A 144,179-nucleotide genomic window follows, 5' to 3' on the forward strand; every position below is an offset into this window, starting at 1 on the left:
AGTTGACCACAGGTAACTGAAACCATTGTAGTGTAATCATGGGTAAGGGGAGGAGGGCTATTGTAAACCCTACACCTTCTTAAGGAATAGACCTGCCCTAAAACTTCATTTTAGCCATTTGAAACATATTCTTAGATTGTGATCTGCTGAAAAGATAATAAATGTGTATTGTTTTAAACTACTGTGTCTGTAGTAATTTATTACAGCAAAAACAGGAAACTACATTGTCATTCATTGTATTTTCTTCAATTTCCTCCCCTTAAATTATCCCACTGGATTATTCATACTATGCATTGTCAATAAATTTTGAGATGAATAAATGGAAGCATTTCTCTTCCTAATCCAACTATTTCCCTTGATGTATGTATGTGTTACATACATATGTACATCTAGTTTTTTTTTTTTCTTTTTACTGCTGTACCTGTGGCATATGGAAGTTTCGAGGCCAGAGGTCAAATCATGGATGTAGCTGAGACCTATGCAGAGTCACAGCAACACTGGCTCTGAGCCACATCGCGAGCTATGCTGTAACTTGCAGTAATGCTGGATCCTTAACCCACTGAGAGGGGCTGGGGATTGAACCTGCATCCTCAAGGAGACAACGTCAGATCCTTAACCTGCTGAACCACAATGGGAACTCCTATACACCCATATTTTGATAGGCAACATTTTATCTAAGTACACACATACATATACACATACATATGTACGTATATACAAATAACGTAACTAGAAAAAGCAAAACTTCATTTAATCAACATTCAATCTTATTTGAAAATATCATGTAATAGCCTTCCAGTATATCATTTTTCAGTGACTGAAGAAATTTCAGATATTACTTGAAATTTAATCCTATATATTTTCAGAATTTCTTATGGCTTAGTGAAAAATTTTGAACATAAATGTGTGCTTAATCCAATATTCACTGCATTCTGATGCTTCATTTAGTATTGTATGTGCAAAGCACCTTTTAAGAGGCTAAACATGTGGAAATAGATGTTGATATACACTTCAATATAACAGAAAGTGCTTTTTTTCTCAAATGTCCTTAGATGATTTTATTATAGTTGAATTACAGTGTTCTGTCAATTTCTGCTGCACAGCAAAGTGACCCAAACATACATACATATACATTCTCTCTCACACATTCTTCCATTACATTCCGTCACAAGTGACTAGATATAGTTCCCTGTGCTATAGAGCAGGATCTCATTGCCTATCCATGCCAAATGCAATAGTATGCACCTACTAACCCCAAACTCCCAGTCCAGTCCATCCCACTCTCTCCCCTTCCACAAGTCTGTTCTCTGTGTCCATGAGCTTGTTGCTTTTCTGTAAATAAGTTCATTTGAGCCATATATTAGATTCCAGATGTAAGCGATATAATATGGTATTTATCTTTCTCTTTATGACTTCACTAGAGTTTGAGAATCTCTAGTTCCAACCATGTTGCTGCAAATGGCATTATTTTGTTCTTTTTATGGCTGAATAGTATTCCATTGTATATATGTACATCTTCTAATTCCATTCATCAGTTGATGGACATTTGGGTTGTTTCCATGTCTTAGCTTTATGAATTATGCTGAAATGAACTTATGGGTGCATGTACCTTTTTCAATTTAACTTTTGTTAGGATATATGCCCAGGAGTGGGATTCTGGATCATATGGTAGCTCTGCATTTAGTTTTCTAAGATACCTCCATAATGCTTTCCATAGTGGTTGTACCAATTTACATTCCACTGACAGTGCAGGAGGATCCTTTCTCCACACTCCTTCCAGCATTTGTTATTTGTAGAAATGTTAATGATGGCCATTCTGATTAGTGTGAGGTGGTATCTCATTACAGTTTTGATTTGCATTTCTAACAATTATTGATGTTGAGAATTTTTTCATGTGCCTGTTGACCATCTGTATATCTTCTTTGGAGAAGTATCTGTTTAGATCTTCTACCCATTTTTTGATTGTATTGTTTCCAAAAGCAAGTTTATTTTAAATTATAAGTTTGATATTAATTTTTCCAACAATTTTTCCATTTTTGTATAATTTAGAATGTAATTCATCTGAATTGTACTTTAGAAAAGTAATACTTTGCATCTATAACAACCTTATACCCAACTGTATACAACTCTACAACTATAGCAAAAATTAAAATTATTTTTCCTTTGTTTACCTAAGAATTCTCGTAAAATACAGATGATAGGTCCATTATTGACCCATTTCTGATCCAAAAGTGAAAATGTACAATATTTGCTCATTAATTGCACTGTTTGCTGAAGGACTTTTTTAGATATACTCTATCACAATAAGGATGTTCCCTTGCTAGAATAAATGGTTGGTGCATGGCCCAAATAACTTTTTGCTATGAGCACTGGGATTGATAATTAAATTCTACAATCTTCTCCAAAGCATGGCATTTGGAGGGAGGAAGGAATGAAGAGAGGGAGGTAAGGAAGGAGGCTGGGGAAAATGTGTGAGGTAGTACTCTCTTAGGTGCCAGATGAAGGAATTATAGATTGAAGCCCAGACATCTTGCTTCAAAAGATAAAAATTAGTTTTGCTATTTATATTCCAGAAGTTATCTGCGAAAAATCATACTAAAGCTAAGCTTTACCAGAGATCTGATTTTTGCTCTGCCTTTTTATTGCCTTTGTTCTCTCTTACCGAATTTTCTAAAAGGACAGATTTTCCATAAATCACATGCATACGAATCCCTGCCTTCTAGGGAACCTGACTTCAGACAACTTTTATTTCATTTTTGCCAATTTCGCATTGTGAATGGATGGTGAGTGTACATTATTTTCTGTTCTGATATGAAGAATAATTATATTGTTTTATTCCTTTTGAATGAATGAAAAAGATGAGGGATTGTGTTACTTTTTAGATGATTAAGAACTTCTCACTAGGAATTGGCCCAACTTGGTCTTTGTCTTCATTCATTTGGGATGCTATAAAAAATACCATAGATTGGGTAGCTTATAAAGAAGAGAAATTTATTTTTCCCAGTTCCAGAGGCTGGGAAGCCCAAGATGAAGGTGCTGGCAAATTTGGTGTCTGGTAAAAGGCCTGCTTCCTCCTCTACAGGCTGCCACCTTCTTGAGGTACCCTTACTTGGCAGAAAGGGCAAGAGAATTCTCTAGGCCTCCTGTATAAGGGAAGTAATCCCATCCCTGAGGGCGTTGACCTTAGGATCTAATCACCTCCTAATAAGCCCACCTCCACATATCCTCACACTGTGGGTTTGATGTCAACTCAAGTTTAAGGGAGGGCACATTCAGGCTAGCAGTTCCTAATGTATTATCTATTTTATGTGCAGCTGAATTTGACCTCATATTTTATTATTTTTTTCTAGTTGTAACATGAGTTTTTACTTTTTCTTCTCTCAGACATATCAAATACATGAGCTAGTACCACGTTGATGTTTATAATAAAACATCATACTCTATGATGATTGTTCTGTATTACCAAATTATTTCAACACTACTACTGTATTATTCAAATAGTGAAAAACATTATTTCCCAATAGCAACTATCCCCCCCCCTTTTTTTTTTTGAATTACAATGTTGAATCAGTTTCAGGTATATAGCAAGGTGAATAAGATTTGGAAACATTTCCAAAAATGTTTCCATTTTTAAATTTCTTCTATCAGAGTTTTGGCAAGTTGTATTCTAAGTATATGTTTCATCTAAATATTTGAATATATTAGAAGTAATACGTTGACAATATATATCCCCTTATTACCTACGGTAGGCAGAAGTTTAAGACGGCTGTCACAGATATACGGGCCATGTATAATCCCTGTTGCTTGAGTATAAGTGGAAGAAGTGATGTGGTAAGACATGGGAATCACGAGCGGATGTTACTCCTATGATTAAGCTACTAATCAGTTGACTTTGAATTACTTAAAAGGGAGATTATTCTAGCAAGGCCTGACCTTTTAGATAAACCATTTTTTAAAAGGTGAAGTAACAAACTTTTTTCCTGCTGGTATGGAAGAAAGTAAACAAATATATTGTAGAGAGACCCACAATGCTGGGAATGCTGAGGATACACATCTGCTAAGAAGTAAATGAATTCTTTCAACAACCAATAAGTAAACTTGGAAGAAGACCCCAAACCTCAGATGAGATCAAGCTTAATTTTCAGTCTGGTGAGACATGAGCAGGTAATCTAATACCTGCCTAGATTTCCTACCTACAAGACTACGAGATAAGAGATTTCTGTTTTTTAAACTGCTTAATGTTCAGTATTTTTAACAGCAACAGAAAACTAAAACATTATTTGTTCAATTTTAATAATTGTTAAATTCTTAATATATGCCATGCTTTAGTTCCAAATTACAAATTTTATCATACCACATTTTGTTATCATTTACACGTAGTTAAAAATATATTTAATCTCACTCTGATTTCTTCTTTGACTCACAATTGTTTAAAAATATATAAAGTTTGTGTTAGATGTATCCATCTTTTACATATTTCCAGAAAGTTTCCAATCCACTGTGAACATATATTCATGACTTTAATTTCTTAAAATACATTGAGACTCAGTACATATAGCCCACTACCTACTTTATATATCCTTGATATAATGTGTATTTTATAATTCTAGGAGATAGTTTGTGCACTTAGGTCAAATCTGTTCATTCTGTTACTTAGCTATTTTCAATATTTACTAATAATTTTTCTGTTCTATCAGTCACTAAAGGATATTATGATAATATCTTCTGTGATCTTAAAATTCTACACCTCTTTAATTCTGATAATTTTGTATAAGCATATACTAATTTATTATCTGTATTATATACAATCATACTTTTACTTTCAACTTTTCCTTATCCTTATATTTAAGGTAGATTTTATTCTATTATTGCCATAGATCCACAAAGTAAGATTAATGTTAGTATTTAAAAGGGAATAAATCCACTTAAGCTAATTTAACATACGCAGCTTAATTAAGCAGCATTGAAAAAATGACCCCCACACAGGTGTTTTTCATAAACCCCTTGACAATTACAACTTCATCTCTTAGAAGTCATATAATACCATTCTGCTGTGGCTCTTTAAGACATTACTTCCACAATCACACACATACTCTCACACAGAACAGAGTATAGATGTGGAACTCCAGGTTACACTTTCAGTTGAGCATGGTGCATATAGTTCTGCCACAGAAAAATGACTAGATAGGAGAATATGAAATCAAACAGTCTATCTTTAAGATCCAGTACATATGGAACAGTGATTATGTGGCAGGTTACACTTTTTTTTTTTTTTCCATACTTGCGGCATACAAGTTTCCTGGGGCAGGGATCAAATCCAAACCACAACACTGGATCCTTAACCCAGTAGGCCACCATAGAACTGCAAGACACACTCATTTTACACATCATTCCATCTATTCCCAAGGTTTTTCTCTTGCTCCTATGTTTAACTGCAGGGACTTACAGCATTGAAGAGAAAAACCTGCAAAATGCTGTGTATTTCTTATAACCGTTCTTATAATTCAAGAGAAAGAACATCCAATAACTTGCCATCTCATTAAAGGATTTCCAAACCTAGCTCTCTGAGTATCCAAAGGACAGCAGCTGAAGCAAACCCACACACACAGACACACAGGAAAACCATACTCATGAAATGAAATCAACTTTCAGAAGCAGCACTATCCAATTTCTTAATGAGGATGAAAAATTTCTCTCCTATTTACAACACAATGTGCAGAAGTTACCTTGACCCAAAAGAGATAATCTTTGACTATTTTTTTATCCAGGGGAGAGCAGTGGCTTGATGTGAGAACCCAATTCCAAGACCTAGTCTGAAACCCAGGCTGCAGCAGTCAAAATGCCAGGTCCTAACACTAGACCACGAGGGAGCTCCCAGCTGTTTGGGGTATACTCTTCCTCTCTCTCTCCTTTTTCAAATTTTTGGTAAGGAGATATTTCTTGAGATCTTATTTTTTTAGCCTTCTTGTTTTTTGTTTGTTTGTTTGTTTTTTTAGGGCTGCACCTGCAGCATATGGAAGTTTCCAAGCTAGGGGTCCAATAGGGGTTGCACCTGTCAGCCTACACCACATTCACAGCAATGTAGGATCCGAGCCACAACTCCAACCCATACCACAGCTCATGGCAATGATGGATCCTTAACCCACTGAGAGAGGCCAGGGATTGAACCCTTGTCCTCACGGACACTAGTCAGGTTCCTTACCACTGAGCCATGACAGGAACTCCCATTTCCTGAGTTCTTCTTTTACTTTCAGATTATGCCTCAGGGATTAAGCAGTGCGTAAGAACATACAAAATAAGAATCATCTCTCCACAGACGATCAGTCTCGTCCTAAGATTCTGCAGAAATTTTATAATAATTTAAAAAATTATTTACTTTTAACCCAGAAGTATGATAAAACTTTCAAATAAGATATTATCCTATACTCACTGAAAATGGGACATACGGAGTTTGAAGATTTAAGCTCCTTCAATCCAAGCAAAGTCCCTAGAGTTAGAAAGGAAAGAATCTTGCTCTTACCTTTATTTTTTCTATTGAAAAAAATAGGTGTTTTTCAAAATATTCAGTAAGCCCAAGCATAAAACACGGGACAGTGTAGGTTTTGGAAAGTAGCTATTCTGATTTTCATTTACAATAAAAAAAAAAAAGTGGAATGACTTGACATACATAGTAAGTTGAACTGTGTGGAACATGAAGCAAATCATGTGAAGATACAGGAATTAACAGACACCATTAGGGAGGTTATATAGGGCAGGGAGAAGAGAAAATTAAAAAAGGAAGAAACCGATGATGATTCACAAGATGTAAGTCCCTTGTGAGTGCAGCCCTGTTGCTAACACCACATCTCTGCTTTGAGGACTGAAGGAGGAGTGAGAGATGCTCTTATCACCACCTCCTGTGTGTGCAGGAGAGAGATGGCTAGAGAAGAAAGAGCCACAGAGGCTCCAATATATCTTTCCTAGAGGTTTCACTTACCATTTAGCAAAATGACAGGCATGATTTTTTTTTTTAAGATTAGCGTTTTTTTTTTTTTTGTATTATGTGCCCTGATAGCAAAACAAAACTGCATGCTTAATGAAGCACGTGAAATAGATGCCTTCTCACCATCTCCACTTCTTGCAATGGTGGCCTCCCTACAGGAGGAACCAGACACAGCCACAAAACTAACATGACCATATTATCAAAATGTACAGGTACTCACTTAAAATACACAAATTAACAGTGGGGAAACTTATGTTTTTTCTCATTATTTTTTATTCTTTAAATTTCAAGGCAAGCTATAGTTTTATGACATATATTCATATATATATATATATATCAGTTTAATTAAGATAAAATTGCACTATAGTAAGTGGAAGGTAGGCAGTTCAAAGAATTAAATGTCTGCAATCCAAGAAAACCACTAGGAGTTGGTATCAAATCTACTAAGATGTAGAATAAGTATTTAAACGAGATTTTATGGCTCTAAAAACTCCTCCTTTCATCACAAGGCCATACTGCCTTTCAGAGAAGGTACCGATTGATTGAACAACTTGTCCAAAGTCATATAAGCAGTAAATGGTGGGGCCAGACAGCCCGTGTCTCTAACCACTGCACTGCTCAGTGTGGGTTCGGGTCAGGTCTATTGGTCCACATGCCTAGTGTGCCCTAGAATGTCTGAATGGGCATTGTTACATGAATGTCAAACTACAAAAAACTTCCCCATTCACAAATCCTGTACAAACACCCAAATACACTGTGTCTCAACTACTTAATATTTAATGGTGACAGCTTTATCTGCCTCAGACTAGAATAAAATCTAGCATGTATTAAACTCTTGCTTCATGCTAAATGATGTTTAAGTGATGCAGTACCTCCTTTAATTCTGACAACCCGGTGAAATCATAGCAGAATTATCTTATTTAAAGGCAGGAGAAACCTAGGTTATAGAAATTTTAAATAAATTTCCTAAGTTTTTATATAATAGTTATTTATTTAAATCACATCTTTAATATTCAATTGTTTTGTATATATGGCAGTGATTAATACATAAAGCTGTGAAGTCCTTGAGACATAAGTTTTTTTATTTTTTTAATTTTTAAAAATTTTTTATTTTTTTATTTTTTTGGTCTTTTTGCCTCTTCTAGGGCTGCTCCCGCGGCATATGGATGTTCCCAGGCTAGGGGTCTAATTGAAGCTGTTGATGCCAGCCTATGCTAGAGCCACAGCAACGCAAGATCCAAGCTACATCTGCAACCTACACCACAACTCACGGCAATGCCGGATCCCCAACCCGCTGAGCAAGAACAGGGATCAAACCTGCAACCTCATGGTTCCTAGTCGGATTCATTAACCACTGAGCCAGGACAGGAACTCCAAGATGTTAGTTTTAATCACAACTCTACCATTTATTAGTGTGACCTAGTTAAATTTATTTGCTGTTTAATTAATTAAACAAAAAACATAATAAAAGGAGCTTGCATAATTATTTTGAAATATTTCAGGAAAATATACTTAAAAATTTTCCCAAATATTAATATTTTCCAAATTAATTGAGCAAAGAAAAATTCTGATGGCTTTGACAGAGTAAATTAAATCAAGTTTTAGTGCTTGAAAGGATATGTAAAATTATACTATGGTAAAAGTAAAACATGCAGTTCTATTTTTGAAGTTTCATTGGTATGTCTTTTTTTTCTTTGGTATATCTTTTTTCTTTCTGGTTTTTTTTTTTTTTTTTTTTTTTTTTGTCTTTTTGTCTTTTTGTCTTTTTAGGGCTGCACTTGCAGCATATGGAGGTTCCCAGGCCAGAGGTCAAATAGGAGCTCCTAGCCATAGCAAAGCCAGATTCCAGCCGCGTCTGTGACCTACACCACAGCTCATGGCAACAGCAGATCCTTAACCCACTGAGCGAGGCCAGGGATCAAACCTGCAACCTCATGGTTCATAGTCAGATTTGTTTCCACTGAACCATGAAGGGAACCCCTGGTATACCTTTCTTAGCTTACTGATTCTTTTCTTGGCAATGTCCATTCTACTTACGAATCTAAAGGCATTCTTCTTCTGTTACTGTTTCTGACCTAGCAATTCCTATTGATTCTTCCTTAATCCCGCTTACATCTCTTTGCTTACATCTGATTTTGAATGTACCGATTTTTGCCATTAGCAAACAACCTATTAATAGTAGTTATTTCACATATATTGTCAGTGTACAGCCTTATATAACAACTATAGGCAGAGAAAAATTCATATAATATCCACAACAATGAGCTCATGTGGTAATAATTACATCTCTCAACATTTTTACAATTTTTTTTAGAGAATAATGTCAGTGTAGACAATTTTGAAATAAAATCTAATAACAGAAGGGCCTACTAAATTATACAAGTGGGGCAAAAAATATGTTCTGAAGGTCTATAATATTCCTCACATTGTGTAAAGTGCTAGATCTTTTACAACCTCAATATATTATTTTATATGTCTAATATATTCGTAATTTTTCAGAAAAAAATTATACAACCTGAAATTATATTTATCCTTTATTCTTAGTGTGTTGAGCTATTAAATGGAAAAATAAACCAGAATAATGAAAATAAATAGGTTATCTGTTCCCTCACATGTAAATCCTCTCATGAATCACCTGAGAGAATTTTTTTAAGACAATTCCTGGAATTATCCATTCATCATAGTGCATAATTAACATATAAGAATATCCATATTTGATTCAGGTATTCAGAACATCAATGATTCTGCCCAAGAGGCAAGATCAGAATTCTCTTATCTCTCTAGCAGCTGCATACTCACTGTGTTATAAATGTTGGGGTGAATGTGATTTGAACTTGATGCTGTCAATATCATTCTCTTCTAGTAATTTTCCCCCAAATATGTAGGGAACTTAATTCATTCCTTTATTTCTCAGACATATCAAGTAGAAGAATTCAATCATAGTTTCAACTTTCTTATCACATTCTGGGTCTGCATCCCCTTGAGTACAAAATAAATCTGAATTATTTACACAAAATTATCAACAAAGGACAACAGGACATGACTTCTCTGTCATAGGGATAATGACTTGAATATTTGATGTAAAGGAGAATTTTTAAATTATGCCATCTCTACACTGCATCCCTTCATTTCATAATTAGTTCTACAGACATGCCAAGGCATGCCAACCCGGACACAGAACAAAGCTAATTAACTGTGAGGGATTGAGGCTTTCCAACTCGTTGTAAATTTTTTACTCAGCTGGGTGAAAGCCTCCTCAAGAGGTCAAATGATACTGCCATCAAAACAACATGTGGAGAGAGAACCACACAGAATGGTCAAAGAGGTCATTAATGATAATAAGTATAGAGAATTTAGGGTTTAGGACCAAAATATTGCCAAGTGATAAACTGCACAATTTCTGAAATGGCAATTAAATTTGAAGTACCTCTAATTAACTGCAAGGGTGAAAAGGAGGCATAGAAAGATAGTGGAGGAGGAAAAAATCATGGGCCTCTAAGAAAACATGATTTCCTTCATTAAAATTCTTTTACTTAAATTTGTTCTGTAGAGTCTTAGGGTTGGCAGACGCCACCTAATTAAAAATTCACATATTATCTATTAGTCATTTTTGATCATATTACATAATGCCCTTGGAAAAGAAACTTTTGATAATGAATACATTATACCAATTAAAGTAACCCAGAAATTTCTTTGATTTACAGTAAAGAAACGGTACTTGACAATGAAAGTAAAACTTCTTGATTTGCACTCTCTAAAACAATTTCAATCATTCTGCGCTTCCCTTAGTGCCACTTTCTATACTTAAATTGTGTGTTATCTTTATCAGGAGAGCTTGTTAGAAGGAATTTGAGATTATGACTAATTTAAGTGAAAAACATCTATTAAGAAATGTAGGATTTGTCTCATTTCCATTACATTGTTATTTGCAAAGGATTCTGTTCCCTCAGGAAAGGGTAAAAAGACAAATAATTGGGATTACATGTAACAATTAGAAGCTGTACTAATCTTTCAAACAGTCTTCAGTTTTGAAAAGCTTACAGAATTCAACTGAAATGAATGATTAAAAAGGCATTTTCTCCCAAATGATCAATTTGCCTAACTTGTATTCATTCATATTGTTGAGAACATTTAGATAATTATAATCAAAATATCAATTAGAAAAGCATTCATACAATTAGAAATACATTCATATAATTTCCCAAAAGCAGAAATTTAAGGTAGCTCTTGCCTTTGCATAATAAATCATCCATTAAATTTATTATAATAACCATCAGATCTACTAGAATCTATTTGATTTAAAAATTAGCTTTCAGGATAATTATCTTAAAATACGGGTAGGATTGTAACAGCCAGAAATGGCAAAGGACATCTTAGGTTAAGGAGAACAGTGGCTTCTTAATGAGTGGAGAGCCATAGCATAAAGTAAGAAACTGAGTGATAGAGACCCAGATTCTAAATCTGGCTTGACTAACAACTGGATTTACATCATTAAGAATATGTCTTTATCCCTTAAAGCTTAATTTTTTTTTTTGGCATTTGTAAAATAATAAAAATAAAACATTTTGGACCTATTATTTTCATTCTAGGTTTTTAATTATCTAGGAATATATAGGCACATTTAAGAGTCAATGTTACACAAAGAATGGGGTAGTTTTACTGGCATGATGGACATTAAGGCCACAGAATTATTGTAGAGACATGTTGTGGTGCTCAGGTAAGCCAGCCTAAGTGAATGTATTATGCTATAGATAAGGTAAAACAAAACTTTTTCAGCAGCATATTGTCACAACAGAATCAATAAAATCATTTACTACCTATAATGAGAAACAGAAAAGCATTAATAACAGTTTAAAGGTGTTCTTTCACATTCTTCTATTGATGTGTTCCTAACATCAAAGGAATATTAGCCCTTATTTCAAGGGAGTCTTCTGCAAGTGATGAGGTTTTTTTGCTTGTTTTGGTTTAGCTTAAAAACTCATCAGATCTTTTATTCCATGCACCATAATATATCCATAGTTTTTAAAATGATAGAATAGGTTCCCCAAAAGCTTTAAGGTAATTTGAACCTTCAGAAACATGTTTCATGTTTATCTTCTAGTTTCAACGAATGTGTCATATGCCACCTTAAATTTTTGACAATGTGTCTTTTTAGGCAATACAGGGCTAAACTGTGTGTATTTATGTGTACATACATAAATGCACATACCGGTATGCACTGTTAAATTCCAAGATGAAACAAGAAAGTGTAAAATAACAACCTCACGATCACTTTTGTACACCATTTTATCTTCCTCTAAGGTCTTTTGGTGTGTTACACAACTGTACTATATCTTTAAAATTTAGGTAGACAGTTATAAAAAGCAACCAGTTTTTCTTTGTATCATAACAAAGCCAATTTTTACAAGACAAACTAATTTAGGGTCACAGTTTAGTTATTGTGCTTTAACCACCAAATCTGTAAGTAGGACTATAAATCCAAATTTGAATAAAGAAATGGCTCAAGTTGAACATTACGAAGTAGATTAACAGAAAAGGAACTTACAGTGCTTGATCATAAAAATTAGATTAACTAATCATTTACCTATATAAGAATTTTAAGGCAGTAGAAAAATAGTGAACTAAGGATATTAATCAAATTATATATATATATGTATGTATATATGGATATGGATACATCTCTCTTTAATATATAAAGGAATATTTGAAGAAAATTTATATAAATAACCTATTGCTCCTAAATAACTAAAATGATATTCTTCCTAAAAGAAATGTTATTTCTAGCAAAACTGTATCATGAAACATGTCTTCTTATGTATAAAGAAAAGCATAGTATTTATATTTTCATCAGATATTAAACTTTTTAAGAAATTAGATCACTCTACAAACTTTGAGACCAACCAAAGAAAACGTGTGATGGAACAGTTTTTTTTATTTTTATTTTTTAATAGTCTTAATGAGGCTAGCATGAAACTTTAATATATAATAAATATCCAATTTGAAATGAAAACAGTGTTTCCAAATTGATTATAAAATCAGAAAAAATACTTATAGCATACCTAGTGTTATGATTTGGACTATTCTAGCACATCCGCATGTTATTAAAACTCATCAACTCTTAAAAAATAAAACAAAGAAGCTCACCAGCTCTCCGAAAGGTAATAAAGTCTAATGTATATAGATAATTTACCTACATTCACCTACCTTCTAAGTGACGGAATTTTAATTGTCTGGTCTTTGAATAAAAGCCCCCAATTTTCTACCTTTCTGTTTCTGAAACTGTAAGAAATATTAGTGTTTGGGGAATGTTTTTACGACCTAAACTACTCAGGAAGCAATTGCCCACTGGCTATGAATAACAAAAAATTCAAATTTTGCCCTCAATCTCTCAACTCAGGCTACTTCCAATACTCTTTGCATGGCCCACCTATACCCCTCCTCAGATAGTACAGCTATCCTGGAATCAGACCTTTTTTTCTCTTTGGTCATGCCTGTGGAATGTAGAAATTCGGGGGCCAGGGATCAAACCCTTGTCATAGAAATGATGTGAGTCACAGCAGTGATAATGCTGGATCCTTAACTCACCGAGCCACCAGGGGAACTCCGGGGAATCAGATCTTCTGACATACTGACTTAAAATTTTCAATCCAAACTTTAAGTTGAAGGAGAACATTATGCAATTTCAAGTGTAAAGACTTTTGCAGACCCTTTTCCAGTTTTCAAACCATAATTACTGAGAACTTACTAGATAAGGAGATGGTGGAGAAAAGAGAAAGGAATGGGAAGGGTAATCCAGTAAAATGAACCACTCTATACACATTAGTGATCTTGGTTTATTTCCCAATTTTTTATTTAAAATTTTTCTTCTCAATTGACTTGAACATTCCTTAAAACATGAATTTTCCTACATATAGAGATCTCTAATAGATATGTTCTATAGCAGATAGGGTTATTATTTCAGTAATATTAACTGGTAGAAAATCTTTATATAGAAGTGTGATTTTCTAGATCTAAAGCAATTTCTTCAATAAAGACAAATATTTGCATAAACAGTAAGACAACAGATGCTCTATAAAGCTAGCAATGCAATAAGCATTTTTTTTAATTATAGAAAGATTTTTGGCTCATTAAAATATAAATAATACATACTGAGCACATAGCATAGACTCTCTAAAATGTAAAGAAATTTGCTTAAAAATTTTTTGTACTTTGGAGAACTTCTTATAACTAAAAATATTTTCCCATCTCTCATTAGGTATTGTTATTAATAGACTACCAAAAAATGTACAGATAATTTTTAAAAAACATTGTCAATTTAAATTCTCTATACAATAGAAGAGACCTCAGGACCTCTTGTAACTCCTGGCAATTACTGAGGGCACCGAAATACTTGTATTTATGTGAATTATATCTTTTTATATTTACTACATTTGATGTTAGGAATTTTTAAAAATCTCAGTTCATCAAATATAAAAATTATATATTAAATTATTTTTATGAGAAATAATTTTTACAAAGCAAAAAGTGGTAAGAATAGCACTGTTTTACATTTTTTGCAAGTCAATTTAATTTCTGGCTTAGAAGCATCAGGTAGATGCTCATATCTACTTCAATATTCAATTTATTGCAAAATCACATGTCATGTAGCCTCTGGAAAAATCCACTGTACCTTTGTACGCCTTATAAATCATCCAAAATGATCCTTTTGAAATGCAACTGTTAATCCCATTTATTGTAGTCCCACTAGACCATTAACTTCAATAGATCAAAGATTTTCTCTCTCATTTAAGCCATGTAAACTCAAATTATAAAAAAAAGCTATTTCATTGTTTAAAACTTTACAATGATTTTCCACTCTCTTCAAACACTTAGTGTGGATTATAAACCCTTCATCCACATACATCTCTTCAGCCTTATTTCTATCCCTTCTTATACCCACACATATTAAATACTTATTATTTTCTAAATTTCCCAACAAAGTTAACCTCTCCATTGCTCTAGGCTTTTATGTATGTTGTCACCTGGCCAACTCATTGCAATTTTTTAAGTTTTAACTGAATTACCAGTTTCTCTATGTCTCTTCCAGCTCTCTTCGGTTCTCAAGTGAAAGAGAAAGTTAAAAATAAAATAAAAAATTAACTTGAAATTTTATTTATTTTATACCTGTACCCATCGGCAAATGGAAGCTGCAACCTATGCCACAGCTATAGCAACACTAGATCTGTTAAGCCACTGTGCTGAGCCAGGGATCAAACTTGTGCCTCCACAGCCACCCAAGCCACTACAGTGGAATTCTTAATCCACTGTGCCACAGCAGGAACTCCTTACTTGAAATTTTAATTCCAACTGATCAATGGTAACACAATTTTGTAATACAACTTTATATAATAATGTATGTGCATATTCAATTTTGAAACAATTTTGAAACTGTTCAGCTACACTGAACAATTAAAAAAAAGTGAATATCTAAATAGGTGACTGAGCATTTTAAATAATCTATTAATATTACAAAATACTTAATGGTGAATGAATGGTATAGAAAGTTGTAATGTTTTGATATTTGTCTGCAGTGGATATTTCATTCCATTTAGCACCATAACTTTAAACTTCATGCAAATCAATGGCCATCTTGTTTTTTGTTAAAATAGATAGGTTTGAATGCAACTCATAAGTCAAATGTCCACACAATGAGACTTCAGTTTAGCATGTCTATGAGTTCCAGTATTATTTTGCATTTCCCGCATGGTAGACAGCATCAGTATCACAATCTGTATTACCATTTTTCGCTTAAGTGGTTTTCCTCTTGGTAAAATCAATGAGGTTAGTGTCTATGGGTGTATGTATGTGCATATACACACAAACAGTTTATTATTTTTACTATAGGTTACTATAGGCCATCTACTAAGTTAGGCACATAGCATAATGCTGTATTAGACTGGTAAAAACTGTCTCCATCAAGCTATGGGCTACCAGCAAGAGAAATTTAAAAGTAGATATTTATGAATAAGGAAATAATTTCAAATAATAATGAAATTAAATAATGAAGTAATTTTAATTCCTACTGAGAAGATATACAGGACAATAACAGATTTGAGTAGGCTTATGTAACAGTAACAATAATGAAACAAATAGAAACAAAAACCAGGAGATCCTGCCCTGGTGCAATGGGTTAAGAATCTGACTACCTTGGCTTGGGTTGCTACAGAGCTGTGGGTTTAATCCCTGGCCCAGTGCAGAGGGTTAAAGGATCGAATGTTGCCTCAGTTGTGGTTGGTCACAGCTACAGCTCAGATTCAATTCCTGGCCTAGGAATGTTCATATGCTGTGGCTGTGGCCATTTAAAACAACCTAACAAACACATCTGAATAGTTTAATTCAATCAAATTTAGTTCTACATGGTCAACTTCTACCTTAAACATGGAAAGAGAGGTCTATAGAACATTTACCTGGATCTCTAAACTGACTGAGAACCCCACATCATGGACATCATCTAATGTCAATAAAGCAATGACTTGTAGACCATATAAAGGACCTTAGACTTTCAGGATAGTTGGAAGCAATTAAAAAGTTCTAAGTAGGGGAATTTCTCTAAAATCAGTAAACCTTGGTGGATTGGGGAATATGAAGTGTTCAGGAAAGAAGCATGTGAAGAATTTAGGTTTTTTTCTTTCGAGATAGGAAATGCTATTTACTGAGATTAGAAAAACTAAAAAAAAAAAAAAAAAAAAAAAAAAAAAAAAAAAAAAAAAAGTATTATTTGAGAATTACGGGAATTCAACATTGGACATCTTTAGTTTACAATCCCTGGAGACATCCAGATGGAAATATTGACTCAGCAGGTGGGGATGTAGTGTAGTGTGGCAGTTAAGCATATGGGCTTTTGAGACCAACTGGGTTATTTGAATCTCATCCCAGCCATCTAGCTACATAACCTTGGGTAGGTTATTTCTGTCTTCTGTGCTTCACTTCTATTATCTATGTAGTGGAATACTCAAGATATGGACCTCATTGTGTTGTGTGACGATTTATGAAAATTACAATGAACAGTTTGATATATATCGTGTTAAGTTTGAGTAAAGACAGCAAAGAAATAGAAGGATGAATGAGAGCAAATGATGTAAAGAAAGTCAAGGGAGTAGGCGTACCATGAGAACAGGAAGCTGAAGCATGGTTATTTAGCCTTGACCATCTCTGAAGGACATTGCCAGGATTCTCTTTTATAAAGAACTCGAAACTCACTGTGATTACATTTTATTATTTGGCCAGTTTCTATAGTTACTTCATACAACTATCTCCCAGCCTACTTTCAGAGGCTGCAAGAATACATTTATTCATATTTAACCTTAATCTATACAAAACTTAAGCCTCCTGTCTCCAACAGATTCCTGTTTTCCACTGAAAATAAGTTAAGATTATTCCACACCGGCAGGCAAGATATCTTTCTCTCTGGGAACTCACAACCTAATACTATGAGGTGCAGATGGTCCATCAGGCTGCTTTTGGAAACCACGTCTCAAGAATAACATGATCTAATGCATGATAAACTCCCTCATGTCTCCTGAAATTCACTGCATCACCTGTGTGGAAGAATGAGTGAATCTCACAGGTACTTTAAAGTAGGACGGTTTATATATATATATCTTATGCAGTCATAATATGAAGAAAACTGCTTAAGCAGTAATGACAAGACAACAAAGTTTTCTGGATACATTTCAAAAATTTGTTCTTTTAGAATAACAACATGGGTTTATTACAGTTTTCATTAAAAAGTACTTTCACTATTTCTATGAAATTCTGAAGATCTTAGACACTTTACCTCTATTTGCTTGCACCTTTCAGAGATTAAAACATAATATCAATTTGTGATAATCTCTAAAATGCTCTTAAACATGTATGTGAGTATTGGGACCACTGCTATCTTTTCCAGTTCCATGATGACTGTTGGAGCCCCTGCTTTGATGCTTAGCACCTCAAATTTAAAAGTCCAGGCCATGTACTTAACTACCAACGATTCTCTGTCTTCATCTAGGTGTCAGTTACATGGGTGGAGTCATTTGAAAAAAAAAAAAATGTGGCAAATCTTTAAACTTAGGATTTTTGCATTCTTCATGTGTGTTAGCCTTTGGCAAATGTTTGTTTAAAAAGAAGTCATTTGGTACACAGTAAGTTAATGAAAGCCTATTATAAATGGTGGGTGGGGTGTGTCAATGAGTAGTACATATTCCAATTTGATGGGAAACCAATTATTTTCTGAAAAAGGCTCATTTTGGTAATTGGAAAAGGAGGACAAAATAGGGGTTCCAGTCACAAAGAGGAGGTATTGCCAAGACTAAAACCTACTTCAGAACTGTGTTCTCACAGTCAGTATAGTTTCAAAAGAAACCAGTTTGATTCCATGCCATCCTGATTAACACCATACATTTTGTTACATTGCTCTCCATTTTGACTCTTTGTTGCAATGTGTGTACTTACATGAGTATAGTGTATTTATTTTTACCATATGGTCAATATTTGCCACAATTTTTTCCTGCTATTAAATGTCATTAAGTCAATATAAAATGTGGCATTGTTGGGTTTTTGTTTTTTTTTAAAACTTTATGGAAATATCCCCTTTCTTCATAATGGTAAGCTCATCGAACATTATTTTTTATATTTAAATTAATATGTAATCAGTTTTTTAAAATTAGCAAAATGATACCTTATACCTTATTTAATAAATTTAATTCTTTCATAAATCTTAAAACACTATTATAATTTTTATATACTTGTTACATGTCAGACATGTAGGAATAAAATATTCTAAAGAAATGGATCTGAGTTTTGCCCTCTGAGGAGAATATCACATTGTTTAACGAATCTGCTTATTTAAAATGTAAAATTTTTTTAATGTCACATCATGTTCAATCTTTAACTCAAATCTTTCCTTTACACTCAGAAAATTTAAGGCCTTTACCATGGCCTCCAAGATCTTAATCTGGTTGATTTTGACTTTATTTCTTCTTCTATACTGTGATCTGGCCACACAAGCATCCTTGGATGCGTCCTTCTCAAGTTTTTGTCCCCACCCCTTTTTTTTTTCTACACAAAATTCAATTCCCTTAGCCATCCATGTGTCTTATTCTCTCACATCCTTCAGGTCTCCACTCCAGCGATCCTTGAGCAGAAAGGTATGTTCTGAAACCCCTCTGTGGAACACCAATCCCCATGCACCCCACTCCAGCCTGTTCACTGTGCTAACTTTTCTCTAGAGCATATACTGTTACTGACATTAGATATTTGTATTCATTGCTTGTCAGTTCCATTCTACCAGGAGAGTGGGTACATTGTTTTGTATGCTATTGTAACACAGTTTCTGGAATGTGGCAGGCATTACTTTTTGAATAAATGGATCCATTTGCTGTCATCAAGATAATTACGGTTTATAAAGCTTCTCCTTTTGTATCATATCTATGTAGGCTATGCAGATTGCTATTTCGAGAATCACTTAGATTTAAGGCTTATACCGAGCTTAAGAAACAATAAATAGACTCCAACGAACATTAGATTTGCTAACCATCCTTTCTAGAACATTCTTAAACAACATTAAAGCCACTAACTTATTCTATTACCTACTGATATATAATTAACAAGCTGGCCAAATCTATGGTAAGCATTACCTTGACTGATCTCCAGCATCTGTTCAGTTGATTTCTCTCCCAAACACAATCAATAGTTGCCTCTCCCACCTTAATTTGAAATTAGTTTACACAAACTGAATTTATAAACTCTGCATCTCTTGTATCCTCCTGAATTATTGTCTTTCCAGGCTTTCATTCTACATTGAGTCTGCTGATTCATGCTAATGAAGCAAGACCCCAATGATGTAATAAAAATCTTGAGAGCTTCGCCTTCATCATCTCCTTGAGATTCAGTGGCAGGCAGATTGTTCTTTAATCAAAATTTTGAACATCTATTCCTCGTGTTTATGAGCTAAATACTTTCATTTTTTAAAAGTACCCTGTGACATTTTTTATATACTGAACTCACTAAAATCATTCATTACTTACCTCCCCCCACAACCCGACTTTTTTCTTTTTTCTTTTTTTTTTTTTTTTTTTTTGGCTGCCCCACAGCATACAGAGTTCCTGGGCCAGGGATCAGATCTGAGCCACTCCACAGCTGCAGCAACACTGGATCCTTCACCCACAGTGCCAGGCCAGGGATAGAACTTGTGACCAGCACTCCCAAGATGCTGCAGACCACATTGCACCACAGTGGGAACTCCCCCTTCAAACCTTTATATCCCTGTTTTCTACAGTCACCCAGGGAAACTAAACAAAGGTCTACTTATCATGAGCCTGCTTGGGCAATCTCTAATTTGTGTTATTTACCTTAGAGTTCTAATCCTAGAGATTTTTTGGAATGCCCGTCATAAAGTATTTTATACTGGATTCCTTTCCTGTAACTCTGGGTCCTAATCAGAACAATACAATGCCAAGTTCCAGAAAATAGAGTGGTTTGTCTCATTCCACACCCACCACAAACCCTTCTAGCATATCTGCTTTTACCACAAACATTAGAAAGCTACAAACTAAAAACTAAAATTTCCAAATTTTCCAAGAGCTAGCATGCATATGTATAACCTATTTCAATAAAGTGGAGTGATATGAAGAAGAATCTGCTCCCAGAAAGAACAGATCTTATGAGAGGATTTTTATTCTTCTGAGGCAGCTGTGGCAGAGTACACGGATTGGTCTCTAGAATGTGGTGTCTTCAGTATCTTTAGCGATGGCTTCTATGTGCAGTTTAGTGTTTCTCCTGATGCCATTGGTTCCCAACCATATAGCATAGAAACTGCATCTCTAGCTTCCTAGAAAAAATTTTAAGATAACTACCATCCTATAAAATGTAAATGTGCTTAAAACCAGCTAGAAGGAATTACGTTCTCTGCAACTAAGACCCTTGAAAGAAGTAGAAGTTTTCTTAACTACTTTTCCTGATCAATCCCTCTCAAGACTGTCTTCATCTTAGTTGTACATACATAGAAGTTAATAAGTTTTTTTTTTTTTGTTTTGTTTGGCCATGGCTTCAGCAGCTGTAAATTCCTGGGCCAAGGATAGGAACTGCACCACAGCAGTGACAACACAGGTCTTTAACCCCCTAGGCCAGCAAGGAAGTTTTGGTACTTCCTACAAGCAGTTTAATGAGAGTAATTTTCAATAATTTTCTAGATTTGATCTAACATTGTAACACTGTACAGTTATATCATTTAGATGTGTTAGAATTATAGGGATACAAATTAACTTTAAATTATTAATGTAAGTTGTCACTTTGTTAGCATCCATTGAATTTGGATCTGAGGATTTTCAGGAAGCTTCTCTTGATAGTGAAATCTTTAACATTTAAAACACTAAGGTTTAACTTCCTAAGTAATTTTTTCCTTTTTTTTTTTTGGTCTTTTTGTCTTTTTAGGGCTGTACCCGAGGCATATGGAGGTTCCCAGGCTAGGGGTCCAGTCGGAGCTCTAGCCACCAACCTATACCACAGCCACAGCCATGCTGGATCCAAGCTACGGCTGCAACCTACACCACAGTTCACGCAACACTGGATCCTTAACCCACTGAGCAAGGTCAGGGATCGAACCCACCTCCCCATGGATGCTAGTCAGGTTTGCTAATCACTTGAGTCACAATGGGAACTCCTTAATTAATTTTCAATCTTCTTCCATTCTCAATTGTCTTTATTAACCTTAAAGCCTTTTCCTAAACATTAAATATCTAGAGATATAAACTGAATTTTAATTGCTTGGTGCCCCAATTCTTTATTTTCTTTCTAGTCACCCTAAATCCCAAGGCAGTCATGGCACAGATTTTCTTTGCTCTGATCTTTGTATTTCTTATAATACTCTTTCCACAAACATAAATACACTTCTTAAACAACTGTTTACATGGTACTGTGCAGACTACTTATAATAGCAATTAACATTTACTTCCATCTAGAGTGTCTTGTCTTCATGATGACCTTTAATTTTACTCTAAGACCCCAAATCAAATTTAGCTTATGAGACTAAGCTAAATCCTGTATCTGACACAAACTGTCTTCAGTACCCTATTCTCAATGTGAAAAATACAGTAAGAGTTCAATAAATATTAAATAATAAAACTGCTTCTCTCTAAATTAGACTACTGTTTAGTTTTATAAATAGTGAATTCATCTCTCTTCTCTTCTATATACAGTCACCCCATCAGTAGGCTCTTTTTCAGAGTAGCCCCGCAAGATAATCTTATTAAATTGCACTGAGTGATAGTTCTGTTTTTAATTTATACCTGTTAATTTTTAAAAAAGGATATTATCTACAATTGGGCTTATTAATCTTTTCTAAGAACTATGGAGGTTTTAGGTAGACTATAAGAGAAGCGTATCAGGGAGTTCCCGTCATGGCTCAGCAGTTAACGAATCTGACTTAGTATCCATGAGGACTTAAGTTCGATCCCTGACCTTGCTCAGTGTGTTAAGGATCCGCTGTTGCCATGAGCTGTGGTGTAGGTTGCAGATGCACTGCTGTGGCATAGGCCAGCAGCTGTAGCTCTGATTAGATCCCTAGCCTGGGAATCTCCATATGCTATGGGTGCGGCCTTTGGGGAGAAAAAAAAAAAAAAGAAAGAGTGAAGAATATCAGGGCATAACATTTTCATGGGACACCCCCCTGCATTAGCAAATATCACCCTATACACTATACAATTTTTTTAAAAGGTGATTTGGATTTTTAATGTTAAACATAAATTGCCAATACCAGAATTCATTTCTTTAAGCACAAATAAGTATTATATACAGGAATATCTATGGGCACTGAGTTATACGTAAAAACAACACAAAGGCAGGATTCCATAGTCATAGAACTCAGTATAGTAGGAGACAGACTTTATCAAACATTAGAGAGATAAACTAAATGCTGCAAAGAAAAAAAAAATACTCTAAGAACATATAATAGAGAAATACATATTACTATGAAAGTTCAGGGAAGGCTTTTTCCAAGAAAACAAAAGGTGAGGTTACCAAAGTTGAGGAGGAAGAATGAAATGATTTAGGAAATTGTACAAAGTCCCAGTGGAGGTTGAGTCCCATAGTCCTGGAGGAAGTGACCTAGCAGAGCAGCCATTAGAACAAGGAAAAACGGTGAGAGATGAGTCTAGATAGCTAAGCAGGATTTAGCTAATGCAAGACCTTGTTGGCTATAGAAAGAATTTTGGTTGTCATCCTAAGAATAACAGAATGCTATTGAAGAATTTTAAGCATGTGTATGACACAGAAAGGTTTGAAAAGGACACTTTAGTGTGTACTTCTGCAAAGAAGACTAAAGAGTTTGAGTTAATATTTGAAAACTGGGGAGTGTTCACAGAAGTGTAAGATATAAGTTTCTGAGATATATTTATGAAATCCTGACTCCCAATCAATGCTCTTGCCTCTAAACCAGGAGCATTTTGATTGAATTAAGATTATTTATGAAATAATCTTATTACTTCCATTTTTGTTTTATTGTAACTATATACTACAAGTAAAAAGCTCTGATTTAAGAACTAATTCTCACATTTCTTAGGATTAATTAATGAAGCATTTATATAACTTGGTATTTTGGATGCTTATTTTTTATTACTCACATATCCTTATGTTAATATGTCATTTTAACATCTGAAATAAATTTTGAAACTTATAGTTTATGCAATTAAAGTTACAGATTTTATAGTAAAATACTATCATATAGATGTGTTCTCATTAATATTGTGAGTACCAATGTCTCAAATGAATAAAATTAGTAGGCATAGATGTACAGTTTTAAAATGTTTTTATTTCATTTAATAGCTTTCTGAGAGAATCTGTACTTGAAATATATTACAGCATGCAAATTTCACAGCTACTAGCTTGATTAGAAACAGAAAGTCACCTTAGATTTCCTCGCATTATGTCAAAGGGATCCATTTGAATTTTGTCTAACAATGTCTTTTTTTACATGGGAGAACTGACGAGGCTATGAAGTCAACATATGTTGTATTTAGGAACATGCATGATAAAACTATGAATCAGATTTAATGCCCTTTTCAGGGTGTTAAACTCAAGTACAATAAGGGTCAGGAAGGTAAAACAAATTTTTTTTTTTTCCTTTTAGTCATAGAACTTAAGTCCTTGAAAATCTGATACATAGGTCCTTGGATCTTCCCCAATGTTGTTAGAATCATCCAGGTCCTGTGTCTTACATTCCTCACATCCTTAATGGACCCAAATCTTGCTCTCAATGCTGGTACCAATAATCATGTGGGTCACTGTTTTCAGTTTCAGAGACTCCTCTTTACAAAATAGTTTTACATGACATATTATATAAATTGCAGTCTCCTGGATAACCATAAAACCTGGTCAAAAGAGCAAGAAAAAATTCCCAACACACCCTTGGACAACTCTAGCAAAAATGTCAATAGCATTGCACTCAGCAATGACTACCCAATAGCGCTTCCCAATATGGATGGGGAAGTAAATTATTTAACTTCAAGTTAATTATTATCTATCATTGCACTGTAAAAAAAATGTTCTTTTCAGAAATATCTTGCTTCATAGTGCTCCATTAGCTGATCATAATTGCAGACCTCAGATTGCTGTATAAACAGCTAATACTCAACCGTCTTATTAGTTCCAGTGGCTTTTGATGCTGCCAGTTTTTTTCTATATAGAGGATTACATAATTTGCAAATAATGACATTTTAGTCCAAACTCTTTCAATCCATACACTCTCATTTTTCTCTCTCTTCTTCCTTTACTTGGTCTCTCCATATTTCTGTCTTCTCTTCCTTCCCCCCTCCCTTCCATCTTTTTTTAAACATATTTTGGCTATGTCTGTAGCATGCAGAAGTTTCCCAGGACCAGGGATTGAACCTGCACCACAGCAGTGACAATGCCTGTCCTTAACCCACTGCACCACCAGGGAACTCTCTCCTTTCCATGTTCTTATACCATAAGACATTTAGTACTACAATAAAGAGTGGCTATGCTAATGAGAATCTCTGTCTTTCTCTTATTCTCAATTGGAAAGTGTCTATATAGGTATTTGGTATATAATTTTCACCATATTCGGAAAGCCTCCTTATTTATACTGTCATATCTATTTTTTTAAGCATTAATCTTTATCAAATGCTGTAATCTGTGATATAACAGGAACTGCAGCTGCTAACCTACGCCACATCAACACCACATCTGAGCCATGTCTGTGACCTACACCATAGCTCACAACAATGCTGGATCCTTTACCCACTGAGAAAGGCCAAGGATCGAACCTGCATCCTCATGGATGCTAATTGGGTTGGCTTCCACTGAGCCACAAGGGGAACTGCTATACACTTTCTTCTCTAGTTCATTAATGTGGTAAATTATAATGCTAACATTTTTCAATAAATATTTGGGGGGATAATTCTTATACGATATGACACATTAGTTTTAATACACTGTTGGATTCACTGAAGAATTATTTTATCTAGGGAGTTCTCATTTATATTCATAAGAGAAACAGATGTATTTTTTCATATTTTCTTTATGTGGTTTGAGATTATACTGACTTCATAAAGTGTTACCTTTAGCTATTTCTCTCTTCTTTTGGAAAAATATGCAAACGTCTTCTTACTTTGGAAGTTTCTAGAATTTGCTCTTTTACAAGTTTAAATTTTAAATATAACATTCTGATTTACACAGGTTTCTTTTAACTAGGGAGTATGGTTTCCATATGTAGTTTCAATGAGAAGATAAACTATAAATGTTATAAGTTTATTAACATTATTTCTTCAAACATTGCTTTCATTTTGGTATTTTATATCTAACTACTGACAATTTTACTTCTGTTCTCCCAATTTCTTAGTATTTATCTCACTGTCTTTTCCTATTCCTTTAAAATTGTCATCTATTCCTTCTTTAACTGTCTGTAATCAGCATTTTATTCATCTATCACAAGTAAAATTTATACTTAATATTTTCTGTATATTACTAATATTTTTCCATAATAAACTTCCATAAAATGTATTACAATTAAATTCTTATTCTATCTCTTCCAAAATTCAGCATCATGTGTTACATATGTTATTTTTTATAGCAGATTTACTTTTCAGATATTACTTTGTCTTATAACTTCATGTTCCCCTGGTAGTATCAGCTAACATTTTTGATAATTCATTACAGGAGGCAGGTCCTAGCTGTGGCCATCCAGGCGAACTAAGGGACATTAGAGAGATAATCCCCAGGTTCAAGAATATCATGAATCTTCAATATATTTTGATCATTGTTGTGACTTACCATTCTAACCACTAATTCTGTCCTCAGTTCCTCCTTATATGCTGAATTACAAGGTCTAGGCTAAATTACTGTATCAAAGAGACCCAGCGTTAAAATAGCTTCCACAGAAGAGAACTGTGTTCCTTTTTCACTTAATAGTCAAGAGGGAGTTGTCTAGAGCTAGTGAAGTGGCCACAAAGTCACTGAAAGACTAAGAATAAAAGGTGGCTCTGAGTCCAAGTTGGCTGGTTATCATTTTTATGACAGCAAGAAAGGAAGGCATGGGAAGGACAAGAAATTTTCAATTATAAACACAGAAACTAGACATGTAAACATTGTTTCCATTTATATTCCATTGACCTGAATTGTATCATAAGGCCACATGTAGTTACAAAGGAAGCTAGGAAACATAACATCTATTTGGGCAGACTTGTGCCCTGCTACAATTCAGGTGGTTCTATTACCAAGGCAACAAAGTCTGAATAGATGCTAGAAGATAATTACCAATTTCTTATACAAGAAAAATTACTCTTAGGAAAAATACTCAGAAAATCCTGTGTATCTAAGACTCATATCACTAATCCTTCGGTTTGGAGGAGGTAAATATAAAGCAATGAACTTCCAATCTTGTCCTACACTTGATCCCTTGGCATTTCAGGCCATCAAGGCCTATTTTTAGGACACTGCTAGAGAGTTCTGTGGTGATGGCAATAATATTCCCAAGACAATGTGATTCTAGGATCAGAATTTTAAAACTCTTTTCCACTGTAGTCTTGTGCTGCAATTATCCTTTCTCCCAGGATGCTGTTAATCCACATGCTACTATGCCCTCTACCTGCCCTGACTCCTCTTCTTTCTCTCCCTCTCACGCACAGGCACACACACACCCCAGTTCACAGCAGCCTTTTATTCCCCCAGGTGTCTTACTCTTTAATATCAATCCTTCAAATCTATACTTCTCTACTGCTTGGTAATTTTTCTGAAGAGGATTTATAAGGGAGAAACCCAAAAGAACTCATAGTTACTGTTTTATCAGATATTAGAAGCTTACTTGCTTAATATTTCAAGTTTTAAAAATTATGAATCTCTCTATATATACTTATTCCAGAGAACTTCAAAATAATTTGTATAAAGTTAAAACATTTTATTCATAACCTTTCAATAACTTCTGAAAGCTTAATTTATCTCTAACCAAATGGATTATTTTGACACTTTATTGATATAATCATAAATAGAAATATTCTATCAGATGAGTGGTGAGTCACAATCATTACTAAAATAGGTAAAATAAAAAGAATAATTGAGTATAATTTTAGTTTTCATTAAATGAATAAAAATTGACTTCAGTCAGATTTTAGAAACAAAATCTAGCATTTTATATTGAAATTCAAGGTCTAAAGATATGACTAAGTTCAGGATGACAGTAAGACCAAAGTAAAGATTATTCCTCAAAGGATAACACAATCTTAATGTTAATTAATAGAATAGTTCTTAGACTTTGAAATTTATATTCATTTTAAGCAAAAAAAAATATTGTTCTGCTTTATCTTACCACATTTTTTTAATCTCCACCTTTCTGATGGGTTTTTGTAAATTTCAAAGAACAAACTATATTTACTCAAGCATATCACAATTTTTAAATATGTTAAGTAATTCCCAAATAATCCAGTCTCAGTTTAAAATGTTAAATCTCTTGCAGCTGATGGAAGCCTGTGCCTTTCCTCAGAAACAGAATTCTGAAAGTAGAAATCTAATGAGCTTTCTCCATTGTGTGTGTGTGTGTGTGTGTGTGTGTGTGTGTGTGTGTGTGTGTTGAACTCACCACTTCCAAGTTAAATAATTTAGGTTACTCTGAATATCTCATGACCTCCTGAACACTCAAATAAGAGACCTAAACAGAGCAAGGGGTTCTTATTCTACTGTACATTTCACTTTTTCCATAACCCTTTCTTGTGGATCCTAGACTGAACTAAGTGCTGAAAACACATAGATTGGAAGTTTATCTGTTCCCACAATGATTTAAATCACTGCAAGTGTTTTTTGCCTGAGTTTTTGGCTCTAGGGGTAGACACACATAACTGGCTACTAATATTTATTCCTGTCTTATTTAATAGTGGAACTGGGAATAGCTAGAGACCACAATTCCCAGCATCTTTCTCAACTTATTATAAATGTATGTATTTGTTTTCTCACCAATAGGATATAGGAAATGATGTCCCTTTCTAGACCATGCCTTCAGAGGAATATATGTGTCCTTTCCCCCACCTTTCTTCTATACACAGTGGCCTGGAGTTGGTACAAAATAGTTGCTTAAGAAAACAGTTACCTTGAACACAGAGATGGGAGTCTCTCTCCCAGTCCTGGAACTACTAATTTTCTTTTATGTGAAAGATGAATAAATTTCTTTATTGTTTTTGCTTCTCTATTTTGGGGTCTCTCTGTTATAGCTATTTCTCTGAACACTACTAATACATCGTGAAATCTAACTCAGATATACTTAGTGATAGTACTATGCCTAAATGTGACATAACCTACATAAATTGCTTTGATTATTTTTGCAAATTCTCCCTTTAATCCCATTCCTGCCTACTGCTACATTTATTCAGAAAAGACACACACAAGCATATAGGAACAAGGCAGGGATTTTGTTTACTTAGTAATTGAGCTATCAAGGGTAGTTCTAACAGCAAAACCAACTAAAGTCTGAAACAGTTCTCATCCTTCAGCATGGTGCAGAAATTATAAATAGAAGAAAAACTGATCAGCAAGTAAAAGAAACACAAAGTGAATGAATAAGCAGTTTTTCCACAGAAGATGTTAGGAAATGATGTGATTATAGACAAAAACTCATTCTAAGCTAGTTGTTTATTTCCTTACTCTTATTTCATGGCACATAATATAAATAAGCATGAAGGGACCAAGGAACATTTACAGACACATGTTGTATCTTAAACATCACCTACTCTCTACTGATACATTAAATAGAATATGTCAAAAATTTTTTGACAAAAAAAAAAAATCAAATAACTACACTCTTGTATTTCACAGTTTAGAACTCTAATTGCATTTACATGTTCAAAGGAAAAAAATACATTGAACACATCCAGGTAAAGAGGAAGGGCACTTCTATGAGGGATTTAAAGTCCTGTGGATAGAGAAATGATTTTCCAAATATACGTAATAAATTAGATTATGGCTCAAAATGTCTAAACCACCACCTCACATGTGGAATAATAAGATATAAGATATAACCTTGGATTATATCAATAATGGATAAAACTCACTTATTGAATGTCTATTCTTTGCAAGGGACTGTAAAAAGGAAATAACTAATATAGTTTCCTTAGTTTTTAAGAATCAAGAAGTATAATTTGGCACAAAACCTGGTAAACAATTCTTATAAAGAGATAATGATTAAGTGACAAGTCCAAGTCCAAGTGTAATAACCTGCAATTAATTCTGACTGAGAGATCAGAGAAGCATCACAGATAATATGCCTTTTGATTTGTTTTAAATATGAGGATTTCAACTGTGGCAGAGTGGAAGAAAAGATGATTCCAGGAAAAGGAAATAAAATGGAAGATAGTGTCAAAAATAAATCCAGACTTATATAAGAAGAGACAGTTTAAAAAAAAAAAACCCTACTATAATAGGGAGAATATGCCAACAATAAGACTTGCAAAAGCCTTTTCGGTTAGAAAAAAAGGGCTCTTTAACCAGGAATAAACAAGCCTGTGGTGTGGGAGTTAGCTGAAAGGTGTCAAGACTGGACAGCTGATGAGAAAGTTGCTCTTTGCTGTCATGTGATGCTCTGGAGGGACCACTGAGGGGAAAATACTTGTTCAGAGAATAGTGGCCAGATATTGAAGGGCACTAGAGGAAGCAAAAGTTTGCTAAGTGTGGTCAGTTGTGTAAGGTAATGAGATCCAATCTAATTTACAGATAGGTAAGAAAATTGACTTTTCCAAGTGAAATAGTCATGTGAATTTCTACCAAAAAAGACAAAATTTTGCGTATTTATCAGATGCCAGCAATTTACAACATGTAGCAAAAGTAGCCCAAGACAATGAATAGGACCAGAATATGAAAACCCAGGAAGACACGCTATAGTTTTTCCGTTGAAATTTCTCTCAATAGACATATACTTTCTTTTCTTGGATCAAAGATAATCTCAAGGAATGATTACTCCTGATCACAAAATTAAAACAGTCTCATTAAATTTGGCCTGATGATACAAGGCAAGAATGGTAATTTCCTATATAGATGTACCTTGAAAATATTCCCAGTTCTGTTCCAGATCACAATAAAGTGAATATTCAAAAACACAAGTTACATAAATTTTTCAATGTGCCGGTTATATGAAATTGTGATCACACTACATTGTAGTCTATTAAATGTACAATAGACTTGTGTCTAAAAAAACAATATACATAACTTGACTTAAAAATACTTTATTGCTGGGAGTTCCTCCTGTGGCTCAGCAGGTTAAGAACTTGACTAGTGGAGTTCCCGTCATGGCGCAGTGGTTAACGAATCCGACTAGGAACCATGAGGTTGCGGGTTCGGTCCCTGCCCTTGCTCAGTGGGTTAACGATCCGGCGTTGCCCTGAGCTGTGGTGTAGGTTGCAGACGCGGCTCGGATCCCGCGCTGCTGTGGCTCTGGCGTGGGCCGGTGGCTACAGCTCCGATTCCACCCCTAGCCTGGGAACCTCCATATGCCGCGGGAGCGGCCCAAGAAATAGCAACAACAACAACAACAACAAAAAAGGATAAAAGACAAAAAAAAAAAAAAAAGAACTTGACTAGTATCTATAAAGATGCAGGTTTGATCCCTGGCCTCACTCACTGGGTTAAGGATCCAGCATTGCTGCAAACTGTGGTGTAGGTCGCAGATGGGGCTCAGATCTGGCTTTGCTGTGGCCTAGGCCAGCAGCTCTAACTCCGATAAGACCTTTAGCCTGGGAATTTCCATATGCTGAAGGTGTGGCCCTAAGAAAAATTTTTAATTTAAAAATTTTAAAAGCAGAAGCTACTGGAGTGTTCAGGTCTTTAAAAAAAATAAAAACAATTTAAAAATAAAATAAAAATACCTTATTGCTAAAAAAATGCTAACCATCATCAAAGCCTTTGATCAGTCAGAATCTTTTTGCAACAGTAACATCTAATATCACTGACTATATATCATAACAATTATAATAATAATGAAAAAGTTTGAAATATTCCAAGAATTACCAAAATGTGATAAAGACACAAACTGAGTGAAAGTTGGCAAAATGGCACTGACAGATTTGCTCAATCCAGGGTTGCCACAAACCTTCAATTTGTAAAAAACTGTATCTGCAAAGCACAATCAAATGAGGCATACCTGTATAAGCTTTTTTTTTTAAAGTTTGCTTTGCTGAAAGTTTTCATAAGAAACATCAAAAGTTCTGGAACTCTGGAAGGTTAAACAGGAACTAAAGAGGTATATATTAACTTTCTGCTTACAAAAGCATTGGCTAAAAGTTGTCCTAAGTATATATAACAATAGAAAAAAGTAAGGGATTTCTTGAATTCAGAAAATAGAACATTAAAGCATCATCAATACTAAAAAAAAAAAAAAAAAAAAAAAAAAAAAGCTATAATCATCTTTCATGGGTTTATTTCAGTTAATTCAAAACTATGTAATTAATTTTTATCCCATTCAATAGTAAATTAGCAATCTCATGAATCCATCTGCTCTCACTAGAGTTCTAGAAATCCTGAGTCTAATTATATATTCTTAAAATTATTTAAGCAGTGCCATCAGAACCTTATGTGCAAGAGTACCTGGCATGGTCCTTTTCTGTAGGACTATAAGATAGTCACCATTTATTACAGATGAAACATTTGACCTATATCTGATTTGAACCATCAGAGTAAAACAAAAATCTTTCTGTAAATGACAGAAATTTAAAATTTTCTGTTATTAAATCATTATTGATAATCTTAAGAAGTAGGGTATCATACATGAGTTCATTACAAAAATAATGTAACAGACATTCAAAACTAAGCCAATCCAAAACGGGTTTAGATAAAATATCTATAAACATAGTGAACCCCATTTTCAAAGAAAAGTGGATATACATCTAATTTATGAATATAGATGAATATATGTCTTCATTCTGAGATTTAATATACCATGAACATATCATGTGGCTAGACTATATAAACATATATTGATTTGTCAAGAATACAGATTAAGTCTGGAATAGAACCTAAACCCTGTATGTTAATAAAACTCCATATATAAGTATGCAAATCCCCAATAGAAAACCACTGATTTAAATATTCTAGATTCAAATTAAGGGAGTAAAACTGAGTTAGTAAAAATAATAACTGAAATATGAATTTTGTTATCTAATATTAACCAAAGCAACACTAAGATTCTGATAAATACAAACATATAGACATCACAGCATTTATCATCTCTATATAGAGATCATCTACTTTCTGAAATATTAACGTGTGGTACATCCAACAGTTTAACACAGGGAATAATTAAGTATCTCTTTTGATTTGGCAACAACTTCCAATTCAGCTCACAGCATGTTAAATACCTTAGTTATTTGTAGTACCTCTTCTACAGAATGAAAGAACAATTCTTTTGTGATTCTCCAGGAGCCTCTGGGAAATCTCAAATACAGTTTTAGGCACAATATATATTTAAGATTTATTTGGGGAAGGCAAAAATCTCAGAAGTTGCAAGGAGATTTGAACACTTGATTAGAGAGGATCATAGACTAGTAAGAAAATACATGGTCACCCAGCAACAAAAAGTTTATAAAGATTTTAAAAGTAAACATAGAAGGTATATCATGTAACAAACCTTAGTTCTTTCAGAAGGTAAAAAGGCTTGGCTCTCTTTAACAATCAAAGCCATAATAAAGTCAATATAACGACCAACACATATTTCCAATAAGACAGAATTGTTGCTTTCTAAGCAGGTTACTCAAAAGGTAAAGAAAAAACTTTTTGAAACTCTTCTTAATAGTACACCAATAATTCAAGAAACTATCATTGTAACAAAGGACCACAGCGAAGTTTTTTTTTTTTTTTAAATAAATAAGCCAATAAAACTTTAGCCAGCTAAGATAAACCTTCTGCAAAGCTCCCACAACTTTCTATATATCTTGGAACAAGCAGTCATTTAACTTTAGGACAAAACTACCTTTTTCCTTAACAAACACATTCTCTATACCTTGCATGCTAACGATGCCATTATTTCTCCCAGTAGATTCTCATTTACATATATTGATTATAATCTTTAACTGCAATAACTTCTATTTCACAGAGAAAATAATCAGGTGGATAATTATGAACTGTCATACACAATATTTTGCAGCAGACAAGCAAAGTTCGCAAATATACATCTCAACGTTTTATAGCCACTATTTACATATAGTGCAACCTCTGAATTTACCAAAAATGAACATGTTCATTAACATACTTAGAAAATATATCTCATATATGTACCTTAAAAATAAGAAGCAAAAATATATAGCTGATATATTTGGGTTGGCCTCTATGAAATTACTTTTGAAATTCTTAGAATTTCAATATTCTTACTATCTGGGGATTACAGGAAGATCTCATTTATATAAGTGTTTATAACTAAGTCCCCCTTTAAGAAAAATTTTATATACAGTAATTTGCTAATACCATCTGAGGATAAGAAAGTCATATAACATACATTTGTTCATATACACATGCACATTTATAAACATTCAGATATAAACAAATAGAGAGTATTTCACTTTTTTGAACATAGTTTCAAGTTTTTAATTTTAGTCATGAATATGCATAAACACATAAATACTAACCTCATTGACTTATATAAAGTCTCTGGCTCCCTTCTTTGATCCACGTACATTTGTGACATGATCATATTTTTAAGCAGATGGAATAAGATTAGATGAACTAGCCAATACGAAAGCTCAGTGCCCTACCAAACTGGAGGATATTTTAGATTTCTTTTGCCTTAATCTGAGTCTTATGAAGGCTGTGGACTCAATTTTGGGTGAAGGACTAAGGGGAAAGCAAGCAACAGTCTGGCTATCTACCAAGACCATCTAAGTGGATAAAAGATTCAGCATGTTTCTAATTAGCTTTTTATGCCTCAGGTGAATACTTTTAGGTCCCTGGGCATCTCAAAAACTCCTGACATATAGAGGGGGCATAAAGCTTGAATACCTCTAGGAGCTGATCGGCCTAGAGAAAAGGAAAAGTCTGGCAGAGTGAATGAGGGGGAGGTGAAGGAAGACATAGGGGTGTTGAAGGAAGTTAATCAAGAATTCAAGGGAGGTGAAAGGAAGGTCAAAGGTTGTGAAAATATGAAGGGGGAGAAGAGGGAAGTTTTATTAGAGGAGCCAGTCTGAGGATACATCAAGTTTCCAGGAGGTCCTTTTTTTCTAAATGATCTTTAATAACATGTTGCCATTTTTTGCATATATTAAATTGAATTAGTGCCATAACAGTGATGCATATAGTGAGAAAATGGAGAGCGGATGCCCATAGACTGAAAGTTGCCCATAGACTGAAAGTTACCCATAGGAGTAGATAATTAAATCTGAGATAATATCCTAAAAAGGTGGAGAAAAGTTCAATTCAAATACTCCCTTGTAGGATCCCCATCCTACGCACCCAAGTAGCTCACCCCTCATCTCTGAGTACAATCCATAATCCATACCCTGAGGGAAGACCCTTGCTCAAGTCTCATTAAAGGAGCAAAGTAAAAACAAAAAAGGCCTCACAGGACAACAACAAAAAGCCTCAAAGCACATAACTCCTTATTCTCTTCTCCAGATAAGACCACTGGGCAACGGATAAGAAAATGGGACTCACCACCATGGATCCCGAGCTTCCTAATCAAGAAAGGGCACAAAGTGTCCAAGAAGGTGGCATAAATACCTGTGAAAAGACAGTAGAGGTTCAGGGGCAGTCACCACTCCATCCAAGTCTTGACACCAGAAAACTATCAAACAAAATAAAACAAATCTGAGGGAAAGATTCTTCTCAAAGTGTACTGTAGTAGGAGGATCATCACATCTGTAGGAGTATCCGACTTTGCTTTTATAGGGAGGAGTAAACATGGCCAGAAAACATGGCGTGGAGAGTGGGATGAGCAGGTGGTGTGACTTCTGATCAGGGAAGCTTTTCTTTGCAGTCAGATGATTCTCAGGTGGGACAACTAAAGGAGTTTTTCTGTTTCAATTTTTGTTTAATTGCAGGGGCAAGGTCAGGTTCAGGGGTCTTTGAAGAGGACAGAAATCTAAATTCTGGTCAAGTTAGAGGGTATTTTGCCCAGATTGGTCAGGGGACATTGGTTAGGTAAACATTTATGAAATAAATGGAAATTTGGAGAGTCTGTGCCCGGCCCTGTCATAGGTAAACAAGAACATAATACTCAAGATTTATCTAATTCACCTGGGAAATGGTGGTCCTTTGTGGTAAACCATCTCCTTGAACTCAAAATAACAGAAGTTTCTTAATCATCATAGTTTTCAAGGAACACAGGCCCTAGGTAAATTTCAACATTGTCAAAAAGTATGAGAAATTATGAAAATGTGTATTATTGATTATTTTGTGTAATAGTGCTCTATTATTATTTTAAATATTCCAATTGTGTCTATCTTCCTAAATGTCATTGACTGTTTTAAAATCAATGTATTCTTATACAATTAAAATATTTCTGTCTATAACACTCAGGTTTAGAAAAATAAGGGATGAGTAGCAGTAACTGTGGCTTTCACATATATCCAAAAAATTTTTAAATCACAATTAAATACAACCAAATGAAGAAGTGAATATAAAATTTTAAATGGTGGGAGTTCCCATCATGGCGCAGCAGTTAACAAACTCAACCAGCATCCATGAGGATGCAGGTTCAATCCCTGGTCTCGCTCAGTGGGTTAAGGATCCGGCAATCCCATGAGCTGTGGTATAGGTCACAGACGCTGCTCAGATCCCGCATTGCTGTGGCTGTGGCACAGGCAGGCAGCTGTAGCTCCAATTTGACCCCTAGCCTGGGAAACTCCATATGCTGCAGGTGTGGCCCTAAAAAGACAAAAAGACAAAAAAAAATTTTAATGGTGAAAAAACAGGTTGAAATCACTGTTCCTATGTACATATGCATACTTACTAAAGAACTGACTCAACTTTTTCTTAAAATTTTCATGAACTTATTACAGAGATAATAAACCAGTCATGACTTTCAACCTCAAGATTGGTCTCACTTCCAATCCTTCCATTCCAGCTGGTTTAAGCATAATGAAAAATTTAACAATAATTAATGGATCTTTAAATTTTTTCTTCAATTGAAGACACATGCTAATTACATCTCTGCTGGGGTAGAAGCCAGAGATGTACATGAATTCAACCATGAAGTGAGCATCTAGAACAGCTCTTTCCACCCAGAGAAAATGCTTGATATTAATAGCAGTTTGCACATAACATTGTTTACTTTCACTTCTGGGCCTCTGACTAAATTTTAAAGCATATACTTCATGACTAAGAAGACAATTACTCTCTCTGGCTCACTAAATATCATGAGATATTTGATGAGCAGGTTGAAGAATTTTTTAACTATCTGAAACCGTTATTTCATTTACACTTTAAGGTTTTGTTATCTTGAATCTTAACAATGCCAAATACATCTTCCATTTCAATTCTCTTTTTTGCCTTAAGCTGTATCTGTTCTTTTGCTTTATTTCAAGCAGTAAGTCTATTAAATACTATGCAGAGTCCACAAATTACTACTAGAAGTGACTATTGCTAAGAAAAAATAATTTGAATATTTGGACATGGTTTATACTGGGCTCCAAAATGATATTTTGTATAACTCCTTTTACTAATTGTAGAAATAAAGAAAGTGATGAGAATTGAACACTGGAATTAGCATCAGTAATCTCAAATAAAAGCAAGACAATATTTCTCATATTTCTTTCTCAGTAATATCTTTTGGGGGGGGGGGGCATGTGCACCAGCTTGATGTGGGATCTCAGTTCCCAGACCAGGGACTGAAACCAGGTTTCAATAGTAAAAGTATCAATTTCTAACCTCTAGACCACCAGGGAACTCCCCTCAATTTCTTAAAACCTTAATTGAGAAGGACATTTCCAATTACACTCTAGGTGATAAAGCTCTATGGAAGAATGAATAAAATATTTTACTTGAAAATTAAAAGGATGCAATATTTCTGGTTTTGTCATTTCCTGGTAAGTAACTTTATTCAATTTTATTTTTTAATACATGTTAAATGAGGTACAAATCTAGTTGATAACATTGTGAATACTAAATCAAATCATCTGTCATAGAGCCATTGAGATAATTTGCAATAATAATGTTATTAGTTAAAATAGTATATATATTCAAAAAGTCCTATTTAATTTTTAATGGAAACAGTATAGTTAAATATTTGTTTAAACTAGTTGCTGTGTTAAATACAATATTTAAATTATGAACTGGTCATTCTTAATCAGAATTCCCATGTTCTTTGATGCTGACCAAGTCTGGGCAGATTTACCCTAAAAGTGCAGTTCCAGGTATTAAAAACTGGCATATTTTTAATATCCAAATCACTGTAATTCTCCTTTGCTATTATTATAAATGCTACTCATCAGAATCCTTTCATTCTTTCACAGTCATAATATAATATTTTGTCTTCCCACTGTACTCTCTCCAACTCTCAGAAGCCCTGGCATGTCCATCTGGCCAGACTTCTGAGGATACTGTAGTCCCTAAAAGACACTTGAAACAACCATAGCAACTAGACACCAAAATCCAAAGCTGAGGTCTTCATGGACACAATGAAGATGACTTCCAGGCAGCCCAATGCTGAGACCAGCTCAGCAGGATGGGGCTGAAGAACGGGTGCTGTGAAACTTAAGGAAAAAAGTTAACATAAAACAAGACACAGAGACATTTATCTTAAGTAAAGGTGGGAACCGGGGGACTCAAGGTCTCAGGGACCAAGAGCCCTGCCTCAAGAAACCACACTGCTTTTATTGTGCTCTTTAGGATCATGTCAAGTGAGGAGGGGGCTATAGGTGGAGGATATAGGTTTTTTTTTTATTATTTTATAAATTCTTTTATTATTTTAAAAGTCACATAGCTGGTAGATGGTTAAGCTTTTACTCTGACCTTTAGGCATTTAACAATCATTGGCATTTGAGTTAGCTATCCAGAGATAGCATTCCAGAGAATCCTCACTGTGTGGCATGCCTATCTGAGGCAACCCCGCGCGTTCCTAGGTTTGCACCTTGGTTCTCTTTGCTAATGAATATTCTGCTAATGACCACTCATAAACCACTTGGGGCCATGAGGTTCCTCTTTCTCTTATTCTTTAGAGGACATACCATGCTTGTGCAAATGGCATGCCAATCTGCACTGGTCCAGTGTGCCTAGACCAATGAATTATGTCCTCATTCAGCTGACCCTATGAATAACTTAGGCCTTTAGGTCTTTGTGCTTAAGCTTAAGTCATTTACCATGACTGTGACTGTTTTCCAAGCAGGAAGATGGGGTAAAGTAAAGCAGGAGAAGATGGAGTTTTCACCAAAGAGGCTAAGAAAATATTGCAGAAACATGTCTCACAACAGCCCAAGTCTTCCATAATGCCCAATAAATAGCCCAAATATTGCCAACCAATAGCAGTATTGAGGCTTTACTTGCCCAGTGGGGGGCAGAAACTGTTGAAAGTTTTAAATTCTTTAAAAACTTCTTAAAAACTGACTTGATTTTCTCCAGTGCTTTATAATAAAGATTATGTTGGATTAGGTTTTTTTTTCTATCTAGGCAATACAGTTTATACACAGTGATCAAACTTTGGTTCCAGAGTTTTTATTTTCTTTTTAACACCCTTCAGATAAGTTCTATCTGCTTAGATCGCCTTTTCCCAGTGTCATTCTATCTTGTAAACTCCTATTCAACCTACCACAGTCCCTGGCACAGAAAAGATCCCAATCAATGTTGACTAAATTTACCATGAATGTTGATTTAGAAAGTATTTATTTAGGATTTACTCTGTGACAGATGCTATTTTAGATGACATAAACAGAGTATTTATCCAAACAGCAGTTTGTTTGTATGTGTTGTTAATCTTAGTCCTTATGAGGATCCTAATTCATCTGCTTATCCCATGAGCCCTAGCATTTCAGTTTTTTTAGGGTCAGATTCTGGTGGTCCTTCTGAGAGTGAAATTGCAATGAGTCCCCTGGGATCTATAACTTCACCGATTGGAACATAGGATAAATTCTGGTCCTGAGACTATAGAATTAAATAGGAAAATAGCACCTTTCTACTCTGAGGTGCTCAAAAAGGACAGAAAAGTGCCCTGGGAGAGGAGGTAAAAGCAAACACAGTCATGGTCAGTCCAGAGACTCTGGAAGACTGGTAAATACTGCCAGGCAAAAAAAAAAAAATCTTTCAGCATAGAGCAAATTTCTCCTAAAGCAAATTTTATAAACTGAAAAAGGATTCAAATAACTTACATAGAAAGCAGAGGAAGAAAAAGCTTACATGGACCCTCAATACAAAAAATAAATCATAAGAGGTATCAGTCTGATGGAAGCAGAAAGTAGAGGTGGCACAGCTTTGCCACTTAGCCTTTCTTCTCACATCCTGAATGTCTACCAAATCTAGGGTAGAGAATTATTACAGGGAAGTCATGATGTATGACTCGCATTTGTGTATGAACAGAATTATGGATTTTTTTGAGGGGGGGCAGTGTTGGCCATGCCTGTGGCAAGCATAAGTTCCCATGCCAGGGGTGGATCCCCTGCCACAGTGAGCCACTGACTGCAGTGACAACGCTGGGTATTTAACCTGCTGAGCCACATAGGAACTCCAGAAATAGGGATGTTAAACGGATTTTGTTAAATGGTGAAAATGAGGACATTGGTTTTGAACATGTTAAACCACCTTATTGGTAGACTATCCTTGTATAAACAGGGAGATAACGTCTTTTAATTTCTCAGCTACTTCAAATAGAAAGGGTCTCTAATTCTGTTCTCACACATCTCTCAAGGTGTTTCCTCCCCTCTTCCTCTCCTTCTACAGCTATAATTCAAATACTGCCATTTCTCAACCAAACCTATTACAATAGCCTATTAACAGAGCTCCATATTTTCCATCTGTTACCTTTGCAAAATCTCCACACCAGCTGCTCTTGAGTAAGGTATAATGATATTCTTGAATCAGTGGAAGGTAAAGGGATAGAATCGCTGTTACTCCTGCAGAGGAATTCAGAGTGACTCCAAGATCATGCAGTGACTCAGGACGTATTTCTCTTTAATATCCTCTAATTGCCTGTAATTTGTTCCATGATAAAATGCAAACATTTTTTCACGGACCATTAATCAAAACTGGCTAGGCTGTCTTGTTTAAAAAATTAACCCCAAATCTCAGTGGATTAACCAAGAAAAACACTCATTTTTCAATCATACAAAATCCAATATGGGTTAGCTATATGTTCTCACTTGTAACTATAAAATATGGACTTTGGTATCCTCCAAAGTTTCTATAGAAATGGAGAAAAGAACATGAGAGAAGCACACTTGTTTTTAACTGCTTAAACCTAGAAATGACAGTTTTACATCATCTTTGTGTGACACATGTCACATGTAACATATGTGACTTTTATATCATTTACATAAAAATATTTGAATCGACTCTAACAGAAGAAGAGAGCAGGAAATCTATTCTTCTTACGTAGCTACAAAGAGTAAACTAAAACAAGATGGTTAAATGCATAGCATTTTCCCTTTCATGTCTAATATCCAAAATATTTCTTGATCTACCCTTTGTCTATTTTCCAGCTTCATATTCCTCCATTTCCTTTAACATTTTTTTGTTCCAGCCATAAGAGTACTCTCAAATACATCATTCTGTATTTCATGACTTTATGACTTAGAAAATGTCCAAAATGCCATCTTAACTACTCTCTCTAGACTCTCTGTTTTTCTACAAAAATCTTACACATTTTTAAGATTAATTTTCCTTTCTCTGCCTTGCAGCTGCAGAGTCAAAGAGCTGCTATCTGAAAGTTTATTTATGGTACAGTGTGCTGAGGACAAGAAAGATTAGTCAGTTTTAAAACATAATAGAAGAAAAAAAAGAGAGGAAGGAGGGAGGAAAATATGAAAAGAAGAGAGAGAGGAAGAAAGAAAGGAAGGAAGGGAAGGAAGAAGAAAAAATGGCACAGAAGGAAAAGTATTAGATTTTATGTCAAGCTGGATAGGGAACAAGGGCATAAATAGGAATCAGAAATTGCAGTCAAGAGCATAATGAGAATAGGGAAAGGATAATTTGGTAAAGAATTTAGTGTTCAACCAGAGGAAGTAGAAATAATAAGAAATGATAGTTTTAGATAGAGATACAATTGTAGATGAGAGAGAGATTTATTTCAGGACATTAGCTTATACAATTGTAGCTGGCTAAGCAAGGCCAAAGGTCACAGCAAGAAGTCAGGAAGGAAGAATTCAAAGAAAGGGAAAAACAAGTGCAGGCCCAGCTGCTGCTTTAAGCAGTTCAATAAAGTGAGCCAGCAGATCTGCAACAATGAAATGATTTCTGAGGTACAAGAATGTAGAAATATTTTACAATCTTTTTTTCCCTCTTAAGGATTCTGATCACCAGCTACAGTTCTGATCAGCAAATTCGACACAGGAGGAATTTTCTCCACACATCTAAGCAATTCTCTCACACAAGCTGGGTGTCGTACAATGGAACGCTACTCTGTCGTCATCCACGTGGAGCTAGCCTCGGATCCTGCATGGTAAGGGTTCAGTATTACCATTTCAGCTGCCAATCCAAAGTCCAGGTCCTCACCTATGCTTCTGATCAAATAAATGGCTATAGACTAGAAGTTCCAATGACACCCTCCTTGGTTTTAATTAATTTGCTAGAGCAGCCTACAGAACTCAAGAGAAACATTTTACTGAGAAGATCATTAGTTTATTACAAGAGGATATAACAGTATTAGCTGGATGGAACAGACACATGAGGTAAGGAATGGGGAAAGGTCACAGGGCTTCCATGCCTCTCCGGATATACTTTCCCCTATCTCCATATGTTCACCAATCTGGGAACTCTCTGAACCCCCTAATTACATAGGCATAACCGACTAAGTCATTGGTCATTGGTATTTGATTCAACCTCTAGCCCCTTTCGTCTTCCCAGACATAAGGGGATAGAACTGTAAGTTCTAGTTCTTCTGACAACCAGCCCCCATCCTTATGCGGGGTCTAAAAGTCACTTCATTAACACATTAAAAGAAACCTTCACAGCCCTCACCATAGGAAATTCCAAGGGTTTTAGAGCTCTCTGCCAGAAAGGAGGATGAAGATTAAATCACCTATCTATCTATCTGACCACCTCTACATAATTTTTTAAATCACAATATCACACCTCTATTGCTTGAAGTCTCTGATTTTAATCCTTCTTCAAAGAGCCTTCCCCTAGTTGATTTTAATTATTCAAAAGGGAGATTAAGTCCACCCAGCATAATCTCCCTTTTGAATAACCCAAATCCACTGATTTGAGCCTTTTCATTACATTTGTAAGGTCCCTTCTCAGAAGCACCTAAACTAATGTTTGAGCTTGTGTGCTACAAAATGACTCCCGCCTCTTTCTCAATGACAGAATCTTCCTTGTTGTGCAACCTAATCAAAAATACACTAGAAGGAATTTCCATGGTTTGAATGTAAGCCCCAGTTAAATTGATACATCACAAAACAAACTATCTAAATGCAGGAATGCTGGATATACTGGAATACAACTCCTCATAAGCATCCTTGACACTAACTCAGGCAAAGAGAGAAACTCACTAAGGCGCTATTTCATGTTGGCTTGTCTAGAAAGTCTTGTTGTTTGAATGTGAATTAGTTACACTGTATAAAGTTGCTGCAGACACTGAATTAGTGAATACTAAACTACTGCTCCTAGGAGAAACATAGGGTTAGGTTCCTATGAGCCTCTGGTCTGAACATTTTCATCAATCAAAATGCTATCTGCTTTGGAATTCCCTTTGTGGTTCAGCAGTAATGAACCCAACTAGTATCCATGAGGACACAGGTTCAATCCCTGGCCTTGTTCACTGGTTAAGGATCTGGCTTTGCCATAAGCTGTGGTGTAGGTTGCAGACACAGTTTGGATCTGGAGTTACTGTGGCTGTGGTGCAGGCCAGAAGCTATGGCTCAGATTTAACCCCTAGCCTGGGAACTTCCATATGCCATGGGTGTGACCCTTAAAAAAAATTGCTATCTGCTTTACACAAGCTCATTTGCAGCATTATAGGCCAGTCTCATTGCTGAAAACTGCTTTTCCAAATAATCTTTCTGTATGACATTTAGCAGATACTTTTAAAAAGATTTCTACAGCTTGTTGATCTGGAGAACCTGCCTTGCTTTGCCTGTAAATTTAGCTTTTTCAACACTGTATCACCTTTCGAAATGTGCAAGTCAGCAGTAGTCAAATAGAATTTGAAATTTTCCTGATCCTAAGTACTGCCTCTGCAAATTTCTTTGGCTTTTAATGTAACAACAATGTTATCCATTATGCTACTTTCCCTCAGTCATATCATCTTAATTTACAAATGTAGCCACTTTTCCACCTTTTCCACAGCTATAGCATGCCCTGCATGCCATTCATAGCCATGGAAGTAAGCTATCCACTTGGCCTATGCTGATGACCCACATTAGTAACAGAGGGACCTAAAGTGACAGTCGCCTGAACATGGTCCATGGGTAATACGGCAAATGGATACGAGGCGTGAGACTTTGTTAAACCTCAGAATTTTTTAAGCCTTTGTAGAAGCATATCTAGTGCTTCATCATCCAGAATTTTCAGTGCTTTCATAATCACCTCCTTCAAACTGGAGAGCAGCACATACATCCTGTATGGACTTTAGATGAGCCTGGAGAATACTGGAATATACAAATATTAACGTGAAGAGGACTAGAACATAAAAGTTTTATACTAATTCATAACTACATAATATTTATTAAATATTAGTCAACAACTTAACCCTGTCTTAACATATTATTTTAAAAAGGTAAACTGTTTAATAGCAAAATTATACGTTCCAGCACATCATATATGTAATTCTCTGCCTATCTCAGTCTAAATGTAACAGAAAGTGACAGAACAACTAAAATCCAGGGACCAGGGACATTTCAAACACCCAATTCATTCAATTCTAGTCACTGACACAACTGTCTATAGAGGCTCTACTTTCTAGACATACATACAAATTATTTGCAGAAAGAACTATTGAAGCTGAAGAAAATTATTTTCTATCCTTCCTGGGTAAAAAAGGGGAAAAATGTGGGACTGGTATTATACACAGCACAGGAAAATCCAAGGTAGTGTTTTAAGTTATTATATTAGAAAATATGGTTATATTTACTTATGTAAGTGCACATTACCAAGTTTTTATTTAGAGCAAATATAACAGTAAATAGAGCTGATATTAATAAAAACATAAACATAATTTATGTTACAGTAATTGCTTTTCTACCTTCTTTCAGAATAGTATACATCTATTTTTTTTAAGAAAGAGCAATTTGGATTTATTTTGAAAAATTTTTTTTTCAATTATGAGAAAATTGCCTTCAATTTGAATGCATATAGTAGGACTTATTCTTCAAGAAATATTTTAAGTGGCCAAAGTAGGTTGTGGTAGCTGAAAAGAACAGTAGTTGGTTGGATAACAAAAGGAAAGGACCAGAAGTGTCCAGAATGGCTTAATTTCAGGGATTCAGTACAATCCAACCATCTCCCAGTTACTCCCCAGCTAATATTTGCCATATTATCCAGAATTTCATTTATGAAAGTCATTGTTTTTGGCAAAACATTCTTTTCAAGAGGTCTTGATCCAAAAATACGTAGTAATAGTAGTGGCAGAATAGTAACAGTAATAACAACTGTTATTAGTAATAATAAAATCATGTCAATAATAATAAAATCATGTCAATCTACCATAGGCTTAGGCTGGGCATTCCTGGAAGCACTTTACAATGCTTCTTCCATCCAACCTACCACATCTCTTTCCCCATCATCTCTCTTAGCTAATGACTTTGCTTCTCATTTCAGTGAGGAAACAAGAACAATAAGAAGAGAACCTACACATGCTTCAACCATTGCATTTGTCTGCCAGGCTGCATCTATGCATATTCACTGTGTCTGCCATCCTGCTCCCATGCATAGATAGACCTCTGACCTCTGTCCTTACTGAAAGTCAACCTCTCCACCTGAGATATGAAGATATTTCCTATGCCTGCACTCTATTAAGGCCATCCCTCCTTTCGCTCTTACATAATCAATGTTTCCCTCTCTACTGAATCCACACAACCACAGTGTTTTTTCTTTTATTAAAAAATAATTAAAAATCTTAATTTCAAGCTACAGTCCCACTGCTGCCTTCCTCTTTACAGTAAATACTGATGATTTTCCACTTCCTTTTCTCACATTCCCTCCTGAATCATTCCAATCTGACTTCGTTACCCACAGCTCTACCGGAATAGCTAAAATGAGATCACCAATGACCTGTAGCTTATAAAATCCAGTGATCGAAGATTCTATCCAGTGGTTGACCCAGTGATGACATTGTCTCTATGCTGGTGTAACTATCAACAACATTTGCCATACAGTTTAGCACTCTCCTACCTACCTTCATTCACTTTTGGGACAGCATACACTGCCAGTTTCCCTGATCCCTCTCTTCCCACTTCTTTTTGTTTCCTTTGCTGGCTCCTTCTAATGGAAAATATTGCTAATCATTTCAGGGCCTGAAATTGAGTCCTCATTATTTACAGCCTCTCCCTCTTCTCCCTTAGTGATCTCATCCAGACTCAAAATTTTAAATACTATCTACATGCTCCTGACTCTCATCTTTCTCTCTACAATCCACACCTCCCCTTGAACTCAAGTATAACATATCTAACTGCTTAGCTGACACTATCTTCAGGATTTCTAATATAATATACTATCAGTTCTCTAAAACTGAGTACTTGATTTTCCAAGCCAGCTTGTGTCTCATAGTCTCTCACATTTCAGTAATTATCTGCTCCTTCCATTTAGTTTCTTAGGTGACAACCCTGCATCCATCTTTATGCCACACACCACATGCATCAGAAAGTTCTCTCAGGTATATTTTCATCATACCTGATGAAAGACTCTGACTACTCATTACAATCTTCATCAATACCGTGACCCAAGCACCTGTCAGCCCTCACCTGAATTACTGCAGTTGCTTCTTATTTCCGCCTGTGTCGCACATACCTTCACCCCCTATAACCTACTGTATGTGCAACAGGCAATCAGAAATGATCACTTTAAGACCTAGTGTATGCCACTTCTCTCATCAAAAATACTTTCCCATTCCACTCAAATCTATAATCAAATCAATTATCTCCAATATGTTTAGATACTATTCAAAGTCAGAGAATAAAGCTCAATATCACCTAGCTTTGTATAACCTCCATTCACTTAGCTGCTACCACTTTCTCCTCTCATATTTTCCAGCCACATTGGGTTCCTCTTTGTACTTTGAACACATTGGGCCAACTCAAGTCTCAGGGTCTTAGAATAATTCTGGTCCCTCTGAAGGGAACATCTGTTCCCTAAATATTCCATTGACTTGCTATGTCACTTTTTTTATTTCTTCCCAAATTTCTATTCAGTGGGACTACCCTATGTAGAAATGCACCCCCTATACAAACATACACTCCAACTTTACTTTTCTACTTACTTTTTGGATAAGAACTATCACTGTCTGACATAATATTTATTTTACTCAGAGGTTTGTTCATCTTTCTTCCCCCACTTCAATGTAAGTTTCACGAGGGAGATGGTTTTATCTACTGCTGTTTATTGCTATATATTTAGGATACTGGCTAGAACTAGGACATTTTATCAGCACTTAATAAATATTTCTTAGATGATGATGATGACTATGGTAATTACCTCTACATTTCCCATACTAATTTTTCAGGGTTATTCAGTTCTCTCAAAAAGTAGCATGGTAAGTACTGTTATTCTTATCTACAGACAATCTCGAAGAGTGTAAGCAATTTACTAATATAACAGCAAACAGAGTATAAAATTTTGAACCCAGATTAAGTGTGTATATGTACGTATGTGTGTTTATAGCAAAAGAAAGTGAAAGAGACAGAGACAGAGACAGAGGCTGCTTCTAGGATCCTCTCATTCTGCATTACCAACTTTTAAAACAAGTTTTAGGCTATATCCATAATAGTCTTACTTCCAGTAGATCTTCAGCAAATTATCTTACCATTGCTCCTTCTTATTCATTCATCTTCTCCTATATTTATGTCTCCTTTACACAGAAACAGAAAATGAGATTAAAGAACAACTAAAGTACATGAAAACAGTAGAGCAGGACTTGAGGTGGCTTTCACAGGTAAGTGCTGTTACTAACATCTCTGTACCTAGCAGGAAAAAGGCTGATGTTGCATTGAGTAAATACATAACAGTATCAATTAATCAATGTAATTTGAAGTGTGCATGTGTTTAGTGTCAAAATCAAAATAAAAAATTCTCTGACCAATTTAGAGGTATCTAAAACTACTTCCATAAAGTAATTGTAATTAAATGATGTATTAACAAAATTAATACATTTTGTCAAGCACTGCCTTGATCTCAGCCTATTTTAATTTGTTGTTCTGCTTCACCATAAATTTTAAAAAAATGATTTAAGAAATGTTTTTTTATTTTTGTTTTCTCAGCAGTATTTTAAATAATTTATTACTTCAGTTATATTCGTTTTGAGAGAGAAATCCACTACCCAATATAGCCTTTATGTCATTCTTTGTTTCAAGAAAGAATTTATTTTAATGTCACATATAAACCAAAGTCTATGAAATTCCACAGTGATTTTGCCAACTCAGCAATATTTTGTCAGCACTTCAGCACTTACCTTTCCTTCCTTTTATTTTCATGTGGGAACTTTACAACTTCTAAGGTGTAAAGAATATTTTAAAATCATTCTTGTTTAAAATCATTCCAAGTCAAGATCCCAGGAGGCACAACAATATGCAAATGCTCTCATAAATACCCACTGTAAGTGTGGTATAAGGTTCAAAGGGGAATGGAAGTGCACAAGGAAGGAAACACAGCTGTGTGGCATTTAAATTCTGAATTTCTCATCAGGATGTGAATGGCAGTGGGGGAGAGAGTGGGGCACAGTGGAAACACTGAATCAGTGATCTACATCCTTTGCTAAAGGGTTACAAAGATGAAGGCTTAAGTATGAGGCTGAAAAACATTAGGATTAATTAAGGATTCTTCTGTAGCACAGTTGTTCCACAAAGTATTTCATCTCTACCTCGAACTAGCACAAGGGGTTCTTACCTATGAGGGAGGGGGACAGTCTAGCAGCCAGCTCCCTGCCTAAGGACATTCAAATAAAACAGGTAGGATCACACCTGGCTTTTGTTTTCATGAAGTTTCCCATCAAAGGGGAAAGAAGTTTTATAAAAACATTACATGTATCCTATAGCATAAGAAGTTCCCTTTGACTGTACTATGAAATTCTGTCTAGTCATTCATTCCAGAAAGTGAATTAACAATCGGGATTTATCACATTCATTTGGAACATGAGCCACATAAAAGAAAAAGACCAAGACTGAGAAGCCTGACTTATCATAGACAACTTGGGAATAGTAGATAACTTCAAAAACTGTGAAATTAAAATTATCAGAGACATAGTAAAATATATACTATCATTAAAAAGAGGAAGAGGAACAATTACAGGAAGAATAAAGAATTCTTTAAAAATCATACATATAAGAATAATTAAAAAAAAAAAAAGGGTGTTCCCGTCATGGCACAGCGGAGGTGAACCCAACTGGGAACCATGAGGTTGCAGGTTTGATCCCTGGCCTTGCTCAGTGGGTTAAGGATCCGGTGTTGCTGTGAGCTGTGGTGTAGGTTGCAGACATGGCTCGGATCCCACTTTGTTGTGGCTGTGCTATGGCTGGCAGCTATAGCTCTGATTGGACCTCTAGCTAGGGAACCTCCATATGCCATGGGTGTGGCCCTGAAAAGACAAAAAAAAAAAAAAAAAAAAGGACAAATAAATAAATAAATAAAAAGATAAAAAAAGAAAAGAAAAGCAGTGATGGGAGTAGGCATCTTTGCCTTGTGCCTGATCTTACTGGGAAAGCTTTGAGTTCTTGTCATTAGGTATGTTGTTAGTTGTCTAATTTTTTGAGATAGTTTTCATTAAGTTGAGAAAGACAGAGGTTTTTGGGGATTTTTTTTGCCATTTTTGTTTTAGGGCCACACCTGTGGCATATGGAGGTTCCCAAGCTAGGAGTCTAATTGGAGCTACAGCTGTCAGCCTCCACCACAGGCACATCAAAACAGGATCCAAGCCGGGTCTGCTACCTACACCATAGCTCACGACAATGCCGGATCCTTAACCCACTGAGCAAGATCGAACCCACAACCTCATGGTTCCTAGTCAGATTCGTTTCTTCTGTGCCATGATGAGAACTCCAAGAAAAACAGAGTTTTTATAACGAAAAAAATAAAAAAATTAAAAACATATATATAAGAATATCTATGGAGAATATTGAGGGGATCTTGGATTTGCTGATGACTTCTAGGACACAACACCAAAAGGTGGTTTCAAACAATAAAAAAAGATAAAAATGAATGTTATTAAAATTAAAATCTTCTACTCTTGGAAAAGCTAGCTACTGACTTTGAGTAAATATTTCAGAAAACACATCTAATAAAAGACTGGTATTCAAAATATACAAATGACTCTTAAACTCAGCAATGAGTAAACAAATAACAATTAGAAGATGGGAAAAGATATGAACAGACACCTAACCAAAGAAGATATGCAATGTACAAATAAATATATGAAAAGATGTTCCATATCATGTATCATTAGATTCTTCCAAACTAAAGTCACAAATGAGACACTGCTACATACCTAATAGGATGACTAAAATCTGAAACACTGACAACACCAAATGCCAATGATGATGTAGAGCAATAGGAACCTTCATTTATTTATGGTCAGAATGCAAAATGGTACAGCCACTTTGGAAGATAGTGTAACTAAGCAGGACTCTGTGAGGCCTTCCTAGAGTGGACCCCAACTCATGTCCTCTGCCTGCCTTTTTGTCTGTAGAAAAATTTTAGTCGAAGAATCAATTTAATCAGAAAAGTGAGAAAATACAGAGGAAACAAAAATTGTCAAGCAAGATAAAATAATAGTTTAGTCATTCAACAAAGTCAAGGACCTTTAGTTCTTTCTCAGGGATTATAGATAATATTCTAAGCCATGTCCTTAGAGCTATTTTGTAAGTGCTGAAGCCCCCGCCAGGGGTAAGAAGTCAATTGTATGCTGCCCACAAGCAGACAGACCCCAGAATGGCTGGAATCAGAAAACTGATGATACTGACTTTCAATTACCTCACCACCAACCAATTAGGAAAACAAATGTCCACAAGCTGATCACACCCTACTCCTTGATCACTCTAAGACTTCTCACTGTTCCTCCCAGGAGGTGCACAGTCCTTGAGGCATTAGCCTGCTGTGTTCCCTCCTTGTGTGGAAATAAAAGATACTTTTTCTGTTTCCTCCACCTCTGTTTCCGTGTTTCTCTTCAGCACTGGTGTACAGAGGTAGCCAATATTTCAGCAACAATAGTTTGGCAGTTTCTTACCAAATTAAATACTCAAATATTTATAGTAACTTTATTCATAATTACTTAAAATTGGGGGGAACCAAAATGTTCTTGAGTAGGTGGATGGATAAGCTACAGTATATCCAGACAATGGAATATTATTCAGTACTGAAAGGAGCTATGATTCAATGAAAAGAACTGGAGGAGCCTCAAATGCATATGACTAAGTGAAAGAACTCATTCTATAAAAAACCTTCACATTATATGATTCCAACTATACAAGTGCTGGAAAGGCAAAAATATGGAGACTAAAACGGTAAGTGGTTGCCAGGAGTTTGGAGGAGGATGAATGGATGAATAGGCAGGGTGCAGGGGATTTATACAGCAGTGAAACTACTCTGTATGGTACTGTAATGGTAGATACATATCATTGAACATTTGTGAAAAATGATGGAATATATATCACTGAGAGTGAGCCTTAATGTAAACTATAGACTTTATTTAATAAATTGGCTCATCATTTGCAATAGATAAATTACACAGTGCAAGATGTTAATAGGGAAAACTGTATGTGTGGTATTGGGGGTGGCTGGTTATGAGAATTATCTGCAATATCCATTAAATTTTTCTCTAAACCTAAGGGGGCATCACCTGAATGAATTCTAATATAAAAAATAAAGTCTTAACTATAAAGCTATATAAATCTTTATCTATATCTATCTATCTGTAAGTTTATATAGATAAGTATATATCTATAGTTATCTATATAAACAAAAGCTCTTCAGTATCAGTAAAGAAAAAAGCTCTTCAGTATCGGTAAAGAATCATTTTCAGGAGCCCCTGCAATGTATCAAAATCCGTAGATGCTAAGATTCCAGTCAGCCTTCTGACTGTCCTACTTGCAGTCCTGAGCAACTCAGGCAAGGCTGTCACTTAGTGTGAAGCACAACACTGCCCACACACTGTGAAGTAAAGCCAGCCATGACTCAGAAGGTTTGTCCAGGGGAGCCATAAAACAGAGAACTATGAAGCTTTTCTCAAAATAACTGAAATACAGTGTAGGGAATTTCAAACCTAAGACAGCTCTCAAAGATGCTGGAAATTCTGAAACAAAGAAGTTAGGATGAGACTCATAGCTTCATTACAGATATAAGCTAAACAGCCTCTTTTCTCTGGTAGCACTTTACTTCTTTCAGATTCTCCTCCCTAACTCTTTGCCTATTGAATTTTTTCCCTTTTCTGGTACTGTCTATTTTCATCTAACCTGACCTATTCTTCGAGCTTAACTAGGAAATTTCACCCATTCCCATGTATGCCTGTCTCCACATGTATCACTCACAAGCATGCACCTTTTAGTTGAGACTTCCTGAGCGTGAGCCTTAAATATCCAATTTTTACATCACTACTCAATTCTACATTGCTATGATATTAATCCCATAATTTTCATGACTCGGGTTTATTCCATTTCTTGCTCAGTGACTAGTAATCTGGCCTTTGGTTTGTACCCTTTTAATCTATGAGTGCTTTTCTGAAACATAATTTGATCTTACCACTGCCTATGGTTCATATTTCATAGAACTTCAAAATGGAACTATAATATATTTGTACATCACAATGTGTTGATTTTTTTTTCTTTTGTGCTTTCTGTTATTATTACATGCTAAAAGAATTTGTAAAGACTATGTCATGTCCTCCTATTTGCTGTTCAAGCCTGATTGGGACCTAGTGAACTCAGAAAATTTCACATTCTTTTTCTAAAAATGTGCCTTAGTTCTGAAATGACTGACCTAATTTTTGAATCACTGAATCATAAGACCCATCTTGTTCTACCAAATCGAGCAGAAAAAGACTGTCTTGTTTCCTCAATATTATCACATTAATATTGTCTACAACTGCCAATGTCAAGGATAAAATTATTTTACATCATGATGTACCAAATAAGAAATTACAAGCTAAATGCCAGCATGACCTCAGGGAAATGTTAAAAAAAAAGTTATGCTTCAATCAAAATGCTTCTTTAAACATGATTCTACTTGAAATATGAGAACAACAACAATAAACATTTAGACTAAAAGTCTAGCACCAGAGTCCCAAGTCTACCACCAAAGAGTTGGCATGAAGAGCTCAGGAAAAAACACTTAAGTCTCAGTTTCATCATGTGTAAAATGAAGTTGTGAAATATATGAACCCAAAGGTGTCCTCCGGTGGTATGGTTTATTTGCTTATTTTTCACATGAATCTATTTTGCCATGACAGTAAAGACTCTTCTGTATTTTGTTCTTTAATAGAACATATTTTCTCCATGTACTCATTCTTTTCTCTATTCTTTTCAAATATTGTTCTGGTTTGTTTCTTGTTGAAGACTATGTATCTATCTATATCTATATATCTATATCTATATCTGTTAGACCCATGATTATACAGTCCTGAGTGAAGGAAAATAAAATAATTGAGGTGATTAAGATGTTGTACTTGAAAGAGATAAAAATGATAAAGAAGTAGATTCAAATATAAAAGTCTACAGGCAGAGAGATAGCTAGAGGTATGGAAAATTCTGAAAACCAAGAGACAGATCTGTCGAAAACAAAATCTAGATCAGAATTTGTGTGCGAAATTCAAGTAAACCTTCAAGATTCAATTTCTGACCAACTGACTTTCTTGTTGGCTTTCATGAAAGTTTTACAGGATTTTCTGGTATATCTTAGAAATCCTCATGACAAGAAAGAAAAATTTGTAACTATGTATGGTGATGGATATTAATTAGACTTATTGTGGTGATCATGTCACAATAGATGAAAAGAGTGAATCGTTATATTGTACACCTGAAACTAATATGTTATAAGTAAATGTAAAAATTAGGGCTTAAAGTTTATACTTAGAATGACTGGTAACACAAAAAGAAAAAAAAAAAGGCAAACTAAACTGCAGTGATTGAAAACTGGAAAGATATACTCCAAAATGTTCACTGTGGTCTTTTTTTGGGTGATGGAACTATTGATTGATTTTAGTTCTGCTTTTCTTCAAATTTCTCAAAATATGTTCAGTAAACTTACATAAAGATTTTAAAAATTAAATAGAAGATCCACCCACAAGAAGCTAAATAGAAATATAGAAATAAATACACGTGATCAGAAATCACTCTGTAGTTTTAACTAAGTAATTAACCACCAATGTTAACATTTTCAACAATACTTCAAAGCAACTGACATAGTTGGCAGTCTTGAATACCACTATTTGGATTTATACATTGATTATATACTAAGGAGTTGCTGGCATGACATTGCTTTTGCTATTTGTCCTGGAAATGAGAATGTATAACAGGTTAATTAATTTAAATTTTTGAAAAAATTGGGGGATAATGATCTAATAAATTAATATTTATTTTAATTGTATATACAGATGTCCCTGGATTTTTAACAATTTGAGGTGAGTCCTATTTAATATGATCATAGTTGGTGAATACATAAGGTATACATGCACTTCAAAAATGTTTCATCAGGGTTGGTTGACATTGGAACACAGTTGAAGGCTACAGATTTCCAAAAAGGATCTAAGTTCTGCTGAGCTGACTTCTAATAAGAAAATAGGAATAAGTATATCAGGTTTTCACAGTTTTTAGTATTAATACTAAATGATAGGTGTAGTTTCTAAATAATATATTCTTATGTTGCTTATGAGCTCTTAAATTTATTTGAAGCGTAATACTTCTTGCTGCAAATAACATCCTGTCTAGTTGTACAGTATGCATTCAAAAATACTCCAGGTTGAAATACATTCTGTTAAATTGTATCTGTAGGTGTTGAGCCTTTTTACTTCCTTGTAGGGCTATGTTCCCAGCTGTCAGCTAATGTCATTTCAGTTACACTAAAGCTCTTTAAATCATTTGTCATTTTAATTGATAGATACTAAAAATCTTTTAAAAAACTTATTAGATTCGTGTCTAATTCATAAAGATTTATCTTCAGTGTTCATCTTAAGGCCTAACATCTGCAAATAATATCTAACATAATGGCCTTCAAATTATATTGCCACTATAAATATGTACAGATTATTTTATGTAAGATTTACTGTGGTTATCGTTTCAACAAAATATAAAATTATAAAAAAATGAATGAGTGTAATAATTGCATAATTATAAAAAATTGCAAACATTCTCTGGTTAAAATGACTACCCTAACTATTGAATTATTATTTTTCCCAGAATCTAAACTTGTTCAGTATAGTTCCTACAGCTAAATTCTAACTAAAGAATACTCATCGAAAAGTACAGAATCATATTTGAAATTAAGGAAGCTAATAGTTTCAGATATTGAATACAGTTACCTTTTTCCATCCCTGTAAGTTTTCTACTTCCTTCTCAACTTTCCCTGTCTTGCTGGGGAGGATTATAAATCTCTGCTCCATTGTTGTTAGCTGTTTTTCTGTTGTTGTGTTTTCATTTATCCTCATTTTTTTTATAAGATGTTCTCAAACAGAATCTATTGTATTTTAATTAAAGTTTTACTTCAGACATTATGATTATACACCAACATATTTAGCATTTTTCATTGTTTGGTAATGGATTCTTATACTCCTCCGTCCCTTTGAAGATAAGTACAGCCAAGTAATTTTCTTTAAATAATTTTCAAAAATATATATTTAAGAGGAGGCATTCAGTTCCTCATGCCCTTTTCCCCTCAAAGTGGTTATTATCATAATATTTGTTGACTTTGAGGTTGCATATAATAAAACTAAGTCCTGAGGACAGCTACACTGGAGAGTCCCCTGAACCCGGAATGGGTTTTATGTGAGTGAGATAAAAGTTTTGTTTTGAAAAGCCACTGAGCAACATCCAATCATGACAAAAAACTCTTAGTAAACTAGGAACACGGGGGGAACTTCCTCAACTTTTATAAAGAATATCTACAAAACCCCTATAGCTAATATCATACTTAATGTGAGGAACTTGAAGCTCCCCCACTTAGATCAGATACAAGGCAAGAATATCCACTCTCACCACTCCTTTCAACATTGTACTGGAAGTTCTTATTAATTAAGACAAGGAAAAGAAATAAAAGGCATATGGATAGAGAATGAGGAAATAAAACTGTCCTTGTTCAAAGATGGCATAATTGTCTATGCAGAAAATCCAAAACAAATAACAAAGAAAACTGGAACTAAAGTGTGATTATAGCAAGGTTGAAAGATACAAAATTAATATAAAAAAACCAATTCCTTTTGTTAGGAAGGACAGAATAGGGACTCAGACTGGGGTGATTTAAAACAGGCCATTTACTGATTGCCAAAAATGGGAGGCCTGTGATCCATCAAACCATGAAGACACATGCAGATACCAGAGGAATGCTCCTCGACCTTTTTCCATGCAAATAAGGCATCCTTGCCCAGAACCAATTAGAGGTTCAAAACGTGCCCCTTTATGCATGCATGGGAGCAGGGGTGTTGGGACAGGAAATAAGTGGGCCTGGAGCAAGAGAACAGCAGTCCCCAAACAGGTCTGAGATATAGGAATATAAGGAGAGATCCAGTTGAAGCATGGGCCAGTCCCTACCTAGGGTGGCCTGCTCTCTCTGAGGGCATAAATCAAAATTTCTGTACACCATTACTCTTGATAGCGATCTTCAAGGCAATCAGCAGGAGCATTTTTTGCTTGGAGCGATGAGCCAGAATAGCTTATTAAAAGAGCCCAGGTCTGTGTTGTCACACTGAGGTGTCGGTTCGAGAGGAACCATCAAGAGCTTACTGCTCCTGCTTGGAGAGAGCACCTGCCTCCACCCCTGCACAGCAAGATCACTGGGTCTAGTCTGGTGTTGCTAGATTGCCTGACTCCATCCTTGTGAGATAAAGCCTACTGGCTCTACTAGTGGCACTTCTCAGCTTGCACCTATGAATCTCTGTTGTGTGTAGGCAAGGACTGAGAAAGAGAGTGCAGAGAAGAGGAACCTGACACTTTCCTATTTACAAACAAATGGAATTTGAACTTAAAAACAATACCATTTACATCATCACTCAAAAATGAAAACTTAGCAGAAGTTGAACAAGTTCTATATGAGGAAAACTACAAAACTCAAATGATTGCAAAGAACACTCTGTTCACAGATAAAAAGATATTATTGACAAACAGCAGTTCTTTCCTACTTGATCTATAGATTCAATGTAGTCCTTATCAAAATCTCACAAGTTATTTTAATGGATGCTGACCAACTGATTCTAAAGTTTATGTGGAAAGGCAAAAGAAACAGAATAGCCAAAATAATACTGAGGTAAAAATAGTTGGAAAAGTGACACCTCCCAAATTCAAAGCTACAGGCTACAATAATCAAGACAACATGGTATTAGTGAAATAACAGACAAACAGATGAATGAAACAGGATAGAGAGACCAGAGATAGACCAACATACATACAGTCATCTGTAATTTATGTCATTGGTTTCCAAAATGCTGACTAAAAATTGACTGCCAAAGTAATTTACTAGCTACAGAAAAGAACTATTAGAGGTTTAATTTATATGTATGTTTCTTATTAAAAAAATAATATATATGTTTTCCAGTACCTACACTGATTCTGCTTGTGAGATGCTCAATTGCTGTGTATGTCATGTGGTACAGGAAAAAATCCCAAGAAAGGAATGGGAATTCCTCCATCTAAAGAGGTTGAATACAGCTTCCTCCAACTCTTAATCTCTTTCAGTGTTTTGAAACATACCGCAGATAATATGAAGTTTCAATACACAATGTGAAGATCATACCAATAAGAAATACAAAAACAAGGCACTAGAATATATACTTGATGAATCTTTATCATACTAAAGATTAAAAAATGAGATATAAGAAGACTGACAAAAAATTATCAAGCCTACTTGAAATATGGCCCCTGAATTCAAAAGTCACAAGGATTATATGCAATTAAGACCTAATTCATGAAGTACATTAATAGCCTAAACATATATTTCCTATCATTAATTTATTGTATTTTATATTACCTTTTCAATTTCTAATTTCCCTGTATTTTATGAAGGGCATGTGTGTTAATATAATTGTACATATGTAGACCTTATAAATAAACATGCATGCTAAATATTTTTATAAGAATACACAACAGGAGTTACCATCGTGGTGCAGTGGTTAACGAATCCGACTAGGAACCATGAGGTTGTGGGTTCGATCCCTGGCCTTGATCAGTGGGTTAAGGATCCGGCGTTGCTGTGAGCTGTGGTGTAGGTTGTAGACATGGCTTGGATCCCTCATTGCTGTGGCTCTGGTGTAGGCCGGCAGCTACACCTCTGATTCAACCCCTAGCCTGGGAACCTCCATATGCCTCGAGAGCGGCCCAAGAAATGGCAAAAAGACAAAAAAAAAAAAAAAAAAAGAATACACAATTGGAAAACAGTAGACGATAAAACAAACTGTGTGCTTTTAAAATATTTTTCTCCATTACTTTGACATCTGTTGGTACAATACAGAAATAAGGTTATAAGCATCCTGAGAACAATAGCAACAAAAAAAAGTTATCTTATTTTTCTTCTTTATGCCCTACCAAATCTCAGATTGTGTCCTGCATAGGGTAGATGGTCAAAATATATCATTTATGATTATAGTCATTAGGAGGCAAAATGTGAATGTACCTCTGTGATAAATGACATTTAAGGGTTTGCACTTCTGGTAATGTCAATGTCATACCATATCAAAAATCAACTTAATGTTACTTCAAGCAGGCAGAACGAATAAAGAAGAAAACATACTTTGCACAATGAGTGTTACATGTTTATTTAGAACAAATAATCCACTCCTTTCATGATACTGATTTGTAATAGAATTCCTGATCTATATACCTTTTAAGAAAGGATTGAAATTTTCTAAGAAAAAAAAAATAGTCTATCTCTAAAATTTTCTTCCATTTCTTCAAATCCCAATAATCTGAAACTTAAAAATCTGAAACAAAAAATTCTAAGCACAAGTGAACTGGTTTATTTGTACTGAGCATTTACTTGCTCTCTACTTCTAAAAATAAAGTTAGAACATACAGTATTACAACAACTTCAGCTCCAGGAAAATACTGGATGTTATTGGTTTAGGGTGGAGAGGCTTTTTCTTTTGTCTGTTCCCTTTGGAATTTCCAGTTTGCTTGTTTCTTCAGCTCCTAGTCTGGGGTATATGAATCAATATGAAAACTCAGGTAACTGGCCACTGAGTAATTTCTTGGGTTTATATCCAAGGTCCTTAGCCAGACAACCTTCTCTCCAGCTTTCAGGGAGTTCTTATGTGTATTTTGTATACAATTTAAAGGATTTTTATTCGTATGTAGTGGAAAGAATGGAAATAAGTACATTCTGTCTTATGAGAATGGAAACATGATAAACATATATTTTTATTACCAAAACTGCATTTTGAACAAAGGGTCCAGAAAAGTTAAAACAAATGTTGAGTAAAGGTGTAATTCAGATTGCAATTTTTATAGGCTAGGTTTTTATTCAGTACAAAAATAAAATCATTCCTGGAAAAGTTTTCACCATCATAAAATATTCAGTTCACAACAAATATTTGTTTACAAATATTATAATGTTAGAAAATATATAACAGATAACAGAGAATCTATACTCCTGAAATAGAATCCTCAGAAAAGATAAGAGACTAGAAACACATCACTCTTAGGTGATTTAGTCCATGACAGATCAGGTGAATGAAAAAGATGACTTATCCTAAATAAGATATTTAATACAGAAACATATTTTGCTCTATTGTACTTCACAAATACTGTGTGTGAGGGTTTTTTTCTTTTTTTTTTTAAACAAATGGAAGGTTTGTGGCGATGCTGAATCAAGCAAGTATATTAGTGCCATCTTTCCAATAGCATCTGCTTAGGTTGTGTCTTTGTGTCACATTTTGATAATACTCACAATATTTCAAACATTTTCATTATTATATTTGTTATGGTGATCTGTGATCAATTTTATCTTTGATGTTACTGTTGTAATTGTTCTTTTGATTTGCTTTGTATTTTTTAAAGTAAGGTACATACATTTCTATTAGACAGTATGCCATTGCATACTTATGAGACTACATCTTAGTGTAAACACAACTTTTACATGCACTAGGTAACAAATTCATGTGATTGGCTCTATTGAGATGTGCTTTATTGCAGTGATATGGAACTGAATCTCCAGGTATGCCCGTATATATTTGTATTTATATATCTGTATCCATGTATCTATAGCTATATGGAAAGGAAAAGAGGAGAGAGACAGAGACAGAAAGGAAATCAATAAAAGAATATATCCTTAAGATATTTTCCAAAATATTAGTCTATGGAGAAAAACTCAATGAAATCTAAAGTTAACTGAAGAAGATCATAATTAAAATGGAAGGAGGAAAAGGTAAAGGGGGAAAGGTCATTAATGAGCTAAATTATTTATGTTTATTCATGGGAGTTCCTAGAAAATGATTTCTTTTTCATATGATAAATTAAGCAATAGACACATAAACAGAGCTGGTACTCAGGAGATAAATATTGGCCTAACTCCAGGACTAGTGAGCATTCATTCAAATGGCGATATGCTTTTGCTGCACTGGTTGTTGAGAATATTGAATATTACCCTAGAGTATGAATGTACTTTTTAGAGTTATAAAGAACAGAATAGAATATCTAAATAGAAACAAGGCCCAAACTGGTTATCTCTAAGGAATATTACTTATAATTTTGCATACTTTATATTTGGTACTTTTCCAGAGTGCTTCAATTTTTATAACCTTGAGGATCGATTTCTATAATAACTTAAAAAAAAAAAAAACATTGCTCCCATTACCAAACTTGAGCAGTCCCTTCCTTTTCTATATTCACCACAGAGCTTTCTTTAAACTTTTCCTTTACCATGTTTACTTTTTTGAGAACTATTAAAAATCAGTTCTCTTCTCAAATTACACTCCGTTTTTTAAAATTTACTATCAACTATTTATACTTAATATTATTTTACTATTGTGTTTCTTATTAAAATACTAACTTCGTTATTTGTATTTTTACCTAAACTCTAAAGATTGTTTTAAATAATTTACTTTTTTGTAAAGACAACATTAATACATAAAGTGACTCTTATTTATATTCAGAATTTCACTGGCAGAAGCATGAAAGTACTCAGACGATCTGGATTTGGCCCTGGATCTTTCACATTAAGTCATATTACTGTCATTTCAACTCTGTATCCCTGTTTCATCTAGGGAATAATAATAATAATAATAGCTACTGCATGGTGTCATTGTAAATATCAAATATCTATATCCTTTGAAATCACTTGTAAAAGAAAGTATTGGGTATCTTCTTATGACAAGATGTGTATTGCTTTTTTGGGACACACAGGTTAACAAGGAGCACATCCTTGTAAGTCATGTATTCATATACAAAATCAGACACTTTAGAAAAAACCCTCTTATAGCTTGCACCTATTTTTTTTTTTTTTTTTTTACTTTGCCAGTGTGCTTAATTTCAGCTTCTTGGGCTCCTGACAGCAGTCACATCACATTACCGTATCTTCCAGACTCGGTTGGCACTTTCATCTTATTTCCTGGTAAAAAATATGCCTGTTTCCTTCATCATGCAATCCATAATTATCTGAAAATCAGCAGCCCGCTGTTGATGTTAGCAAAGGAAATGAGGAAAGAATAATATTCTTTTCTTTACACATGCCTAGACACTCTTAAGAAACATTTGATGTTGCCTGTAATGATCTTACACTGATGCTCCTTTATACATTTTAAGCCTTATTTTTTTTAAAATCCTCCTTTCAAGAGTGAGTTTATTCATACAACTACTAAAACTGCATGGTCCTCTACTCCACTGAACAGAGCCGATATAGGTTATTGTAGGATTTGTACACCAAATGTTTTTGGTGGGGTGAGACAACAACGCTCTTTATTTAAGTGGGCTTATATACATACGGCATCAATATTAAGATGGATTTGTAGCCACTCAGACATTATAAAATTATCACCTAGGATATCATGATTGGGAAACTGGTCTCAGTAAGATCACACTTACTTGAATTTTACCATTCAACCTATTTTCTAACCAAATAAGTTACCAAATTGGGGAAAAACAAGAGGTTTTTTTCTGAATCAAGAATCATAAAAATGAATCATCTACCAAGTGTTTGTTGGAAACCTACTATATAATCTTCAGTATTTATAAATGCAGGCTTTCAGGAGACTATTATTTTTCTCTCACACAGCCAGATCATCACCCTTACTCTTGCCTTCTTTTAGTAGGTTCTAAAATGGCTCTATACCTTTCCTTTAACTCTTTTTATTGCTATTCCTCTATGTCAGCATTACAACTTTAACACCTTATTTCACATTAATATATTTAAATATTTGGACTTTCGAGCGTGAGTTATATAAAATATGGTAGACGCAATTAGATATTTAAATTTTCAATAGTGTATTTTCTCTAGCATTTATGAGAATTTTAACTTTTATAATAAAACTTTCTGGAGGGACCAAGTACTGAATGCATAAATATTATGCAAGATTTAAAAAGCTCTAACATTTCCTAAGTATTGTTACTCAAATAAAGTGGTTTATTTGCTATACAAACCCTGAGGCCATGAGCAAGGAGGAACTAGGTGTAGTCTTTAATAAACCACAACCTATACTACATCAGCAGATAATGAATCTCTACCAATTCTATGTTCCCTGGCCAAACTCCTAAATTAAGAAGAATATTGTACCAAGAGACATTTCATACAGCCAACAAGCTTGTTTTTCCTTTTTTCCTTTCAAATGATTTCTTTTGGAACCACTGTTCTCTTGCAAACTGACTAATAAATTAAATAAAAGTAGATCACTAACTGATACTCTTTAAATTAAAAAGAAATAGCCTTTTTCAACACTGAATTACTCTTCTAACTGTTGTTATTTCCTTTTAATACTATGGCCTGAGGCCGAAAGTTTCACATTGTTTTCTTTAAATAGTAAAAGATAATATGGTTTCTCTGATTCGTGAGTAACTCGTGGGCATGTCATGTCGATGTCATGTGGATGATCATCAGAATAAATCATAAAAATACTATGCTCAGAGGAAAATCTGATAGCAGCACAGCCAACTTCATCATTTATATTTTTTTCCATTTCCAGATATTTTATTCTTCCTATTCTGTTTCTTCCAATGTTTTACTAGATTCACTTATTTAATAACTTCAAATTTGGATGTGATTATTCCAGTGTTTAATTTTTTCTTTCTTTATATTTTAAAATAAGTCACGTTTGAAAGTAAGATGGGTTTGGCTATACATTTTGGACCTGGGCTTAAAATGCATATCAAAATAATTGATTTATAAAACTCCTGTAATTCCACAATGTGCTGAACATATTAACATGACAAGGTAGTATCTGCTTTCTCTTATGCAGGATTATCTTAATGATATAAGGAGATATGGGAATCAGAATTGTGTATATAAAAATATGCTATAAATATTGATTAAATTGCTTTCAGTCAGATCAAATTTTTTCATATTCATAGAGCCAGGACTTTGAGGCCATCTCTATTTATGATCTATTTCACACTAAAGTCAAAGTGAGTGCAATAATAAGGGAACACTTCATATCATTTCAACTCTTTGAAAAGACCTGTACGAAGAGACACAAAGGGAATCTCTTATAGAAGGAACTAGAGAATGATCTAATTCAAATCTTTTTAATGTGCACTAAAGGCTTTGAATGTTTGAAAACTATTATTCCATATAATTGTTAAAATAAAAGAGTGATTTCATTATTAAACATTAAAAAAAACATATTTCTATTCTACTGCAATCTTAAATAAACGTGACTGTTATAGTCTCTATACAGTCTATTGTTTCATTGCTAAAAAAAAGTAAAACTCCCTAAATCACTAAGTCTCCCAGCAACACACATAAAAAAATATATTTGTGCTGCAATTTAAATGGGCTAGTAAAAAGAACATTCAACCATTTGGAACTGAAATATTCATGAGCTACTCAGAGAACAATGAAAACTAAATATCTTCAGATGTCCTAGAGGAACAAAAGTCAAGGAAATACAAGAGTAACCAGATTATTCTATTTTAAACTTTCTTCTTTTTTCCTTTTTTCCCCATTAGATGATAATGTACAATTTAATCTCGCTACATTATGAATAGGATGTGACAAGCTCACCATGCTTTACTAAAAATTCTCTTAAAACTTGTGACATGGTTTAATTCCACATTTTTAGGGATATTAGGACTTTAGTTGGCCTTAAAGTGTGTAAGTGGATAATAGAATTATGGACAAAATTTTCTCTCTCTAGGTAAACACTAATGAATTTCTCCTGGCATCTCTTCAAAGTTAAAAAAAAAAAAAAAAAAAAGGAAATCAGCATCTACCTTAATTTCTACTAATGCAATATCTTAACAGAATGAAGACTCAGGGCTTTGGAAATTATAACTTCCATGATCTCTACAAATATTTTCTTTGCAAATAATAATCACTTCCTTTTTTGGCTGTGCCCATGGCATATGGATGTTCCTGGGCCAGGGATAGAACTCATGCCACAGCAGTGACCTGAGCCACTGCAGTGACAAGCCCAGATCCTTAACTCTCTGTGCCACAAGGGAACTTCCAATAATTACCCCTTGAGTTATTTCTATGTAGTTCTATTTCCCCTACTTTAATTATTTTTTTAAGGGCCTCACCCACAGCCTATGGAGGTTCCCAGGCCAGGGGTCAAATCAGAGCTATAGCCATCAGCCTACACCACAACCACAGCAACAGCCAGATTCAGGCTGCATCTGCATCCTATACCATAGCTCGCAGCAACGCTGGATCCTTAACCCACTGAGCAAGGCCAGGGATCTAACCCACATCCTCATGGACACTAGTTGGGTTCATTAACCATTGAGCCACGACGGGAACCCCCCCCCCATACTTTTAAAAAATTAATTAGTTAATTAATTAATTTTTCATGCTTATCTGTTTTCTATGCATTTTGATTTGTTTCTATACTTTTTTCTTATTTATTTTGATTTTTTAAAATTATTTCCCCAATACAATTTTTTTTTCTACTGTACAGCATGGTGACATGGTGACCCACTTACACATACATGTACGTATTCTATTTTCTCACATTATCATGCTCCATCCTAAGTGACTAGACATAGTTCCCACTGCTATACAGCAAGATCTCACTGCTAATCCATTCCAAAGGCAATAGTTTACATCCATTACAGTTTAAATTTTAAATCAGGTACACAGTTTTAAAGATTATCTATCATAAGACCTATAAAAGAAGTCTGAAAAGAACATTGGATTGTTTGGGAGTTTTAATCAGATTGTTATTTTCAGTCAAACAGGATGATTTTTAAGTAAAAATTCAGTCTACCTGAAAACGGGATAACTGTGTGTTTCTTCATATGCTCAGTGACATTTAGAAAAAGCATATGCATGTAAAATTATTTTATTATTTTATCATTAAAGCTGAATTCATGAGTCAATTCTCCACACCCACCCCCTTTCAAATACACCTTTGTTCCTGTAATGCCTTTCTTACTACCATCTGCAAGTCCTCAGATGAGTAACCTATACGGTTTTATTAATGCTAAATCTTCACTGCCATGTGCTTATCTTGGTAAACCACCATCGCCTTCTAGGTTACATGCAAAGTCACAATCGTTATTCATATGGCATTCAATAGCCTCCAAACCGATCTCTTCATCACTTTTATCCCCCGAATTCTAATCCTTTCACACAGGACATAAAATGTAACATATATAGTCTCATAACTCACCTACTTAAAATAGCTTACGATGTGTCAACAGACAATTCTGCATCGTGTTTCTGCGTGTTTTCTATTACATTTTGTTCTTGACTATGTTTTTAAGGATATGTGTAAAGGAAACAGCCTAGGAAGTTAGGGATAGGATCCCTCTCTAGAGGACAGGAAAGATTTATTTTCACCCCAGAATTAAAAAGAACATCTGCTGCAAAGGTGATTCAGGCTTTTTTGCAGCCTCCTTTAGAAAAGTAGGGTTTCCTAAACTTGGGGATCTTTAGCTGGGACACAAATGCACTGTGTGGCAACACCCACCCTGCATGCTCTGGTATAGCCCCATGGGACTTTGGGGGCAAGAGACATGAAGCAAATGTTGGAAGTCAGTCCTCTGTCTCAGATCCAGGATCTTCATTTTTTCTGCCAGCTTCCATGCATTGCAGGGGGCTCACTGGTTAGCTCGAGAGAAGGATGTAGCCTCAGCCCCTTCACAATTCTTGATCACTACTGGAATACAGTAAAGTTACAGTTCTTGAATTTGACCCTTACACTGTGTCTTCTCAAATCTTCATTTGTTCCATCCTCTGATTCAGCACCCCCATCAACTTTATTTCAGTTTCTTGAGTCTATCAAATGTTCTTTAATATCAGTGAAGTTCCTCATGTGCTTTCTGCCTAAAAATCTCTTCATTACAAAAGTCACCTGAGTATTCTTGTTTTAACCATCTACTATTTCTTGACTCTCCACATGATTAACCTGGAATATTGTCTTTCCAGGTATTTTGTTCTTTTCCTTATTAGAGCTTTGTCCTTTTAATTTTTTTTTAACTATGTAATTAAGTAAAAGCAACAGAGTATGTACCAAAGTTCTGCTAATCAGAAAATCTCTACAGGTTCACGCTTGGAACAGTTCAGTCTGAGAATATTATTGTTCAGCAACTTCACATTTTTAAGTTCTGATCCTCTGTCCTAGAGACAAGTGTCCAGATGTGTACCATGTAGGCTATTCTTAAGTGATAGGTTACATCACTGATGAGAATGTGGGGGGACAACTGGGGACACATTGGGAGGAGGACAATTTGTCCTATTGGTCTTTTTCACTATGATTCTAATTTCTCTGTGTGTGGTGGTTAAAAACCTTTAGCATCTGATGCTCTACCTTTAACATTTATTTTTACTTTCTTCTCTTTCTTTTTCCATCTCATCTTCCAGGACTTGATTGATCTAGTCTTTCCCAGGCAAAAACAAACAAACAAAAGCAGGTTTCTTGGTCTGAAACTCTGCAGATAGTTTTGACCTTGTGTTTCACCCTCTAATGTGGATGCATGGAAGAAAAACATGATTGCGTTATGAGTTTGAGAGATGTGGGCACATGAGGGATATTATTTAGCTACTATTTAGTGATATAACCCAGCTATATATATTCTCGTTTTCACTTCTGCTTGAAGTTTGTTGTGCTAACATAGCTTTTGTGGGAATGACCTACACCTGTTTTCAACTCTACCCCCAGCATTAAGCACAGTATCAAACACAAGGAAGACATCTACTGTGTATACATTGAATGAATTACTGCAGAGCATGAGTTTTGTCCTTCAATCCATTGTGAACACTTCGTACACAATGATCTTTCTGAATAAAAATATATTATTAGGAATCTGTTTAAAACATTTACAAGATTTCACACTGCTATGAGAAGTTCCAGGCCTTTTCCTGTAGTTTTAAGAATTATGCCTCAATTTCTCTCTCCAGATTCACTAGTATCTTCCTCCAATGCTAGATGCCACCTTGAATGTATCCTATCACTGTACTTACTCAATTATACTTGCCTTTTCAGTTTTGCATTTTCTCTGTAAGGACATATGTTTATATATCCTTGTAACTCCAGCACCTGCTTCAGTCTGAGCCTAAAGAAGGCACCAAATATATATTTTTGAATGAATTAATAATGCAATCCAGGAGTTCTACTGCACTACCTTTCATAAAATAGCACTTGATTTTCTATAATAAAATTAATTAATTCCTTCATTTATCTATCTATACATAATGATATACAGCCTAAATTATATTTCTCAAAGATTGTTCCAGTGACAATTGTCACTTATTTACTACTCTAATTTAAACATTTCCCTTATACATAAACATCAACTTCTACTAATTTAAAGATTGGCCATTAAAAAATATGTTATCTTCATCTATATTGCAATAATAAAAATAAACACAATATATAATACTATAAATACAAATTAAATATGGAAATAGATAATTTATACTTTAAAGACACTGATGTTGTTTTAACAGATTATAAAAATGAGTTATTTTAATTGAATGACTAACTATATCATTAAAGCAATGCTATACATAAACTCCAGGATTTCTTTCAAGTCTCCTGAATTAAATAACAAAATAAAAGGTCTGATATTTTAATATATGCTATGAAAATGCAAAAATGTCTTCCTATTATTGTACGTTATTTAAAAGAATTCCATATTGTGTATTATTTAACACAATTCCAAATTGTTCACATTACTCTAAATCATCAACTACATGTTTTCATTTCTTCCTACTTGGAATTTGTGAGAAGGTACCACATGTATATGCAATACAGAGCCATGTTTTGATAATCAGGTTGCACAATGAGGATTAAACATTAGGAATCCAGTTATGATATTGTAAGCTACCACAACAACATGTCTGATTTTATTGCCTAGATACTCAGAAGAGTAAAGAAGCAACAGTGTCTGCTATTGTAATTTAGGCTACAATAAATAATGTATATGTTCAGTTACCCTGTTCTCCCTATTAAATTGGATGTTTACTGAATGTCATTGGCTTATCTGGAAATATATCAGGAAAAAATTCAATTGAAATTGAATGTCTCAATGGAAAATTCTTGGAACTGCTTTCATGCTGAAATTGGGTAAACTATTTTTCTGGTTCTAATAAAAAAGTCTCTCTATTATAGACACAATTCTTTACCCACCCAGGAGACTATGGCACATGGACTGATGTCTGAGGAAATAACCTCCTAGAAACAACATCACACTAAAATATACAGATATTTTGCTTACTAATTAAAAGTCATTTAATTTTTTACATCTTCATTTTAGTTAATATTCCATTTAGGATATTTTTTACCACTTCACATAGGATATGAATAAAATGAAATAATCTGGGTCTTTTTATATTTTGTCTTTATCTTAGAATGCACAAATCTAGTGATAATCATCGCTCAACTATGTTGAACTGAACAAAATAACACAACCCTGCAATCTGTCAAAATTAGCAGCTGAAGATAAACTATTGGAAGGGACCACATCTTCTTTCCAGTGTGGTCTAAATTAGGGTCAAGACTAAATTTGAGACTGAGAATAGCTGACACCTCCCTGCATTTCCCACCATCAGTGGATAAGTAAGCACTGAGGAGAGGTCTGCACATATGTGGAGAACTCATGTTGTGAGCAGGTAACACATTTTTCTCACCTGCCTCATTTTAGGGTTCCTTCTGCAAGGTAATTGTGTCATGCAGGGCAGGTGAGGCCATGTGTGCCCATACACACTTATTTATTCCTATTCACCACAATCACAGTTCATGGCTCCATGATAGATTTGCAGAACCCTCAAAACTCCAGAGCATTCTAGCTCAATGCATTTACATTTTATTTCATGTACAGAGAAGACAATCTATTTTCCTTTATTTAAGGCATTTATTCAAATGCCAACGTTTTCCTCTGATTTAATCTTTTATTCTGTTACATAAATACCTCCAAATGCTTCCCAGTGCTTCTTCCCAAAGTGGAACTAAATCTTCTATTTTTCGATCCCCGATTGTTTCTTACTCATTGTCATGTGACTATTTTAACGATAATTTTATTGACATAAAGAGAGCTTCTCATTTCCATGGCAACCAGGAAAAGGATCTGGCCAATGTAATCTCATTTATATTATATAATCCATTTAGTCATACTTAAACTCTAAAACTGCTCATGGCTCACCTCATTCTTGTAATTACAGCAGTGCAAACACTGCACGTGTGCAATGTTCTTGTACTGACTTTATCTGGTAAGAGCAAGAATGGAAATGGGAATTAGGCAGAAACAGCTCCTCTTTATATATATATCAGAAAAATTTATATCTCACATATCTTTATCTTGCTTTATTGTGTTTTTAGCATATCTACTTAATGATAATATGCTACTATTAGGAATAATGAGTGTCCATGTTTTCCTCCTGATAGTAATAGGAAGGGCCTTAGCAGTTCTATTGTAAGCACTTGTCCTAATTTAGGGATTAAAATTGAAACATTTTTCATGTTCAATAACTATATATCTAGTCTTAATAAATTAGATGTTTTAAGCAAGATTGAGTATTTAATTTGGTCAAATCCCATTTCAGCATCCATGGAGATGAACATACTCTTGTGTTACAACGTGGGGACTTTGGAGCCAACCACTTGGGATCCAAAATCCAACTTCACCATCTACTGGCTACACTATCTTTGTAAAGCTACTTACCCTTGCTTTACTTTAATTTCGTTCAGTTTCCTCTTATAAAATAGGACTTATCTGGACCTACCTCATAAGATTGTTACAATGATTAACTGTAAAGTGCTCAAATAGAGCCAGGTACATGGTAAGTACTGTGTACAGTTTTTTGTTTTTCTTGCAAGTATGAAAATGATGATTATAGTTTATAATAAATACTACTTGGTTATTATGAATTATCTCTTTACTCATGTAATGAATTCTGTTGTTAATAACTGACTTGGGAGTTCCCAGCGTGGTGTAGCAGGTTAAGATCCAGCATTATCTCTGTGGGAAAGGGTTAGGATCCCAGCTGCAGTGTAGGTTGCAGTGCTGGCTAAGAGTCAATCCTTGGCCTTGGAATTTCCATATGTTGCAGGAGTGGCCCCTCCCCCCACAAAATGTGACTTAGAATATATGCATTAATCTCCATTTTAGTTACCTAATGCTATTATAACAAATGCTTAAATTCTGGGTGGCTTCAAATAACATAAATGTATTCTTCCACAGTTCTGGAGACTAGAACCCTGAAATCAAGGTGTTGGCATGGCCACACCTTGGTCCTTCCAGAAACGTGAGGAGAGATTCTGTTCCTCACCTCTTCCAGCTTCTACTGGCCCCAGGAATTCCTGGGTTTGTGGCTGCATAACTTCAATCTCTGCCTTTGTCCTCACATGGTCTTCACCTCTATGTCCCATACATTCCTCTTTCTTTGCCTTATAAGGATTTAGGGGCCACTCGGATAATGCAAGGTGATTTCACATCGAGATCCTTAATTGAATTATATCTGCCAAAGTCTCATTAAAAATAAGGTCACATTCAGTTTCTAGGTAGAAATATCTTTTGAACAGCCACTACAATAGCCATCATCAGGACTGTAATTTTATTTATTTGGGTAATATTTGGCAAGTTTTATTTTCAAAAATACACTTACATTTAGAAAATCAGGTTTTATTTCTTTCACTTCTTAGACCAGTTAAAAGTAGCATAAATGAATTTTTCTTAAGGAGATGCCTTCCACAAAATGGTTTATGCCTTATGAGTTTCATTATTATTTTTTAAGGGGAATCTAATAGACAGTGTTTTTTGTTTATTTATTTATTTAGCTGTGACAACAGCATATGAAAGTTTCAGGGCTAGGGATCGAACCACACCACGGCAATCCTAATGCCGGATCCTTAATCCTCTGAACCACCGGGGAACTTCAAGTTTTTTTGTTTTCTGTTTTTTGTTTTTAATAAATCTTACACAGGCTATTTCTTCTGTGATCTATTTTGTTAAATTTCCCAATTTGGCTAAGTTTTTCAAATGCATTTATACTAATTGAGCAAAATGATTTATTTAGTATTTAAATCTTTAACATCCTCTCTGCTTCTCTATTTCTCTTCCATCTTTTCATATTTTGTTTATCTCAACATTTTACTTTTTAAATTTAACTGGATATACTATTTTATATGTTTTGTTTCCTCTCCAGTGATTCACCCACACTACCCTTTACAGCATGAAGACTGTGTAGGTAGATCTTGATGCAAATCAGTATTCCAATAAAAGTCACACTCTGAGCTGGGGACACTAAAGGGTCTTCAGCTTGCCTTTGTTGATCCTAGTCTTTTTGTTTTCAAAACACAGTGGTAATTGGGGTCCAAATAATGAGTGTCACTTCAAAGACAGTATTCAGTGGTTCCGGAAAACTTTGTGTATTTTCCTTTCCAGAGCATTTATTTATTATAATAATGAACTGGAAGTCCCATTTGGAAAATAAATATTTACCGATGGCACATAGTTCTTAGCTACAGCTTAGAATTCAAGGGGGGTCTGAGTCTGGTCATTATCTTAGGTCTGGAAAACCTGAGAATCAGTAACATTCTATCATGGGAAAAGTCAAATTACTCACCAGATGTTGATGGATTCATTTATTTTTGTTCTATTTAAAACAAAAGTGTCCATTTTAAATTATAAAAATGTGGAGTTCCCATTGTGGCTTAGCAGGTTATGAATCTGAGTAGTATCCATGAGGATGCAGATTCAATCCCTGACCTCATTCAGTGGGTTAATAAGGATCCGCCATTACCAAGAGCTGTGGTGTAAGTCACAGATGTGGCTTGGATCCCATGTTGCTGTGGCTGTGGCTTAGGCCAGCAGCTGCAGCTCCTATTTGTCCCCTAGCCTGGGAACTTCCATATGCTACCAGGGTGGCCCTAAAAAGCAAAAAATAAAAAAAATTTAACACATTTAAAATATTAAAAATAAATAAATAAATACATTGCAAAAGCCTATTAAGACCTAAGCTACCAATGTATTTCAGTACAACGTCATAAAGAACCCTACCAGCAAAGCCATTCTTACTTGCATTTAGACTCTGTAGACCTCTTGAATACCATGTTTACCTGAGTCGGTGTTTAAGAATAGACTTTTGACTACAGTTACTCTGGGATCTCATCATTATCATGAAATTAGGGATATTCATGTTAATAGTGACTTCTCCCAAGCTGTAGAGGACACCAACTATGCTGGCATTCATCGTATCAATGGATTTTTCCATTCTCGAAGTGGTGGTTCACTTTGCCACTTCTTGGGGACAAGGATTCATAATGAGGTAAGAAAAAAAATCAGAGAAGAAAAATTTATTCAGTATTTTTATCTTCCTAACACTTTGGATTTCTATTTCTATATTACCAATAAAATCCTGGCATTTAGACTTTATTTAATTTGGTCTACTATTGAGTCAGAAATCAGCCAACCTATATAAACTGTTGCAGTCATTATCAGATATGTAAGTTAAAACATAAACCTATTACCTTTAGTAAATATACCGATACATTCAGCTTCACATTTCTTCCTATTGGGTCTTAGAAACCACCTTCATTCATTTTCTTCTGGTTTCCTTCCTATTCAGATGTTGTACTCTTATCCTGAAATACAACAGAATCTACTCAGGTTTTAGGTCTGGATAATAAATTTTAGATGGTTAGACTTGACTAGGATCAATATACAAATAAATGTCAGTGTATGAGTTAAGTTCATTAAAGAATCTTTACTTAAAAGAATTGTAGATTCCTCAGCAAGTGATGGTTATTTGTGCTGAGATGATAGGCTTCATAGAATTTGGTATACTAGGAGCTTGGTTTTGTCTGAATCCATGAAAATTACCCCTTTTCAACTTTCTAGGATACACTCTTTCTCTATCAATACAATAATACCTATATAAGGGAACTGGCAAGGCTATAAATCCAACTTGAGTTTTAATTTTACAGTGTAAAAAATAAAATTTGTCTTAGTAAGCTAAATCAGCCCTTAAGCTAAAAATGATTAAAATATTACTTTTAAGGAAAACCTAAAATCTTTGCCTTTTCTGGACATGCTTTAAGATTTAACTATAAAGTCCTAAACATGCCATATCCTACATAAGCTTTCTTAGGTGCAGTACAAAAAAAGAAAGCCCTCCTCTTAACCCTAGAAATCATGATACTTGATGTAATAGTTCATTTCAGCAGCCACCTGATCACCCAGACCCTTGTTTTAAATAAATGCTCCAGTCTAGGGAGCATTCTGGCTTTCACTGAATTATATCAACTAATAATTCTACTCTGGTGATGTGATTAATACTGCTGTCAAAATTAACCAAGATGATAACAAATACCAGATTTCTATTTTTGGAGATATGTTTCCTAGAGCCACTTCTAATATAACTTTATCAGTAAGAATTACATCATGTAATCAGAAGCCAGCCCAATCTTTCCATCTGGAAAATATTAAATATAGGGAATTAGGTGCTTACAAAACAGTTGAAAATATTAAATGAGAGAAGGTCAAGGATGTTGAACCTTGTTTTTAATTTTTGCTACCAGTTCCAACTTTCAGGAATCTTTTGTCCAATGATTACAGCTGTCTTTAAAACTGAGGTAGGGAATTCCTCACGGAGTTCTCAGAAGCCATTGCAAAGCTACAAAATACGCTGAAGTTTTCACACAGATTTGCCTTTCTGTCTGTGGAACAATTCTGATTGACCTTCCATATCTGATACGTATGCCTCTCATTGAGGGAGTGTACACTCAAACAGAGATTTAAAGGAATTCCAAGCAATGAAGTTTCAGATTTCTGATCCCTGTGAAACAGGGGCGTACATAAAATTTTTCAAACATGGTGTTGCATGTCAACAGGGAAATGAACACACATTCATTTTGGTGTCTTCGGTTAACACCTATTTTCCAACCTCACTAATATTTGATGTTGTAGGATAGATTTTTGTCCATTTATCTAACTTTTAGTTATGCTCATATTGGAACCAATTAATACCTTAATATAAAATGTTACACTTCTTAAAATAATTTCTTCTAAGTATATGTAATTTGTAAGGATGTAGCTAAATAACACTTTTTAAATAAGGTGAACCATTGATTTTAAAATTAAGGAAAATGCTCCATAGTCTTTATACTGGATATCAAAGTTCAATACAATGAAGACATAACATAAAGTTGTATGTCCAACATGCTTACTGCAATCATTTAATGGATAAAACAAATGGTCTGTGTTTACAACTAATTACTTACTAAAGAACCAAAGAATATTAGTTATTTGGCCACCAAAAGTAAATCAGTTCTTCCTTACAAAATATGTATCATTAACAAACTAAATCTTAAATATACCCATTAATGTATAGTTATACAGGAAGTCAGATATCACTGACAAACAATTCATATAAAGCTCAATACTGCACTTCACTAGATCAATAATCAGAAATATGGATTGAACATTTTAAGTACTATCACTGATATTCATGAATATTTTTACTGAATATGCCTTGAAATTTATATGTGTCACACGGTAATCAGAAAGGGCAAATGCTATCCATATAAGTACTCTAACAATTAATTCAGGTAGCCACTAAACATTTAATGATGGCACTTATTCATTGGAGGATAAAGCTGGCCATATTTTTTTAAAATAGATTGAACATTAGAGCCCAAGAGCCTGACTTCAAACCTGAACACTGGCACTTGCTGTGTAACTCTGGGGAAAGTGCTTATAAATCAGGCACTTTACTTTTTTCATGTGTAAAACAGTAGATAACATACAATGTTATCTATTTCATATTACTTATATGAGAATTAAATGAATAAATACAGGGAAAATGGTTACAGCATTGCTTAGTATATAGTAAAAAGCTCTCAAGAATGTGTTAACTATTTTATTATCAGGTGGCATTAGCAATAATAGTGATAGGGATGGAGTAGGCACAGGCAGTTGTAGAAGTCCCAATAAAAGACCACAGATGGAGAAGAAAATCTAGGAGATGGTGGGAGATCACTGTAAGTTAATAACTGCTCAAAAAAAGCCATCAGAACTAGGCAAACTTGACTGACTAGTAGAAGCACGAGACATTGGGTGGGGGACGAGATGAGGCCTGCATTCAGATTCAGACCAAAGGCTGGAATTGAGGACCACCCTTCTGCTAAGTTGAATATACACCATACCAGATACGAAGGAAGAGCTACTGCTCTAAAAAAAAAAAAAAAAAAAAAAAAAAAGAAAGAGGCCATCTTTTCCAGCCTCCACTCCCCTTGGATAATAAAATTATAGCCCACTGGATCCTGGGGGCAGAGCCTCCTTGCCTGCCCCCTTGCATCTCTCACAAGTGTCCTATCCTAATACATCCATTTCTTGCCTATCACTTTGTTTCTCACTGAATTGTTTCTGCGTGGAAGCATGAAGAACCTGAACTTCAGTGAGTTCAGACACCAGGTGACTGATTTTAATTTAAAACCGTTGGTTCAAGTCCCAATCTGGCTTTAGGCTGGGTTCAAGTCCCAGCACATTGTTTGAGTTCCAATCTGGGTTTCGGCTGGGTTTGAGTCCCAGCACATGGGTTCAAGTTCCAGTCTGTGTTCTGGCTAGGTTTGGGCCATTAGTGCTGTCATTTTCAATAGTAGTGATAAGTTGTGTCTATTATTTTCATAACTTAAAATTTCTCTATACAGAAATATTTATTTTACTTGCACTGAGAAAAATCCCACTAAAAAATAGATGCCCTGAAGGTGAGTTTCCACTAAACAGGTAGGCTAGTTCTGAGAATTTGAGGAAACTGATGAATCGTCTCTTCTAAATTTGAAATATAATAGACCTGTCAAGCTGGGCTGAAAAATTTTACATTTCCTTTTCAAAAAACCTACTAGAAATTCTTCACAAATCTGTTCAAGCTAAAAAGTGTGTTTGCGTATACAAGGGAAACAGAAAGAGGCAGCGACAGAGTATGACAATGACACGACAATAAAACAAAACCAACAAAGAAAAAAAGACGGAACAGACTATATGAGGTTTATAATGTGTATGTTTCTCTTCTTTCAGTTAGAATGTGTTCTTTCTTCCTCCCTGTATTTATGTAATAGAAGATATTTTATATTTCCATAAGGCACACTTATAATATTGTTATTCAAACATCCTATTCTCAAAATATCATTCATTCTTAGAAATGTTTGTGTAATTATAAGGGTGGCATTCACACTAATTCATAGCAAATATTAATAGAGATTAACGTGAATTAAATAGTCTAGAAATAAGGGGAACATGATGATCAAAATTCATCAACCAGCCAGACACACTGCAGTTCAGGGATCTTTTGTATGATCCACTTCATCACTGTTTTGAAAAACCTTTTAAATTCAAGCATATACACTTTAATTCCTGGGAAATCTACTAGGAAACAAAATTCACTGTTTCTCTCCAAAAAGAATATAAATCACACAACAACAAAAAAAGCTAGACACCTGCACAAGCAAAAATCTTAAGTTTAATTATGTTTGGTTTTAACTTACTTTCCATGCTTTCACAACTCTCTAATCCCACTGAAATTCCCTTAGGTCAGGAACTGTTCATTCTCCCCTAAATTACTCTTAAGAGCAGCCTGACTCTCCTCCTCCTAGTTATGACTGTCAGAAAACTCATTTTTCTTTGAATTCCTCCTCATCATCCATCTACCAAACATTAAGTGTTAAAACAAGTCTCAGAGGAGGGGGGACATAAAATATATGAATAAATAATCAGAAAACTGTTATCAAATTTGATAAACTTTGACTTACCAAGTAAGATAAAAAGTAAAGAGTCATAGAAAATGAAATAGAAAGCAGATTGACATTAGAGAAAATTGGTGGACTCAAAAGTCCTTTAAAACGATCTAAAATTGCTAAACATATAGGTATATTAAGGAAAGAAAAAGAGAGACAATAGAAATTTCCAAAATTAGAAATGAAAAAGGGAATATAATTGCTGATTCCACATATGCTATAAAGCTAATATGGGAACATACAGACAAAGCTATGCCAATAAATACTGCAAACTTGATGAAATACAAATTGCTTAGTAGTTGCAAATTATAAAAATTAACAATAATAAAAGCTTAATGACATTAGTTATTAAATAAATGATACTTATAATTTAAAAATCTTCACACAAAGAAAATCCCAGCCCCATATGTGTTCACTGGTTAGCTCCATCAAACATTTAAGGACGAAAACTGCATCAATCCTATGTAAACTCTTTCAGAATTTAGAATGAAAGCAAACACTGCTCAACATATTCTATGAAGCCAATACATGATTCCAAAATCTGTCAGGACATTGCAAGTAAAAAAAAAAGGGAAAAAAGTTACAGCCTCTAGAAAACAGACACAAGTAGATAATACAAATATAATTTATTTAGTTATCTATCTTCACCACTCCCTTGGAATGAAACTTTGCTTGTTACATCAAATAACTTATAATGGAGTTTTTATTTTTTTCAGTTTTATCCTATTTTACCGTTTGACCTCTTTCATCTCCCACCCTCCACCCACTATCTCTGCTGAGCACCAATTTGTTCTCTGTGTCTATAATTTTTTTTTTTTTTTAGATTCTAGTATTTGTCCTTCTCTGTCTGACTAATTTCACTTAACAAAATGCAATCAACGGAGTTCCTGATGTGGTGCAGCAGACACGAACCTAACTAGGAACCATGAGGTTGCAGGTTTGATCCCTGGCCTTGCTTGGTGGGTTAAGGATCTGGCATTGCTGTGAGCTGTGGTGTAGGTTGCAGATGCGGCTCTGATCTGGCATTGCTGTGGCTGTGGCATAGGCTGGCAGCTACAGCTCTGATTAGAGCCCTAGCCTGGAACCCTCCATATGCCACAAGTGCAGCCCTAAAAAGACAAAAAGACAAAAAAAAATGCAATCAACATCCATCTATATTTTTACACATGGCATGATTTAATTTTTTATGGCTGAATATTATCCCATTGTGTTTGTGTGTGTTTAACTTCTTTACCCATACACCCATCCATGGACACTGAGATTGTCTCCATTACTTGGCTATTGTAACTAGTTCTTCAGTGAACATGGGGATGCATATATCTTTTCAAATTAGTGTTTTGATTTCTTTGGAAACATGTATTTTTATATGTATATTCCTGTTATTAGAAATTACATTTGATAGGTTCATTTTGCCCCACCATTATTTATTTAGAAACTAGCTTCAAGTGCACTATTTATCATAACTAACCCATGTATTTTATGCTACCTACTTTATATCACCTAATGCCATCTCTCATTTGTAAGTATACTGAGCAAATTAGTAATTGCTGATTTTCAGTTACAGGTTGCTCTTTGAGCTTGATGTTATTAGACTGAATGGTAGTAACAAATTATTTCCTAAGGGGAAAACTATTTTCCCCTATATTATTTTGGAAGTCATATAATATATTTTGATATTTAAATGAAAAATGAACAGCAAAACATCTAAAATCAATTTCTGAATGAAAATAATCACGTGATGATAAAAATGACACATGATAATCATAAAAATATGACACGTTCAAGGAATCTAATGACAAATACTGAATAAATATCAGATTTTTCTAGAAGGAAAACCCAACATTGATAGCATGCATTTGATATAATTATTCCCTTTGAGAACTGGAAAAAAATCCCAATAGAATAAGTATCTGTCATAGCTATGCTCTGACAAATAATGTGTAAGACAGAGGCTTCAGTGACAAAATATCAACACTATTTTCACTTTCCAAACTTTGAATGTTTGGACTGCCCTATCAAAGACTTAAGAGTCCAACTTTTTCTTTAGTAATAAATATGAGCATAATGAGGAAAACTTTCTACCTTAAACAAGTCCTAACAATACCTTGGCAATTGTAAACTTCCAGCATATGGTTCATTTACATGAAGAGCATCTTGGCAGAACATTTTTAAATATCTAAGCCTCCAAGATGATGAGAAGACAAACAACCTGGCCCACGGGGTGATTAATACTATTGTAGACAACCATGATTGATTGCCCAAAACACGCTCTTTTGTCAGACTTCTCTTGGTAAAACTCAGTGCAAATGAAACTTGTTTTTTTGTCATTTTGAATATTTTAACAGCTTCATTTCCTTGGGTAAAATGATTAGTGCATTATAATTAGCGTATATCCTTGGGTTGAGTATCATGAAAACAGTTAGTACACACTTTCAGAATGTAAAATACTATAATCCTATTTTTGCTTCTTTTGTTTAGCACTTTATGGAGATGTATTATTTTGTTGTGAAAGTAATACAATGTGAAGGACAATGTAAAAGCAAGCAAATACTCAGGTTTACATATTCTAATCAAATTTATCTGATTCATGATTAGAAATTACTAATCATGACTGACAAATTCTTGATTTCTCTATGATATGGCAGTTTAATTTTTACCACATTGTAAAGTTCTGAACAAGGTTAATTATACATTTGCCCATAGTTCTGAATACGTCAGATCCCTCAGTTATATATTCAGTGCTATTCTTGCCGCAATTTTATAGTAAAAATACTTTACAGAAATAAAATATTTTGTATTACTGCTGCTAACAATATTTCCTGCTTTCACTCTTTTTCAAAAATAACTAAACCAGCTCTGAAATTACACACCTTGTCCTAAGTACTAGATCTCTGTATCTATCGATCGATCGATTGATCCCAATACCTAAAAACTAACATCTAAGTAGGTAAGAATAGATTTATTTAATCTCTGGAAAATTATATGCACATATTGTTCTGCCAAAGTAAATCCCCTCATAATATAACTTCTTTACGTAAGATGATGTGCTAGAAGATGAAATAAGAATGGGCATTTTTTTTTATGTGCTTGAGTTTTTATGCCCTTGATCCCCTAATACACTGGTGACAGAGATAGGCATGTGAGCAGGCAAACTAATATAGCAAGATTTGCATGACTTTGGGTAAAAAGATAAGATGCTTTAACAAAAAGACCCCAAATTAGATATGTCTATTTCTCTCTCTAGTTGCTGCAAGAGGTAAGCAATCAAGAGGACAGAGAATTTGTATCTTGTTCACATGTAGCTTTCATCTCTGATCCCAGGTGGCTGTTTCAGTTGTTCCTATTTCAAATTTTGGAGGTTCTAGAGAACCACAAATAAGCATAACTAGAATAATATATAAATATCTAGTTGTGAAACCAATTCAGAAAAAAATATATTTCAACAATTTTATTAGCATACAAAAAGTTTTAAAATTAAGAATGTAAATATAACTAAGCCTGATTAATCAAAATAAATAAACTACAAATAAACAAAAATCAGTAAATTTCATAGGTTTTTTCTGTTAACAATTATGGGAGAATATTTGATAATCATTTGAGAGAAAGCAGCACCGACATACCTTAAGGGGCTATGATATCTAAGAGAAGGGACATACAACATTGTGAAACTCACATTCACTCTGGTCTTTTTACTGAGTGCATTATCTAGTCCATTGCAGAACAGAATAAAGTTTAAGCACAAAGTGAGAACAACAATAGTTGCTAGAAATAGAGGTTGGTACAGATTTACTTCGAAGCTTATGTCAAATACACAGCCGCTCATATGTAAGGCGAAACTTTAAGAAACCCAGCAAAAAGCAGTCTCTGGTAGGCTAAAGACCTGAGTAGATAACTCTGCTGCTATACAATAAGGGGAGGCAGTGGATGGAAGTAGAAGGGCTTTTATGAAAAACCCAGGATTTTCTCTGAAACTCCAGAAATTCCCCAATGTGTGTGGAAATACAATGCAACTAAAGATAAAAATGATGTATGCCAGCCTAGGCAACTCTAAATTAAATTTAGAGAGTGTCACATTAGTCTACTTATAATCCTTGTGCTTGCCAGAAAAAAAAAAAGGCACATTTAGTTGTCTATGGAGAATGATAATATTATACAGAATCAATACAAATTTTCATATATACAGCATTCAATCAAAACTTCTGAGGCATGTTAAAATGCAGGACTAAATGATCAAAAACAAAATTTAAACAGAAAACAGAAACATAACTAAAATTGACTCACATATCAGTATAATCATATAATTTAAAATAACCAGAAAAATATGATCATAAAAGGAAGAAAATGAAAAAATTTATCAGAGATTGAAAATCAGTAAAAATAGTCAATAAAAATTAGCACTAAAGATATATAATTTACATGTGGGTATATATATATATATATATATATATATATATATATATGCACATATAAACACATAAAAGATTTATAAAAATTTAACAGAGAGTACAAACAGATTAAACATTAGACACAGTAGACACAGTAGGAAAGGTGATTAGTAAACTGAAGAACAGAGAAAAGGAAAATTCCCAGGCTATAATATAAAGAAAATAAGTGGAAAACTATAAAACAAAGTAACAGACATTAGGGATACAGTGAAATATTTTAAAAAGTGTGTAACTGGAATCATAAAAAGAGAAGAGAAAGACCATGAGATGGAACAAATTTGAAGAAACAGTATCTTAGAATATTAAAAAATTAACAAAAATATCAAATCACTCATTTAAGAAGCCAGAAGTATATGTTAAAATCATCATACATATGCCATATGTTCTTTATTTCCTGCTTAATATTTACAGTCCATTTTTCTCTCTATAGTTTAGCTGGGATATTACTAGTTGATCTACCTTAATTTTCTAGTCCTCCCCTCTGCTGTATCTTATCTACTCTTAATGTTCTGTTGTTACATCATTGAAGTCTAACATTTTCACTTGGATTTCTTTTTTTTTTTTTTGCATTCTTGGTGAAATTTTCCATGTTGCTGTCTATTGCCTTGAATATATTTAATCAAAGGTATTTTGAAGTCCTTATCTAACTCCAATAACTATGAATTCTGCAAGTCTTCTCCTATTGACTGCTTTTCTCATAGTGCTGTTTCTAATGTCTAGACATTTTTATTAAATATCAGAAACTTTAAAAAAATTAAATGCTAAAACACACAAAAAAATTAAATACTCTTTTTTTTTCCCAACTACCTTTTGGTGGGAAACAAACCAACACAAACTTTGGGGCTTTAAAGAATAAGTTATTGGGAGTTCCCACTATGACAAAATGGGTTAAGGATCTGGTGTTGCTGCAACTGTGGTGTAGGTTACAGATCATGCTCTGACTTGATCCCTGGCCCAGGAACTTCTATATGCTATGGGTGTGGCTGGAAAAGAAAAAAGAAGATTAAGTCATTATTATCTTTCAAAATTCTGTGCCTTGGCTGAAACAATTCTGCCTTGGGGTGTCTCCTTTCCTGAGAAAGAAAAATGGAGCTGGAGGAATCAGACTCCCTGACTTCAGACTATACTACAAAGCAACAGTCATCAAAACCGCATGGTACTGGCACAAAGACAGAAATATAGATCAGTGGAACAGCACAGAAAGCCCAGAATTAAACCCACCCACCTACAGTCAACTAATATATGACAAAGGAGGCAAGAATATATACAGTGGAGAAAAGACAGTCCCTTCAATAAATGGCTCTGGGAAAACTGGACAGCTACATGTAAAAGAATGAAATTAGAACACTTCCTAACACCATACACAAAAATAAACTCAAAATGGATTAAAGACCTAAAAATAAGACCAGATACTATAAAACTCTGAGAGGAAAACATAGGTAAAACACTCTCCGACATAAACCACAGCAATAACTTCTCAGATCCACCTCCTTGAGTAATGACAATAAAAACAAAAATAAACAAATGGGACTTAATTAAACTTAAAAGTTTCTGCACAGCAAAGGAAACCCTAAACAAAATGAAAGGACAACACACAGAATGGGAGAAAATGTTTGCAAATGAATTGACTGATAAGGGATTAAGTGCCAAAATTTATAAACACCTTCTGAAGCTCAATACCAAAAAAACAAACAACCCCATCAAAAGATAGGCAGAAGATCTAAAAAGACAATTCTCCAAAGAAGATATACAGATGGCCAAAAAACACATGAAAAGATGTTCAACATCACTCATTATTAGATAAATGCAAATCAAAACCACTATGAGGTACCACCTTACACCAGCCAGAATGGCCATCACCAAAAAGTCTACAAACAATAAATGCTGGAGAGGGTGTGGAGAAAAGGGAACCCTATTACACTGTTGGTGGGAATGTAAACTGGTGCAACCACTATGGAAAACAGTATGGAGATTTCTCATAAAACTAAACTGAATTACCATTTCATCCAGCAATCCCACTCCTGGGCATCTATCCAGAGAAAATCATGACTCGAAAAGATACATGTACTCCAATGCTCATTGCCGCACTATACACAATAGCCAAGAGATGTAAACAACCTAAATGTCCACTGACAAAGCAGTGAATAAAGAAGACATGGTACATATACACAATGGAATATGACTCAGCCATTAAAAGGAAAGAAATAATGGTATCTGCAGCAACATGGACGGACCTAGAAATTACCATGTTAAGTGAAGTCAGTTAGACAGTAAGACACCATCATGAAATGTAATCACTTACATTTGGAATCTAAAAAAAAAGGACACAATGAACTTTGCAGAACAGATACTGACTCACAGACTTTGAAAAACTTATGGTTTTGAAAGGAGACAGTTTGGGGGATGGGGGGATGTGCTAGGAGTATGGGATGGAAATGCTATAAGATTGGATTGTGATGATCATTGTACAACTACAGATGTAATGAAATTCACTGAGTAATTTTTTAAAAAGGAAAAATACTGACTTAAGAAAAAAAAAAAAAAAAGGCACCTAAGCTGCTGTTCTCTGAAAGCTAGACTAGGCTAGTCATCCAGGATGTCCACCACACATACACATGGCTGGTGGTTGATGCTCATAATTTTGGTTGAGAATTCATTTATTAAATGCAACGAAGTTCAATACACAATTTACCATAATGTATTTAATAGTTCTTACTGATATTTAGACTGTTTCTAGTTCTTCAATATTGCCTTATATTATATTAAATATTTAATTCCAAGTTGAGCTTTCATTTACAATAGATCAACTAGCACATTTACATTTATTGTCATCTCAACCTATTTAGTACTAATTGTGTAATTTGTACTATTGAATATACAAAATTGATATTTAAAAATCATTACTTTTTTAATATACAATCATCTCTTCATATTTTTATTTTATTTTATTTTATTTTATTTTATTTTATTTTATTTTATTTTATTTTCCCACTGTACAGCAAGGGGGTCAGGTTATCCTTAGATGTATACATTGCAATTACAGTTTCCCCCCCCCTTTCTTCATATTTTAATATTGATCATTTTGTCCCTCTGAAGTTGTTATTCTGATACTTTTTAAATATACTCACTTTTTTATATACTAACTTTATTTTTCATTTATTTATTTATTTTTTGACTTTTAGGGTCCATCTGTGGCATATGGAGGTTCCTAGGCTAGGGTTCAAATCAGAGCTGTAGCTGCTAGTCTATGCCACAGCCATAGCAAGGTGGGATCCGAGCCATGTCTGTAACCTATACCACAGCTCAGAGCAATGTCAGATCCTATATCCATTAAGCAAGGCCAGGGACTAAGCCTGCATCCTCATGGATGCTGGGTTGTTACCACTGAGCCACGAAAGAAACTCCTACATACTCATTTTAAATATCAAATTCTTATTTTTTTTCAACTTTAGACAGTATTTATGCATAGCTTCTTGCTGGAAACTTTAGAGATGTTAGTGCTAACATTTTCATTCATCTTATCACTAACCTCTCAATTGGTTTTAAAATATTAGAACATTAATTTATTGATATTTAACATATTTATTCCATTTAGCTTTACTTCTACACAAAAATGGATTCACTACTCATCAAAAAAGAGCTTTCAATACTCAGTTATTTGCTCCTGAATTATTTATTTATTTGTTTTTGTGTTTTTGTCCTTTTAAGGTTGCACCTGCAGTATATGGAGGTTCCCAGGCTAGGGGTCTAATCAGAGCTGTAGCCGCTGGCCTACACCAGAGCCCCAGCAATGCCAGATGTGAGCCACATCTGCAACCTACACTATAACTCACAGCAACACTGGATCCTTAACCCACTGAGAAAGGCCAGGTATCAAACCCACAACCTCATGGTTCCTAGTCAGATTCATTTCTGCTGCACCACGACGAGGAACTCCAGCTCCTGAATTATTTATTTTTATTCATCATTTATATAAAAGTCAAGTACATACTTCAGTAAAGTATCATATATGCAAAATCCCTGAATCCTCTTCATGTTAAGATAGTCTTTATATTTCCTTTATATGAGAAGCAAACCTTCATCCAAGTCAGTTCACAGCAAGACCAAAACCTGGATATTAGAAAGTAGTCAGAATGCAGTATAAAGTATGGCTTGGGAAAAGTATGTCTCAACAGAGCTTATGAAAATTTAGTGCATGCTATGAGTCTCTTTCATATACTACAATCCAGGTGACCAGGAAGATAGATTAAAAGACCTGTGCATAACCAGGCATGCACTGCCTTTGTTTTTCCCATTGACTTTGAAGTAAATTAGAAAAGTAAAGTATTTATGTCATAAAAGATATTAACAATCTATAAGCCAGTTGTTAAAGAAATAGAAAAGTCAACATTCTGTTTGTCTTCATCAGTCATTCTGCTTGCTTTAAAATGTGATAGGGAAAAATAATCTATAAAAATGACAGAGCATATAGTCTTAACTCACAGTACAGACATAAGAATGTGTAAAATAATCTGCATTTAAAAAATATTTGGCTACTAAGAGTTCTATGGGACTCATGCCTACTGTTTCAACAGACTCAAGGCTAGTTATAACCCCCAAATGTTTTAGAAAAATCTCTCTCTAGAATTCCATTTATGTAATATGAATATATATTAACTTACACTGCTTTTGAAACACAGCTAGTGCAATCCAGTTTTATTTGGAATCCAATTGGGGCAGAGGTAGAATACATAAAAGTGATTTTGAAGTGCTGTGCTTCAAACTTTCTACAAACTCAGATACATAATTTTTAAAGCCTCTGGCAAAAAGCCAGGCATAACTATGTTGTGCTTTTCTAGTTTTCAATTAATGGATTGCTGAAGGTGATAAGTGGGTGCCCAGCACAGTGCTAATTGAATGTGATGTTCTCAGTGTTGCACTGACATTTTTGGGGGTAAAGATGTGTAATAAAGGTATCTACCTTTGACTTGAGGCTTCTGGCTCAGACACATGATTTTTGAGTCTTTTCTAATATAAATGTTTGATTTTTAGTGTGTGTGTATATGTGCATTTGGTACCAAGGATTATCTGAGAGCCTTTTTTTCTTCTTCTTTCCTATTTTTCCTTAATTTATTTAATGCTTTTTATTAAAATTAGAACAGAAATTAGGACAAGGACATCTCTTCTACCAATTATTTTTGTAAAAAAATTATTATCCTTTAAATTACTTCTAGAAGGCCTCACTGAACAGGGAGGTAGGTTAGTGAATGACTGATTAATGTGGAAGCCAGTACTCTGGAGAACATATTGTAATACCAAGCAGGTCAGAAAATGTGTGCTGAAGTATTCTTATGGTAATTATCCTCCACTGAATTTATCTTGATGTTAAAAAGTAATAATAAATATCTGGAATAAGTAGAATAATTACACTTAACTGCTGTAATTAATAAATTAATTTTAGAAAATGATTAATATCAGAAATGAGTTATAATGACTGAAATTCAAAATCTCTGTGCTAACACTTTCTACAACTTTTTAACAAATTGTGTTTAAATCATCAAGAAGAATATTTTTCTGGCTTGAATTTTGTGTGTCCTAGCATTGATTCCTATAACTACCTAATTTTAATATGCAAACAATGTTGTCTTCATACTATAAGGATGTACAAAGCAAATACATTTTTAGGAACAGTTACATGCATTCACAGGGATGAATGTGATCTACTATAGATCCACAGACACACACAATGGCTATATTCCATACAGCACATGTACACCACTAACACAGACAGATCCTATTACTCATGAAAAATGCTTACAGAAACTTCATGAAGACTGGGGAAAATATAACTCAATACTAGTCTGTATGTTTATTATCCCAAATTTCACAATAATATTGGAAAGAATTCATGTGACCAGGGAGGAAGGCATTACAGTCAATTGCTTTTGACTCAAAATTTTATTTAAGAATATTTTTATAACTCTTAACTAACTTGCTTTAAACATTCATTGGTCCATATTTCTTAAAATTTCACCAAGTTCTGTGAGAATTTTAGCTGGATGACTGCTAAGAAGCCCATGAGATACACTGGGAGCTGCACTAACGATGTAATAAGAAGGTGCCTGTTCTTCCTCTAGCATTAGGTTCCTTGGAATCATCATTGGGTTTCTGTAAAATCTATCAAAAACATACACTATATATTAATGTTTTATTATGTTATAATAAAACAAACGTAATACTTTCAAAGAAGCTATTTTGGAAATGTTAAAATACATTATATACACATTATTTTTGCAATTATGTTATTTTAAACAAACATTTCTAAATTTGAAATGCCATAAAACAGTGACCACCACAGAAGCAATGGGAAAAAAGTACATATTGAAGAATATAATTGACAAGAGAACATACTGCTTCAGGATAGATTTAATTCAGCAAATAATGATCATTTACTGTCATGGCCAAGAAGAGTGCTGGGATGATCAACACAACTTTTCTGCTTTCATCCCTTTCTCCTTCCCTTTTTCCTGTTGTTGAATTTGTTCTTTCATTTATTTTTTTCTGTCAATTACAATTCCAACACTATAGTGTGCTCTACTATTCACTGTTGAGATATGACAAATTTACGTGTCAGAGAATAATAAATGCTGAAATGAAAATGGAAATGAAAATGCTTAATACCAGCTGAATTTCCATTTAAAGTAATGCTCCCTCTCTTGCCTTTTAAAACATGTTTCTTGCTCTTCTTAATAATATTTTTTAAGTAGACATGAAAATGAAAGTAAAAATTGGAATAAAGTTTACCATAAGGAGTATCAAAAGAAAAACTAACTGTATAATTAGTGGATCTTCATTTAACCCAATTTCACATATTTTATTCACTTACACTCATTCCTAAAAATGGATGGATACCAAATATTGAAGGCTTTAATGTTAAAAGGAGGCAAGGAAATGAAATTAATGCCTATTTGAGATTATTTCAAATTACTGCTAATTTAATTGCATTTATTTCACAACAATCATGAATTAATTCAACCCTATGCTTGATTTCCAATTTCTTGTGTGTACATGACATGCAGAAACAAAAAAAGCAAAAGACAGATTCATTCACTGACAACTGCAATACAAGTGTAGTGACCAACTATCCTCATTATGAGTTATTTAAAAATTATATTCAGCATGGATGAATTCAAAAGCATGAAGTACTTTGTTTTTTGTTTTATTGAAATATAGCTTGACAGATAGCCTAGCTTTCTAGAATTTATTTATATTAGATGAATCACTAGGATTCCAGACTCACATTGAAGCAAGTGCTCCCAGTGTGAGTCAATTATTCATATCCTATTTCTTTATAGCTAATTTTCACTAGTTGTGCATTTCCTTTCTGATTGCTAAAAGTTTATTGTAATCAGAACATATTTTCCTAATAGCACCATTCATACTAAACTTCTCAACTGTCACATTCTTTTTTTGCTTTGTTTTGTTTTTTTTTTTTTTAGAGCTGCACCCGCAGCATATGGAGGTTCCCAGGCTAGGAGTCTAATCAGAGCTACAGCTAATGGCCTACACCGCAACCAAGCAATGTAGTATCTGAGCTGTGTCTGCGACCTACAAACAGCTCAAGGCGATGCTGGATCCTTAACCCACTGAGCAAGGCCAGGGATCAAACCTGCGTCCTCATGGATGCTAGTCAGATTTGTTTCTGCTGAGCCACGACAGGGACTGTCACATTCCTGAGCTTAGAACAGCTAGTATAAACAAAGACACTTGGACAATGAACAGTTCTGGTGTTTCATATTTCATGATTACTATTAACATATATTTTTGTCCAAAAAAGATATTTTTGGAGACATTTTAAATGAGGTACAATATATTCTATTTGGGAGCTCATGAAAGTTGAGCATTAGATTTTTAAAGATACTTTACACAGGCAAGTATAGTCAAATAACATTAAAATAAAAAGGGTCATTTATAGTGAACCTATGTTTGACAACTGACAAGGTTGTCTGATTCATCTAGCAACTCTAAATGTAAGATGCTATCTCTCTGAATGCATACACACACACACAAAGAAAGAAAGACACAGGGGAAAACAGAATAATATAGTTATAATTGTAAGCAATCTAAAAATTATCAGTCTGACATTCCATTCTAGAATGTACTATAATTGAAAATAGAATCTCAAGATGCACTTTGTCAATAAAAGATTTATGCAATCTGATCATTTCAACCTTAGTGGCCAGTAATGTGGGTGAGAGCTGGGGTGGAAGGGGCTGTTAATACTTTTAGTCTTTAGTTTTGCCATAATAGAATTTCTTTTACATCCCTGAATGTGATGTCAATTTCCACTGCAAAGGAGAGTGGGATTTACAATATGGTAGTTTAAATTCAAAGAAACAGCTTTAGACAAGTTTGCTTGGTAACAAGGCACTATGTATTAAAAAACATATGTGTATGCTCTTCATTCTCTCTTTCAGTTTCTGTTACTTGAGGGACTGGCTGAAGTAAGAGATGGAGAGACTGGCTGACCCAGTACCTCTCTGGCAGTCTTCTGAAATCCATTCTCCCATGTGACCAACAAATTGGCTTTTCAGATCTACCACCTTCTATTCTCCAGGCCAGCCCAGATTCAGGGATGGAGAAAGAGACTGCCTATTTGATGGGAGGAAATGCAAAGTCATAGTACAAAGGGCGTGGATAGAGGGGTTACTGGAATATTGGGAACATTAGTACAACTGATGTCAAATATCAATAAAGGAAGAATAAAATGCTGGATAGGAAAAATAAAGTCTAAAAGATGCCTTTATCATCGACTTTAAATTTGGATTACTGCCAACTATATGTTTGATAGGTGGTTAATATCTAAAATATAAGAACTCATACAACTCAACAGTATAAAATGAATAATCCAATTTAAAAACAGGCGAAGGATCTGAACAGATATTTTTCCAAAGAACATTTTTAAATGGCCAACAGGTCCAGGACAAGACGCTCAATATAAGTAATCATAAGGAAAATGCAAATAAAAACCACAACGAGATATCATGGCATATCCATTAGAATGACCATCAAAAAAAAAAAAAAAAAAAAAAAAAAAGACAAAGCATAAAAAATGCCTGCAAGGATGTGGAGAAAAGTGAATCTCTGAGTATTGTTAGTGGGAATGTAAATTGATACGGCCACTATGGAAAACAGTAGGGAGGTTACTCAGAAAATTAAAAATATCATATGAACCAGCAGTTCTACTTCTGGGTACATATCTGAAAGTAATAAAAATCACCATGTTGAAGAGATACTTGCATTCCCATGTTCCATGAAGAATTATTTACAATAAGCAAGGCATGGGAACAACCTAAATATGCATCAAATAGATGACTGGAAAAAGAAGATGTGGTGTATATACACAACAAATACCATTCAGGCATAAGACAGAGGAAATCCTGCCATTTGTGACAACATGAATGGACTTTGAGGGCATGGTGCTAAGTAAAATAAGTCAGGTGAAGAAAAACAGGGAGGTTCCATGGTGGCTCAGCAGGTTGAGGTTCCACCATGGTATCTATGGGGACATAGATTCAATCCCTGGCCTCACCCAGTAGGTTAAGAATCTGGCAAACTTCAGTGTAGATCACAGATACAGCTTGGATTTGACATTGCTCTGGCTGTGGTGTAGGATGGCAGCTGCAGCTCTGATTCAACCCATAGCTTGGGAACTTCCATGTGCTGCAGGTGTGGCTGTAAAAAGAAAAAAAAGAAAAAAAAAAAAAAAGACAAGGAAACTGTGGGGCACTTCGGAGAGGGCTGGCTTACCAACACTTCTCAATTAAACATAGAGTTTATGTGGAAGAATAGGAAAAATTGCACTGGAGTGAAGAAGTCTAAAGAAGTCATTCTCATCATTATTTAAAATAGAGTTAGTCAGATGGCCAACAAACACATGAAAAAATGCTCAACATCGCTGATTATAAGAGAAATGCAAATCAAAACTACCATGAGATACCACCTCACACCAGTCAGAATGGCCATCATTAATAAGTCCACAAATAACAAGTGCTGGAGGGGCTGTGGAGAAAAGGGAACCCTCCTGCACTGCTGGTGGGAATGTCAACTGGTACAGCCACTATGGAGAACAGTTTGGAGATACCTTAGAAATCTATACATAGAACTTCCATATGACCCCACAATCCCACTCTTGGGCATCTATCCGGACAAAACTCTACTTAAAAGAGACACGTGCACCCGCATGTTCATTGCAGCACTATTCACAATAGCCAAGACATGGAAACAACCCAAATGTCCATCGACAGATGAGTGGATTCGGAAGAAGTGGTATATATACACAATGGAATACTACTCAGCCATAAAAAAGGATGACATCATGCCATTTGCAGCAACATGGATGGAACTAGAGAATCTCATACTGAGTGAAATGAACCAGAAAGAGAAAGACAAATACCATATGATATCACTTATAACTGGAATCTAATATCCAGCACAAATGAACATCTCCTTAGAAAAGAAAATCATGGACTTGGAGAAGAGACTTGTGGCTGCCTGATGGGAGGGGGAGGGAGTGGGAGGGATCGGGAGCTTGGGCTTATCAGACACAACCTAGAATAGATTTACAAGGAGATCCTGCTGAGTAGCATTGAGAACTTTGTCTAGATACTCATGTTGCAACAGAAGAAAGGGTGGGGGAAAAATGTAATTGTAATGTATACATGTAAGGATAACCTGACCCCCTTGCAGTACAGTGGGAAAATTAAAAAAAAAAAAAAAAAAGAATACCCAGAAGAAAAAAATAAAATAAAATAAAATAGAGTTAGTGCTTGAGGAGTAGGGTACGCTGAGGAAGGTAAGACCCAAAGGACAAGTATTCTAAATTAATGAACTTTCTTATTTTACATTATTGCTAACATGATTGCAATCAGGGCATTAACAACAACAGGTCTGTTCATTTGTTCTTATTTCCTTATATTCACATGGCGATATATTTTCAGTGGGCTCCTAGAAATCTGATGCAATTAAGATTCATATATATGAATACATTGAAGCAAATATCCCCCCCCACACACACACATACACATATACAGGGGTGGGCATATTTGCTTCAGTGTATTAATTTATTGCCTGTTCGAATAAAACAAATGTGTCATATTTAATTATGTAACAGCAAAGGAAACACTGAGTGTCAGCCTTGTAATGAATGGGTTTTATTTTTTTTAGGGTCTAGTATTGCACATTCTTCACTACTTTAATAAAATCTATTAATGAGTTCAGTAGAAAAGGAAGATATCTTGAACACCATGATATTGGTAATTTTGGCTTCTGCCTCAAATCTTTCAAAGGAATAACAATTTGTTTATGCCCATATCTAGAAGTACAAAAGAAACTGCTTAATGTCTTTAATTTTTTAATGTTGTGCTTTGTATGTTTAATTCAACAAATAAATTATTTGTCATGTTTAAGTTGTTTAGCATAGCATTCCAACTGAATGTATTTCTTAGAATTTTCCCCACTGAAGAGAATATTAATTAGTAAAACTAGAGTGCCATTGGAAGAAACCTTGTGTTCTTCCTTGCTTCAACGTCACAATATAATCCAAACACTATTTTCTTTTTTTATCTTTTTTTTTTTTTTCTTTTTAGGGTCACAGCCCATGGCATATGGAAGTTCCCAGGATAGGGGTCGAATCAGATGGATCTACAGCTTCCAGCCTACACCAGAGCCACAGCAATGCCAGATCTAGCCTCATCTACAACGTACACCACAGCTCATTCAGAGCAATGCTGGATCCTTAACCCACTGAGCGAGGCCAGGGATCAAACCTACATTCTCATGGATCCCAGCCAGATTTGTTAGCACTGAGCCACAACAGGAACTCCCAAACACTATTTTCTCTATAGAGCGCTGACTTGTGAAAATTGAATTCTTGCATTATTGCTCATTACTAGGATGCTGGCTGGTGTGTAAAAGAGATGACCTAAATCTTTACTCTGCCAAAATAGAAGCGCTTATCTGAGCAGCATAGAACACGATAAGTAAGATATTTTATCAAGGTTTCAATTCAATGTCTACACATATTAGTGTATGAACTAGAAGAATGATTTACTTTGTGGAATAAATTTGCTCACCTGAAGATTCGGGTCCATAAATTTATTAAATTATGTTTACATATTGCCATTGAAATGTAAATGGTCTGTTATATTGAAAGAGAAACCAGCACCTTCTTCTCCCAAAATAAAAATAAATTACTTAATTCATTAAAAACCAAAATGTAATACAAAGTAAATGAAATAGTAAAAATGGAAGAAAACTGAATTTGAAAGTTTATATAATGATGTGATTAAAAGTTACTATCATTTCTTACATAATTTTTTCTCCTCTGTAGATACATTTTTATTTTATAATCTAAGAAACTTGGTATCCTGAAAATATTTTTTTATATTCTTTAACATATCTGGTAATTCAGAAAACACTACCATGTTTGCAAACACCCTCTGACATGGAAGAGAGGTGGAAAATTCTATACAATTCAAGAACAAAATACAGTGAATGGATTTTCTAGATAGTTCATAGATTAGTTTTCTTTTTCTTTTTCTTTTTTTGGCTGCCCCATAGCATATGGAGTTCCTGAACCAAGAATCAAATCAGAGCCATAGTTGTTTACCTACGCTGCAGCTGTGGCACTGTCAGATCCTTTAACCCACTGTGCCAGGCCAGGGATTGAACCTGCACCCCAGTGCTCTGGAGGCAGAGAATAGCTTTCATTTTTCATGGGAACACCTTCATTAACTGCATGGACTTCAATTCTATCTATATCATACAGATGGAGCCTAAAGACACACTACATGTAAGGCTGACATTACTACTGTATAACAAAGAACTAGACAAATATATGCATTCTTTGAAGCTATTAAGTTACTACTCAGTATAGTGATAAGTGAGGCCTTATATTGAGTGCCCTCAGCTTTCTGTCCTCCTGTTCTCCTAAATATTTAACAATTGGCATCAGCGCAAACTCTTGCCAGACTGACTGTGATGTAGCACCCATAACAGTATTTAGGAACACATTGAGTTTTATGTTTTCAAACTTTGAAAATGCATTATGCAATACTGCTACTTCAAGATAGAAAAAAGTTTGAGTTATTACTGGTCACACTTTGTTTTAGGTTGAAATTAAAGTTAATTTTATTTTAAAACTACCTTAATGCCCCTAAATCTTGATGCTTGTGGTATAGATGTAAAGTCAAATAAGTTCATCATTTCACAGGCAAATTTAAGCAAAACTGAATCTTTTAATTGTTATCAATCTGACCACTGCTAAGGTAATCAGGTTTTCTCATCAAGGATATATATACATATATATACACATATATACATGTGTATATATATAATATCATGTTCACTTTTTGAGTAAGAAGAGGAAAAAGAAGACATGGGACAAAGAAGGACAAAGGGAAGAAGAAGTGAAGGAGGGCAGTAGGGAAGAGGAGGAGAAAGAACAGAGACAAGGAATCCAAATGACTTAAGACATCACTTAGCTTTCAATGCATTTAAAACTAAATCTATACAACATGGCATTAAGTCAACATTGAGAATTAGTTGATTATTTTAGTATAGAGGGTTATTCTGGATTCAAGTCTCAATGAGCTCTTTTAGCATCTGAGATTTTCTAGCTTGTGTTTTGCTTTTAATTTACTGAATGTTTACTCTACCTTGTATACAGTTTCTGCTTTAGTGACTCATAGTTTATGCATGTGCATGCAATGAAAGTGGAAAACTAATCAATTATTAAGCTAACTTATCTTTTATGTTACTTTCCACAGCTCAATTTGGCTATATTATTTTAAATGAATTTCATAGACTTTTTCCTGCCACTTCACTTGTCATAAGTAAATGTGAAATTATATGTCACTAGAGAGATATGATATCAATTTTTGTAGAAATTAGTAACATTCATATATATTGTATGCAGAAGGAAAGATTATACATACATATAGATGCATAATTATATTAATAACCTGGATTTTTTATTATGATTTACATGGAAATCAGATCATTCTGGCATTTGTGATAATGGTCAAAAGACTGAAATGCCAATTCAGTAAGATTATTTCACATATATAAACACAGTTTGAGTCTCATGCAGCTTTTCATTCTACAAAATGATAAAGATAGCCTACCTGATGTGAAGACTTAATCTGGAATTTAAGCTGATCACTTTGCAAAATAATTTGAAAGATAATATATCCTTGATAAATTACCAAGATTTATTTTCTCCCCTATGGTGAAAATTCCACGGCATCTCACATCCTCGAGATTTTCCGGAGAAAGCTTCCACTCAAATAGACTAATCAGATGTAAAATTCTTATGTTGCCTTATTTTGAGCTCTTAAAGTATTATATCTGAACTCTGTTTTTGTCAACAGTAGCAAAATATGTGGCTCATTAAGTTATCCAGACAGAAGCAAAACTGAAAATGTAACAAATTGAACAACAAAAAGGATATTAATTATCTACAATTTTTTTTTAAGTTTCTATTAGTAGTTCTTTCTATCATAACCTCTGGTTTGAACATTGCCAAATCACTGACTTTCATCAAAAGCAATTACAAGCATTCATTCCACCATGACACCACAGAACCTAGGGAATATGACCAAGTTTTCATTCAGCTCATTCATGCTGTGCAATAATTCGCTCTTTACATTATAATTGCATAGGATATTGGAAAATTTGTGGCTATTCTGACTCAAAACCTGACCATAAACCTGATTTTATAGAGGAAAATTTAAACCCCTGTACAAACATTCTTAAGAATAGTTTGACATTTCTGAAAATCTAAAATGCTTGTAAATTTAGAACATTTTACAAATATGTGAAAAGTTCTATCAAAATATATAAAATGTCAATTGTTATTATAATTGTGGAGTATACACCATATGTTACTTTCTCAGATGTCTTCTGATAAAGTAAGGAAGTAAGATGTCTTAGGATCCAAGAACTGGATTATTCTACAGTATAGTGCAGAATACATAAAACCTGCAGAATTGAAAAAGAATTAATATATCTACTTTATTATCATACAGGTCTTTAGCTAAGTATTTCTATTATGTCACAGATTATACATATCTCAAAGAGAGGTGGAATTTCTGCTTACCGACTGCAGCTCATATGTGTATACTACCTAGTTTTCTGCTTTACTCAAAACAGTTATCAATGCATACTTATGTCTAAATATTATACCCACATTATTCTGCAAATCAAATAATTAAGCTCACCTCCTTGCTGACCAAGAAGGCAATTAGAATTTCCCTCAGTTTGATTAAACTTTAGACAGGCTTCTGACCTCTCTTTTCTTAGTGCATTTACTTTAGAAAACTGTCCATTAAAAGTTTTTTCTCTGTCTCTTTTAGAAGCAATTCTTCAACCATCCAAAAATATCTTTATTAAGGAAATGGGAGCTATCCCTTTGAAATGTAATCATCAAAGGAGACACTACCCCTATCTCAGATTCGTTGTGAGAGGGTAAAAGCCTAACTTCACCAAATTACAATTAGCAAACATAGATAGTCTAATCACATTGATCATCCTTCTTCCAGTGTCCTCTAGTATTTTTCCATTGGCTCACTCCAGCATTTAAAAATCATCTTAACGAGCACATGAAAAAATGCTCAAAATCCCTGATTATAAGAGAAATGCAAATCAAAACTACCATGAGATACCACCTCACACCAGTCAGAATGGCCATCATTAATAAGTCCACAAATAACAAGTGCTGGAGGGATTGTGGAGAAAAGGGAACCCTCCTGCACTGTTAGTGGGAATGTAAGCTGGTACAGCCACTATGGAGAACAGTTTGGAGATAACTTAGAAATCTATACATAGAACTACCATATGACTTTGCAATCCCACTCTTGGGCATCTATCCGGACAAAAGTTTTCTTAGAAAAGACACATGCACCCACATGTTCATTGCAGCTCTATTCACAATAGCCAAGACATGGAAACAACCCAAATGTCCATTGACAGATGATTGGATTCGGAAGATATACACAATGGAATACTACTCAGCCATAAAAAGAATGACATAATGCCATTTGCAGCAAGATGGATGGAACTAGAGACTCTCATACTGAGTGAAATGTCAGAAAGACAAAGACAAATACCATATGATATCACTTATAACTAGAATCTAATATATAGCACAAATGAACATTTCCACAGAAAAGAAAATCATGGACTTGGAGAATAGACTTGTGGCTGCCTAGGGAAAGAGGGAGGGAGTGGGAGGGGTCAGGAGTGTGGGGTTATTGGATGCAAACCATTGCTCTTGGAATGGATTTACAATGAGATCCTGCTGTGTAGCATTGAGAACTATGTCTAGGTACTTATATTGCAACAGAACAAAGGGAGGAAAAAAAATGTATACATATAAGTGTAACTTGGTCACTATGCTGTACAGAAAAAAAAAAAAAAAGACTCAATCCTAAAAAAAAAAAAAAAGTAAATAAAATAAAAAATAAAAATCATCCTGCCTTTTGCTTCAGGGAACTTGAGTTTTAATCTCTCTCCCCTATTGGAACAGTTTTGACTTCTATTGAAATAGTCTTGAATATGGTGCTTCTTGTCACTTTTAACAAGTGTTGAGTACAATTCTTCTCTTACAGTCCCCTGGTATAATTCTTACAGTCATGTATATTATGAAAGAGTTATTTTATGCCATTAGGTTGTAAGGATATTTTATTACACAGCAACAGTTGCTAGAAAACTATTTTGCAAAAATTACCAATGTAACTTATAGTTAAGTAAAATATAAATTTAAAATATGGGAAACAATACTGTTTTTTTGGGAGGCACATAAGTAGAAGAAAAGGTAATATTTGAAACTGTAAATGAGCTTTTATCACATTATACCATATTTTTTTCCAAATTAACCTTAACCACACAAACCTAGAACCAGCACTGATCCTTTATCACAACTATTAATACGAGCTGATCTTTAGTCAATACTATTAGCTCCCTTGTTACTGTAACTGCTATCTCACTTTCTCAATCAAAATTTCAAACCTTCTCCACTCTTTTCAAGTGGTCCTTTTTCAATTCTCTTCTACTTCTCAGAGTAGAAAGAAGTCATAAAACCACAATAGTGCACATTCAACTATTATTCCATTTCTCTTGTTGCAGTGAAAGAGATTTCATTCCTCCTGTTTTAGGTCAGTTCCTTTACCTATACTCTAAATTTCAACTTCCAACTCCTCCAATCTTCTCACTGGGAACTTAAACTTTATGGGAAAGAGAAACAATAAACAGATGTCAATACATCTACGGACACCATAACACTAAATGTATAGGTTGTCTTCACTCTTACATTGCTTTAAGCAGCGTTTGAAAATGTATATCTGAAAATGTCTCATGAATTCCCCCCACCACTCTTCTCGGCTTTTACGTGTTTGGCAACTTTTACTCACTCTAGACGTTCATTTTCCCACTGTGCTTACTCGATCCACACTCATGACCTCAATTACCAATTATATACTTATATTTCCTAAAACTATATCTTCAGTAAAGACCTCTATTCAAAACTCCAGAAATCTGTAATGAATTATCTATTGACTATATATACACACACATTGATGTCTTATAGGCAAGTGGGTAAAGGGAAGTTTCTAGCAGAGAGATGATTAGAAAACAGAGAGAGAGAAGGAAAAGTATTAAAAAGGATATATATGACCTGTGAGATAGAAGTTCCCTAAATGAGAATAAGCTACAGTGCCAAATCAATATAAGGAGTAAGCATATACTATATAATATATCTCCTCAAAAGACAAACTGAGAATGACAGAAAAGAAGGATGGAGATCAATTTCCTAAAAATATTACTCAGGTAAGTTGGATCCAGGACATTTGTGGTGCTAGGATGATGGAATAACATGGAGTAGGAAAATCAATAAGACATAGTTTATTTTATGAAATATATATTATATTGCACTTAATATAAATATATATTATATTGTACTTAAATATATATTACAATGGCAGATTCTATACTAAACTTTGGAGTATATTAACTCTAACACAGTGCTACTAAGTAGTAACTCATATTATCCTCATCTTACATTAAAGTATTTGTGAAGACATTGCAGATGAAAAAAAAAATCAATATTCAATCTAGGAAAGAAATGGAAACTTTTGAGCCAAATTGAGGATTATAACCTAGGAGACAATCTTTCAGAAAGCTTTGAGGACTGTTCCACTCTCCGGAGGTCAACTCACTGTTACTTAAGTTTGTGAAGCAAAGGGTTGCCCATCAGGTAACATACTGACAGTTTACATAGTTCAGCAGAGCAAGGACTGGGTTATTCTGATCCCTTAGAGGATTGAGACAGGAATGTTATCTCTTAAAGAGTTACCTTGTTGGCCCAAGGAGGAAACTGTTTTTCAGTTTTGCTTTGGTTTTGCTTTTTTAAGTAGCATTTCTAGTTAATGTGTAATGCAGATGCACAAAGCACACTAAAGGGGATGGGGGACTGGCTCAAAAAGCAGAGAAAAACTTATGTTAAATTTTTTCCTTGTCATACCTTAAAAGTAGTTTTGTTTCATCAAGGTGCTATACTGTGACCAAATTCATGAAGGTAATAAGAATTAAGGCTGGAATTTAAACCCAGGCATTCTGACTCCAGATCAGATGCTTTATTGTATCTTTCTCAGGTTTAATATTTTGGGCACAGTCTATATGCATGTTGCTTCTCTACTTACTTCAGCATAAAGAAATGAGGGAGTATGACTGACATCACATTAAAAACTATGAGCAAAGAAAATGACAGGATGGTAGAGAGAAGGGAAAAAAAGAGGAGAAAAACAAGAGAACAATCCAACTTTTTATTTGGGAGGCCACAAAATAGTGTAACTCCCCATTAGTTTTCCCTGAGGTGATTTTTTTACTTCTCTAGAAACAATATGTTATGGTATCAGAAATAGCAAATGCTTAAGCTTCAGGTCACCTTGTGTTAGAATACTGCCTTTGAAGAAGATAAGCTGAACCAACTAAGCCACGTTCCTTAGATGCCACAGTACTCAGGATGAATCAGAAACTTTGTAGAAATCACCCAGCATATGGTCAAGCAACAAGAATTAAGTAAGAAGTATGATTTTTTTTCCTCTACCATGCAAACTGTTTTCCACCCAAATGTATTACTGAACCTTCCTTTAATATTTGCCATTGACTGACGCTGCAACACTGAATGTATCGTTATGTCTTAGCTTCAGCTCTGCCTATGATGAAAAGCATCATCCAGTACAGGACAAAGAAGTCTCAGAGAATTGTTTGCCTCATTTCAAAAAAGTGTGCACATTAACAAATATAAATATACTGAGTGTGAATTACTTCTAAAAGAAACATTGAATAAATGTTTTGCGGTGACTCAGTTTTTTCTTTCATTAGGTGGCAAAAAAGAGAGCTGATTCATTCAGGCCAGTATTGTACTACTCGGTAAATTATTCCATAATTGTGTTAAGTGGTATCCAAATCTGCTATCTCTCAAAGGAAAGGTAAATTTTCTTCTTTTTAAGTCTGGAATGTTTAGCTAACTTCAGATCCTGATTTACTTAAATCTGACTGAGTTGAAAGCTAGGGTTTCTTGCCGTATTATTCTGTATCCAATGCTGTTTTCTTTTTTTAAAAAATTTAAATGCAAGGAACACTGAAGCTAAAAAGATAGGAAGACAGAGAAAAACAACAGTTCTATGATAAATGAAGTTGGTTATTACTAATATGATAAAAGTTAGGAAATCCTAAAGAGTTCTCTACAGGTGCTAATTTTACTACTTGAATGAAATTAATAAGACTCTCTATAAAACAGCAGGAGATCCTTAGATTACACGAGTAATCAGCAAGAAAATTTATTGTGGTTTCATGAAGCATAAAATGTTTGTGTAATATATGCAAAAGTGGTACTTTATTCTCTGCAGTGAACAATTCTCAGTCCTTAGAATAGAAAAATATTTAATAGTTTGATACCTCTTGAGGCATAGTTTTTAAAAGTTGTTCATATGTGATTAATTTGACTCAATACAAAATAACAATGTAGCAATGCTGAGTCATGGGACACTACTGGAGGATCTTTTACATTAATGTCATGAGATATATAAGGCAAAAATGTAAAAGTTTCTCTTTGAGGTACAGGCCAAATTCTCGAACAATCCAGAGTAAAGAGTTATAACTCAGAAAACATGTGTTTAATAAATAATGGGAAAAAATGAATAATCATAAACTAAACAGGAAGAATTAATCTGAAACCTGGAAAGGAACTCTTAATGAAGCTAACTTGTACCTAAAATATAAAGTTTTCAAGGAGGATTAACATAGACAATAACTTGACTTTAGAATATATATTTTATTTTATATTATATAATGATTTTTTTTTCCGTTATTGCTGGTTTACAGTGTTCTGTCAATTTTCTACTGTACAGCATGGTGACCCAGTTACACATACCTGTATACATTCTTTTTTCTCACATTATCATGCTCTATCTTAAGTGAGTAGACATAGTTCCCAGGGCTACACAGCAGGATTTCATTGCTTATCCACCCCAAAGGCAATAGTCTGCATCTGTTAACCCCAAGTTCCCAATCCATCCCACCATATTTTGGACTTAACTGAATTTAATCAAGTCCTACGTTATATACTGCTTCATACTGCTGGAAGAAATAATATGTATTTTGAATTAGGGTCTTTTTCCCCTATATTTTTCCAGTGTATTTGGTCCAATGCATTTGGTCTAGATAAAATTCCTTGGATTTTATATGTTTAGGCTTGGGCACAGGCATCTTCAGAGAAAAGTCTATGCAAGCGTTGGCAGAGTCACGTGGCTATTCAATGCTTAGTATATACTGTGCCATGATTTTTGTTACTAGGTCCTCTCCCTTATGAAGCAACCAAGAACCTTCGGAAAGGAAAATATTTCCATGAAAATGGTATACAAGTGAGTCCCAGCCTTGGGAAACCCACCTGGGACTCCTTATACTTTCAGGATAATTCTTAAGCATATAAAAAGTAGAAACTATGGATGGCCAAGAAAAAGCATGATCATGGCAAACTCTAAAGACATTTTTAATGAAAATATATACTCTAAATATATGCCAGAAGGAATATATACTGTCAGTAGATAACTATTAGGATTATACTACATATTGGGCACTTTTCTTAGGTATTTTCATGCTAACTTATATAATTTAATAATAATAACTTCATGAAGTAGGTACGGTCATTAACCCTATTTTACATATGAGGAAACTAAAACACAAGAGATTAATTAACCCAAGATATTATTTGGTAGAGTCAGGATTTAAACCCTTGGGGTACTGGCTTTAAATCTACAGCAGACATTTGTTTCTACAGATGCAGAATCCACAGATTTAACCAACCACGAAACAAAAATATTCAGAAAAAAATTTTTTCTGAAAATTCCAAAAAGTAAGACATGAATTTGGCATGCTGGCAGCTATTTACAAAGAATTTATATTGTATTAGGTGCTATAAGTATTCTAGAGATGCTTTAAAGTATACAAGAGGATTGCATAGGGTATATGCAAATACTATGCCATTTTATATAAGGGACTTGAGCATTTTTGGAATTTGATATCCAAAGTGGCATCAGGTCCTGAAACTAAAACCTGGTGGATATCAAGGGAGGACTGTACTGCATTTCATACATTGTAACAAAGGATATAGATGCTGATTTTATTTGAAAACATGTCTTTTTAACCAGTTGTGTTTCAACATCTATTTGTGACTAATTTCATAAATTCTCAGATTCCTCTCTCCCTCCTTACTACACAATGTTTTATTCTGTTGTTTCACATTTCTCCAAATGTGCCACTAAGATGCTTCCTAAGTGCACATTTTTACACAGAGGGTTTGTTGATCTAAGTTGTTAAATGACTCTAAAACTGGATATTTTCAAGTAAATCAGGAAGAGAATATTTCTGAATAAGAGAACATAAGTATGAGTCATATGAGAACAAGTCATGACAATCAAATGTATATCTATTCTGGACTCAACTTCAGAATGCTTCTAACGAAAAAAGATAAAATAAAATGGAAAGTTGCCCTAATAACCTATCAATTATTTATGTTAAAATATGTTTGTCTGAATTAACCTTAGATCTTTCTAATGTGCATAGTAATGCAGCTAAGTAATTAATAAGAGTTCACTACTAGATATTCACAACAAAGTACAAAATGATCATGAAAATTTTAATATCCAACTTTTTGGTATAAAGTTGATTTGTTATTATTCATAAACATAGGCTTTGAACTTATGAATATTTGTGCTTTGGGAACATTTAACATTCATTGATTTGAGACATTAAATGCAATTTTCTGCATTTGTTATTTTAATTAAATGAAAGTATTAAAAAGACAGCTGAGAACTTGAAGGTTGGATTGAATTAGATGTAAGTTGAAAAATGATTCAAAAAATGCAAGTTCTAATACAATCCTCTATTTTCTCTAAAGTAAAAATTTCCATATTAGAATCACAGCTGCCAGATTTTTTTTTTTTTTTTTTTTTTTTTTTTTTTCTGTTCTCGGCCACCTCCATGGTATATGGAAGTTTCTGGGCCAGGTATCTAATCTGAGCCAAGGTGCGACCTACTGCACAGCTGTTTCAATGCAGGATCCTTAACCCACTGAGCCAGGCCTGGGCTAGAACCAGCACCTCCACAGAGACAAGCCAGATCCTTAACCCATTGTGCCACAGCAGGAACTCCCAGATCTTTTTTATATTGATGAATACAAGTGAATATTTTTCTATGATCAGAATTTTTATCCTGTGACTTAAATTTAATCAAGATCAGTCTTAAGTTTATAACTACACATAATATTAATATTGAAATATAAACCATTCATTATTTGTCCAAGTGCACTGTAAGAACTGTTTACCTATTTTCTATTTTTATTTATTTTTTATGATTTTTTAAAAAAATATTTTATTATTTAAGCATAGATAATTTTTATATGTGTTAGTTTCAGATGTACAACAGAGTGATTCAATTTACATATACATTATATTATTTTTCAGGTTCTTTTCCATTATAGGTTATTACAAAATATTGATTATAATTCTACAACACATACAGTAGGTTCTTGTTGGTTATCAGCTATATATATATGTTAGTATGTATATGTTAATTTCAGACTCTTAATTACCCTTCCCTTTGGTAACCATAATTTTGTTTTCTGTAAGCATGGCTCTATTTCTGTGACCTAGGGATTTTCATACTAAAAGAAGTAAGACAGACATAGAAAGACAAGTATCATATATTACTAATATGTTAAATAAAAATGATGCTATTTTCTATTTTTAAATTCAAGTTCTTAGCATTTGGAAAATAATTTGCTACTCAGGCTTGACCTTAAAAGTCAATTAAATCTACTCTTCAACTCTGCAATCGAGACCCACAATTTTATCAGTTCACCTATGAATGAACTCATTCTCATATTAACTCTTGAAACATTCATTTATTAAAAATGGGCTATATTTCCAGCATGGAAATACTCATGATTTTTGCTCATAGTACTCCCTTCTGTTGTGTAATTCTACTCAAGAGATATACTTCTGAGTCAGGAAGAAATTTACAATAAAATTAAACTAGATTTACATATTACTAGAAATAATATATAAATTGTATAACCTACTTAACTAGCTAATTAAATTAAATTTTTTCCTATCTTTTTCTAAGTAATTATTGTGCATCTACCAGGTTCTAGGCATTAGCCCTGGTGCTGAAATGAAGTGAAATTGTAAATCCCTGCTCTTACAGTATTTACATTCTTATAGAAAAACCAGAATATATATAAATGCACTATAAGCTAAGTAAAAGCACACTAGATATTTTAGACTGAATATTAACGAGAGGTTTCTCTGAAGAGATGTCCATTGATTGGAGAACTAAACTTGGGAGGGGGCAATGTCATGTAAATATTATTAGGAAGAGGGTTGCTGGTAGGAGAATTAGCAATAACAAGTGCTTTGAAGAGCAAATGAGGACTAGGAGGAGGGAGAGCAGAGCTAAATGAAAGGAGCCAGACCCTATCGGCCCAGGAGGCTCTGTTAGATTCTTGAATTTGATATTGAAGAATCAGAATTCATTTCAGAGTTGTAAAGAGAGGTGTGATATGCTGTGGTTTAAATGTATAAAATATCACCCTGACTGCTGCGCTGACAAATCATTGGATGGGAGCAGCATGGAAGAGGGAGCCCCAGAGGGGAGGTTATTATTAAAGTTTGGGCCAGAGACCATAGCAGCATGAACTAGAGGGACAGTGGGGAGGTGACAAAAGGTAACTAGGTTGATAGGTTAACCCAAGAAGACATCCTGATATATATAGAACGCAGCGTGTGATGAAAGGATGAATCAATAATAAATCTTATGACTTTGGCCTGATCAATCAGGTGTCATTTACCAAGATGGTAAAGAGTGAGAGAGAAGCAGATTAAGAGGAAAATCAAATGTTCTGCTTTATCTTATTATCTGATAATTTTACTAAAAACCCAGATGGGAAGTAGGTAGTTGGATGCATGCGTTCATCAGAATCCTAGGGTTGAGACAGAAAATATGAGTGTCATCAGCAAAGAGAAAATACCTTAAGATATGAGATTTCATAAAATTACCAAAGGCACAAATCAAGCAAGGGAGAAGATATTAAAAGTATGCTGCTAAAGTCAGAAAAATAATGAGTTCCCGTCATGGCGCAGTGGAAACAAATCCAAGTAGGAACCATGAGGTTGCGGGTTTGATTCCTGGCCTTGCTCAGTGGGTTAAGGATGTGGCATTGCCATAAGCTATCATGTAGGATGCAGACGTGGCTCAGATCCCACGTTTCTGTGGCTCTGGTGTAGGCTGGAAGCTATAGCTTGGATTAGACACCTAGCCTGGGAACCTCCATATGCTGTGGCCCTAAAAAGCAAAAAAAAAAAGCAAAAGAATAAAAGAAAGAAAAAGAAAGAAAAAAAGAGAAATAATGAATGTTGCACATCCAGAGAGTGGATAGGCTTGAGTGGACAGTGAAGATAAATGTGAAAATATAAGATACCTTAAACAAAAATACAAAATATGAGAGCAACTGCATATCTGAAAGGCAAAGGTAGTATCTGGGGGTGAACTAATACTTTGTGTACATTTTTTTTAATTCTTGATTTCAGTGAACAGTAAACATGTGTTATTCCAAAAGCAACTGAGAATATAAAACTATAGGTCAAGCATTCTGAGAATATTTATAGATTGGGAATTCATCATCATAGCACGGGTTATATTCTAGAACTTGAATAAACTACCAGAGGTAAAAAGTAGAATCTGTCTTTTTACATGTATATTTTAGATTCCTATTATGGTGTTGTTGTTATGGGGGTTGAGGGGCATTCTTACAGAGACAACAGGGCCTTAAGTGTTAAAATAACTGAGAAAAATAGAAAACAAATTTATGGTTACCAGAGAGGAAAAGGGGTGGGGGGGGGATAAATTAGGAGTTTATGATTAGCAGATTAAAAACACTATATATCAAATATATAAATAACAAGGTCCTATTGTATAGCACAGAGAATGATGTTCAATATACTGTGATAAACCATAATGGAAAAGAAAAAATAAAATATCTGAGGCTATAGTCCCCACAGTATTATTTAGCATTTATAACTCTCAAGTTCTGACAAGGAGTAGCCAAAAAGACAAGAAGTAATACCCAAAGAGTGTAATATTACATTGTGATGCCCTTACCAGCATTTTATATGTCTATATTAGATTTAGTAAAAGGCTAGAATAAAAAAGTCAAAATAAAAACCAAAACACAACCTTTAAAGAAAAAAACACATCTGTGTTGTTGCAAATGACAAAATTTCATTATTTTTATGCCTAAAATTCCATTGTGTGTGTATGTGTGTGTATCTCACAACTTCTTTACCCATTTTTCCACTGATGGTCACTGAGGGTGCTTCCAAATCTTGGCTACTGAAAATAATGCTATAGTGAACACTGGACTGAGCATATCTTTTGAAATTAGTATTTTCATTTTCTTTGAATGAATACACAGAATACAATTGACAGACTGTATGATGCTTCTTTTTTTAATTTTTGAAAGAATCTCCATACTGTTTTCCACAGTGGCTGTACCAGTTTACATTTGCATGAACATAGCATGAGGTATTGATTTTCTTCGCATCTTCACCAACACTTATTTCTTGTCTTTTTAAAATTATTACAGTTGATTTACATTGTTCTGTCAATTTTTGCTGTACAGTAAAGTGACCCAATCATATACCTATACAAACTCTCCCTTTCTCTTATTCTTTCATCATGTTCTGTCACAAGTGATTGGACATAGTTCTCTGTGCTATACAGCAGGACCTCATTGTCTATCCATTGTAAATGTAATAGTTTTTATCTATTAACCCCCAAATCCCAATCCATCCTACTCCCTCCCCCTTGGCAACCACAAGTCTGCTGTTCATGTTCTATTCTGTAAATAGGTTCATCTGTGCCATATTTTAGATTCCACATAAAAGTGATACCATATGGTATATGTTTTTCTCTTTCAGATTTACTTCGCTTAATATGAGAATCTCTAGCTCCATCCACATTGCTGCAAATGGCATTATCTTGTTCTTTTTATGGCTGAGTAGTATTCCATTGTGTATATGTACCAGTCTCCTTAATCCATTCATTTGCTGATGGACATTTAGGTTGTTTCCATGTCTTGGCTATAGTTATGCAAAGAACATAGGGATGCATGAAAGGTTTGTCTGGATAGATATCCAGGAGTGAAACTGATGGATCATATGTTAATTCTATATTTAGTTTTCTTAGGTACCTCCATACTGTTTTCCATAGTGGTTGTGCCAATTTACATTCTCAACAAGAATGGAGGATGGTTCCCTTTTCTCCACACCCTCTCCAGCAAATTGTTATTTGTAGACTGATTAATGATGGGCATTCTGACTGGTATGAGGTGGTACCTCACCATAGTTTTGATTTGCATTTTTTAATTTGTGATGTTGAACATTTTTTCATGTGCCTGTTGAAGACATATGTTGGCCATCCACATGTCTTCTTTGGAGAAATGTCTGTTTGGGTCTTCTGCCCATTTTTCAATTGGGTTGTTTGGCTTTTGCTGTTGAGTTATACAAGTTATTTGTATATTTTGGATATTAATCCTTTGTCAGCTGCATCATTTGAAACTATTTTCTCCCATTCTAGAGGTTGTCTTTTTTATAATTTTTTATGTCTATATATGTTGTTAAGTTTGATTAGGTCTCACTGATTTATTTTTGTTTTTATTTCTATTGCTTTGGGCAATTGACCTTAGAAAATATTTATATGGTTCACTTCAGAGAATGTTATGCCTATGTTCTCTTCTAGGAGTTTTATGGCGCCTTGTCTTATATTTAAGTCTTTAAGCCATTTTGAGCTTATGTTTGTACATGGTGTGAGGGTATATTCTAGTTTCATTGATTTACATGCAGCTGTCCAGTTTTCCCAGCACCACTTATTGAAGAGACTTTTTCCCATTTTATATTCTTGCCTCCTTTGGTGAAGTTTAATTGACTGTACGTGTTGGGTTTTATTTCTGGGCTATTCTGTTCCTTTGGTCCATATGTCTGATTTTGTACCTGTACCACACTGTCTTGATTACTGTAGCTTTATAATATTGTCTGAAGTCTGGGAGAGTTATATCTTTTGCTTATTTTTTTTTCATCAGGATTGCTTTGGCAATTCTGGCTCTTTGGTGGGTCCATACAAATTTTTGGATTGTTTATTCTAGTTTTGTGAAAAATCTCATGGGTAATTTGATAAGGATCACATTAAAACTGCAGATTGCTTTGAGTAGTATGGATACTTTAATGATGTCATTTGTTTCACTCCAGGAGCATGGGGTAACTTTCATTTCTTTGAATCTTCTTTAATTTCTTGATTAATGTTTTATAGTTCTCAGTATATAAGTCTTTCATCTCCTTGGTCAGGTTTATTCATAGGTATTCAATTTTGGGGGGTGTGACTTCAAAAGGTATTGTATTTTTATATTCCTTTTCTAATATTTCCTTGTTAGCATACAGAAATGAATATTAATCTTGTATCCTGCTACTTTGCTGAATTTGCTGATCAGTTCTAGTAGTTTTTTTTTTTTTTTTTTTGTGGAGTCCTTACGGTTTTCTATATATTGCATCATGTCATCTGCATAGAGTGACAATTTTACCTCTTCTTTTCCAATATGGATAACTTCTATCTTCTGTTTGTCTGATTGCTATGGCTAGGACTTCCAATACTCTACTGAATAAAAGTGGTGAGAGTGGTCATCCTTGTCTCATTCCAGATTTTAGCGGGAAGGCTTCCAGCTTTTCTCCATTGAATATTATATTGGCTGTCAGTTTATCAAAAATGGCTTTTATTATGCTAAGTTACGTTCTCTCTATAACCACTTTTACAAGAGTTTTTATCATGAATGGATATTGGATTTTGTCAAATACTTTTTCTGCATCTATTGAGATGATCATGTGGTTTTTGACTTTTCTTTGTTAACATGGTGTATGATGTTGATGGATTTGCCTATGTTGAACATCATTGTGAACTTGGGATGAAACCCACTTGGTCATGGTATATGATCCTTTTATGTATTGTATTCGGCTGGCTAAAATTTTGTTGCATATTTTTGCATCTATATTCATTGAAGATATTGGCCTATAATTTTCTTTTTGGTAGAATCTTTCTCTGGTTTTTGTATTGGGTGATGGTGGCTTCACAGAATGTCTTTGGGAGTGTTTCTTATTTTTCAACCTTTTGGAAAAGTTTAAGAAGGATGGATATAAGTTCTGCTTTGTATGTTTGGTAGAATTTACCTGTGAAGCTGTCTGGTCCTGGACTTTTGCTTGTTAGGAAATTTTTTTTTTTTAATTATTAATTCATTTTCATTCCTGGTAACTGTTCAGTTCAGATTATGTATTTCTTCCTGATTCAGTCTTGGGAGATTGTACACTTCTAGGCATTTAAATAAGAAGCTTGTTCCATATCAATAAGAGAAATGTTATAAATGTTGACATTTAAGATTCATAATTCATATATATCTCTCCTGATAAATTTCTATTTCTCCCTGTTCCTATTGTTCTTATTGTTCCTGTTTGCTCATGTCAGTAGCACTAAGCTCAGTGTATAATTACTCACTGTTTGTTCTATTTTCTAATTACTTTATAAACATTACTCTTAGAGGGTGTTATCATTAACCACCTCCACAAATACAGCCTATTGATAAAGCTATCATGAAAAATAAAGTTAAAGCAAAACAAAAATAATATTTGTCCACAAAATACAAAATTCAAAAATAATTTCTTCTATTGTACAAAGATACGTAAAATTTAAACAGAGAATATTTTGCAAGCCCAGTTTTATCTTTAAACAATTTATATTTAAAAATGCTCATGACATATTGCAAACAAGTTAAGTGAAAACCTATCACTGCAAATTTCTACAAACATAAATACATGTATGGTTGTTTTTTAAAGAAATGTTGTATATTCTTAATGACAATAAAACTACACTTAAACAGTGATAAAATACATATCATTGAGATCAGAATATCAAGAGCCATCTTTTTTTTCTTTTCTTTTTTTTTTTTTTTTTGGTCTTGTCTTTTTAGGGCTGCACCCATGACACATTGTAGGTTCCCAGGCTAGGGGTCCAATTGGAGCGATAGCCGCCGCCTACACCAGAGCCACAGCAATGTGGGATCCGAGTAATGTCTGTGACTTACAACACAGCTCACAGCAGTGCCGGATCCTTAACCCACTGAGTGAGGCCAGGGATTGAACCCACGTCCTCATGGATGCTAGTCAAGTTCATTAACCACTTAGCTATGATGCGAACTCCTCAAGAGCTATCTTAAAACAATATTGCTTTCACAGTTTTAAAAGTTAATGTGCCTATTGGTTGAAGAGTGATCAGTTTTTCAAATATTTATATATAATAACTAAATACATTAAAAAGATGAATTAACTAAATGTTAGAAATTGCAATCCATATTCATATCTACGTGCTCACATACATTTTAACAAAGCTAACCACTTTAATAAATATTATGACATGATATTACCCCATTATAAGTATTACTTCTTCCTAATTGTTTTCTATTAATATGCAATGTTGAGTCCTAGAAAAAAGTGTGAGTTATTTTTCTTTCTGATACACGTTACCACCAGATATATCCCATTCCTTACCTTGTAGGAGACCAAATTTGAATTCTTGATTTCTTCTATGTAGATTTAGAATTCTTACTCAATTATGCTTTAATGTTTGCCAAAGATTTTTACTTAATAATAAATGTCTAAAGATGTAGATTTTGTTTTTATTAAGCTATTCATAAATAATTACAAAAGAAGCTTGAACAGCATTTTAAGATATATCTAAAATAGTAAAGTGCATTATTATCCCATATGCAAGTTATTTTCTATAGATAGAAATAGTGTACATTTGGAAATGCCAAAGATCATAGAAAAGAAAGAGGAATTTTAGGTAAAGGTACTTAAGGTTAATATAACATGCATAGGATTTCCAAATTAAAACTTTCACATTAGCATTGCACTTTAAGCGGTTAATCTCCTAATGAGACATATCTAGCAATGAAAAGTAAGTTACAGGACTGACTGCGTCTTGAGGCCTTCATCTGAAAGGACTACATTTTGGTATTTATAAAACTAGTTCATTTCATTTGGAAAAGAAAGTGCTACACTGCCACCTTCTGACAGTGATTTTCTCCCTGATGAGAAAAATTTCTTGTCTAAAAGGGGGTATACCTAGTTTCATGCTTTTGACATAATTAATGCTTTGAAGACATAAAATATTGTGATAGTTTATATTTTTCTTAAATGTGTATACTTTAACGCACATACAAAATAATTTAAGTAGCATATATGTAAGCTATACAAAATAACAGCAAATTAAACAATCATAAACCCACCATCCAAATTAAGAATTACACATTATCAGCAACTCTGAAGCTGCCTGTATGCACCTGCCCAATCCTAGAGAAATTTAAAATTTAGCTCTGAAAATATATCCTTTTTTCCCCCACAGATGCCTTTTAGATTAACCATCTGCATGTAATATTTTGTAACCTGTTTACTTAACATTTCTCTAGTTGTCTGTTGCTCCTGATCTATCCCACATACATGTGGTAGAAAATGCCTGTGTGTGTTTTTATAGATTTATATTCACCTTTATCTTTTACTATGCTGGGTAAAAACACGAATTTATTTAGCAAAGATTAACTGGATACCTACTATGCGTCAGTTTTAATAGCAAGCAGAACAGTTCTAAATGGAGAACAAGATGAAATCACTGCTTGCCCACTGAACAGGTTTTGTCAGAGATTCAGGAAAACAACCAGAAAATTAAAATCCAGTTAGATAAGTGTCATAGTCAAACCAATACAAAATTCTCTTTCTCAACCTGGCTGATTTTCAAGAACCTGAGGGTACTGCAGACACTGACTGAGGATCTGGCCAGCACAGACTCTTAATTAATTAATGGATTTGCTCCGGACACTGTCATCAGGTCAGTAATATGATTGAACCCAGGATTTTATATCAAATGTTCTGTGAGGAATTCATTTTTATCACGGTTCACTTAAGTAATAGATAACCTGGACTACACAGTACTATCCTTCTAGTAAAATTGGCAGATGCTATTGGCTATAAGATTCATAAGAGAGAAATACCTAGAAGGGATATAAATGAAAATTGTATTATTAGCTTGTTCTCCTAAGAAAAGAATTCTAAAGTTGAGATGATAAAATCTGTTTTAAAAGCTCAGGACAAAATGGTAACTACTCAATTTTTACTGTCATTTTCCTTAGAATTTTAAAATTACAAAAATCAAACTATAAACTCATTTACATAAAAATATTTTCAAAAGTTTTCACATGTAAGTATTAATTGACTTATTTTCAGTGTTTGGAATGGTTTAGAAATATTAAACTCTATTTTAAAACATCTGACAACTGGTAATGACAAATCATACTATTAGGTAGGAAAGGCTAGGGACTTGGATCCAGGTGATTCAAAACAGGCCATTTAATGATTACCAAAAACAGGCGGCCTGCGAGCAAACATGAAGACACATGCAGATACCAGAGGAATGCTCTTCAGAGCATCTCCCTATAAATTTTTTCCCATGCAAATAATGCATCCTTGCCCAAAACCAAAAAGAGGATTCAAATGCACCTGTTGCGAGACATGTTTTTATAATATTTTCTTAGCCTCTTTTCTGAAAACTCCATCTTGTCCGTCCTTACTTTGTCCAGTCTTCCTGCTTGAGAAACAGTCACAGTGATGGTAAATGACTTAAGCTTAAGAACAAAGACCTAAAGGCATGGGTTACTCGCGGGGTCAGCTGAATGAGGACATAATACATTAGTCTAGGCACGCAGGACTTGTGCAGATTGGCACGCCATTTGCACAAGCATGATATGTCCTCTAAAGAATAAGAGAAAGAGGAACCTCATGGCCCCAAGTAGTTTATGAGTGGTCATTAGCAGAATATTCATTAGCAAAGAGAACCAAGGTGCAAACCTAGGCACACAGGATTGCGGCAAATAGGCATGCCCTTTGCAGAGGCACAGTGAGGATTCTCTGAAATGCTATGCATAGATAGCTAACTCAAATGCTAATGATTCTTAAATGCCTAAAGTTTAGAGTAAAAGTTTAACCATCTACCAGCTAAGTGACTTTTAAAATAATAAAAGAACTTACAAAATAATAATAATAAAAAAAAAACCCTATATCCTCCACCCATAGCCCCTCTTCACTTGACGTAATCCTACAGAGCACAATAAAAGCAGTGTGGTTTCTTGAGGCAGGGCTCTTGGTTCCTGAGACCTTGAGTCCCCCGGTTCCCACCTTTACTTAAGATAAATGTCTCTGTGTCTTGTTTTATGTTAACTTTTTTTCCTTAAGTTCCACAGCACCCGTTCTTCAGCCCCATCCTGCTGAGCTGGTCTCCACACGCACCCCCTTATGCAGGGGTGTTGGGACAGAAAATTAGTGCGCCTGTGGCAAGAGAATAGGGGTCCCCAAACAGGTCAGCCATATAGGAATATAAGACGAAATGCAGTTGCAGCTAGCGCCAGTCCCTACCAGGGTGGCCCACTCTCTCTGAAGGTGTAAATAAAATTTGCTGTACACTACTACCTGACTCTTGATTGTGAATTTCCAGGCAACTGGCAGGAGCGTTTTTTTTTTTGGCTCTGGTTGATGGACCAGAAGGGCTCATTAAAAGATCCCAGGTCAGAGCTCTTACAGTGTGGTGTAGGTTCAAGGGGAAATTCCCTTCCACCCAGAACAGCTCTCATCCTGAGCTGACTGCTCCTGCCTGCCTCCATCCCTGCATAGCAAGACCACTGGCCAGAACAAGCTCCCGCCAGATCTCCTGCCTCCATTCTTGCACGAAGAAGCCCGCCGGCTCTATCCCAGTGCCGCTACTGCGCTTCTCAGCCTGCACCTCCAAATCCTTGTGTGTAGGCAAGGACCAAGAGAGAGAAAGAGAGAGAGAGAGAGAAAGAGAAAGAGCGAGTGTGCGCAGAACAGACAAACCTGACAACACCCTGTGATGAGAAAAAAAAAGTTTTTGCAATTTTAGTAGGAAAATACATAAAATGGATTGTTTGGAAAACAACACAACCAGAAATCTCTTTCACTTTTGTATACTTGGCTATACATCAGAGCCAAAAATTATATAGAGATATTTTCTGGTGTCTCATCATTTCAGGTAGAAAAACGAAAAGTCATTCAAAAATTATTTTTATAGCCTTCCATGAAAAAAATCTCATTCTAGTTCATTGGAAGGGAACTGAAAGTATCTCACAGTTTGCTGAAGCCATTTCTTGCCTTGTACTTGAATATGGCCAATTTCACCAGAGCTGCCATGGTTTCCTGGTGGAACCTGGTTAGTTACTAAGGAAAATTTCACCTTTCTTTACATCTAAATGGTTCCTTTATTTAAATACTTCTAAACAACATCACCCTTAACTGTTCTTAATCTTTACTAATCCTGAATTGAAAGCCTATAAATATAAAGTGTTTTTTCTAACAGCAATGTTATCAGATCTGGATCTTGTAAAATATTACCTTCATGAAACCCATCATGTAAACAATAGTTAGATCAGGTCACCCTCATTAGAGGACATTCAATATCATTTTTCATTGTTTAAGTGATGAAATTAAATAGTATTTTATACAAATATATTTGCGTTATTCTGTCTCAATATTTTCTCTTTAGTTTACATGCAAACTTTACATTATGTAGTTTGTCTTTTCTAACTATACCCATTTGTATTATTGCTATTCATTCTCATTCCTTTTAATAGTATAATTCTTTAATTTACAATACTTTGATTCAGTTTCTCCTTCTATGATGTTTTTAGTTCCTCCTCAGAACTTGCCATCTGTTTCATGCCCGAAACCTCAATGGAACTTATGAAAGCATGTCATTTTTTAAAGATAAGACCAGGCACAAACAAGGCATTTATATTTGAATTATTTAGTGCTTGAAATATTTTCACGGAGGAAATAGCAGGTATTGCTCCTTTCAGACAATTAGTAATCTCTATTGGAAAGACAAGTCTGCACCCAAGGTGCATACTGCCAGTTTACTTATTGTTGTGTTTGGACAGAGTAGTGAGAGGGCACCAAACAGTCTATGCACCCAGACATCAAAGAGAAAATAACAGCTTGCTATACTCTGTGTGGCTACATGACTGTTAGTTCCTGTGTTTATGAATATATAATTTAGTACAGAAAACTTAGCTGGAGTAAAATTTTAATAAAATGATTTGGGAAAGAACATCTCTTTCTCATACATGATGTACGCCATTTACAAAGACTGAAATAAAAGCAACTTTGAAGTATTATCAAGTCCCTTATTATCCTTTTATTTAAACAGGATTGGCATTGCACAAGGTTAAATTATGCACCTAACCACATCGTGAATTTTGTTCTACTACAAATTAAATTGCAAGTGCCTCACCTTGCAATATTAGAATTGTTTTTCTTTAAGTCCTAAAGGTTTTTCAATCTTCAATAGTTCCTTATTAAAATGCAAATACCCTAGGATTGGAAAGCCCTTAACTCAAAAGTATTTAACACTTTAGGAAGCAGAAGGGCATGATGACCTCTAACTGGGAGTAAGTAGTCACTGATGTCAGGGATGGAGATGGCAGTGATGGAGAAGGTGGCAGTGTGCTGAGGAATGAGAATACCACCTCTCTATAGCTTAATGTTATATTCTTGATGCATTTAATCAGTCTATTTAACCTGTTTTCTTTAATACATGAGAATAGAGTTTTCCCCTTCATTTTTCACAGTAATTTGGAGGGACCAAAATCAAACCAGTAAGATTGACCCTCTTTCCAGTCTGAGCTACAAGTGGCTCCTCCCCAAACAGACCAATTGTTCCAGTCAGAGTCTGTAGATGAACAGGATCTTGTTCCAAAAAACTTCCTTCCTTGATACACCGATTTGCTAAAAATACAGAATCAAGAAATGCTAAAAGCTTCTTCAAGTATTTGCACATGTATAGTTTCTATTTCATAGCATTAAAATTTTGGCCAACATACCAGTAGGAAACTAAATTATTTTAAGCTTATTATCAAAGTCCTGAGAATTTATGAAGCAAAACTATAAAATAGTTGTTGGCAAATATTTCTTAGTGTCATAAAATGGAAGCATCAGGCATCATAGAGGTATTACTCATAATTTAAAACAGAAATTAAGAAAGTCATATTTAAAATTCTAATAATCTGTTTATATCTATAAGATATAGTTTGTGAAGATCTCTTTAAATAAATGAATGACTAAGCTAATGAATCCTATATTATGCTGGAGAACAGAAATATATCTGTATCTGTTAAGAGTCTTTGATGTAGAAGTAACAGGAAACCAAACTCAAACTGTCAAGCATAAATGTGTATTTTCTGGTTCTCCTATCTTTCAGAAGAAGAGGCAGAAGAATTTTCAGATTTCATGTAATGAAGGGATCGACTTATTTTTAAGGAAGCAGAAATCTGCTTATTTCAGCAAGGACTCCATATCACCCCCTCGACCTTGTCAGCTTCCCACTGATCCCAGACATTCCTCTGGGTGGCCAGAGTGGTTCCCAGATTCCTATCTGCATGCCACTAAAAAATGTTAGCTTCTTGTAGCTCTTTTAGGAAAGGGGAGACATCTCCATTTTCTTTCCAGATCTCTCCCCAAATCTTAGTCATTCAAATGGATTCAAATGCCCATTGTTGACAATATCATTTTATCCTGGAAAAAATGCCATGTGCTGACTGGCACAGGCATGGGTATGGCTAAGTCGAGCTGATCACTGCAGCAAGTACAAAGGGTGGGGTTATTCCCTCTGGGGGGTGGGGGGTGACAATGAGCTTCTGTTTCACTCACACAAATAGTACTGCTGATGAGTTTGTGGTGAAAGGAATTTTGGGGAGAAAACCAGATTGTTACATACACCCTATCCCAAATATGGCTTAAGGCTCCTCATTATTTTTGTTAAAATAATTTGCTATTATTTCATGATAAAAAGAAATATGAGGAAGAGTTTATGAGGAGATTATAATACCTGATTCATATTAACATAATGGTGCATAGGCTAAAATGGGTATTTTGCACATATTACATAACTATGCTGTGTGTGTGTGTGTGTGCGCGCACGCATGTGCATATGGGAAATTCTGAATAATCTAAGCCAGCAAACTGAATATTAACATCAGAAACATCCAGCCTAGTTATTAAATGTAGAAACACCTTGGTTAAAAAAAGTAGAGAAACATATAAAATTATAGATATTTTATGATTATTCCTTTATTAGTAACAATTAGTGTATGGTATAAAATATTCATTAAAGCAAATCTTTGTTAATCAGGAAAGTAAAGGTTTAATAAAAACTGACATTTCGTATTTTATCTAAATTATACTAGGCAGATGATTTGCGGTTTTTGGTGAGTTTTTAAACATTTTATTGAAATACAGTTGATTAACAATGTTGCAATAACTCCTTGCTGTATGACACAGTGATTTAGTTATACATATACACACATTCATTCTTCTCCAGATTCTTTTCCCATACAGATCATCACAGAACCTTGGTAAGCATATAGTTTGATTTACAATGTTCCAGGACAAATCCGAAGTATATTAATTCAATCTTTTTAACAATCCTGTAAGGTAAATATTATTACCGCCTTCATTTTACAGGTCAGAAAACACAGGAATAAAGAGCTTAAAGAAAGCATTCAGAATATAAAAAATAAAACGAGTAAACAAATATAGCAAAACAGAAAGAAATCCACTGACACAGAGAACAAACTAGTGCTTACCAGAGGGAAGAGGCAAACTAGGTAAAGGGGATTGAAAGGTACCAACTACTAGGTATAAATTAATTAGGTTACAAGGATGTTATATACAGCACAGGGAATATAGTCAATATTTTATAACTTTGTATGAAGTTTAATCTATAAAAACATCAAATTACTATGTTGTGCACATGAAACTAATACAGAATTATAAGACAACTGTAATTTACTTAAAAAAGAAACATATACACACTACTATACATAAAATAGGTAAATAACAAGGACCTACTATGTGTGTATAATTCAATCATTTTGCTATACACTTGAAGTTAACATGACATTGTAAATTAATTATACTTCAATTTAAAAAAAAAGAAAAGAAAAAACAAAGCATTAGGGAACATAGAGCCACCAAGTTACCAGCACCAAGATTTAAATCCTAGGCAATCTGAAAGCAAAATCAGGCTTTGGAGCCTATCTGTGCTTGTTCTTGCATTTGATTTTAATTACTATCCTATACTACCCTTGCACAAATCATAATTTTTATTTATTTACTTTATTTATTTATTTTTTTTTGTCTTTTTGTCTTTTTAGGGCCACACCCATGGCATATGGAGGTTCCAGGCTAGGGGTCGAATCAGAGCTATAGTTGCTGGCTTACGCCACAGTCATAGCAACGTGGGATCTGAGAGCTACGTCTGCGACCTACACCTCAGCTCATAGCAACACCAGATCCTTAACCCAATAAGCAAGGCCAGGGATTGAACCCACATCCTCATGGATACTAGTCGGGTTTGTTAAACCACTGAGCCATGACAGGAACTCCTATTTTTAAAAAAATTTTTTATTTTTTTGCTTTTTAGGGCTGCACCCGCAGCACATGGAAGTTCCCAGGCTAGAGGTCAAATAGGCGCTACAGCTGCTGGCTTACACCACAGCCACAGCAATGCAGGATCTGAGCCGCATCTGCAACCTACTCCTCAGCTTACAGCAATGCTGGAACACCAACCCACTGAGCAGGGTCAGGGATACTAGTTGGATTCATTTCTGCTGTGCTAATGGGAATTCCATAAGTTTTAATATCATTGAGCAGATAATTCAAGGTTATGTTGAAGGAGTCACTTCCTGAGCATTTCATGTAAAAGAAATATTAGTTTTAAATATTTTTCTCAAATTTCTAAAAAAATCTAGATTTATTTTCATTCTATTTTTCGTTTCATTGTTATTAAGCATACATAATACATGACATAACTTTCTAGCAGGGTAGATGAGTATAAATGACTTATTTTTTCATCGGTCAGAAAAGTGCTTCTTTAGTCAATTAATTTCCCCAAGTTCTATGACACATACTAATAATTTACTTCAGAGATCCATCTGTGTCTCTCAAAAATGGGGGACTCTTTTTTTGTTGTCCCCAGGGAACCTGAGGATGTGTAAAAGGGCCACTCCAGGAATGAGAAAACACATGACAGTGACAACAATTCTGGGGATTATATACAATTGCATGTGGTAAAGTTACCTGGCTAATTTTTTTTAGTCACTAAGAGTTCAGAAGCATTATTAATCAGATCAAAATTACAATAGATAAGGGAAGGTATAATACAGGAATAGATGAATCAGATTATTTTGGCATGATATTATGTGAGTTCATTAAACTGAAGAACTCTTTACAAAACCTATTTCGGGAAATTATATTCTAGAAATGAATTTCTCTCTGACTATCTGTGGACCTTCATTCTTGCAATTATAACCTTGTTTAGAATTAAAAGTTTGGCAATGAGTATTCTTGAACTTCTGAGCCTTTGCCTTGTTTTAAAAATTCAAAATGTGAGGATGAAGGCATAACTTATTCTATGAAACCAGGACTACCCCAATACCAAAACCACCCAAAGATTTCACAAGGAAATAAAACTACAGACCAATACCTCTGATGAACATAAATGTAAAATTCTTCAACAAAACATCAGCAAATTGAATTCAACAATCTATAAAAATATTTATACATCAATATCAAGTGGGATTTATCCCAGGTACGCAAGACTGATTCAATATTCAAAAATCAATTAATATAAGGATCCCTAGGTCAGTGAAAACATTCTGTGGATATCATAATGATTGAGTCAGGGAATTACACATTTGTCCGAAACCATAGGATGTTCAACACCAAGAATGAACCAGAGTGTTAACTATGGGCTCTGAGTGATGATGACGTGTCAGTGCAGGTTCATCAACTGCAACAAAAGTGCCGTCTGGTGGTAGAGGCTGACAAGGAAGGCAGTGCATGCGAGGTGCCAGAAGTATACCAGAAATCTCTGTACCCTCCCTTAATTTTTCTGTGAATCTTAAAATGTTCTAAAAAAAAATTCAAAATTCAAAATTCATCTTCTAGGTACCAGATTGCTCTTGTACAACCTTTGTCTTACATGACAAAGAAAGTTTTGAGACTATGGGATAGAAGTTTCTTTTACAAAACGAGAAGAGACTAGAGAATAAGTAGGCAATAAATAAATTAAAAAGTTAGACGTTTCCAGAGTTTGAGAAATTTTATTGCTTAAAGGAGAGGCCACAATGTCTGGCATTGGGAATCATCAAGTGATTCTAATTTATAAGAAATGTCTTGTCACTGCCTGGCCAAGGCAGACACAGATGGAGAAAGAGATAGGTAATATGAAAGAGAGATTAAAAGACATGGTAGATAGAGAATGCATACCATATGTTTAATCTGAGTGCCTGAAGTAGAAGAGAGAAAGGAGAAAAGAAAATTTCCACAATTTAAGGGAGACACTGATCCTCAGATTGAAATGGCTCAATAAACCCAAAGCAATATTACAAAGAAAAGATGAAAGGAGGAAGGAAGGAAGAGAGGAAGAAATGTGGAAAATAGATCCCAACTCAGACACATCATAGTAAAACCACGGATGGGAGAGAAAAAGACAGTTATATATCCAGAGGAATATCCTGTGTCTGGAAAACCTCAGGAGAGGTAGCCTCACTTATAAAAACCACAGTATAGAAATTTCTTCTCTGTCTTGATTTATAAAGGTGACTGAGTGATGATGCTTAGAGGTCAGTGCCTTTGAAGGAGAATTTTAATGTTATTCACAGTTCCCTGAGAATCAAGAGGCACGGGTAGCCAGCAGGGTCACAAAATGAACACCAGGTTTTGGTCAGGAAGTAGAAGCAGGTGCAAGGGGAGAGCTTGTTCAGGAAACTTTACTAGGGTCTCCTGGGAAAGACAAGGCAGGGCAGGGTGAACAGTTAAGGACTGACTACTGTGAATCATTTCAGAGGATTTGGGCTATAGGGGTGATCCCTAGTTGTCTGGTACTTGATTAAAGCAGAGAAAACATCATCTCATGGGGTTTAAGGCCAGATGGAGGAGGTATGCTCTGGACTGGTTAGTTTCCATATTCATATGCTCCTGGCTGGGCCCTTTGCCATCTCTAAGAAGTGGCTAGCCCTGGGAAGGGTCATCTTTCCCTAGTCAAAAAGGTGGTTTTGTTTTTTGTTTTGTTTTATTTTGTTTTTTAAGATACCAAAACATAATATACTTAAAATAAAATCATGATTGATACAATTTGCTGAATGAATGAATAAATTACCAAAGGAAACACTATATCTACCCAGTCCACATGTGTGTTTGAGGGATTGCTTATGCAAGTTGCAAACCCTGGAGCTTTCTACTAATAAGCAAAATACATTCAGACAGAGGAAGGTGGGAGGTGTGCAAATGTGGGGCTGTCCTTTGCCCTCCTTTTGTAGGTAGGGGGTGTCAATAGTTCTCTTCCGTTTGGCTTGCCTGGTCACTTGTGTGAAATGAGTTGGGGGAGAGAAATCAGGAGGCTGGGAGGACAGCTTACCATGAAGCATGGGGGGTCAGGCTTCCTCTACCCAACTTTTGGGATCAGCTCAATTACATGGTGAAGATATCTATCAAAATGCCCTAAAGATTTCCACATTTGTATATCAAACACAGCTATACTGTCAGTGCTAGTGCAATAGCTGATAAGACTTTAATACCTATAATTATTCATATCATTCTGAAAGTAGACACAAGATTTCTAAGACAGGAAAGATTAATTATTACTAAGATAAGAATCACATCATTTTTCCTTGCCCTAAATTGTCCAGGTCTGAGGTGATGTAATGAAAGGCCAGATGGACAACTTTGCACACAAGTGGGTCACACTACAGAAGGGGAACCCTGAAACTCTGAGTCTGAAAGTATATAAGGATCTAGCTGCTAACTCCACTTCCACTCCCGAGACAGAAGCCTTTGCCTGCTAATACGAACATATTCTCCTCTGAAAGAAAAAGGAACAGAATCCTGATACATTACCCTTTGGAATGCAAATAAATGTCCTCAAATGGAAGTTAAGAGGAGCATCTCAGGAGTTTACAATCCCTAGAACAACATGTCTATGCATCTGAATCTCACCCCTGAGTGAAATAAAAAGAAATACCTCCGGATAAAGACATTTCTTCAGATGATCTCTATCTTTTCACATGTTCAAGGATTGTGCTTGGGCCCAGGTTCCAGTAAAAGAGATAGAGAGCCCTAACTATGGAGAAACATACAAACATAATATTCACTACCTGGCCATAGTGTCTCTGTGTCAGGTATCTTGATTTTTTTCAGATATCATTTGGCAAAGGAAGAGGCAATGACCAATGTTCTCATGATGTTTCTCATGCCAGGAAATCTTCACATGTTCATAAAAGAAATAGTCATAATCTAGTTTCTGACTTAGTTTGGAGCCTTGATCCTCAGGCTTGCTATGATGCAATGTGATATAACGTTCCATCCATAAATTCAGCTGATATTTAGGGAGCATCACTCAGCATCAGATGCTATTTTAGGTGCTAGAGAGGCAGGAGTCAACAAAACATACCCCTCTCCCCCCAAATTTTGCCTTCATGAAGCTTGCAATATGATATGATATAGCATATGCCAGTAATTTATTTCTAATAAGAAAGGAAAAGTAACATTTTTTGTGTGTATATATTTTTTGATACGGACTTGTGGCTATCCTTAAAAGGGGACTACTCTGACTTTATATTCTAACATATTTTTGGAATGGTAGATAGAAGGTAGTATTAAGCCCAGTTTGCCAGAAAATACATATAACCAGAGTGATTTGTGTGTAGGCTAGAAATATTTTGAGGGCTGCTGGCTTCATAAACTCAGACCTGGGAAGTGGGCACTCCTTTGCTCTTTTTCACGAACTATACTTTTTAAAGCAATGTGGACTAGATGATTTAACAGTTTTTGCTTAATAGCAACAGTTTAATTTATTAAATATCTTTATAATTTTTCTCATTTATAGTGTGCCCTTTTGATTCCTACACTGTTTAAATTTTAAGTTATCATCTATTTATGATTAGTAATTATATTTCTATTTTTTCTCTAGTTAGAGAAATAGGAAAACAGAGGTTTAGAAGATTATTCTAACTCTGAGGTGAATATGTTTTTACTTTTTACAGGAATAGTTATTAAAATTATATATCTATATTATGCTCAAAATTGTTTGAATGTATAGACATTTTTGAAATAAGCAAAACCTCTTTGTTTCATTAAGTGGGAATCTAAGACAAGTTAAATGTTTTATACATTTTAAATTGTTTTCAATGAATGTAATTACCAAGATTTCTCCAAATATCTTGGACATAACACATGCTTTTTTAAAGCAAGTCAATCAATAATTTCCATTTTATCACATTTAAGAACAGGTTTTAGGAGTTCCTGTTACAGTGCAGGGGAAACGAATCCTACTAGTATCCATGAGGATGTGGGTTCAATTACTGGCCTTACTCAGTGGGTCAGGGATCTGGCATTGCTATGAGTTGTGGTGTAGGTGGCACACATGGCTCAGATCCTGTGTTGCTGTGGCTGTGGCATAGGCCATCAGCTATAGCTCCAATTCAACCCCTAGCCTGGTAACTTCCATATGTAACGGGTGTGGTGCTAGAAAGCTAAATACAATAAAGTAAAATTAAAACAGTTTTTATGGAAACAGAATATTTTCAAACAAATTCAGTTAATTTTTGATGCCCCAAAGCAATCTAAAAAAAAAATACAGTGGTTTCGCAACAAGAGTTATCCATTTTGAGCCACCTAAACATAGGCAGATAAATGTTAAGGCTTTCAAGAATAAAGTTCTTTTTCCTAGTTCTCTCACTGTCAAAACTATGTAGCATTCGGCATATAAAAATTAGAAGTAAGATATTGTAATGAAATCTTAAATTCAGTGAGGCTCATTAGTATTTTTTTTTTTTGGTCTTTTTGCCTTTTCTAGGGCCATACCCACGGCATATGGAGGTTCCCAGGCTAGGGGTCCAATCGGAGCTGTAGCTGCCAGCCTACGCCAGAGCCACAGCAACGCGGAATCCGAGCCGCGTCTGCAACCTAAACCACAGCTCATGGCAACGCCGGATCCTTAACCCACTGAGCAAGGCCAGGGCTCAAACCCAAAACCTCATGGTTCCTAGTGGGATTCACTAGCCACTGAGCCATGACAAGAACTCCCTTGTATTTTTAAATTATTTGTAATCATATTAATATTTTTAGTTGTATATCACTATTTACAGAATTTAATAGTAAGAACAAAAGTCATAATCTAAAGAAGAAATAACCTATCAACATTGATCTACACATAAACAGCCACTCCAGTGGAGCTAAAGGAACTTGCTGTAAAGTGAAGGTCTCTAGTAGTAATTAATGACCTGGAGGTATTGCTGGGAAGTTTTCCTGTCAGGTTTATGTTCTGTGATCAAATTCATCTAAATGAGCACACGGGATGCAGAATGCTTTCTTTGTTTTGATACAACCTGAGTGATTATGAAGTTATTCTCAAAGGTTGTCAAAAGCAAATTTAGTAGGCCACCTTTCTTGGAAAAGGAATCAAAGCAGAATTAACAGCAAGAGGAAATCTGTCTTTTGAACAATATGAACCTGTGTGCAATTTACTTAGTAGTTCTGAATTCAGCTGAAACCCAGTAGAATAAAGAAAATAATACCTAGTACTTGTGAAAAATGATAAACATTGGATTGGCCATTAAACTTTCTGATAAAAAATAAGAGAATGCAATATTGTAGAAGAAGTGGGGGCAAAGGAGGGAAAAGTTAAATACAATCTAAAATCATCACCAAAGTTTGTCTTAGTCACAAAGCCAAAGAACCTAAGCCAATGTTGTCACACAAGTGTCAGCACACAGGCACCGATCCAGGATAGCAGGTTTCCTCTCTTTTCTGGGGACTGGAATCTGACTGTGGTCATTAAGATGGAAAGAAACATAGTATTCTGGTTTGATCCTCTTTCACTGAATGAGTCACAGATGTGTACCAGAAACCTCTATACCCAAATGTGATACAGGTAATGCCTAACATTTCCATGTGCTTGCCACCTTTCTAAAAAAATAATTTGAATCATTTTGATAAGAATAAAACTAAAACTGTTCTAAGTATCTCATAATGGGTTTTTTGAAACAGCATATCTGAACTCACATTCAAGACATATTTTGAGACTCATAATTTTTCCTATTTAGGCAGTAAAAATTGCAAGAATTTTATTTGAGTTGTAAGAATTTTATTTACAGCATGCAATGAGAAGCTAAAATATTTTATTTTTCTGTGCAATTTACTGTTGTATTCTACCTCTATAATGTTCCTGTGTGATGTGATGAGACTCACAGAAGTAGAAATACAAAGTACCCATTTTTATTTTTTTTAAATTGTAAAGAAAATATGTTTCTTTACAATTTATTTTCATTTTTCATCTAACATATACACCATGTGATACATATACTCATACATACATAATGAATTGCTCATTTATCTAGGTATATACCTTATATTTATAACTCTTCATTAAGTGGTTTTAGTAACAAAGACCACCCCCCCCAGTTATAGCATTCTTTTTTCTTTAAAAAAATGAGGTATGATTATATAAATCCCAGGTCATCTAAGAGATTGCTAAAGATTACATACTTACACTTCTAATTCATGGCCTGCCCTGCCCTTACCAGATGATAAAGTTCCTGTGGGTACGTGCACCATTTGAAAAGGATGACTTCTCCAGGATAATGGCCCTGACTTGATAACCCTCAATGAGGAAGAGGACTAGACAACTGCAGAGCTGTGAAAGGTACATCTATCTCTAGCTCTGCATAAAGAAGGCACATGCCCTCCTGTTGAGGAGAAAGAAGTAGCATGCTGGAAGAGCCAATGCAAAAGTTAACAGTGCAACCTTCCAAGGTCATGAGCTTTTCTGTCACTGCTCTATCATGGTAGAGGCCTGGCTCCCTTGCATTTCAAACCTTCTTAACAACCACAATAGTGGCAGGAGAACTAGAAGAAGATAACATGGCATTTTCCCTTTTTCTTCTTAAGGAAATGCTCTTTTTTGGCCAAGGGAGTAACAAAGAGTTATAACAAAAATAAGAAAAGCTACAGTTGGCTAAGTCTAATACCATGCCTAAATGTAGCATTGAGCAAATATAAATTTATTTAGAGGCATACATAAATTACTCCATAGGCTAATCACATGAAATAGTCTTCATTTTATTTCATTGATTCATAATGTGACTTTTTTTTTCTTTTTTGGTTGGGAGGGGGCTGATCTGACAACATCAGATCCTTAACACCAAGGCCACCAGGGAACTCCACAGCGTGACTTTTGACATTCTAATATCTCAGAATTGGGGATGTGTCTTTGTGTGTGTGTGTGTCTGTGTGTGTGTGTGTGTGTGTGTGTGTGTTTAGGACTGTGCCCATAGCATATGGAAGTTTCTCAGGCTAGGGGTTGAATCAAAGCTGCAGCTGCCAGCCTATGCCATAGTCACAGCAACTCCAGATGCGAGCCACATCTGCAACCTACACCACAGCTCACAGCAACACTGGATCCTTAACCCACTGAGCAAGGCCAGGGATCAAACTCACATCCTCATGGATATTAGTCAGGTTCGTTTCCACTGAGCCACAACGGGAATTCCAGGATGCACCTTAAATTGTATGGGATGACATAAGTTTAACCAATGTTTTTGTTTTTGTTCTTATTTTTCATTTGTTTTGTTTTTTAGCGGTAAAACAAATGCTGTAATTTTAGATTTAATAAAAGACAGTATTTTTCCACTTTAAAGACTAAGGAACCTGAGCCACAGAGGCTTACCCACTATCACACGGTCAGGATTCAAACTCAGGACTGAATGACTATAAATCTCATTTACTTGATACAATATACTACTTCCCATATTCCCAACTCTCTTGGAAGCAAGTTCACAGCACAGAATCTGATCCCATTAAACAAATTATGAGTCAGAATAAGAGAGGTTAAAAGAATGAGAGGGCTTCAACCTGAGGGGATTATCAATTGCTGGTTTTGAAGATGGAGAGGAATGTGGAACGCTTTTAGGAGCTGAAACAGTGAGGACTTTTGCCTTAAAGCTTCAAGTAGTTAAATGAACTAAATAATAAAATAATAAAATAATAAAGCTTGTTGGATGCTAACAATATGATTAAGCTGCTAGAAGATTCTTTCCCAGAGCTTCCAGATAAGAATGCTGTCTGGCTTAAGGACACAAGGAGTGTGAGACAGAGTATGAGACCCAGAAAACTCAGGTGATTCATGCCTGGACTTCTGATCTACAAGGACAAACAGAGAGATATTGCTAATTAAGCCACGAAGTTTGTGGCAATTTATTACACAGCAATAGAAAAATAATATAGATTTTGGTGAAAGAGAAAGATAAGGAGGGAGAAAGGAAAATACATAAGGGAAAATTATAGGAGATTTGTTAATTTTCATAGACAATCCATGATAAAACATTCTTTTGCTTATTACTATAACATTCTACATGATGCTGAAACATGGGATCTCCCGGTTTCTCAAATTATCACTTTTTTTTCTTTCTTCTTCTGGAAGAAATGATAAAAAGAGGACCTTAATGTATGATAACCAAAAATGGCAGTGTGTTTCTCATCATTATCTCAAAGTAAGATTAAAAGCTTCTCTGATGTGGCCCTACACTTCATTCATTCTTTGAACTATAAGAATGGGGCTCCTTTTGTGGATGACAGATTCAGTACTATAGCCTGGGGTAGGGAATGGGTTGTACAGGCCTTACATCAACAAGAGTATCCATATGCTGAGCATATCATATACATCAGTTATCATGCCATGTTCTTTATAGAGATACACTCAGTAACTCCTCTAAACAGCTCTGTGGCATCGTATTATTTTTTATTTTCAAAGCATGGTTAAAAAGTGTGAAGGATGTGCTGTTCAATATTTAAAGCCATGCTCCCTCTCTCTTTTATTTAAATATCTCTCAATCATGGTCTATCTCACGGTGGTCCTGATTATGTGTCTCTCAAGAAATAAGCATATGGTAAACATCAACACAATCAAGTGCTGTGACTTGGATGTATCTACCCTTGATAGTACAAATATTGGACATTTGGGGAAATAAACAAGTGTTTTTAAAATGCTCAAACTGAGTTATGAATTTCTTTAAATACTCTCTAAAGTATTTGTAAAATGACACATAAAACACCTTTCAAAGACCCATTAAAATTAGGATTTATTCGTGAAAAAGATTCAGAATCTGTTGACTTGAACCACTGAAGGTCACTAGGAGATGTACTCTCTGCCAGCATCAAGATAATACAACTGAGTGGGTTGGATTAGTATTATTTTGTAAGTTATTTGTAAGGAATAAGCAACATATTTTCCTTTAGAATCAAATGTTAAAATCATGGTTAAGCAACTGTCAACTAACAGAAAAGTTTATAACAAATTAAGAAATATTGATTAGTATTATTATAAAAACTTGCAATTCAATAATACTTACTAGTTTACAAAACTTGTCAAATAGATTATATAACTGTTCTGTAAATGAATTATTATAGCCCTAGATCAATTTTATTTAAAAATAATTAAAATGTTATTTCCATACACAAGTATATGATAAATTTCCACTTGGAATACAGGAGGTCAACTCCTACTCTGTAAGAGATCACTGGGGAATGAAAATCTATTTTTATTACATTATTATTATCATTTTGTCTTTTTAGGGCCACACCCATGGCATATGGAGGTTTCCAGGCTAGCAGTCAAATGGGAGCTACAGCTGCCAGGCCTACTCCAGAGCACAGCAATGTGGATCCAAGCTGCGTCTGTGACCTACACCACAGCTCACAGCAGCGCCGGATCCTTAACCCACTGAGTGTGTCCAGAGATTGAACCCGCATACTCATGGATACTGGTTGGGTTCATTACCTCTGAGCCATGATGGGAACTCCTATTTTTATCTTATTATGTCTTCTTAATCCAACACTCAACTCACCAACACTACCATTCTCACCTAAGTTTTGGTTCACCTTTTCTTTCAACTGCTCTCAACTGAAAGCTCTTTTTTGAGGACTACCTTTGAGGCACCAGGATTACTTTAACACACTAAAGAGACAAAATTGTCTCGTAGTTTTTGTCTCCCCAGGCAGGCAATAGATTTTGGAGTAGAAAAGTCCAAAATCCTTGACACAGTATGGGGAAACTCTTGAGTTATACTTATATTCCAGAGTCAGGGAGCATTTCTTAACATTGCATTTGCACATGGATATCTGTCTTAGGTCAGCTTCTAGAAAACTTAACATGGATAAATACCAGTCAAAGTCTAAGAAAGCAGACCCTAATGATGAGACCCTGAAGTGGGATCATTCACAGGCTAGATGGCAACAGGAATAATGTTGATTAGAATTTCACCTGTGGTAAATCTGGATGGGATGGAGGTAGGAATGGATGCACTGACTCATATAATATCTCTAGCATTTGAAATTATGTGGAGGTGAATGAGAGTTATTATAAAAACTAAAAAAATTATATTGTCTAAATTCTATTGCTGCATTAAAGAAAGAAAATGGCAACCTCAGGTTAGCAATTTAAAGCATGCTATGTTGCTAGCAGGTAACAGTACCTTCCTCAGGAAGTCTCAGCATGGCCTAGCTGAAGGGATGTTCTTCCAGTTAAAAATGAAAAGACATCTGGAGTTCCCGTCGTGGCGCAGTGGTTAATGAATTCGACTAGGAACCATGAGGTTGCGGGTTTAATCCCTGGCCTTGCTCAGTGGTTTAAGGATCCGGCATTGCCGTGAGCTGTGGTGTACGTCATAGACACGGCTCGGATCCCATGTTGCTGTGGCTCTGGAGTAGGCCAGCAGCAACAGCTCCAATTGGACCCCTAGCCTGGGAACCTCCATATGCCGCAGGAAGCAGCCCTAGAAAAGGCAAAAAGACGAAAATAAAATAAAATAAAATAAAATAAAAAATGAAAAGACACCAATTGCCAAAGGGGCTGCAGGACTAGCTATTAAGTACCAGTGAGGACTGTGGAATCCTGCCTGGGATAGAAAGGGACCTAGCCCCATAGAAGCAAACTCTGAAGTTGAATAATGGAGAGGTTTTGATATGGGAACACTTTCCCATGATTTAGGATTTGGCACCTAGATCTGGTTCTAATATGCTCCTAGAATGATTCCATGAATCTCAGAAAAGAAATGATGTTTTATACTAAATAAAAATGAAAGTGCTAAATGTCAGATTTTCTTTTACAAAATGTTAAGAGGTTCCGAAGACATACCAAAGTAAGCTTGATAGAGTGAATCTATTGTGTATGACCCCAATCACCATTACTCCCTCTTCTGATGATCATGATCCTTGAGAGAGCCAGAGGGCACTGTTTTCAATGATGATAAGGAATGCAATCTAGAAGCCTCATAGTAGCTATTATTTTTCAGTCTGGTTCTGATATCCAGCTGTGCCCCTTAGTGTCAAAACACATCTTAGGATGCCAGACATGCAGACACCATGTAGCAGTGTCTAAAGTCAAAAGTAAGACAGATTTAATTACTAGAATCTGCAACAAATGCAAAGTGGCCAGTGGAAAAACCTTCCTACAAAGATCTTGGCAATGCTTAAGGAACCAGGGTATTCCTAAGGAAATTTAAGGATGGTTTTGCTCACACTGCATTGGTCACATCAACTGATTTATCAACAAGAGATCATGCAAATCTTTACTTGGATAAACGGGACCAATTTAACACAAAGGAAGAGCAACAATGGGCACATTATCATAGGACTCACTGGTTTTAGCATTAATAGCATCACAGAGGACATGCAACCTCTTAAGAGTGCTGAAATGGGCGGCTAATGGGGTAGTGAAGACACAGCCTTGAGACAATTTTGTGTGTGAAGAAGATTCTATCATTCACAATGTGGCATGTACCCTGAACCAACAACTACAGGGCCTCTATTATCAACAGGTGGGCCATGTACTCCTGGGAACCAAGGAGTGTAAGGAGTAGTCTTCTTCCCCATCACACACAGTGACCCATGTGGTGAATTTCTGCTTCTGATTTTCCCATCTATGGTTTAAAGATTTAGATTTAAAGATTTTGATTCCCAGAGGGAAGATGTCTTCACCAGGAGATGCTATAAAGGTTACATTAAGCCAAAAGCTATAGCTACTACCTTCTCATACTTTGTCCCGAACTTGTAGAAATCAATAAGCTAGGAAAAGAGCTGCCATATTAACAGGAATAACTGACATTGATCCTTATGAGGAGACAGGTTTAATGCTACATAATGGGAGAAGGGTGAGGTATCTGCATTAAGTGAGAGACCTCTATCCATAGTGGCATGCCCTATTTTAACTATGAATGAGCAATTGCAAGAACCAGAGCCTGACTAAAGAAATTAGAAGCTCAGATCCCTTAGAACTATAATGGTCTAGATCATTCCACTAAACAAGTTAGATATGTAGAAGGGCTAGCTGAGACTAAGGGTGGTAGACTAGGTTGTAGAGAAAACAGATGCTGAACATAAGCTATGCAAAGGACCATTTGTGGGACTTATCCCAATAATTCTTCCTTTCCATTCTTTCCCAGAAAACCATCATCTCAAAGACTCCATGTCAACTAATCCATGAACTAATCAAAATTATTGAAGCTGAGCAATAGGAGATACTGCATCAGACAATGCTGGTGCACATTAAGATCCTGCAGATACCTTTTTGCTTTCTGTGCCCCTGCCTATTTTGCTCCTCTGATAGCCCTCTCTAGAGGCATCTAATGCATGTTTCCACTTACAAGAGTCCCCATCTGGAGGACCACTTTGCAGTATTAGAAGACAGCTTCAAGGACTTAGAGATATCCCCCTAGGCCAATGCTTAACCAACAAAAAACTGAAAGCCCAGTTCCCTTGCATCAGGATGGGACAACTTCGATTTATAGCTTACATTTCAGTGTTCTCCTTTAGCTTTGCGTTCTTGGCTTGTGATCCTACCTGTGGTAGATTGCTAAAATAAAGTCCCACAGTGATTTGTTTGTCTCTGCATCCATGCCCTTGGATAATTCCTACATATACTGCTTATGTAACTTGTTTTTACCAGTGGGACATTAACAGATATGAAAGGACTTGTGTTTTGTGGCTGCACTCTTTTGTTCCTCATGAGGACCTTACAAACATTACCATGTGAATAAAGCTGAAGCAGTCTGCTGGAGACACATGCCCAAAGCACCCTACCCAAGAGTCAGGACCAACTGTCAGACATGTGAGTAAAGTCATCTTAGTCCAATGAGACCACAGCTAACCAGCCAGTTGATGGAACCCAACAAAACCACCACGTAGCTAGGCCAACCCAAACTGCCAACCCCCAAAATGATAGATCGATACATGAATTTTTTTTTTTTTTTTGTCTTTTTTTGCTATTTCTTTGGGCCGCTCTCACGGCATATGGAGGTTCCCAGGCTAGGGGTCGAATCGGAGCTGTAGCCACTGGCCTACGCCAGAGCCACAGCAATGCGGGATCCGAGCCGCGTCTGCCACGTACACCACAGCTCACGGCAACGCTGGATCGTTAACCCACTGAGCCAGGGCAGGGACCGAACCCTCAACCTCATGGTTCCTAGTCGGATTTGTTAACCACTGTGCCACGACGGGAACTCCCGATACATGAATTTTGAATGAAACTTGTACAGTTTGGTACGGTTTGTTTTATAGAAAGTGTTAACTAATATACTATTTTTGTTTCAATCAGCCTACCCTGTGTCTTGCATTCCTTTAAGGTTTTCCGGGAAGTACTTCTTACATAAATCACTTACACAGGAATCTTCATTTTATGGACAATAATAATTTGTTTACCTCCTATATCTTATGAGAGAAGTTAATATTAAACTTATGCTTTTACATTGCAAAATCATCACATATTCCATATATTCTGAATTTGAAATGGGAAGTTATTCAGAACAGAGTATAAGTAGGAATTAGGTTGATTTTCCAGACCTAGATTCTTCTTACTCTTTTGTTTACTGTGCCATCTAACTTCCTTTTACCAACTTTGTCTATGAGTAGAGTGTAAATCAGGGATTACATCCTGTATAGAGACTTTAAAATACATTAATAATTCTAGAAATTTAAAGTGCATTTTAATTACACAACAGTCTTTCTACTGCATTCCCAAGTGCTATATTTTACAACAGAAAAAGTAATCAGGAAAACAGACGATAAGATATTTGCTGTCACTTACATGATACACAACAGCCAAGTGTGTGTTCCTGCCATTTGTTGCTTGACAGAAGTATTCTCAGAACTCAAGAAGGGGTGAAAGGGCACACACTGAGGAGACATCAAGGCAGTCTGTGGGGGAGGTTTCAGTCACTTTAGTGAGTTAAACACCACTGGGAAATCTCTTGCATTATGACAGAAGTCCATCAACATTTTTGAAAAAAAAATATATCAGCATTTTTAATATAATCTTATTTGGGGGTGGCAGAAGACAGTGTTGCAAAGCTTTTTGCAATGAAACATTATATCAAAAGATGATTGATATTTAAATTCTCATTCATCTGTTCTGTTCCTAGGTGCACTTTTTCTAGAAGAGAAAAAACTATTTTTTTTCTCAAAATTTATGTTAAAGTTTGATTGTTAATTCAATAAAATATATAAAAATAACACTGGTTTTTATACATTATTGGTTTTTGTATGATTATTATAAATTGTAACCTTCATATGGTGAATCACTATTTAAACATATACATTCTAACCATTCTGTGGACTATTTCTGGGAGATAATATATGTTTAAGTGTACTGTTAATAGTCAAGCTTTATGTAAAAATATAAAATGAAAAAGACTACTTCTAATAGTTAATACTAATGGAGTGAAACACTGAAAAATGGAGTGTATTTGCATTATTAAAAATAGCAGTACAAGAAAAAAGACTACAGGTATACATAAAATAGAGCATTTAATTTAAGCTTTATCAACCCTTTTGTTCAACAAATATTATGATTTAGAATATAAAGTAAAAGTGGATTATGTACTAATAAAATGACTCTCTCTCATATTTTGAATATCTAAATCATATGCAATAATTTCATGCTAGAAAAATATTGTGTCATTTCTGATAGGAAGTTTTCATGTTCAAACCTTTTGAGTGACTCTAAAAATTCTAGTATTTCCATCTTAAATATTATTTTTTTAAATTAAATTATAGTTGATTTATAATGTTGTGTCAATTTTTGCTGTACAGCAAAGTGGACCCAGTCATATATATATATATATATACATATATATATATACACATTCTTTTCATATATTATTGTCCATGATGTTCTATCCCAAGACTGGATATAGTTCCCTGTGCTATTCAATAGGAACTCATTGCATATCCATTCTAAATATAATATAGTTTGCATCTACTAACCCTAATCTCCTAGTCCATCCCAATCCCTGTTCCCCTCCCCCTTGGTAATCATAAATCTGTTCTCTATGTCTGTGAGTCTGTTTTGGTACTATAGATAGGTTCATTTGTGCCGTACTTTAGATTTTACATATAAGTGATGTCATACAGCATTTTTCTTTCTTTTCCTGGCTTACTTCATTTAATATGAGAATCTCTAGCTGCATCTATATCACTGCAAATGACATTAATTCATTCTTTTTTCTGGTTGAGTAGTATTCCATCATATATATGTACCACATCTTCTTAATCCATTCATCTGTCAATGGACATTGAAGTTGCTTCCATGTCTTGGCTATTGTGAATAGTGCTTCTATGAACATAGTGTGCTTGTGTCTTTGTGAATTAAAGTTTCGTAGGGATATATGCCCAGGAATGCGATTGCTGGATCATATGGTAGTTCTGTACTTAGTTTTCTGAGGAACCTCCATACTATTTTCCATAGTGGCTGTACCAATTTACATTGCCACCAACAGTGTGGGAGGGTTCTCTTTTCTCCACATCCTCTCCAGAATTTGTTATTTGTAGACTTATTAATGATGGGCATTCTAGCTGGTATGAGGTGGAGTTTTGAGTTACATGTGTTATTTCTTAATGAAAGAAAAATCACGTTTAAAAAAATCATGTAGGGAGTTCCCGTCATGGCTCACTGGTTAACGAATCCAACTAGGAACCATGAGGTTGCGGGTTCGATCCCTGGCCTTGCTCAGTGGGTTAAGGATCCGGCGTTGCTGTGAGCTGTGATGTAGGTCACAGACGTGGCTCGGATCTGGCATTGCTGTGGCTCTGGTGTAGGCTGATGGCTACAGCTCTGATTGGACCCCTAGCCTGGGAACCTCCATATGCTGTGGGAGCGGCCCTAGAAATGGCAAAAAGACAAAAAAAAATAATAAAATAAAATAAAATGAACATGTAAAGTTTTGTCCAAATAAACAGTATAGAGTTATTGTAGAGATAATTTATATTTCTCTGGATATTCTGATTTATACATGGAGGTTGAAGTTCTTGGCATCTGTTAGTTTTGAGAGTTCTGGGCATGGTAGGGAAATTTTTTTCAGGGGAAAAGAAACTTACTGTCTCAAATTATGGAGCTAATTCCACTTGTCATTAGCCCTGTTTGCTTCTAGCTCTATATGGTCAGACACTGACAATAAAACAGGTATGCTCCACCTGAGAGACTCCTGGAATCACTTCTAGACTTTGTAGCCAATAAGAGGACCCAAAATTATCCATGCCAATATTTAACTTGGAGTAGATTTCATTTCCAGAAAGGGCCAAACTGTAGCTGCACCTAAGACGGTTTTAAATAATGCAGGAGGGCCCTCAGAACTTCCATCAGCTGAGTTTTGAAATCTTTTCCCAAACTAGCAGTAATGCAAAGTTGTATTTCATGTGATTAATTTTTTTATGTGTTATCATATTATAGTGGGGTTGTGGTGTATAAAATTAGTTTGCTGAAAATCTAGAGCAAACATTAAACCTAGACATGGATATATGGAAGAATATTTGAACTACAAAAACAATTTGAGGGTGTTTAAAATAGATAAGGTGATCTGATGAGTTTTGCAAGCAATAATTGGGCATGTTTACTAATTTTCAGGATGACTGTGTGTTGTAAGAGAATTTTCTATGAATATTTCATGGTTGCATGGCCCAAGACTTCTAATCAAGGGAAATGTTTGAATAGCAAAGGCGTGGGAAGCTAGAAGTTTAAAGATGTCTACCCAGACACATTTGCTTCCATTCCAGTGGAATAAACAAGGACAAAAAATTCTCCCTCCCCTTCCTGGAGAAGATTTGCTTACATAATGAGGAATTAATTCTTTTTCTGAAGAGGTGGGGGGGGGGGGGCAGATGTGCCAGTAAAACCTATATAAGCTTATAGACTTATAATTTTTGAGTTTCTCTTGTGTAATATAAACCAACTGCTATATGCCAATGAAATATGATCCTTGTTTATGTCACTTTATGGGGATTTGGAATATGGCGATTAACACAAACTCTACTCTACAAGTAACAAACTGTTTCTCCAATCCAGAACCTTCACACTATGTGCTCTCTCTCTAAAATACACACACACACACACAGACACACACACACACACAGACACACACAAATACATACACACATATATAAATATGTAATATACATATATAAATGATATTTTACAATAACATTGCAAAAACATGGTTAGGATGTTTGAGTATTTGTTATACTGACTCTCTGCAAAAGTGAATCAAGAACATTTTTAAACAAATATTTGCATATATTGAGTCTGAAAATTTAATGCCACAGATCATAAAGTTTTGAATGTGTTCCCTTTTCCATTAAATTGTTTTCATTTTCAAAATAAAGATAAAATTATATAAACTAATAATTTCAGTAAAGAATATGCTAAATGCCATTCATTAATAAGGCCACATGAGTGCCATGACATAGTGAAACATACTTCAAATCTGACTTCTTTTTCTGTTTCACCTCTCCTGCCTCCAACTAACAAACAATTTTTTCTTTTTTGCTTTTATCAGTTGATATCATTAGATTATGCCTACCAGGATGATTCAAGACAATTTCCATATTTTAAAGTCTGTAACCTTAATTACATCTGCAACTCCCTTTTACCAAGTAACATAGCATATTAAGGTTTCAAGGATTAGTGCATGGACCTCTTTGGGAGCCATGCTGCCCATCAGAGCCCACATGCTGTGGATAAGTTTTTAAGTAAATCTCATTTCTAAAATGGGCATACCAACGCCTAACTCAAAGGACCATTCTGGAAGTCAATCCGATAATTGCAAAGCCCAGACCACCTCTCCTTCCTACTTTTCTCTTCTCAGGAGTCACTCAGTTTTTAACCTGATTTGCAATATAGTAGAGTGGAGATGATGAAATAATTTGTTAAAGAACTGAAATGAAATGATTTCTTCACATTACTCACTGTTTGCAGTCAATATAGAGCCTAAAGAACTGTATACTTAACATGTATGGCAGAGCAACACATCAAGTAACTCTCTTAAGCCTTTGGCAAATGCTGATTCAAAGTCAATCCAACAGTGAATTCTATGACAGATGACTAAACTACTGACATTTTGTTTTGCTGACTAAAGAGTGATTCAAATGTTTTAGAGACAAACCTGTAGGATAGTTCTGTTAATAAAGTCACTGATAAAAGGACCTTTGTTTATCCGTTCAGCACTGCCTTAAATGTAGATTGATCCTTGGAACACACTTAGTAAAGTCAAAAACTTTCTTTGCACTGTTAGGAAACACGCTCTAGAAAGATACTGTAAATTTGTTACATATGCAAAATAAATATATAAATGGAAAAAACTTCCTTGTAGAACAAGAAATGGTACCAACTCCACTGAAAAGAGAAAACTACAACCAAAAATTTTAGCCTGAATATGCATATACCTTTAGATTTTGCAATATACTTCAACAATTATCTGTGAAGATAAGTATGAATTCTTATCCCAAATTTACACATTCTCAGGAAACTGTATTTATGCATCTAGAATGTCCCAGATATAGCATCTACAGTCATATTTTTTCCTTTGAAAAGAACTATTTTACTTACTTAACTAGTATGGCATATAGAAAGGGAAAAGTAGTTTTATTATGTAACAGTTTAAAGTTTTTTTGAGATTTTCATTACTTTCACACCATTTTATAATATTTAAAGGCAAGCAAAAAACTGCACAGCAGTGGAAGTGTTAGTAAATTTACAACATATACCAAACCTTCTTACTAAGTATATACAGCTTATCCTTAACTACAGAGCAAAGGATAGAGACCAGATAAAATAATTTAGAATGGGAAGACTAAAAACTCCCTGATAGGATAAATAACAGATCAGTAAGCTCCTGTCCCTTAATATTGAGAAAGCCAGATTTTTTTGTTTTGTTTTGGGTTTTGTTTCCATAATTTTGAAAAATCTACTAAAAAAACTGACTATAGAAAAAAGCATGAGTGCTAAAGATTCAAGGAAGGAATTACAGTTGTGCTCAGTGGGTTAAGGACCTGATGTCTCTGTGAAGATGCAGTTCAGTCCCTGGCATTGCTCAGTGGGTTAAGGATCCCGAGTTGCTGCAAGGTGCAACTTACCTCACAGATGTGGCTGGGATCTGGTGTTACCTTGCCTGTGACCTGCAACTCCTATTCTCCCCCTAGCCCAGGAACTGAACAGGTGTGGCCATAAAAAAGAAAAAAAAATGCAAGAAAGTGGAAAAGTAAATATATTATGGAATGACAATTGCCAAGGGGAAGATATAGAATGACAGAGTCAAACTCTCTGCAGTTAATCCAGTTCTTTAAATTTTATTGAAAACTAGTATTTTATTTTCTGATACCATTACATAGAACATGAAAGTTAATGTTTCTAATGTTATTTAATATAGTTTTTTTTTCACAATATAAGTCAAAGTAGAGGATGTTTTCTCATATTGGGCAATCAGGCCACTTCCTTAGGCTTTAAATAATAACAGGATCATTACTGGAGAAAGAGTATTTAAATTGATATAAACTAATTCTAAATTCAATGCCCTCTTTGACCAGTATGTAGTAGTTATAAGCATAAATCACTACTGAATTGTAAGAAAATATTTTTTTAAAATATCTATTAAGGTAAACAGAGTTACCTGGATTCTCCAGGCAAAGTTCAAAAGGGACAACTAGGCAATGATAATGATGTAAAGTAATACCTGTCTCTTGCTGGGTGAAGGGAACCTTAACAGCATCCTGACTGAACATGAAGGAATACTGTGCACATCCAAAAATGCATACTGTCAATATGAACTCTCATTATAGGGAAAACATAAAATGTTGTATTCAAAAATTATGAAAACCACAAGTCTATTCTCCAAGTCCATGGTTTTCTTTTCTGTGGAAAGGTTCATTTGTGCTGTATATTACATTCCAGATATAAGTGATATCATATGGTATTTGTCTTTCTCTTTCTGACTTATTTCACTCAGGATGAGAGTCTGTAGTTCCATCCATGTTGCTACAAATGACATTATTTTGTTCTTTTTATGGTTGAGTAGTATTCCATTGTGTATATATACCACATCTTCCTAATCCAGTCATCCATCAATGGACATTTGCCTTGTTTCCATGTCTTGGCTATTGTGAACAGTGCTGCAATGAACATGCGGATACATGTGTCTTTTTCAAGGAAAGTGTGGTTGCCAAGGGGGAGGGGGAGGGAGTGGGATGGATTGGGAGTTTGGGGTTAATAGATGCAGACTATTGCCTTTGGAATGGATTACAATGAAATCCTGCTGTGTAGTTCTGGGAACGATGTCTGGTCACTTATGATGACGCATGATAATGTGAGAAAAAAGAATGTATACATGTATGTGTGACTGGGTCACCATGCTGTACAGTAGAAAATTGATAGAACAATGTATGCCAGCAATAATGGAAAAAAAATAAAAATCATTATATAAAAAAAATTAGGTGAAATGAAAAAAAAATTATGAAACCTAAGTATAGCAGAAGGACTACAAATAAAAACAGATAATAATAATTTAACATTTAAAACAACACACATGTATATTTGTGGTCATTAGCAGCTCAAGTTAGGTGACAAATGGGGCTCAACAAGCAGATGCCTCAAAAAGCTTAAGGAAAATATGATTTTTTATATGAGTAAAATCATGGCATATCTGCAGCTACTGTCATTTAAAAAAAAAAAAGTACTACCAGAGCAACAAGAATTTAGAGAAACTTGATTAATGATTAATTAATCATTGTTTGCCTCAGACTGAAACAAAACATTTTTTCTCCAAAGTTTCAATTTTATTATAACCTGGATGTATTTTAAAATTAGAACATATATATCATGTTTCTCTTCCTTTTCTTTTTCTTTTTTAATTTATTTTACTGTTAAAAATATTACTAAGTTTTGTTATTTCTTATAATCCTAGTAGCTCAGAACTAAAAACAGACAAGGTCAGTAATATGGAGGCTCATTCAGCAATAGCAGCCCATAAAAAGGATACCACAGCCATGTGTGCTGAATTCTCTCTAGGGTAGAAGATTCCACAAGGAACAGTCAAGTACCTGATCTATCCAAATTATTTATTTCCAATACAAAATAGTCACTTGAATTCTAGTTCATATATCCCTGTCTCTTGTCAGTTTAGTCACAGTAAATCTATCAACTGGATTCTAGTTGAATCTTAGATCTAAAAAAATTGAGCTTCTACCCAAACAAACTGAAGTCTTAAGGCTGGACTATGGGTAAATTCTCCCACCAAACAAGCCTTTTTCACACATTCTGAACTTAATGATTTTCTTATATTTGAATAACTTTTTTTTTTTTTTCTTTTTAGGGCTGTGCTTGCAGCATATGGAAATTCCCAGGCTAGGGATTGAATTGGAGTTACAGTTGCCAACCTCCACCACAGCCACAGCAACACCAGATCCAGATCTGTGCTGTATCTGCGACTTACACCACAGCTTATGGCAACATCAGATCCTTAACCCACTGAGTGAGGCCAGGGATAGAACCCACATCCTCATGGATGCTAGTCAGGTTCTTAACCCATTAGGCCACAATGAGAACTCTGCAAATCACTACCTTTTCCTAACTTAAAAAAAAATGAGGAAAATCAGTTAATAAATATTTACTAAGAGTTCATATGCACAAGCCAGATATCTTCAGGGGGAATAAACTGAAATAAAAGCTATAGGCACTAACAAACAAACAAATAAAAACATACTTGAAATTTAGTAGAAAAAACAATGTATAAATATAAGGAGAATACTAAATCATGGAGTTAACCTATAAACATAAGAAATACCACTGAACAGGCAAATAGGATATTAAATTATGTGATTGTTAAGCCATGGACATGGCTTAAACGGCTTCAGGGGGAAAAAATGAGGTTAGAAAGAGGAAAACATAGAGTTCCCATTGTGGCTCAGTGGGTTAAGAATCCAACTAGTATCCATGAGGATGTAGGTTGGATCTCTGGCCTTGCTCAGTGGGTTAAGGATCTGGCATCACCACAAGCTGTGGTGTAGGTCACAGATACAGCTCAGATCTGGATATGGAGTTGCTGTGGCTGTAGTGTAGGCCAGCAGTTTTGACTCCAATTCAACCCCTAGCCCAGGAACTTGCATATGCCGCAGGAGTGGCCCTAAAAAAAGAGGGGGGAGAAAAGGAAAACAGGAATGGGAATGGGCATACTGAGTGAGGAAAACAGTATGCATAAAAGGGTAAAATTTCAGTTTCAGAATTAAATTGGTACATACCAGATGACAAAACATAATTTCAAATATATACATTTTAACCCCTTAATAGAATATAATAGGAGTAGTAGACACAGTCAAACGAACTCTCCAAAGATATTGTCCACTGACATGAGGACTAACTGTGGCCATGTTTATGGAATTTCCCCTGAAATAACCCTGTATTCTTGGTAAATGTGTTTCATCTAGTGTATTTAATCCTATTAAGAAAAACGTCCATGAAAAATGAACCACTATTTGACTCACCTAGCCTAAAAATAAGAGGCAACATTCACTCCAGAATTGAGAATTAGAGTAAATGAACTCTAATCCACTTGTCCCCTGAGAAAACACAGTACCTAATTTTGAACATCACACTGCTCCAAATCCAAAAAGACTTTTACTTTTTAATCTCTTGTAAACAAGAGAATATATGAAAGTATATTATAGAACCAGGTCTTATCACTTATCTTTGTCTGACTCTTAAGCAATGTTTATTCATAAATCATTTCCTGAGAATGAATGTAGTTAGAGGTATAGGTCTCATTTTGAAATGCATCTAGAAAATGAGAACAACTTCCTGAACAGAATCATTCTCCCCCAAATTATATACATGTAAATGTTTGATACATACTGAATTTTGTGTTAAAATTCTCAAAGGAAGTAAACATTAGAAGCTGTTATTGAAGATAAGTCTTGAGTTCATCACACGACAGGGACATAATAGGAGAAATTTGGCTAAAGATAGCTATTAAAAGATTATTTCTTATCTAACTTAGCATTTCAGTAATGTTTGTTCATCTTCACTAAGTTATAATTGACAAAATTATAATGTTTAATGTGTACAAAATGATGATTTGATAAAAGTATACATTATAAAAGGATTTCTGTCACTGAGCTAACACATATATCACCTCATGTAATTATCCTTTTTTTCTTGATAAGAACACTTAAATTCTAATCTCTTAGAAAATTCAAATTATACAATAATATCAACTACTTTCACCATGTTATATATTAAATTCTGAGAGTTTATTAATCTTATAGTTAGAAGTAAG

Source organism: Sus scrofa, chromosome 8 (assembly GCF_054392235.1).
Source record: "Sus scrofa isolate SSC_HxYL_T2T_F1_AM1 chromosome 8, Sscrofa_HxYL_maternal_Yorkshire_Landrace_v2.0, whole genome shotgun sequence".
Classification (NCBI taxonomy): domain Eukaryota; kingdom Metazoa; phylum Chordata; class Mammalia; order Artiodactyla; family Suidae; genus Sus; species Sus scrofa.